Here is a 117,100-nt window from a genome sequence, read left to right on the forward strand (position 1 = left end):
ATAGTCATCGGTGCTCTCTCTCTCTTTGTTAGGACAAATAAATCATTCATCATTTATAGCGAATGGATTTATGAAGTGGGAAATAGTAATTATATTCGTTTTGTTCCAACTCTTTAACTTTTAAAAAAAGTTATCTATTTTATAAATTGATTTCAACATTTATTCAGCATATTCTTAATTTCTAAATTTTTAAATATAATTATTTTACAAATTTATTAATTTATGTACTAATATTTAAATAAATAAACAATTAAAAGAGCAATTAAAGTGGTAAAACTTTTAATTTCCTTATTTTTCTGATTAATGTTCTTTCAATTCTTTCGTTTATTCATTATATTTTCTACTAAAATCACAATCGTAGTACTATCAGTATTCACATTGATTATTTATTCTTTTCTTTTATTAGTTGCAGAAATTTCCAAAAAAAAAAAAAAATCACATATTCAAAAGAAACAAATGAAAGGACATTCAAAAATTTGAAAATAATTTTGATAAATTTGTTTTTCTTATGAGAAGTGAAGACTTAAAAAAAGAAAAAAAACTACTAAACCGGACTACATAATCATATTTAATTCGAAAATACCCTTTAAATGAAATAAATTTACCCTTAAAAAAAAAAGTTATTTTTCTTAATGCCCAAAAAATGAACATTAAATCGTTATTTTGTCATTTCTTTTTATCATTCTCTTCATATTATCATTTTATTTTATTCATCTAAACTAATATTGATTGTCTATTCTTTCACTATCTTTATTTTTCTCTTGAAATTTCCTTCTCTGAAATGCATTAATTTGAAAATTAAAAATTTATCAATAATAAATTACACAATATTTCCTTCAACTTTCTATGCTTTTTTGTAATTTCTAAAATTTTTTATTATCTAATGCTTAGATGCGAAGAGAAGATTAAGAAAATGATAAATAAAAATAGTGAAAGAATTATAGTTTGGCCATAAATGCTAATGCGCTTTTCTAATAAGCTAATACTACTATACCGCCTGGCTTAAGCGTAAAAAAAATAGAGTTTTCAACGATTTGCCTTTTAATTCTTTTGGTAGAATTATTTCTCCTCGAAATATTGTGCAGCGATTATTTTAATGAATATGAAAACTTCGTATTTTCTAATTTTATTTATTTATGCAGCATTTTCCTAACAATTGGAAAGTTTGTGAAATAATACTAAAAGTTAAATTCCTAAAAATATCATTTTCGTAATTTCAATTTATAAAACATATTCCCTGCCAAAATCTTTAATAAAATCTTGAAGAAATAATTTAGCTTAGAATGATATAACGGATCAAAGTGATAAATTCAGGTGAAGGATACTATTAATTGCTTTAGAATCGGTTTAGTTGATAACATTGATTTTTTTGCTAAAAGTAAGATTTATCGTTTTCCAATAAAACATAATTTTTTATCATATTTTCTGATAAATGAATAATAATTAATTACAATTAATACGGGAATGCATTAGCAAAGACGTCATATTATTTTTTTTTAAAGTAATAAATAGGTAATTTGGTATGAAGGAATTGTATTATCTCCACTGTAATTAAGTTAAAAAGAGCTTTTATTTACAATAAAATTTAAATAACCTTTCTTATTTACAGAAATTTCATCTATTCCAATTACTTAATTTAAAGTATTCTCAATTGTATATTAATTACCTCTCACTTTGCACTATTCTTATCTTATATTTTAAGTTATTATCTATACAATTCTGTTGTTCATAGATGGCTTATAATTAGCACAAAAATTAATGATGGAGAAAAGTTAGAGAAATATTGAAGAAAACTTTTTAGTTTCTTCCCTTCAAAGTTATCCTTTACGTCACTTCTCTTTTCTCTCTCCCCTTTCTTCATCTTCTCTCTCTCTCTCTCTCTCTCTATTTTAATCTCTCAAAGCTTTTCATCCATTTTTGCTCACAAATTGTATTTTATCTTTTCAAAAATGCATTTTATTCTCAAAAAAGAAATGCTTTAAAGGATTTTAGCAAATTTATTACTTTGAAATTAAAAGAAATTAAACAAAAAAAAGGAAAAAAAGGAAAAGGAAGGAAGAAAGAAAGTGAGAAACGAAGGAACGAATAAGAAATTGATGCATTGTCACCAAAAGATCCAAATTTCTACTATGTTCGATCCTTCTGAGAGAAATATGATAATTTCCCTTCTCTCCTTCTTTTCCACCTCTCTTATCCCACTTCTTTCTTTCTCTCCCTCCCTCTCTCTCTCTCTCTCTCTCGTGCTCTTCTAATCCCACAAAAGTTTTCGTCTATATTTGCTTGTAATTCTACAAGAATTTAGTGAATCATAAAGTAATTTAGATAATTTCAAAATATTCCACTAAATAATCTTTTAACTTTATTATTTCGTCTTTGCTTCTTCAAACAACTAAATCATTTATCATTTTTATTGATATGCATAATTTACATTGCATTCTTACTTATATTTTTATTAAATAACTTATATGCTTACTTGATATTGCACAAATTATAATGCCAAGCTATGTTCACTCTCGAATTCTCGTGATGTCAATCTTTGCTCGATAAAATCTCGACAAAATATGATTGTGTTGCTTTTCTTGAAAATCAATGAGTTTCACATTGTCTTACAGCCTTGAACGATGGCATAATGAAGAAATTTTGAGCTTTTTTTCGAATTTTTTTTTTGGAATTAAATCATTCATTCTACTGTGATATGCTAATGTAAAGAAATTGATAACAATTATCATCTCTTTTCAATTTTCACCTAACAATCAAATAAGTAGAAGTAATTAACTGAGGAGATGTTGAATGAACTCTTTTCTCAACAAAGGTTGCTGAGATCAAAGAAAGTGGGATAGAACGAAATGAAAATAATCAGTAAGTGGAATATATTGTTGAATTATCGTAGTATTATCAATGCTTCCCTTTCAGTTACCAACTTTTCATCTCAGTAATAAACTATCCATGAATAATCGTTTTTAGAATTTTGAAAAAATCTTCTCTTTCTTATAATTTTCCATCAGTGCAAGTTGCTTGAGGAAATGTAAAATAAAAATATAATATTTAACTACCAATCAATCAGTCAAAATTAAGAATCAATCAAAATTAAATTAATTATTTATATTAGTAAAATCATTTTGTTTCAATTTTAAAATTACAAATTTCCATTTCAGTTTATGACTGAATCATCTATTTTTATTAATTTTTCAGTTTGATATGCTATATTTTTATTAATTTATCCCTTCAGCTCCAAGCTTATCTTATAAATAAAATTTCAGATGTGACACTTAAGGTATGTATTTCATATGAAATGTTATGAATATACTTCTCAAAAGTATCGGATTCCGAAGTGAACGATTTTCTCGAGATATTTCTTGATTATTATGTTGTTATGTAAATAGCTTTTTTCACCAAAAATCTCTCTAGAACACTCCGAATAATATTTTAATCATAAAGAGACAGAAAAGTCTAAAACAATATTGCTACGACTTAAATCATAGATCTGATCTCGATAGACGATAACTATCCATATCAAATACCTTCAGTTAGACGATTCAAAAGTAATAATTAGTAATAATCGAAAAACTAAGTAATATATTTGAATGTCATTCCAATAGTTTCATGATGAGAATTTATTTCAGTAATATTTTTTCAAATATTATTCGAAATATTAAATTATTCAATAACATCCATTTGCTACCATTTGGAATATTATCACTTAGATATTCCTCGAAGATATCAAATGTTCAAATCATTCAAAATCAAATTTACTTTATAATTCATTTCTGGTAATCTAATAAAGGATAAAAAAGAAAAATGCGTCTTCATTCTGAGTGAGCCTTTAATTTTTATAAAACGTTTTGGCTATTTTTTCTTAAATTTTTGCTAATATCAAAAGATCGATTATTCTTGTTTCTTTTGTAACATATTAGATTGCACAGTTACTGATACTTTGCATTTGCATAAAGTATAAATCTCTCTGCTTCAGTACTTTTGCAACTGATAATTCAAGTTTTTAATATTAGTGATATCAAATGAATCAGTGACATCAAATGTTACTTAAACGAAATAAATTTCTGTTAAATTCGCATCTAATCTCTTTTAATTTTGACTAATACTTCACTTCTAGCATTAGTCAAAAAAAAATTATGCAAATGCAATAAATTTCATCGAATAAAATATGAGACTCATCCTATGACATTATTTTTCTGCAAATCCGTGCTAGCAGACGGCTGTATATTATTTCAAAGAAATGCCACGAAAAGTTCCATCACAACTAGAATCAAAAGTAATTGATACCAGCGATAATGGTGATGATTTAATGACGGGAATTTCAATTTCACAAGAGAAACTGACCAATCATCAACCCTCAAATGATAATATGGAAAATATTACTATGTACAAATCATCGTCATCATCATCATCATCATCAAATGATCATCACTCACAGTCATTCTTTTTCAACGATGATATTATCGGTCAGAAATACGTGGAAACAGCAAAACTTCCAGGAATGAAACATATTCATGGTACAAAAATTATATGGAAAAAAACGCAAAATGTACTCGAATTGCCAATTCTTGGACATTTTCAAACGTACGAGAAACGTGTCGAGCGATCATGTCCAAATCCATGGCGTCGACATGGTGCATTATTAAAAATTTATGAAATTGGTGGATGGATTTCAAAAATGGAGAAACAACAGATAAGTCGTCGTGATCGAAAGTATTTTTACGTCAAAGCTGGAAGTAAACCATGTAATCCACCATTACGGCCACCGATTAGCATTCGAGAAAGTAAATTTCTACCGCCTTCATCAGTTTGTATTCCATCAGCAATAAACCGAAGTGTAGATGAGTTAGCATTTATAGCAGCTATACAAATTCAGAAAGCAATTCAAAATTCAACATCAATCTTTCTGGATTCACAGCAAAATGGAGGAGCAGGAAGAGATAAAATTGATATTAGAAATGATTACTCAATTAGAAGAATGAATTTAGGAGGAAGAAGTTCCTCTGTACAGCACTTATCTACTCGGTCTACATTACCGTTCAGCAAAAATTCTCGATCTCGATCAATGAGTTTATCGAGTAGAAAATCATGATAATGCTTGTCTGATTACAGTTACAACATTATTATTTATTTATTGAGAATGCTTAGCATAAGTCTTTCGATTTTATCAATCCAGAATCTATTGTAACTGTGATTTTCTAACAATCTTAATTTTTCTTAGAAATTTTTGATACATTTATTTGAGCACAAAGAAAGAATTAATGGAAAAAAAAATTGCACTAATATAAAGTAACTAAAATTTGAATAGCAAAAGTTTGCTTGTGTAAATAAAATTAATAAGCATAATTTTGAAATAAGAAAAGATGGTAATTTTTTAAGATGAGAAGGAAATGAAGATGTGATGGAGAATAATGCGAGAAAAGTTGAAATATTTTGCAGATTATATTCTCCAAGGTATTTCCTGGTCTTTGAAGATAACCTGTGAATAGCTAAAGATCACTGATCCGTGATGGAATCAGATCAGTTTTTCTTAAGAATAGCTAATATGTAGAACTGAAATATACAAACTGAAATTACCCATCCATCTAAAGTATAAAAGTTATTATTTTACGTATTTGTAACAGAAAAGACACAAAGGTTTCTGTTTTTTTTTTTTTTTTTTTTTAATTGCGATGTGCTATTAGTTTATTTTGAACTACATTTCAAATTTACATAGGCATTACTCTTGAATCAGTGACTAATTCTTCTTTTGAAAGTGAAGATAAGGAATATGATAAGGTAAACAGTGAAGATTGACTCATCACAAATCCTTTTTTTAAAACTTAATTTCAAGTTATTAGTTGGTTAAGCAAATATGCAAAAGCAAAAAGTTTTATGGAGCGTTAAAATTCCTAAAATTATCCATCATTTGTCATTGTCGCAACTTGCATACTCCATAACTTATCATAATAAAATACCAAGAATGATTAATCATGATAGCAATGCTGAAATTTTATGTCTGATATTAAAATTTGATTAGAGCTATTCGATGTGAGTTTCGAAAAGTTCAATATAACTAATATTGCCAGTTTCCTTCCACATAATGGCTGGCAAATTTGTCTTGCACAAATTATTTGCAGAATTAAAAAAAAAGATCTCATTTTATATTCACGAAGAGAAATGAAGAGATTAATCTGATCTACCTTGCTTTAATTAAATAAAATGCTAAATTATTTATTATCAAACAAATAACAATAAATTTTAATCAGAAATCATTTAACTATGACTTATTTTCAACTGCAATGAATTAATGATAAAATTTGATGTCTTTATTAAAATCTGGAGCTATCCGTTTATAAATTGCAGCTGTGCTCTGAGCTTTGCAAGCTGTTAAAATTCATTTATAATTTATAGCTGATTTAAGAATCAAAAAAATTTAGTATAAAATACTATAAATGAATTAATTACAACATAGAATTTATTAACAAACCAATAAAAGTTTATTCAAAAATATTACATTTTGCAAATAGAAATATTAATTATAAAAGTAGAAACATTTTTTTACGTTAATTAAGGAAGTGTCATTAAAATATGAACGTTTAATTTACTTGATATTTGATAAACTCTGAAATTTTTTAATTTTAAAATTACTGGAATTTAGAACCAATGAGTCTTTCCGAATTGGTTAAAATAATTTTAGTACGAAATCAGAATTGTTTATTAAAGAATCGCTAGAAGTGTAGCAACAAATACTGTTCAATGATAATTCCTGATAATAAAAATCTGTTTAAAAGTGAAATAATCCTTTAATTTTGGATGACAGCGTGAAATAGCTACTACTGGGTCGAGCAGCAGATAGTTTCACATTCAATTCCTGAAATGTTGGACGATTTTTCGGATCATATGTCAAACAGCTAAACATTATTTGCTGCATCATCGGTGGCATACCAGGTGGGCTGCATATCTTTACCTGAAATTTATAAAAGTTTAATAATATGGATTAAATTAGTCTTTAGTTTTTTAACTCCTTGTACTTTTTTTTTTAATTTTTAACTTATTTCAAATTTGACCTCAAATTATTGGATTTGAAATCTAATTATTCCATTTAACCAGTTCAAATTCTGAATTCAATTTCTCAAATAATTTAGTAAGCATTCGTTCCTTTCATTTCCAGAAAAAATAATAAATTCACCCGTTGTTCAATAATGCCTCGTCGCAATTCCTTATTATCCTGAATTTCTGCATATGGTTCCTGACCGCCTGAATATATTTCCCAAATGGTTATACCGAAACTCCAGACATCGGTCTTTGATGAAAAACGTCCATGTTTTAGTGTTTCCGGTGATAACCAACTTAAATTGGATGAATTAATTGATATTGAATTTATTTTAATTTAATTTAAGATATAAAAAGTCAATTTTTAAATGCAAATTCGACTGTGTTTCCGGCCTTATCGTTTTCCATATACGGAAGCTTCAATAGGGCTCTCACCGAATAGGCACATTTTTCATGCTTCTTTCGCGATATTTAATTCCAAGCAATGACAGTCCAAAATCGCTCAGTTTAACCTCATCATCTGCACTCAGCAAACAATTTCGTGCGGCAATGTCTCGATGAATAATCTGCATTGTTTCGAGATATGCCAGACCAGAAGCCGCCCCAGCACAATATCGTATCTTATCCGCATCAGTAGGCTATGAGAATTGGAAAAAAATAAAAACAAAAAATAAAATAAATAAACAATCAATCGATAAAGCAAAAAGCTTTTTTATTTCAAGTTTTAAAAGTAAATTTTGATATATTCTACCGGTCGTTTGGTATTCTGTACTCGTGCAAGGAGTGATCCACCACTAGCAAACTCCATAACGATCATAATAGGATCCTTTAAGGTTGCTACGCCATAAAATTTGATGATATTGGGATGGCTTAGTTTAAGCATTAAATTTGCTTCTCGAAGAAATTTAATTCTTTCATCTGCACTAATATTTCCTGAATGAAGTGTTTTGATTGCCACCGGTATGTAACCGCGAAACACTCCAAGGTTAAGCGTTCCTTCCCAAACCTCACCAAATGCTCCCTCACCCAATTTTTTGTTTCGTTCAATCTGTAAATTAAAAAACTCATTGCAAAAAAACAAAGCAAAACAAAATGTAAATTTATGGAAAAAAATGAAACAAAAGAAATAAAAATTTTGAAAAAAAATTAATGTAAGACTGTTCGGTATTCTTCTTGCTTACTTATAGAAAAGTAAATCTACCATTAAGTACAAAAGCAAATTAATATTTACCTGTTCATGGGCAAGTTGCCAATCACTTCGTGCAATCCCTTTCAGAATGCATACGTTTTCATTATTTAATGGCTTTTTCATACGACTATGATATGCAATTAGATCAGAAATTGTTTTGAATGCGTATATGTACACGTAATATAGGTGTTTCTGAAAATGATTTAACGTACGAACGTAAAAACGCATATTACAGCACGTGAAGGAATGACAGTGAGAGTTATGTTGAACTAATTTGAATTTCATTGAATTACTCACAGGACGAGTCTTCTTGATGATAAAATTTGTAATTTCATTTGAATTTTCGGGAAGAACAGTGATGACATATTGCATTTCACCATCAATTTCTGCCCGTCGTACCAGAAAATCACCCGCATTTGTAAGCAGTGGTTTGCATTCATTATTTGACATAAAACCATGATAAAATGGCTCATCTTCTACTTGCCAAGCTGTTCCACCAGCCTCTTCAGGCATTATCTAGAAAAGATTTAATATGACTTTGAGACTTTTTATATTTTTTATCCATTTTTTCATTTATAGAGAATATTTGCTGACCTGAATAAGCTTTTTACTGCGTAACGATTGAGATGGCACCGGTTCAGGCATTGATTCAGGATAATACTTAAAATTTTTCCAATTATAGGTAAACATGTAGTAAGTAAAGAAATATACGTAAAACAATTGTCGTCCAAAATTTCAAATTTTCCTGTGTTTATTTTAATCCCAGCATCTTGGCGTATCATTTTTTTAAGAGCTGAATTTTTTTTTTACTCTTAGTAGTTCATTTCGTAAATCTTGACTAACTGTTGAACACGAGAGTACCTCAGAAATTGCAGATCGTGAAGATACAGAGGACTTCACTGGTGCTATTGCTGTTTGCCCCAAAAAATAATCAGAATAATCAATAGTATTGTAACAAATTTTTAAACTTAACTTTTTCATTTAACATTTTTTTGAAAATTCTTAAAACGGAAATAAATCAATTAGTGAATGAATGTTAGATGAAATTTACCACTGCTACTTCGTGATGACCTTCTACGAATGATAAGTTTCTTCGCTGAAAGAAACTTTTAATTTAGATGATCAGCAACAAATGTAATCAACCAACTATTTTATTCTTTATCACTCATTTTTTTTTTTTTTTTTTGAGAAAATTCAAACAACAACTTACATTCATTATCTTTTTATCAACAAAAATGCATTATAAAAGTGTCAAAGGATTTTACAATGGCTATGTGATAATGCTGATCCTGATCCTGATCCTAATCCTGTTCCTGTTCCAATTCCTGTCCCCGTTCCTGTCCCTGATCCAGTCTGAGATGATCGTGAAGATCCATTAACAGGTGTGTGAGCACCATTTGAAGTATGAATTGGAGTTGTAGCTGATTGATACACCATTACAAAATGCAATGTTTCACAATTGCTTTCACCAAATTTCGCTAAATTCTTTAACAATTAATGTAAAAATGCTACAAAATGATTGCTATATATTGCTTTTCATCATTTTATTCATATGATCGATCAAATTTGCATTTTATGCAAATTTGACCGAAAATAGGAAAGCGATGAAACAAGAAATATAAGGGGTTGTGAACTAATAATTTCTGATTCAACTGAATTTATAATTGAAAATATTGTTTCATAGATTATTCATCTGCTGATTATTATCAAAATGTTTCCTAGAAATAATTGATATCAAAATGATAATCTTTTGCACTCATTGTTTTCCTTTCAGTATTACACTGTCGAACTATGAACTAATTATACTATTGGTGGAAAATTCTGCAAATAATTTTCGAGAAATTTTCAACGAATCAATGTAATTTTCTTATAATTCACAGCAACGCAAAAAAAAAAGACATTAAATATTCGTGCTATTCGTCTAATCAATTATTTTTGATATGTAATCACTAATCAGTGCACCGTTTTATCACCTTATTTCCATTCTAATCATATTTCCTTCATTTTTAAATGTTTCAGTGAAAATTTTGACAAGATTTGTTCAATTTTCCTATTCATAAATTTTAATCCTTGTTTTAGCTTATTTAAAATGCGATGAAACAAAGAAATAAAATTGTGCAAAATGTGTCATTGTCTATTGTTTTAAATCATTCTTTTTGATGATTTTTAACCAAAGAAAAAAATCGATCGATATTTTTCAATTTAAAATTTCTATTTCTTATTCATTCATAATTCTTTTTCATTTCACAAAAAAGCCGAGGAAATAAAAATGAAAAAAGGCTCTCTATTTCATATGAGAAATGAATGATTGTACAGCAGTGTTGTACTTCAGTGTGTGACAGTACAATCGGATATACTCTTTCTTATCAATGTTATCATCACTGATATCGCCCAATATAGATTTGTCTATAATTGTTATCACTAAATAAAAACTATTTCTTTTCCTTTGCAATTTTTGCAATTAAAAATAGGAGGAAGTACATTTCTATATTTGCTCTGATATTTCCCTTCTTGAAATTATTTCCGAAATCAAATTTCTACTCATTAAATATGATAATATGAATGATATGAGAGATACCTGGCACTAACTAATACTTTGATAATTTAATCATAGCTGTCTGTTTGAAGTGAGAGAAGAAGGAATTAGCTGAGTTACTGAGAGTTCACTTTTAATTTAACATTGTGAAAAGTAGTATTATCGGTTATTTGCCTTCTTAAATTTGCCAGTGATTTTATTTGAAATGAAGAAAACTGAAATGAATTCATTGCAGGTGAACCTCTCTCTCTCTCTCTCTTTCTCTTCCTCCCTTCCTTCCTCCCTCTCTTCTTCCTCTTCCCTTCTCTCTCTGACTCAAGTTCTATCACTTCCTAACATTAAAATTATATTTTTATCATTTCCTTTCTTTGGAAGATTGATAAAGGAAGAAAAGAGTATTGCTTACCGAGACAGCAGTAGAGAAAAATAGAACTTTTAGAAGAGTGTGTTTAGAAGAGAGAAAGATACTTGATACGTGGTAGTTTGCTTTGCATGTGAATAATAATATAAAATTGTGTTGTCAACGTTTGCGACGTGTGGTCGAACGTGAAGAGGACGTACGTTATATTGAATAACTTGATACGGACAATAAGAATAAGCGGGATTACGTGGTGTGAGTAAGTAAGAAATAGCTCATTCATTGATTAAAGAGGCTTCATTGAACAGTTCCTATGATGGGATGGGAATATTTGGAGAAATTTCAGTACTGTTAAATAATTAATAATCTACAATTATTAATAAATATGTGTGATTAATAGTCTCTAATTAATCTGCAATTAGATGGTTAATAATCTATAATTAAGAAAATAAATTAATATGGAAAAGAATGAAGATTATATCATAATGACAACTTCTTATTATTTTGTTATCATGCTTTATACTTTTTTTTTTCACATCTTTTGTTAATTGAAATTAAATTAATAACCGCCTCATTGTGTAAAAAGGAACATTCCAGGCGGAATTTTCTGTTAGTGTTTGAAAAGTAGAAATAATAGCACTTTTACTTTCTTTCAATTATTCACATTCTTTTATTGCCATATGAATTAGCAATGAAAGTAAACAAAGAGATTATTCAGGTACGGCGGGCTATGTTTTGCCCGCCGACATGAAGTTATTGCAGCAAGATATCGAAAGTCGTCCTACTAGTTGTGATAAATTGTGGAGCAGGTTTGTTTATTTACATTATTTTTCTTTTATTCTCGCACTTTTAATTGGAGTCAATATGTAAATAGAATTTTTTATTGACCGATACAATATATCCTCTCACGTGATGTCATCGCTTACTTGAATCTTATTAAACTAGATTTATTTGATCAGAAAGAATTTATCTTAAAACTATCACTTTTGATGATTCTTTGCAGAATGATTTGACAGAACAAAAACGATATTTTAAGATAGTATCATTATTGATTGGTGATAAATTAGCATTCATATTTCAGACAGGAATGTCGTTTATGGACAGCCAATTTGTTTCTTGGTACATGTATGTTATATGCTGCACGTGTAGCTTTACCAGTATGTGCTACAGTGATTGCTCATGAATATTCGTGGAACAAAAATGATGCAGTATGTTTTATCTTTCGAATTTTCTCTCTTTTTATGTTACTAAAGCAGCAGGAAGGTTTATTTATGTTACTAAATCAATTGTAATGTCTATTGTATTTATTATTTTCACTAATTATCTTGCCGGACAATTATATGATTTAATATGTTGTTAATCGCAATAGTTCAAGATGAACTGTTATAGTTATTCGTGTTACAGTGATAGGAACGATTTTCCTTAGAATATCAATGCATAGAAAAATATAAATTAACGCAAATTTATGTTTAAGGGGACTGTATTGTCATCGTTTTTCTGGGGATATGCTTGTACTCAAATAATTGCTGGTCATGTAGCTGATCGTGTGGGCGCTGAGAAGGTGTTGAGAATCTGTACATTAACATGGGCGTTGCTCACTTTCTTTACTCCTCTACTATTCGACCTCTCATACTCTACAAATCATCCAATGCTTTTTATAATTATCATCCGTTCAGCGACAGGTGTTGGACAAGGTACGTTCTAACTGATTCTAGAATTTCGATCATTTCAGAGCCTAAAAAATGAATCACTTCCTCGATTGATTTTGAATCTACCAAGGCGTACATGTTAAAGCTTTTCAAGCAATATATTTTTGCTTGCAGCTTTCCATCTTCCATCGATGGCTTCAATGACTTCTCGACATCTGACGTCTTTTGATAAGGGGCGCATATTAGGCATATGTCTGGCAGGATCTCATCTCGGGTGAGGCACTAATTTTTTAACCGGTTTTCCGTAAAATTTATTGGAAAAGGTTTGGTTATAATTGGTAGCATTTTTGAACACTTTATGCTTTTGGTTTCTAGGACGGCGTTAGCAGGTGCAGTTGGTTCAATATTACTGGAAACTTTCGGTTGGCGCGCCCTATTTCAGTGTGTGGGTATGTTTCCAGTTAGTATTATCTCTGCTCGGTAGCATTTCACTGTTTCGTTTTGACTGGATTAATATTGCTATTGCTCATTTGGAAAGCTTGTTTTTATTTTTTACTTGTAAAAAATAAAACTTGTAAAGTTTCAGGGTTGATGTCATTTTTGTGGTGGGCATTGCTTCGCTTCATGTTGACATCACGTAACCAATCCAGTGACTTTGACGACGGCAAAAGCGACGAGTTGAAAGCTCCCTTAGTTAGTGGCTTGCGGAAATCATTTAGCAATAGCTCCTCCGAAAATGTGGTTCCTTGGAATACACTCCTGAAACATCGATCGTTTTGGTACGTTGGAAAATTCTGTCCTCTTTTTCTATTTTAAACTGTTCAAAATAACATGAATCTCATGTGGTTTCTTCATTTCAAAGTTTTGAAATTAAAACTGGCGAATATTTCGAACTTTTTTTGGAATTTCTTTCATTATTTCTATTATTATTTCTGCCATTAATTACTATTATCTTTGTAAACTTTTTTGTTACTAATTATTACTAATTATAATAGTTCCATTGTGTTTAACAAATGCTACGTACAAGTTTTTTAAGGGCAGCAGCAGTCGCGCAATACTGTGGTGCTAACGCTTATTATACGTTGTTCAGTTGGCTTCCATATTATTTCGCAGATACATATCCTGATGCCAAAGGAGTTATATATAATGTAGTACCTTCACTTGCAATTGTTATAACTGCCTTTTTTGCCCCGTTTATCGCAACATCATTATTTGTCTATGTGCATTCTCTTACTCTTACCAGGAAGTTGATGGAGGTTAATTTTTTGTCGTACGTTTATATTGTTTCGTTCATAACTGTAAATTTTCTACCAAATAAACTAATTTCTCATATTTGCAGGGTATTTCATTGAGTGCAATTGCGGTATGCTTATTAATTTCAACGCAGTCTATGAGTTTCAGTGCAGCTTTATTCACTTTTACATTAGCTATGGCAGCACGTGGCTTTCATCATGGTGGTGTTTCAGTGAATCCATGTGACCTTGCTCCTAACCATACTGGCTCAGTTTTTGGTAATTTCGCGCTTCTAAAAAAAATTTTTTTTTCACTAGGTTTCAAAGGAAGCAGTTAGGAAACTTACCACACATTCATAGAGTATTTCGAATTGTTTTAAAACCAAAGTTTTTGAATAAAATTTATATTAAGGTTTTTTGAAAGTGTTAGCCAAAAAGTAGAGGGAACTAATTATTTAATCCCTTATGCTAAGGTATGTAAAGATGTGATGTAGATAGATATTCATTTGCTATTATAGATTGCACCCATTTTTTGGTACAAATAAGCAATCAACATGAACTTGATATTTTCTTTATCTATATGAAATTTCCTTCTCAAATTTCTTTCATTTCCAGGTGTTTTTAATGCATTCTCTGCAATAACCGGTTTTGTTGGTGTGTATCTTGCTGGATATATATTACACGAAACGGGCAGCACTTGGGCTTACGTGTTTATTTTTACATCTTTGCAGTGTTTTATTGGAGCAATTGTTTTTTCTTTATTTGGTACCGCAAATAGAATTATCTGACTTCCTTTTTCATTTTTTGGAAATTTAAAAGATTTTGTTTATCACTTCGTTATTTATTATAATCTGTTGATTTCCGTTTAATAGTCTACGTTATTTTTAGGCTGGAACTTCACATACAGCTTGAATAAGACATATGTTTTTAAATGGTATTAGACATTAAATAGTATACCTAATACACCACTATTTCTTCACTTCTATCATTTCGCCTTTTATTACTCATCCTTGCAAATTGTATTACTTATGTCTAATTGTATTATTTGTAAGCGAAATTAGTTGTGAAGTCATTTTCATCTTAGCCATTGACAAATTCAGTCACTGAAGTCATTTTTTCATTAATCCACTTGATTGTATAAAGTTTTGTGCAATTAATTTATTCATGTTGTCCTCTTCTCCAATTTTGTGATCTCTTATTATCGTATCGCCCTATTAAGAAAAAATTGCTGCTACAATGAAGCTAAAGTTTTTTTGCTGTTTTAAATGTACCTCACGAGTGATGCCACAGATTTCCTATCGATACGAATCATGAGATCATAACGTTTGAGATTCACGAACAAATTAAATATATAAATATTACACACTTAACGTTCTGTATTTAGGAAGTATTGAAATCAATTTCTTGCTTTCATTAATGTTTTACTTTTAAGTTTTTGAGAGAATGAAATGAGACTGTAGCAGAGGAAGTTAAGTTTTCTATACTAAGTGATTGTCAGTCATATCGATTTAGAGCTCAGTTTATTTTGTTCTTACTTCTTCATTTCTACATTCTTCATTGTCCTATACTGTCCTCCCTGTTCTTTATCCCTTCAACATATTTTAGAGCGATATTCAGGTTTTTCATGCAGTTCCTAAGTATGTGATCGGACGATAGGTAAATTTTCTAGGATGAAGTAAATATGTGCAAATGATGATAAGGTTGTTCATGAAGTCGGTGTGGATGATAATGTTATTGAGATACTGGAGATCCATAATGTTTTCCTTTTTATCTACTCGTACAATTTGAAAGTTTTTACTAAGGATTCATTGGAACTCCGGATAAAATCAACTGGGACATCGAAATTTTTGAATCGTTTATTTTTTCCACACGTTGAATTAATTGGGGTTGTCAGCGACTTTAATAACTTCAGTATATTCACATGAGCATATACAGACGAAAATCATTATCTCCTAATATCTTTATACTTTACAAAATATGTTTATCATTCTCCAGTGTTATTTAATTAAAACTTCGGGCTAAAGATGTAATAAAGTAATATTTGATAGTCATATCTAGATGAATGAAAGCAAAAGCCAGATATTCCTGAAAAGAAAAAAGAAATAAGATAGATACGTCTTATTAAAAGATCTTTGAATATCTTTATATTGACAGATCTCTTAATGATTGATCCATTCGTAATTTCACTCGTTACATTCAGCCATAAACAGAAGAAATCTTTTTCATAAGGATGCAATAGAACAAATTTCAGGCTACTTCCCAAAGATACAATAAAGTAGATTTCATGCTACATATGTTTGAACTTTAATTTATTCATGCAATATAAATGAAGATGAAAGAGAGGCCAGGATAGGTGCATGTCATCAGACTGTACTACAAGGAGTGATATGGATAGGGACGATATCTTGAAAACCTTTTGTATTTGAGTTATTTTAATGTGCTATCCAGTTAACAAATTTATGAAACATTCTATTTTGTTTAATTCTACTTTTTGTTTAATTCACTTTTTAATTTGACTTTTCTGTTTTGTTTAATTCGTACTTGATTACTGCATAAAATAATCGAAGAAATTTTACGAAAGCAAAGCTTAGCGTAGCTATGAATTAAATTCTTTCCAAGAATGAAGTTAGAAAGAATTAGAGATAAATAAATTTCATATGTTATATTTAAAAAGTAACAATGAAATTTATCTAAACCTCAAATGTATTTTTGAAAACGATTCATCTTCTCAAGCGTTTTCGTTCAATTTCTTTTCTGCTGCCGCTAATTGCCTTGAACATGCCAGAATGAAAGAGAGAATTTCCAAATTTCTGACCTAATTTAAAACAAATTATTGCAACTATTAAAAATCTTTAAATATTCTAACAAAGCTATAAAATAAGGTATAATAAATCTGATTCAAATTTTAGCGAAGCATAATTTTCCTTTCAAGTTTTCGACTTTATGAAAATTGAAGGGAATTTTTTTAAATTAATTGATTAATTTTGCTACTTATCAATCCCGAAATTGAAATGGATGATGAATAAATGATATGAATGATAGGAAGTAGTAAGAGAATTAAATTTTAAGGTAAGCTAAATGTTTGCATTTAAGCCAAATACTGAATATGTTGGAAGGAATAAAATGATAGTAATATATATTACTTTTGTCTTACTTTTATCGTACAGTTAATCAACGATGCCACTTTTTCACTTATGTCATCTGTTAAATTAAGAAAAAACAAAAAATTCTCTTCAAAACAGTGAAAAATAAATAGTAAATAACAATGAATCATTCATTCTTTTACTTTTAAGTATGCAAATTTTCCTTTTTTTTTTTTTTTTTTTGAGTTTCTTTTTTTCCAGGGAGAAAATGATATCACTTCGTCTTTTCTTCACTCGTAGTTGTGATGATACGATATCAAATTCACGGAATGTATTAGAAGTTATTAAATTTTCAGCAAATCATATAACCTTTCAAATAATTAATAAAAATAAATAATTTATAACCATCTTACTCGTACGTCACCCTGTCGTACGTCATCCTGTTAATCACGTTAATATTTTTTTGTGGTAATTGGATGATATTCGAACTCTTTAAGGGTATTATTAATGGAATGGAATGAAAAGGAGAAGGAAAATATATCGGATAGTTCTATCAGTCTTATCAGATAGTTTTATCAGTAAAATTTTATTCCATTCATTAATCGCATACTTTCCAATTGTAAAATTGTTAGCTGAATTATTTATTAGATTCAAATTCCCGCCGTACGTATTATTCCTGGCAGTGTCATTTGTCAAGCAGTGACGGATTTAATGGATTTCCATTTCTTCTGCTCATTAGTTAGGTGTTTGTGCTTTTCCTGATTGGTCGCCGTGTTTATTACTTCCGGTCGTTTCCGAATACTTTTATAAATTACTCAGAGTTATTCCTATTCCTATTTTGTCCATAATTAATTGGCGATTAGCAGTGAAAGAAATATTACTCAGTGGTTACCTGTAGAAGGAATAATTTCAACAGAATTTAATCGATAGTTACCTGTAAAGGGAACAGTTTGCAGCACAGCTATCAAACTATTGCTACTAATCATTTGTAGATTTAATATTTTAAAAATTTTTGATTATTTTGCTTCCTAATTTATGCGTGAATAATTTCTGAATCATTCAATATAAATTATATTACGTCTCAACTTCATACCTGAATTGCATCACTTTTCTAAGTGTGTGGAAATCTTTTTAAGTTGTATGAAATTTATATTAAGAAAATTGTGAAATTTGTTGTGAATAGATGTTGCACCAATTTAATACTTTTAGCTATAAGTTATTATAGAATTTAAAAAAGCTTTGGTAATTCTTATTTGAAATGACGTATGTTTAGTAATTTTGTTTTTGCTTACAGTTTCAGGGATAGTTTTTCGTTCTTCATTACATAAGGCATTTGGCAATGGCAAATGATGACGAGGAGCAGATGGCTGTGCAAGATGAAAATGAACAAGGAGTGGCAGGTTTAGCGCAACGAGCTGCCCAAATGTTACACAATTTACCTTTTTTGAATTTCCCAGCAGTTGAACAGAATGAAAATCCAAATGATTTGGATCATCTCGACAGGGATTTTCATGCATTGGTACATAATGCAAATGCTCTGTTAGCTGAACAACTTGCGGTGTTGGGAGAGTCGGTTTTTTTCTTTTTGTTTAAACTCAGTTTTTTATTTAATTCAGTTTATGAATGTTTTCTTTGATGCATATAGCTTATGATTTATGGAATTTAACTACATAGAGTCTTTTTTTTTTGATGTATTCCTTACGTAATTGTGTGAGATTTCTTTTTCCTAAATCACTTTCCTCATTTTCAATAGGTAATTTCAGCAAATCCTCTCTAGATCCATTGACATTCTGTGGATTCATCCACATATATGGTTAGGTTTATTCGTGGATTTACGATCTGATGGAAGATTTTTTATTGGGAATCAAAATATCGTTGGGTGATTATTTCCGAGGAATTCAGTATTCATAGAGAAGTGAATCGAGCAAATGATCGACCAATAATGGGTGCTGGAATGGAGCGTGTTGCTGTGGGACTCATTGATGAGCTGCGTAATATGATTGAACATTTGATAAGACAACGCGATGAAATGCGACAGTTGGTTATGCAGCGAGGCTTATTTGATCCAATTTTCGGTCAATGGGATGAATTGCTGGAAATCTGGGGAATGAGGAGTTTTAATCGAGAAAGCGGGAAAGTAAACAATCCAGGTTTGTTTGCTGAACTATATTTGAAATATTTAAATTTATTGCAAATTTTTTAAAAAATTCACTTCAAATCTTTGTAACTAAGTTATAAAATGTATTTCGAATTAGTCTTTCAATGGGCAGATATTTTCCCAGTGAAGAAAGCAAGTAAGAAAATACATAGTGGCTCCAAAAGTACAATTGCTGGAAGATTTAAAAAAATTCCTTCTATAAGATTTCACGAAGAAAAAAAATTTTTTTTTAAAAAAATAAATTTATTATTTCATATGGATTCGTCTCTGTTTTATCCACTGTCAGTTTTATTTGCAGATGTTGATTTTATGATGAAATATTTAAACATTGCAGGATCGCTAGAAAACGCGGTCGTGAATTACATCTCGAGTAAAATAAACGGAATGCCAGCAGAAGCATATTCTCTGCCATTACCATTGCTGTTTGAGATCCACGTAGGTTTATATAAGAAAAACAAATTTCTTATATTGAGCAAAGAATGGAGTAGCATCGACACATTTCAAAGAATTCTAAATTGGAAAATGAGGAGGTTTGCTATTATCATGAGAATTATTCGGTATTTATGGGTTACAATCTACCATTTATTTCATGTTTTGTTATTTTATGTGTTTGATAATTAAGTTGTTGGTTAAAATTAAACGACTGATATATGCAATAAGATTTCACTTTTTAGAATGACAGTTCATGAGCTTTTCAATGGATTAATGAATAAAGGTTATTTAATTGAACGAATTTTATTCGAAGACTTGAAGCGACGAATTTTGGATCGTACAAGAACGAAAGATATAGAATTGTACGAATGTACACTCATATTAGGTAACTGTCATAAATAGAGGAAAGAAATTATCAGCTTAGCTCTCATGTCAGCAAAAAGTTGTTATAATAAATTGATATATTGAGATAAAGGCTGTTTAGCAAATAATAATGATGACAGTTTTTAGGCACTTTTCTTTTGGATCACGGATCGCTTAGTCTTCCCGGTGAGATCTTTATATATTGTCAAAAAATTCTGAATTGGTTATCAGTCGACCACCATTTGCGTCAACGTAAATTATTTGAACTAAATTACTGGTATGTTTTTTTTTTTTTTTATGGAATTATGTTGGTTATATTAATTTGTAGCATTCCACTGAAATATGTCGTGTTTGAAATGTTAAATGATGCTGAATGAAGCATGGCATCTCAGACTGTTTCTTGATAGCTCTTTTGCTGATTTTAATCAAATCTTTTAAAGGCTACTGAAATATTACATGAATAACTGTTCATTCGTCGAAGCAGTACATATTAGTTCATTTACTGATACATTAATTGATAAGCTAGAAAGCAATGGTGATATTGGAACACTCAATTTCGTTCAAATTCAAACGCAATGCGCTTTGTTATGGCTAGTTTTTTTAATCCTTAGTTAGCCTTACTTTTCGTAATATAATGAATGGATTTGATTATTTTTGAAAATAAACTCTATAACGTTTGTATTTTCAGGTACGTACTTGGCCATTACAAGAAGTCCATGGAGTTTTGCTTAAAAGCACTAAAAGCTGCGCATGACAAAGGAACGCATATTTCCGTAAGTTGCATTACTGACAGTGAATGGATTTTAGATGAAACTAATTTCTCAAGTATTATATGATTTTCTTTATCTCCTCTGTGAATAAATTTAAAATGTAAGGAACATAAAAAAAGAAAATGAAAAAGCGAATGGATCCATATTCTTTATGATCTTCGATCATGTTATGTGTGATTGAGTCGACTGAAATAGAGGTTTCATGATATATGTTGTGTAGGACTTGTTTGCTGAGGTATTTATCAGGATTATATTGCGTAAAAATTAAGGTTTAAATCTGAATTCTTGCAGGGACAAGTGGAGCTTTTATGTGTTACTGCAAAGATTCTCATTTTCAAAGGATGTTTTAAGTTAGCACTGAGAGCTGTTCGGTTCGCACTAGTAATTGTTTTGAGTCATCCAGAGCTTGAGCGATTGTTGTGTTCTGTGTTATGTGACTATGGAGATTGTTTGCTCAATTCGGATCATGTTGAGATAGCTGTACAGGTTTATACTGTAAGTTGTGTCTTTATTCGTTGGATATTGCTTGTAGGAATAGTTAACATTTTTTATTCGTTGTAAGTCGTTATAAATTTATAAGCTACTGAGGTCCTTAGATGAATTTTTCCGAATTTGACATCATAAATTTTATTCAAACCTAATGTTCTGTCGAAGATTTTCAATATTTTTCCTTTTTTGGAAAACAAAGAAAATTTAAAATTGATTTGATATAGGTGATGGCAAAAATGGTTCAAAAACATTTTGGGACAGATTCTCTCCGTGATGGACAAGCAATGTATGAATATGCTCGTGCTGCATACCGGCTTCTCTATGATAATTATTCTGGATATCGTAGCAATAGGCATGTTTTTTATTTTTCTTGCAGGTTTTTCTGTTGATTTATCATAAGGTATAGATTAATTTATAGATGGGAGAGTAATGTTCCTGAGATCTCTAAAACTTAAAATTTTTAGCGACAAATACATTCAACTACGTTTTCGTTGTGAAAAGTATGCCAGTAAAGCACTGGAAATTTATCGGGCAAAGCTGGATAAAGAACATTATCAGCTATTAAATGCTGAAGAGCTGCAAGGTTGTTCACTATAGTTTAAAGATTTGAATTACAAAACGTTGCAAGTTCTTTTATTTGTCTTCTGGTTTTAATTCAAAATCTCGGTCATTTTTCTTTACATTAAGGAAAACTTACCTTAAGAATTATTGTCACTAAAGTCATACCGATAGATGTGATGTTCTGCTGAAATTTTTATTAAACCAAAGCATATTGTCGCGTACTACTCAAGTTAAAAAAAAAATATATATATAGCGCTAGTTTCGATAAAGAGTACGTTACGAAATGATACCACTCAAGAACAATTGCTAAATGAAGCGATGGAAACACATATGCGAGCCCTGAACAAGTATCTCAATTTTAAAGGCGAGAATGCGAATTGTGCGAGGATTTATGATTATCTTGGCTCTATATTTCGTCAATTGCAAAAAACTGATGTTAGCATTTGTATATTTAATATTAAATTTAAGCTTGTTCTGACTTGCTGACTTACTCAACTTATCTTGCGTTATATTGAAAAGATATTCCAAACAATGTAAGGAAGCTTTGCTGCACAATGGCAATTAAACAATTTCGACCACTGAAAAAAAAATGGTTCATAAAGATTGGTATTTTTGCCTAAATTTTTATCATAAATATTAAATGAAAATGAATTTTCCCATATAGGTTTCTGAAGAAATGTTTGAAAAAGCTTTGGCTATAAAAAAAGTTGTCTACGGCGCGTATGATCATGAAACAGCTCTCACTATGACTTCCTTGGCTTATCTTTATCTGAAGGATGCGAATCGACCTCGGGAAGCTTTGGTTCTTTTCAAAAAATGCCTTGAAATTGGTAAATTCCTTCTTAAATTTTTTTTAGAGAAATTGTACAGTTATATTTGGTTAGTCATAATTTCTTGAATATTTTAGCTATTCATGATTGGATTATCACTGCTATTTCGTTAGCTCATAGTCATTTTTATAAATAAATAATTTCATTTTAGCTCCTTAACGTTCATTTCACAATGCTTTATCATTACATATGTAATAAGTAAATTTATTCATTTTTCTTTTACTATTACTTATGCTATAAAGATACAAATCTTCGGAATATTTACAACATTTACTCTTCCATATTATTATCGTTACCCATAGCTCACATCTTATATTCCACCCTCAGAATTGGATGTGAGACTTAGCAATAAGGTCAGAACTTAAACTCGAAAAAATAATCTTTACATTATTATTATTGTTATTATTAATTATTATTGCAATTTTTAATTATTATTATTACTATTACTATTATTAGTTATTATTAATTATTGTTGCTAAATTAGAAAAATTCTTTCGAGTTGAGATCCTGACCTTATTGCCAAGTTCCACATCCAAATTATTCTTCACCTTTTACATCCATATTATACAGATTTTTTGCTTGAAAGTAAACTTCAATAGATTTCTGACTTTCTCGCATCTTTCATGCATACATTTATATAAATTTAAACACGAATAGAAAGTACTTTCTATCTAGAGGAAAAGGACAATATCGATTCGTTCATCCCAACATCTATATGTTATAATTTTTGCAGAGCTGAATATATTTGGTGAGGAATATTCTGGACTTGGCATTATTTATGATGGAATGATGTTAGCCTATGAAGAAATTGATGATTTGGCAGAAGCACGAATTTATCGTGAACGGCTGTACATATGGAAAACTAAGATGAGCATCCTTGATGAAACACCATCTGATAATCCCTTTGGGGGATCGTTATGCATCAACGAAACATTTCAGGATTTTACCCTTGAATGCTTTGAAAATCTCACTTCCAGTGAAACGAAACATTCATCAGATGTAGAGGTGAAAAAAGAATGTTAATGTTTCTAACTTAATTTTAAAAATAAAATGTAAATATTTTGTATTCATTAAATGCCTTCTTTTTCGTTGTTCATCGTTATTGTGATATGACTTCATATTTTTTGCTTCCGAGTTACATAGTTGTAAATGAATAATAGTTTCCACTTCAGTTAGAAGCTATAATCCCCATTTTCCACTCGTTTTTTCCTTTTCTCTTACCTCTCCATTTTCCGTAATGTTTTGCCTTTCTGTTGCAAAGACAATTACTTTATTGTAAGTGATTTTATGCCTGGTATGAAACTTCTCATTAAATTTTTAATTTAACAGAATTATGCAGTTGCGTTTACTCCCATTATAAATCCCATTTTAAATAATAATAAATATTATTATTATTATTATTATTGATTTATTATAATAATAACTATTATTATTTTTTATACTATTATTAATTAATTAGTTATTATTGTTATTATAACTATTATTATCAGTTATTATTATTATTACAATTATTACTAATTACTTTTATTATTATTCTGTAACTTTTAATTTTATTAGATTTAATTTTATTAGATTTAATACTGTTGACTTCCACGGACTTCCGACATGACAAATAGGTAAATTCTTTGAAAGTTCAGCCATCAATCGATTGTTAAAACGGCGAAGAAAAAATGACGCAAGCGCGACAGGTTGGAGAACATGCTCCATTCATGTTTCCCCAAATAAATTTTAAGTTTTATTATCATTACTAATTACTTTTATTATTATACTGTTATTAATTAATTAAGTTTAATTGTAACATTTCGACTTTTTTTTCTATTTACTTGTTCCTCTAGTTAGCTAGCTTTAATATTACGGCTTGTTAATAAATTTTTTTTACTCTTTTCTCATTTCTTCTACGTGCTAGCAAGGAAATATTTGTAGAAGATTGAGTTAGTTGTTAATTAATAATTAATAGAATCTCTGGAAGATCTTAAGGGGTTGGTACGGTTGAATTCATTTCTTCACATAACACTTCTTTATGTATTTACACATTACTCACAGCAATTTAAAATAAAGTAAGAAAAATGTAACTTCAATTTTAGCTAAAAGAAGGCCCATTAAAGTAATTATGGGAATTCGAAAAGTTATGCATAAGTATTCGTTTCAATCAAATTGTAAAATAACAATACTTACTGCTGTTATTAAGTAAAGTTCTCTAATTAACCTTAATGAAGGTGGGACCGAGGAAGTAATAACCTTGTTTTTATAACCGATTCTGTAAAGATTACAAAAATGCTAATTTGATGTGGAGAGAGTTACAAAAGGAGTGATAAATTGCATATTTTATAAATTAATTACCAAATTTGACCCTTATTAATTCTGCAGAGTCAAGAAGCATATGATTTCAATATTTTAATTTTATCTTTTATTATTAGTAAGCAATATCAAAAAATAATTTTTCGTATTATTTAGGTTTTTAGTTACAAGTTAAAAACAAAAAAAAACGTCAACATTCTTTATAATGTTGAATTCGACGTTCTTTTTCTAATTTTTTGTAAACCGTTAGTGCATAAGATACAACAACTTATTACTTAACCTTTAACCCGATTCTTACTTTTATTTTTATCTTATGCATAGTACTATTACAAGGAATTATTCATTTTAAAAAAAAAAAAATGTTGCATGCCTTCGATTAGACTTGAAATAATTTCGATTAAACATGAAATAAAGATAATTTTTTCATCATATTCGATTGGATTTCAGGAAGACTAATACTACACTGTCTGTTGTCATCTTTTAGCAATTTTACAGTTAGTAATTGAAGGAAATTAAAATGTTTCTTTAACGTTATCCAATGAATTAAAATATTATTTATCATTCATTACTGCTTTATGTTTATGTTTGGTAGTATTTTATTACAATGCTTAAAATAATAATTCGAATATATTTTATGCTTATATTTTCACATTTTAATTTTTTTTTTTGTTTTAGAAAAAAGAAGCATTTGATAGTTCACATCAATGAGTTGAAATTTTTTAAATGTTTAACAACTTTAGTATAGCATTAAAACTGTAAATTTTATTATTCCATGTTTTTGCTATTTAATTTTTTTAACGAAGCATTAGTCTATTTGTGGTTTTTGTTTTTTATTTCAGTATTTAAGGTCATCCATTTTACCATTTAAATTATCAATTCTTATAATCTGATTACTGTTTCATGTCTAAATTTCCAACAAATAGTATAGTATCAAATAAACCTAAAAAGAAAATATGTGACAAGTGGCACAGGTGAAATATATTTATTACTTCTAAAAAATAAGCACTAAACTTTTTGAGAAGTTTTTAGCATATTCAAGAAAAATGATGGAGGGATTTAAATATATGCACATATATTTAAATAAAAACTATGTTAGAAATTGAAATTAATGGGGAGACATTTCCTAATATGAAAATTGATTTTAATATTTTCGTCATTTTTTATTTTCATAGAATTCTCATTCTCCATCACTGTAATTAATTTTACCAACTTTTATTTTTGACTGCCTTTTCAATTATTACTCTTTGTTTAATTTCACTGTTACTAAATTAATTAGCCTATTAGCACAAAAATTGCATGTCATCTATGTCAAATATTTCATTTAAAAAAATAAAATAAAACAATAGCTAAAAAGTGATAGGAAGAAAAACGAGAAAAATTTTCATGTAAACCTCAAAGAAATTTAATTCAAATTGATGAATTTCATTTTGATTATTTTACATAAATATACTGTCGAAAAGACCAAATTATAATATAGAGAAATAAATTTTTATTAAATTCATAAGACTAAAAATTGTTTTGTTCTCATATAAAATTATTTCATCTTTATTTCTAAGAAATCATTTATCTAACATTCACTCATTTTCCAATTTCAGCTGAACTTATCTACCTTATCTAGAATGTTACACACTGTTAACAAAGAATGTTTGCATTGCTTAATATGTTGAGAATTGCTTTGAGTCATTTTATTCTTGCGACCTTAAATTTTAGAAGTCAAACTGAGATTCGATTGCTAAAAGGTTTTTGGTCAGCTCTTTGTCTAACGTCGAGTACAGAGATCTGTCGGTGTAACTGTCATCTTACAAGCAATTAACACAATGTTAAAAACAACTCTTACTATCTTACCTGTATAAAAAGTAAATTCGTTCGATAGTGACAGCTCTTTACTTACTGCGAGTATGAGCCAATGCCCACCTAAGCTTCAGTTTGACTAGTCTCGCGCACTCATTCATTCAAACTCTTCCGCATCTTTCCATGCTCGTAGATAACGCTTCTAGAAGTTATCAGTACATTATCAATATGCATTAACGTAGTTCGTAGGAATAAAATTCGTTACAACAGATCCCATTACACAACACATCTGTCTATACAAACCTCAAACTATAATCAAGAAAACTTCGCTGACAAATCCTTATAAGTTCTCCATACGTATATGGAGAAAGAGAGAGAGAGAGAGAGAGAGAGAGAGAGAGAGAGAGAGAGAGAGGGAGAACGAATGAAAAATTATTAGATAATCTAAAGCTAATAATCTTTGCTATGGCTCAACACTTTTTTTTTAACTCAATGTATTTTTATTAAGTTTTTTTTTTTTTTTCACATTTTTAAAACTTTAAATTTTGCACAGTTGAATATCGTATTGCAACTTTTTTTAATCATATTACAATTTTAATAAAGTAATTATATGAGAGTGTCTTACATAAAAGGTCAGAAAACATCAAATAGATATAGCCAACAGATAACGTAGGTTCACGTCTAAATGCTTGCGTTTTTACTGAGAGTTGTTGCGGACTACTTAATATTACCGTTATTACTCCAAACTACTTGACTTTGGACTCTACATTAATCTTCATCTTTAACATGCAAAAGCAATGTCATATTTCACTGATTGTCTAATCTCACCTAAATTTAATTTTTCATAAATCTCTGCATACACTCACATTCATTATTCCAACGGGAAATGCAACTAATCATTCTATCATACTCTTTGCTAAAAGTTTCTTTGTTCGTATCTTCACTAATGCTAAGTGATATCTGAGAATTCGTAAATTAATTACTGAGTTTTAATGAGGTTTGAATGAGACTTTAATGACTTTTAATGAGGTAATTTTATAAACTTTTTTCAGCTTTGTCATATTTTAGTATGTTTTTTATTTAGTTTAGCCTGAATATGTGATACATATACAATTGTAAACATACTAAAAAAAATTTCTCCTCCAAAATTGCAATCCATTATTTACTTCATTTTCTATTTGGTGACTTCCAAATATTTAATTCTATTGAAAAAAACACTGTGATGTAAACACTTCATTTTCTTCTACTTAAAAGTATTTGGAAAAAAAAGAAAGCCGTACCATAATTAATCATTCATCTGCAACTCAAAATATATCATTAATTGTAATTTAGAAAAAAAAAAAAGGAAAACCCTATATAGGTCTTTCTGAAAACAACATCATCTTATTAGTTTACTAATATTTATTAATTTTTAGATAGAAGTTTGACAAATCTTACATGATGACATTCGTTTGATAATTAAACAAATCAAATTTATTCTGGTAGATTCTGGACGTTTTCATTTTTTAAAACATCTTATTTGCTTACAGTTTTTCACAAATTTAAAAAATCTTTTCTGCAACAATTTTTCTATTTTCATTTTTTCATTGGTAATCATTGAATCTGTCTCCATGGAAACCACAAGACCTAATATTTTTTAAAAGTTTGATTTTCAAAGTACAAAGAAGTAAATTTTAAGAAATAAATGGATGGCCAACTATTGTAAAGTGGTATCAAGTAAAAAAATCTTGGTAAGATGTCGAGAAAATTGCAATATATGTATTAGTTGGAATGTTAACTTTGTAAGCAAATTATTTTTTAGCATAGAGTAAGGAGAAATAAGAATAGGTTAGAAAAAAATGTTTTGGCATGTTTTGCGTGCTGATAGCAGCGATATCAGAGTGCTGATAACATTCCAATGATAGCACCAAATCTGAATGACAATTTGATTGGGCGACAAATTGAAATGTTTTATCATGTTATCACCACTTTTAATATCTTCGGATGATTTAGGTCCATTCGGGTGATTGCCGTGACATTTCGGACTCTTTTGACACTTTGTTAATTTCGAAAAAAGTTTATTCCCGTTCACTATGGTCAATAACAGTACTTGCAGCATTCCATGATGGACAATTAGTGGACAACATAACGGCTAGCACAAATAAAAGAATGGCAACTCGATAGTGATAAGTACTGATTGCTTAACTTTAACTTTAACTCTTCCAGTAATTACGATTAAATTATTCATCTATCTCAACTGTGAATGATTATTTGGTTGCTTATCACATGCAAGTAAGCTATCTATATGTGTATGCAAAGCGCAAGTGGAATATTTTTTGTTTGCATATGTGCAAGAGTAACTGCTATCTCTCTTCAGCACTCTACAATATTCATTAATATTAATTAATTGATTTATTAATGAACTGTTTGTAACTCAAACCTTATATTAATTCAACTTTTACTTCTCTTAATAGAAATATTATAAATCATCATCACGGCATAACTATTATAGATCAGTGAACCGATCGATCGATTGATCGATCGACTAATATGATGATTATTGGTCGAATGACAATGCCATTCAGCTTACATTTCTATTTCTTATCAAATATATCTTCCTTTTTTTACTTCCTCTCTTTCTCCTTCTTAACTCCTACATTAATGGCATTATCTTGTTATCAGCAAGCTAATCATCATATCAAATGACTATCTGTAAAACATTAGTTTATTATTCTATCATCTTTTGAACAAATACGTCAACATCCCATCGGCTTTTTATTTCTGACTCTTTGAAATAAATAAATATTCCATTTTGCCTTCCCTTCAATCTACTGCAGCTGCCAGTTCTGCCTATTCTAAGAAATTGTTTTTGTTCTTTTGAAGAGAGTGCGCAAAAGCACAGACAATTTAATCGAAATGAAATAAACAAGGAAGGATATATATTTATCGATCCAATAATTATTCTTCAATTTTTTCCCTTCTTTTCTACTATTTCATTTCTGCGATGGAATAAAATTAGAACTGTGAATTGATTAAAGCTTTTAGTTAGCATACTCTTAACTATAATCACATCAAAGAATTCACACACAAAAAAAAAAATCTCTTCTTTACAAATGTATTATCTCTTCGATACTCTTTTAATATTTACAAGCTTGTTTTGAATTGATCATTAATGATAACGAAGTGTGAAATTAAAAGATCTCAAATTGTCAACTGATAATCAATGATACAAACAGGTTCTGAAAAATTACCTGTGCCTAAATGATTTATTCCTTATTTCGCATTTTCATTTTCTTTTAAAAGTTTCATTTACAGAAGATTATTTCATCGGGAATGTTACACTTGCACACTAATCATCTTTATAGCTTTTTCAGTTTTATGATTGTAATCTTCAATTTATAATTGTAATAAAACCAGAATTATTTCAATTTTGTGAACTAAACGAGTAGAAGCTAATTAAAGCGACCGTTAACGATATTTTGGGCCCATAATGACTTTTACAGGACGTAAAGTTTTGGCAATTATTACTGGTAAGTGAATTAGTTATGCAAATATTTTTATCAATCAAATTATAAAACAGCCAAATAGAATGAATGAATTACAGGTATATAAATCATTGAATATTAAAATTAAAATTTCTCATAATCATATAAAGCTAATTAGGCTAATATATTGCTACTGGTGTAAAGATAAGCAATTAATATTTCAAATTTGAGGTGCAAGTCGTGGTATTGGTCGAGAAACAGTGTTACAGCTATCAAAAATTGTTGCCAAAGGTTCCGCATTTTTAATCACCGCAAGGACAGCTGCAAAACTTGAAGAGCTAAGAGATGAAATCAAATCCAGGTTTATCAAATTTTTCATTTCACTTTTTTGATTCTCTTAATTTTCTATCAATTGTCGTCATTTCAATCAATTTTTTATCACTTCAAATCTTATACAGTGTCGAAGGAATTGATATTCATGTCTTGGTATGCGATGCTGAAAAATTGAATTCGGGCAAAATTCTGGAATTACAAGGAGCAATTTCGTCTCTAATAGGTTTTAATCTTCATCTAGCATCATTCATTTATTTTTTCGAATAATTTTGAAATTTTACTACTTATTATTGAGATTTTTTTCATTGAATATGTTGGATAACAGCAATGCATTGTGAACGGATTTTTTTTTTTTAACAGCAAATTCAAGAACATACGATGTGTTACTGTTGGTGCATAATGCTGGGACAGTTGGTGATATTACCAAACGAGGCGTAGAAATTATTAATTCGGATGATTGGCACAGCTATTTGCAAATTAACTTTGTTTCAGTGGTACTCATAAACAATTCAGTGTTAAGTACCATTCCTGAACGGGTACAACACTTTTTGCTTTCCTTTGATTTTATACAATTTAATAGTTGAACTTTTAATCAATCAATTCAGTGATATAAATTAAAATATACTTTACATACTATGATTTCAATGCTTAATCAATTATAACATTTCATGCCATAAATAAAAAAAGTTACAACAAGAAACGATTATTTTTAATAAATTTAAAATAAAACAACAAACTTTGCAAAAATTTAAAATTTTAATGTGTGTTACTTAAATACTATTTTAATTGTATAAAATTTGCATAAAACTACTAGAAAACTTAGTAGGTTAAAAAGAAAAGGTAAAAAATGGTGCAGTAATAGGAAATTTAAGAATTGAAAGTAATCGATATTGAAACTAACAAGATTTCAGGTAGCTCCGGCTCGCTATATTTTAAATGTAACATCACTACTAGCTGTAAAAGCATTCCCATCCATGGTTCAGGTTATTTGTTTAATTTCAAATTTTACTTCTCCTTTACATATTCACGTTGTATTTCTTTCTTTCACATACGTTCTTTAGCTAATTTCAAAATTAGTTCAAAAAGGGAATAAACCTGAAAAGGAATACAATCTTCAGTATTCTGTTGGAAAAGCTGCTCGTGAGGCATTCTTTCGAGCGTTAGCAGTTGAGGAAAGTAATTTACGAATTCTGAATTATTCACCTGGTCCAGTGCAAACCGATATGCATAATGAAATTGCTAAAAGGTGTGACAATGAACATTTAAAGCAAAACGTTCTTCAAATCAGTATATTCATATGCTGCAATGTGGATAATTGATTTCACACTGCAATATTTTCCGGAAAAAGGAGAAAGTTTAAAAGAAAAATTAAATAGTTATTTCTCATGAACCAAATGAATAGCAGGCAGTCACTTGGATTTTTATTAAAGTTATTTGAAATTATATAATTAAAAAATTATAGGTCATATGATGAAGGAATAAGGGAATCATTCAAAGCGCAAGCTGATAGCACTGAGGTTTTTATTCTTTCTTTGTATATTTACTTATTTATTTCCATTTCTAAAATTTTACACCAATAAATTTTATGCAAAAGAATTCTTACAAATCTTAATTATATATTTCAAACATAAATTCGAAGTAAAGCCTAATTAAATTCTTGGCAGAGCAGAAATAAACGTTATAAATAATTCCGAATTTAAAATATGAGTTATTTAAAAAAGTATACTTTAGGTGAACAGGCGAACACTTTCACCAAAAGAAACGGTGGAAAAAATGCTGTCAATACTGGAAGAGGACAAATTTGAAAGTGGCTCGCGATATGATTTCTTTGATTTCTGATTTATATTTGCAAAATTGTCACTTTCTCACTTCAATCTTTTCAATAAACACAAATTTTTGTTGTCAGCAAAAATCATACGATGATAGCAATAGAAGAATTCATTCTCACTATCAATAGCATCACGATTAGCAATATAACAATCCAAAAGTCAGGTGACAGGTGACTCCTCGTTGTCGGGGGAAGTGTGCCATCACGCATCCAATACATCAAAGCGCATGCCTAACCACAGTTCCCATTGCACCGTCGAGAATATTCCCTACACTTTATAACATATACGCCACGTGCGTCACATACACCACATACAACATGCACACATACACATTGTGTAATGCATTCTTCAGCAGCACTTTCGCTCATCTCTACCGTCTCCAGTTGGCATACGTTCTCTATTCGGCTTTAGTATGGCTTAAATCATATGACATAGGACTTCTGAGCTTGTTCTACTAAATAACTGTGTCCTCATTTTAGAGTCTGAGGACTGCAGGACAAGGACTTCGAACAGTATTGTCAAATTATGACTTCCTTCTACACATTGTATCAGCCCAACAATCGCTACAATATGAAATAATCATAGCATCCCAATAATCGCTATCACGGTTCATGACTGAAAATTCGAGTGATGTTGTTAACTCTCTTCTTCCCTTCTCTTAATCAAATGTCTTATGAGTACACGGATGTCCTTATCATTTATCACTTTCAGGTGATAAATGCAAAAAAAAAAAAACAGCGAATAGTATCTACAGCAAACAAATCGTTCCATCCTTAGTGACCTATTGAATGATGGTGGAAATGTTGATGAGGGAAGTGTCCATGATGGTGATGGTGATGATACTGATGCCATGGTTCATCCCAGTCATCGTCCCACCAGTCAGATGTTGTCACCGATACTGTCAACAGAGCTAACAATAATATTGTGGCAAATCTTAGTGATACCATTTCCCCCTGAAAGAATCTTGAAATTGTTATTCGGCAGCTTTAATCAACAGTACTGTGTGAGGAACAGAAATAAAAATTTAAAAAAATATTTAGAAAATATTGCCCTGTTCTAACTTAATGAGGAAGAGAAGAATTAATGAGAATGTCGCGGTGGAAATGAATTGAGAACAACTTAAATACCCGAAATTAGGCCAAAAGCTAATATTACTTGTAAGACTGGAAGTGGGAAAATTGCAGTCCAACAAGAAGCTATAAAAAAATTCTTTTCCCATTAACCTAATTCTAAGCCTGTTTCAGTATTTGATATATAAGCATCTCTTTTCTGAACTTCCTTATAGCAACCTGAACAGAATACCTCTTCTAACAAGTACTCAGTAAGTTTCTCCATTAGTCATTCCTTTTTACTAAAGTTTATTTAATCGATAATTACCTAACTTATCTCCTTGGTCATTTTTTGTGGCGTAATTCGATGTCTTAAATGCTAATTATCTGTATTGCAGTGATGGTATCACTGCGATTTGCCACAATATTATTGCTAGCTCTGTTGACAGTATCGGTGACAGCATCTGGCTGGTGGGACGATGACTGGGATGAACCCTGGCATCAGTATCATCACCATCACCATCGTGGACACTTCCCGTGGCATCAGCAACATTTCCACCATCACCCACATCACGACGGTCATCATTCGTTTGGTCACGGAGGATGGAAATGGGATTGATATATTCTTTGGCAATGTTCAACTGTTTTGCCTCGTATTTGACAATTTCTTCTATCTTAAATTATAAAGCTTTTCTTTGTATTTATTGGTAAATAGCTCAACTAGAGATATAAACGTTTATGAAATAGTATGCTTTCACTACCGTAACTGATCAGTTGCAGATTGCAAGTAATATCATTGCTACTAGAATGGTAAAGTATTAAATAAGAAGCAAATTTTCGTCTTTTTTTTTTTTCCTGCCTTTATTCCCTGATCAATGAACTTCTTGACATAATTTGGTCCAATTATAGTAGTTTTTTAGTAAGGTATTTTCAAATGTTAGTGCTTCGTCCTATTCTGAAATATCAAAAAAAAGCAGAATACAGCGAGTTCTGAGATTTAGTTAAAGTTTTAAATGAATGATGACAGCAGAGTTGATATGTAACACAGATACTAAAAGCTGAATATAAAAAATGAATGGACAGCCTGAAACTAATGGACTCAAGCATATACTTTCTATTTGCATAAAGTTCCAAAATTTTATAAAAAGTTTATGAAACTTATCATTTAATGGAGCAAAAATTTTAGAAATTATGTCAAATGGAGTCACTTGAAGAGATAAACAATGGAATTATGAAGAATACTTAGTGAATTCCTAAGTTTTATTCAAAAATGAAAATGCTAGAGTAGTAATTATAGTGGTGACTTCATTAAATATATAAATTAATTCTTTTAACTTTTTTCCGATAATGATCTTGTGAAAGATCTTGTTGTCGCTGATACGGAAGATGGCCTTTTCACGTGCATATTCGTCCCTCTTCTGCTGCGTGACGTTATAAACTTGTCATTTGTAATAGTTGATTTCTTTGGAATGCTAGTTTTCGAATTCATATTACTTGATTGTATTGTTGATGAAGATTCTATATCAGTGTTGACATTTCTTTGATATTTCCTTATCCCTTCTGTGTCATCTTTTCGTGTAGTGCATGAGCTTGATTGCTGTGTAGGAGATGTACACAATAACGATACTAAAACTGTTTCAATTTAAATTCATTTGCAGCTGCAGGATGCAATCATCCATGCATGCAGCATGTAAAACGCTAACAATATGCTCTATAACAGAATAGCGGGAAATTGATCCACGCAACGTAATGTGCTTACGCAATTCTCTAGATGATGGGCAATTTCGAGCAGAAAAAATGGCTCTGATTTCTTCTCTGCTGCGATTAGCATTGCAATTAAATTGTTTTTGGCATTGGAACTGTTCTTCGGATATACTATTCTGCAATCATTCTATCATCGTTCATTATCATTTTTCAATTTGAATCTGTGACCGTAACAGTTACCCACTCTTTGATCCTATGAGATTAGATAATACTTCTTATATTTAAATGAGGCAAAATATATTACTTTTACTGATAAGATCAATAGTGAAGTTAAATGATTTTATATAGATATAATGGTGACAATCACTTAGATCTCGAAATATCTGTGTAATCTTTTTTTCATGCGACTGTGAAATTAAAAATAAGAAAGCTTTGCATTAAAACTATACTAATAATTCAAAGATTCTTTAAGCATAATATAGTCGTGATGCTTGATTTAAATGATGCTATTTCTTGATTTTTGAATATGCTTGCTATTTCAATTATCCTTGAAAGTATGAATTGAAATGACGAAGGTAAGAAACAACTAACCACTGGAATGATAAATTTTTTTGGTCTAAATTCAAGTAAAAATTGAAACATCTTTTGTTGCTTTCGTTCCAAAAATTCAAAGATAATCGCTGGTACAAGGAAGATAAGTGGCAGCAAAGTCATTAAAATAATCATTGCTACCGTTTCATATAATTTCATTATTCCGAACTTTAAATTGCAGACAGGTAGTATCAGTGATATAATTTTTAAGTTATTGTTCAAAATTTGGATAGAATTAACAAATATTGGAAATACTGAGATATTTTCTTTATGTGAATCTCATTTTTTTTAAAAAAAAAAAAAAAGGTAAGCGAAATCAATTGCACATTTCTTCATTGACATAGTAATTAATTATAAAGAAGTAATACTAATTAAGAAGTAATGTAGATCATTTAATTGACTTGGAAATTTTGATTTTAATTGTTTTACAGGGCAGGAAATGTCCAAATAGTTAATGGGACATTTTTCCAGAGACATTCTGTGTGATTGCATAGTGAAGTGATTCCAAAATAGATTCATGAACTTGAATCTCAAATCATATTTTGATGTATTGTGCTGACAAAAAATGTGTATTCTTGGCTGGTCTAATAATTTCATCAATGTAATTAGCATCTTATGATTTTGATCAGTTCTGGCTGAAGGAATTATTGTTATCAGACAGGAAAAAAAATATAAGAAGAATTATGCTGACGAGTCATAAAAGTTAATTCAAAGGTATACTGATGGTTTCTAAACGATATTACTTGCAAGCCTCTAACAAGTATTTTCTCACTTTTTGAACTTAACTCTAAAATTGGCTATGTGCATGAAATAAATGAATGTACATAAATATTCATATAAATAAACTTAGCAATTAATGTATCAAACATAGGAGAAAATATTTGATTTTGTCCGATTATATTACAAAATACGAGATCTTAAATCATGCGATCAATGTTGTTCGAAAGAATTTTTAAGATACATGAACAATTATACCATTTTAATTGTGCAACCGGTTCACTGAGAATTCTTTTTAATCAAACAACGCTCTGTTTTAAATTATTCCTCATTATATATCATTATGAAATGAAAGTGATAGCAAGTAATTTTAATAAAATATTAACAACAACATTTTCTATATGAATTACTCTTAGATGGAATGAAAGAGATAATTTGATCATTCAAATTATAACTGCTGAAAAAAGAACTAAGATTTTAGTGATAATCCATGAATGGACTATTGCGCATTTGTTCAACTTTAGAGCTGATTTATATCTTGTTCTTTAAGACTTCATAAAATTCTTGTTAGATTTTCAAGTCTTCATCAGTGGTAAGTACTGCGTGTTATGATTCTGAAATATTAGAAGAATGAACAAAATAAGTGAGAAATTGTTAGCTTTACTTTGAATTCTGCTTTGCAAGTAAAAATTTTTTCTATAGCCTTTATGATTTTTTCTTTTTTTATGGTGTTTTGTTGCTTCACATAGGTTAGTACAAATCATTTTTGATCGAGCGCATAAGTACTGGAAAAGGACTGGAAATCGAACACTAAAGATCGAATATCCGGTATATAGTTCTCTCTTGTCATTGTAAATTTCATTTGTTTTAGAGAACTATTTCTCTCTCTTCCATGCTTAAAATCAACTAAATTTTCCGGATCAGTAGTTCTTGTGTGTTTACTTAAATTAGTGAAAGATGCAAAATTTATTGAACACTTTCTTAATTTAATTAATACAGAAATTTAATTGTTTTGACTTAAATTCTGCAAAAATAAACGTATCCCTTGAAGATTTGCAACACTGAAATGACTGGTTTCTTTTGACCGCAGATATGACCGGAATGAAGAGAAATTGGATAACACTGAAAGAAAAGTAACAATGATAAAAAGGAAATGTTGACGGAAAGGAATTGAGAAGGGCGGTGATATATGAGAATTTGAAGGATGTGGGGAAGAAGTGAAAGGTCAGTGGGAAATGATTTTGACAATTTACGAGTCGCTTTAACCATTTACCGACTGGTTTCAAATTTTTCTCTAAACTTTATAAACTTTATTGATATTAAAAGAAAAAAAATTTTTTTTTTGTTCAATAATTCTGTTAATAATGAAATGTAACTATTGGTAGGCTATTAATGAGTGAAATATTACCGAATGATCAGTCAAGGCGCAATTGTGATTTATGCATCTCGAAGCATTGTGAGCCAATTTATATTTAATTTGATGCATTTGAATAATGATGAAATGTATTAAAATAGTACAATCGAGCAAGAAAATGTATGTTTTATAATTTTTTCAGCTTAAGACTTCTATTCAATTATTATTTACTTTGAATAATTGCCATAAGCAAAAAAAAGTTCAATAATAACAAGTTTGAGAAGTTTTTTATTTTTTAATAATTCAGCAATGAAATAAAATAATTTTTGCTTTTTCTTCATTGAATTTTTAATGGAATTTATAAGATTACTAACAAATAACTTATAATACTAACAAAGCATTAGACCATAAAATAATTACAAACGTATAACACAACTTTAAAAGTTTTGAAAAAAAGATGAAAGTGTTAAAGTTAACGATAAAATACAGATTAGAAGAAAGGAATTGAACGTCTTCAATCTGCGATAGTTTAATGTTTGAAACAAATGAAAGAGTTAATAAAACTTAATCAACACAAGCTTTATTAGCTGAGTAGTGGTGGGAAAAAATTGTCGTCTTGAGATGTCCTGTAAAGAATGGAAATTATTTCTCGATCGAATTGTAAAATGACTTTTAAATGCCGTCTCAATGGTCAGATGGAAAATCTCAAAATAGGAAATAGAAAAAAAAATAGTCATAATCATTGATTGGTGATTATCGTTCGCAATGATTTTTCCAAATATAAATGTAACTATTTTACCTCAGAAAACCAATGTACATCGAAAATGAATTTTGTTCAGTCAACAAAATGTCACAATTCTTAACTACGAGAACACACTATAATAGTTATTACTTAATTAAAGGATATGGTCGATTTATTCATAACAATTTGAAATTATAACTTGAAACTATAGTCACTTTTGTATTCTGCACTTCTTTGAAGAAGCTATCAATGCATCCTTTTAAAAGCACAAAATTAAAATTTTTAAACTCTGTTTCGCTTCCATTTCTCTGAGTACAAGTTTAAGCTAAAAATAGTCAATAACTGACTGATAAGTGCACTTATAATTAATATTAAATCAAATTGTAATTTCAATGAGTAATTCAAATAATATACGAAAGATAAACGATAAATCTGAAAATCTTAAATCAGTAATGAGTACTTTTTTGTTTATCGTTAAAATTGAGAGTTATAGAATGTTGAGGAAAACAATCACATATCTGAAAGATAGAAAATTTGGAATATGCAGAAAGAACTTCTAATTTTTTGATAAATTCCAAAAAAAGAATTATTATTTTTTTTTTTTTTTTTTTGTTGGATTTTTCTAATATTTGGAAGCCATCTAAAATTAGCATCATTTTCAAATTATATGGACCATGTAAATTTGTAATCATTTAATGAAATTTAGAGATTTAAATAAGAATTTTGCTGATTTCTCAAGTTTCTCAGAATTAGGGATATTGAGAAGGAAATATTAGAAAACTTTCTAGAAAACATTTTATTTAGTTTCATTGTGCATTATTTGTTCAGATCAAAGACATTGTTTGCATGAATCCCGAGATATATCGAGAATTCTGCTATCAAACTATGAAACTGACAAGACAAATGTTTCTTTTACATTATTTTATTATTGCTTCTTCCACTTCTATCTTCATTAAAAATTTTTTTTATCTTTTAATAACTAATTTCCTGATAGCTAGTAATTATTACTTACTAACTTTAGTAAATAGCGGATATTTGCGTAACGTAATTAATTAATGAAATAGCAATTATTGCATTTAATCATGGTTATAACTTATTTTATTTTCATTTCTTAATAATTTATTTCCTTTTAAAGTGCTACGATCATTATGAAAAGCACTGGAAATCTTTTCACTCCCAACAATAAGAATTTTACCTAGTGAAATGAATACATTCAATAAAATTTGAAACAGAAGCAGAATGATCATTGATATTTCGATCACTGCGACAATAATAGTGATTGCTTATCAGACGATAGACGATGCTGATTATTTCATCTTTACTCTTCTATATTATCATTTTTTTTATCATTTCATTTAGTCTAATAATTATCCTTTTTAATCAATCTTAAGCCCTATTTTGTTGTTTTGCGTGCGAAAATCTTCTGATATCAGTGATAATTATTATTATCACGAAATCTCACATGATTAAAAAAAAAGGTTTGCTAGTCGCCGAAGTGTCCATTGTATGTTTAGTTTGCATGATGCACATATTAATGATAATTCTCGAAAACATTTCGTGTTAACTTTCTTTGTGAAATCCTGTAATTGAATTATTTTTTGATCAATTATATCCATCCCTATATAAAGTACAGAAAAAGATAAAAAAAATTTAATAATCATCAACAATGGTCATTTGTTACTTTGTAGAAATTTTTCATTGTGAATTTCTTATCAAAAATTTCTTTATCAATTTGCTTTATAAAGCTGTTATAATTTATTCAGCTATTTCCTGAGTTTTTTTTTTCTCTCCAAATTGTTAAACTTAATAATTTCAAATTTTAGTGATAGCAATTCAACTATTCAATTTCATTTCTATTTTAAATTTATTTTGTTTCGTATCAAAGGTACGTGTTTATATTACATACGTAAATAGTCATTTGAGCAAATTTTGCAGTTTGTAAAGTGCTCTCTTATTTTGAAATGCGGCAAATTATACGAAGATTTGCAATACATTTCGTAATAATTATAAATGTGAGTTTCTTTTAAAATTTTTTAAATTTTCAATCTAAATGTAATGAGAAACTTTCCAAATGCGAAATTTTTTTAGACTTAAATCTCCTTAATTAGTCAATTATTAATAACTTTCATCGTTTTCCATTTCTTTATTTTAGAGAATTTAGAGAGAAAGAAACTGAATGAGAAGTGAGTGATGTGGGCTAATAAATAAACGTCTGACGTTTCAAATGAAAATAATAATAATATTGAAATTTAAATAACTTTGAAAAATCTGAATTCTTCCAATCTTAAAATTATCACTAATAATTCATTATTATTTGGGTGAGAAAGTGAAATGGAATCTTGCAAGAGGTCACAATTTATTTATGAATGATTTCATTGGCAAAATCATTTCATCTTTGTTTCTTAGAAATCTTTGCATTTCTTAAAAATGTGTACGTATTGGGCGGAGAAAAGGTCTTTGTTGAATTCGCACTTCTGTGGCTTTTGCTCTTTGGCGGTGATTTTTGATTGATCCATTAATGAAAATTAACACTAATTTAATTTTGCTTCAAATATTTCCATAGGGAATGTCTATAAATTGACATCATAATTAATATTATGAACCATTAGTGATCTAAATTAATTTAATTCAAAGAAAATTAATATAATCTAAAGCAATTTAATTCAATGCAATTGGTTGAAGTTTGTGAACATGAATTTTATGGAATGAAATTCAGTTTCTAAAAATTCTGAAATCTCAGATTTATCTTTCTTGATGTTCCAAATTACTTTCAGGTAGTACTGATCTATAGAAATACTACAGCAACTCCTGATCATAACCCATCATTTGACTATCACTCTCAACACCACACCGATAATCAGAGAACATCAAGATTTAACGAAAATGAACAAAGTCAACAAAAAATCGCTGATGTTTTGGATGATAAATCAATCAATAATGTACACATTCAAATATTTCTGGTTACTCCAAATAAAACTCCCACAAACTCCAACATACGAACAAATGAACTTCGTAATAAAGAAATAGGTAAACAATTTCTCATCAGTTCTACTGTTACATTTGCGCTTTTATTTTCACGTTTATATTTTTAACTCTTCCATTTTTGTATAGTTATTAGTTTTTTTTTATCATGAAGTAAATATGATTGCATTGTTAGGCAGTCAAGAAAATCCCATATCACTTGAAATTGATCTTGAAAAAGGTACCGTAGACGAAGTAAGCAATAGCCGCCATGTGTCGCCAAGGATCAATGATGAAGTGAGTAATGAATTTCTTAATTTTTCAAGATTTCGTTAAAAAATCCACAATGGATTGAAGAGTTATAGAAGTATCATTAATAATAAATTAAATATAAAAGCGGAAATGACGAAAAATTCTCTTAAAACTTTAATTCACTTTTACGTAATGATTTTTGTTGTGTTGGTAATAGAAAATTCAAAAAATTATACTGCTAATTTACATGTATACAACTAAGTTATAAAAGGAATTCCATTACATTTACAAGAAAAATCGCTTGAGCAGTGGTTTAATGGTTTAAAAAAGTAAGTTTCTAGTGAAAAGAAAAATGCTTTATGGACTTTTTATCTATCAATTTTGTTTTAAATTAAAAAAATTTCAAATGTACCCACATTTCTTTTTAAAATGAGATTTAAAAAATCTTTAATTAATATTTTTCAGGGAAACATTGCAACATTTATTCAACCGATTGATCAAACTAATAGAAATAGCAAAAATGGAATGCAATCCAAGAAATTTGAAGGATTATCAATTGAAGAAATCGAACCATCGAAGAGATTTAAATCAAATTCTGATAATGTAGCAGCAATAGACAGAAATTGGCTGAGAGCTAATTTTGATAAAATGAGTCCAGCTACTTTGAATGTATCGGAAAACGGATTTTCAACATCGAATCATATCAATAACATTAATTCGAATTCATCTACCTATAGATTTGGAAACTTAGAATCAAGCCATATCGTAGATTATTCGTCATTTTTCACAAAAACTCCATCTATGCAAACAACTACACTAGTTTCAGATTTCGAAGTTGTTTTCATTTCTCCTGAACAAATTCCCACTACTACAACAATTTCTATTACTGATAATGAAATGCTATTAAAGCAAACATCAGATCAACAAAGTTCTGATGCAACAATTAATTTTAATCCCAAAATATTTTATGAAGATAAACATTCCGGAACGTCAAGCACACAAACCGTGCACTTTCTTCCTAACACCTACAGGATTTCAGAGAATGAAACAGATTTCAAAAAAACGATTTTTTCAAGCACTGGTCATAATGCCGTTTCTAAGAATATTTTACCTTTTGAACCACTTTTAACTTCCACAGTTTCTTTGCCAAATGCAACACCGGAACTATTAATTTTTACTAACAAAAAAAAATTTGATCCAGCTCACGTTGGAATTAAACTACTACCGGTATTCGATGAAACCAGTAGATCGTCAGGTATAACTTTGATTGAAAACATTACTGAATCGAAAATTAATTCTGAAAATCAGTCATTATATTTTGGTCCAGCACATCCGGTTGCTTTCATTGCGGTAGGTGATCGAGAGATTCTGGATGAGCAAAAGTCACACAGAGAAGCTTCATCAGTTCTCACAATTCCGCATATTGCAGTTGGCGAACAGATCAGTGAGATGCAAGAAACTTATCCTTCAGATTCCGCTGAAGATGAAACTATGATTATGGGAAGACAATCAATGATTGATTTATTACAAAAACAGGATAGTATTAATACAAAACGTATTTCATCTCAGGAACATACGATGGAATCAGCTGAAATAGCAGAGCAAACACAATTCAAAAAGCCTTTTCGTTCCGGATTTAATTCAAGAGATGGAATAATTTTACCTGATCTTACTACTCAAGGGCAAAACATTTCCTCGCCGGAAATATTTTTAATTCCAGAACAAGATTTTATGGCTTCTCAACCGGATTACATAGAACCGATTGATTCAGTAAGAACTTTAATTTCGAGTGAGCATGCACCACCGTCTGCTGAATTTGGAACAAAGCGAGGGAAAAGTGAAATTCTGAAATCTGAATTAATAACATCGGTTAGCATTCATTTGCTAGAACTATTAAGACATAATTTATTCAACCACAATTATCATTAAATCTAACCAGACTTCAAGCAATTAGTGATAAAGTAAATATTTCAGAACGTGATTTCAGAATTTCATAAATAAAACTATTGAGAATGAAGTATAGTTGAGATATTGAGATACTTCTCAGTAGGGCAATAGATCTGTTTACAGTTTTAGGATTTCTATTCAAAGATAATTTAAATGATAGCAAAGATAAAATGATTTCACTTCTAATGATTCTATTACTTTCTGTTCAAAATTTGTCAAGAGTCGGAATGTAAATATAACTAGTTATTGATAATCAATGATAAATGATTAAAATTTTGTAGCAATCAAATACAAACAAAATAAAGGTCAGTGAACCGATCTATTGTGATAACATTGCTACCAATGAAGGTAACTTATTTTTATTGAGGAAATTATTTTTTTTTTTAATTCTTGAAGCATGAAAGAAGCGATGTCACATATGATTAGGAAGACATATTTTAGTATGAATTTCTTACTAATGGGAACATGATGTGATATTTCAAATGTAAAATTTTGTGCTAATTTTTGGAGTATGGAAAGAATTCGGTAGAAATTTAAAAGTAAAATTAAAATTAATACGGTAGTCATACGATGTCATACGAAAAGATTTTAGAAATATTAACTTCGAAGTGCTAAATAATTTTTATTGTAGGTGAATGTCCGATAGTAAATGATAAATCTGATCAAATACGATCCGATATATTATTCTTATTAGATACTTCTCATAATATTACTAAAATATACTTTCAACAAGCGGTGAAATTTATCATGGACACCGTAGAACAATTTAAAAATATTGGTCCTGATGGAGTGCAGGTTAAATTAGATTTATTAAAATTCATTAAATTTCCATAATTTAAAAATAATGATTAAAATAAAAATATTAGTAACGAAGTTTTACTTCATTTTAAAAATGTCATTTTTAATAAAATTTTAAAGTTTAAATTCATTTTTATTGAGCAGATTTCATTGGTACAGTTTACACGTGAACCAGTGCTGGAATTTTCATTCCGTAAGCATAATTGTAAACCTTGTCTTCTTGCTGATATTGGTGATACTGAATACATCAGTGATTTGAATAGTGTTGATAATGTCATTCATAAAGTTGTCAAATATGGTTTTAGCAAACGAAGAGTAAGTTTAATAAAGATTTTCAGTTTCTTTTTTTTTAAAAAAACAATCAAATTAATTTATAAAATTTAAACTATCAAAGTATTAGAATAAAATTTGCAAATCTTTTCACTTGATATAAAAATTCTTTTATATCACTGCAATATCTTCTTTACTTTAGGGTGATAGGGATGAAGTGCCGAATGTACTTGTAATGGTCAGTAGCGGTATGTCCAGTGGTCAGTTCCATGAAGCGTTACAGGTAAGCTTATTTTATAATTAACTCAAAATCTAAACGATTTCTTCATCGTTAGCTTATCTCATGCAAAAAGGCCAGTTAAATTGTTCGTCTTATACTGTCATCAAAGCAAATTATGAATGGCTTAACATAAAATGGACAATGGCCAACAAAGATGTCCAAATGCAATTTAATTTAAAAATAGTAATTAATTTTAGTTACTTGATCCAAACAATATAACTGTAATAATAGTATCCATCAAAGATACAAATCCTCAATTGATTAAACAACTTATCAGAGACGAGCATCATAATCTTATCTTCAATGTAACTGCAGTGAACAATGGTCAACTAGCTGATCATTTAGCAAAGCATATTCGAACCACTACAAAAGGTTAATTAAATTTTGCCATGCGAAATTTTTAAAATAAAAAAAAGTTGAAATTCACGAATGTAATAAAATTATTGCAGTAAAAAATTTTAATAATTTGATCGCACCAAATGGATTCTTTTTGAAAATTTCATTAGAGGTAAGGTAGATAGGTAATTCGGTTAAAAATGGATTGAGACTGTTTACGGTAGCAAATAGTGGTATTGTTTTTCTAAATTATGTCTAATTTAAACCATATAATATGTTTGAAAATTTTAAGAAAAATTAGCATTTTTCGAGAATAGAATAGCAATGGAAATGGATCAATCAGTTCAGGAATTTACTGTTCAATGTTTAAATGATGGATTCAATGTAACATTTAAATTACTCAAATCATTTGGTGGAACTATCGTTGTTCGGGGTATGAGAGAAAAAGCTTATTGTTGATTAATATTCTTCAAATAGTTTTGGTTTTATTTTACTAATTTAACCCATTTGTTCAATATAAAAGCTTTGATTTGTTATCTTAAGTGGATAGCAATGAAAGTTTTTTTTTTTTCTTTTTTATTTTCAATTATCAAAAATTTTTTTGCTGGCTGATTAATTTTATTTTTACACTAATTACTGAAATAAATTTGGTTTATTTAAGGTAAAAATATGACGAAAAATTGTTCAAAAATTATTCAAGCTGAACAATTCGGTGAACGTATTGACACTCGTGAAGTTCATTTCTTCATTAGTTTTAAGCAATGTGATATTGAAGAAATAATATCGGTAAGAATTTTTATTTATTAAATTAATAGAACGATGGTGAAAACTCAGATTTGTCATTTGCTAATTTATATTTCATGCTATCAGTGAGAGAGGGAATAAGAGAGAAGAGGGAGAGAGAGAGAGAGAGAGATTAGTCTAATCAAGTAGTTATCACAGTTGACACGATTCAGTTGTCATAGCTATAAGAAAGCAGCGATAGTTATTGTAACTTATTGCTGATGTCATTTTCACTGTCCATTCTTGACAATAATTAATAATAATGATAAAGTGATAACATAAATTTAATGATAAAGTGATAACACCTTTTTGCTCGCTGTTTTATTGAACTTTATAGAATTAATAGTATTCCATAGAAGAATTTGAATCAATTTAAATTCGCAGGTAAATCCAGCAGGACTGAATTATTCCGCACTGATCAATATAATTCACGACAAATGGTTAGTAAGTGATGCAGATAAGGGATTTGTTCTTCAGTGTTATCAACCTCAGCAGTTACACGAATTAACAAATTTGCGCATTAATCAGCGCCCACAAGGGTTAGAATAATTTACCTTTAATATATTAGTTCAATTTATAAAAATTTAGTTAAAATATTTCAGTTAGAAACTTAAGTATATTTGTTTTTTGAAGGATTAAATTTCTCCAAAAAATTTATAGGGAATTTGTTTTTTTTTTTTTTTTTTAAATCCTAATTTTGAAATTGTAGTTCTTTTGCTGTGACTGATATTGAAATTTTATTCATAAAATTTTTGTAGTAAGAGAGAAGCAAAGTGAAAAAAAAGACGACTATAAAATATGGTGCTATTATAATAATAAAGTTTGCCAAAACTTTTTTTCCAATTTTTCGAAATAATTTTGTAATTTTAAAGTTTGAAAATAACCTATCTTTTGAGTGCCAATTTTTTTTCTTTGTTAATTTTAGTGATATTAAAATAGCAAAAATATTACCACTGAATTCAATACCACCATTATGTAATTATACAATTCGAGCGGATACACCAAATGGACCGATAATCCAATATGCTAAACTTGGCGATACTATCTATCATAAATGGGAATGTGAAAATAATCACCGTATGATTCTTTTTTTTTTTGTTTAATTCTTTAATTAAAAAAATATTTCAGCATTAATTGTAAAATATGGTTTCCTCTACTGTGTGAATTATATACTGAAATTATTTTTGTCGCAAACTTTTAAATATTTTAATGACATATTTAACTTTTACAAGTGCGTTTGCTTTACATTTGGTGTGAACTTTTTCAATTCAATTTTTTTAACAAAATTTTGAATGGGAATAATTAAAATTTCCTGATTCTTTAAAATTTAGTTTAATCCCATTCTTTTTAGAGTAACTGAAAAAATGTAATCGCTTTAAAATCGAAACATTGCAGAAGCATTAGATTTATACGGATTACACATTCATGATTGTTATGCTAAATCAGAAAGCAAACAACAACAACAACATATTATAATCGATAGTAAAGGGTAGAAACTTTTTTTCCTCAAAATTATCATTTGATTGGAAAAAAAAAAACTTCATTTTGAAAGGTTTTTAGCAATCAAACTTGAAAAGATTTTAAAAATCGAACAACATAGCACTGATCATTAATGAGGCTTAAATAAACTCTCTTCTATATTCAATAAATAATTTGTAGTTACCATGCAGAAGTGCTCGCCTTTTTCTTTTCCTCTTTTTTTCAAAATATTTCGAAAATGAATTAAAATAAAAAAATATTTGCAGCTGTATTGCGGATGCGAATATTGTTAACGATGTGATTTACTCCGATGATAAACTTATGGCTTTTGCATATGTCAAAGTTTTTAAACTTACCAATTCGGAACATTTATCATTTCATTGCAAGATTAGTTTGTGCATTAAAAGAGCGGATGGTTGTGAAGGAATTACAGTAATAAATTTTGTCACTTTGTTTTTTTTTTTTTTTTCCTAAAAATTTTTCGGCATTTGTAATTAGAAATAATTTAGCAAGCTCATTATTGTATTGCTATAGTATTGATGTAAATTTAGCACTTATAAATTCTCTGAAATTTTCTTCATTATTTGATTGCAAAACTTTAAACTTTTTTTCAAAGAAAAACTAGAAAATTTCATTGGAAATTATTTAAGAAAAGGTTAACATAATCAGAGAATTCTCGAATGTAAACTACAAAAAATATTTTATAAAAACTCATATAGCATACTAATATTCATCGCCAAATGTTTAACACTTTGATACGTTTTTGAATTTTAAGTATAATTGAAAACACTTATAAGTGAAAAAATTTTTAAATCTTATTTTCTAGGTTTTCATTTGTTTTTCTTTCTACCAAAAAAATTCCCAAAATAAACATATTTATAGCCACCTCGATGTCCAGGAACCGATTACAAAGATTTATTGATTTATCACCGGAATCGTCATAATACGGAATCTTTCTTGGCTGCGCTAACCACTGAGGAAGAAGTTAGATTTACCGTTGTTCCATCAATGAATGTTACCGATTCAGCCTTTTCGCATCAAACCGTTAAGGAACTCTCAAATACAAATTTACTTTGGTTGATGGTTATCCTTATTGCCTTATCTGCTATTATCCTTTTGATCCTTATCAGGTTCAAATTTTAATTCTTAATCCTATCTTTTTTTTTTTTTTTTGGTTTGAAACTAGTTAACACCACTATTGTTATTGTTATATGTATTTGATCATTTTGACAGATAATTATTATTTTGAAAACTATAATTTTTATCCTATTCAAGTATGATACTTGGATTATAAAAAATATATCTGCTTAAAAATGTATCCAAAATTTAACTGAAATTGAAGATTAATATTGTATTCCAGTTCTGACCAATTTTCAGATACATTACTAGAATGAATAGCAAGGATGAATTTATAGCTTCGGAAAGTTTAAAAAGGCATAAAACTATCGATAACATTGATTACATCACATCTGCAACAACATTTGCAAAATTTTTGTCAAACGAAAAAAGGGTAAAGAAGGAGCAAAACGATGCGTGTCGTAGCGAATCGCTAAAAGGAAAAAATAATGATGGAGAAATAAAAACTGAAATCGTTTCTGTTAGTCTAAATTCTACTAACGATGGAATTAGACCATCCGTTAAGTATGATTCTTCGGATGGCACTGTATCAGCCACGGAATCTCGTCATGTTCAATTTGATCAACATGATGGATCTTCTTGGTCATTTTAATACTAAAATGTTTATACTTCTTTTTGATTTATCTCAATTTTAATATTCATCTCACAATTAAAATTTGCCGCAAATACGATATTATCAAATCGTTTTTTATATAATACTGCAATTCTTTTTCATTTGTCTTTTATATTAATCCCTTATTTACATGAATAAGATGAAATAGAGATATTACGCAAATATTGTTCTAAACCATAGTTTTCCTTTAAGAAGTGATAAATACTATAAAAAATTACTGTATGTTAGTATGAAAATTTTTGAAATTAACTCGATCAATAGTAATTAGTTTTCTAGAACTATAAAATTTTATCGACCAGCTGCTAACTTCTAGGAATCTCAAAATTACTCCATATATTTTTGAAACTATTTCATGCACCTAATATTATTACAGTATAAAATAAAAATTTCTTTTATTTCAAATTACAGAGAAATTACAGTAAATTATTTTTTTAATCAAAAGTCGTTTTGGAAAACAGCAATACAGTTGCATTTTACATCATATCAATCCCATTTCCATCCTCCGTGACCAAACGAATGATGACCGTCGTGATGTGGGTGATGGTGGAAATGTTGCTGATGCCACGGGAAGTGTCCATGATGGTGATGGTGATGATACTGATGCCAGGGTTCATCCCAGTCATCGTCCCACCAGCCAGATGCTGTCACCGATACTGTCAACAGAGCTAGCAATAATATTGTGGCAAATCGCAGTGATACCATCACTGCAATACAGATAATTAGCATTTAAGACATCGAATTACGCCACAAAAAATGACCAAGGAGATAAGTTAGGTAATTATCGATTAAATAAACTTTAGTAAAAAGGAATGACTAATGGAGAAACTTACTGAGTACTTGTTAGAAGAGGTATTCTGTTCAGGTTGCTATAAGGAAGTTCAGAAAAGAGATGCTTATATATCAAATACTGAAACAGGCTTAGAATTAGGTTAATGGGAAAAGAATTTTTTTATAGCTTCTTGTTGGACTGCAATTTTCCCACTTCCAGTCTTACAAGTAATATTAGCTTTTGGCCTAATTTCGGGTATTTAAGTTGTTCTCAATTCATTTCCACCGCGACATTCTCATTAATTCTTCTCTTCCTCATTAAGTTAGAACAGGGCAATATTTTCTAAATATTTTTTTAAATTTTTATTTCTGTTCCTCACACAGTACTGTTGATTAAAGCTGCCGAATAACAATTTCAAGATTCTTTCAGGGGGAAATGGTATCACTAAGATTTGCCACAATATTATTGTTAGCTCTGTTGACAGTATCGGTGACAACATCTGACTGGTGGGACGATGACTGGGATGAACCATGGCATCAGTATCATCACCATCACCATCATGGACACTTCCCTCATCAACATTTCCACCATCATTCAATAGGTCACTAAGGATGGAACGATTTGTTTGCTGTAGATACTATTCGCTGTTTTTTTTTTTTTTGCATTTATCACCTGAAAGTGATAAATGATAAGGACATCCGTGTACTCATAAGACATTTGATTAAGAGAAGGGAAGAAGAGAGTTAACAACATCACTCGAATTTTCAGTCATGAACCGTGATAGCGATTATTGGGATGCTATGATTATTTCATATTGTAGCGATTGTTGGGCTGATACAATGTGTAGCGAAACTGGAAATAAAATATATCAAATAAAATAAAATTGTATTACATCCATAAAACTAAAAGTTGTCTTATTTCATGTAGACCATTTATTTTGTTTTCATCTTCCAAATAGATTGTTTACACGGTATTAGCTTCTTATTTAGTTGACCTCATAGCTATTATTTCGTCATTAATTGTAAATTATGTTTGAATTTACACCATTAACCACTTTGGCTTAACTGACTTCCTTTATGGTTTATCAACTGGTGATTAGATTTACTTATAAACCAGGTCAAGATTAATTTCCCTTTCGGCAAGTCAATTTTTTGTAAATCGTGTACTTCGTTCATGCATACTGCTTGCTATACAAGGAGGTCACTCATGTTCAATTAGAATATATTATATACATATATTATATATATCAAACCACCATTAACATTCCAGAAATTGATCGATTATGACACTGGAATTCATAGGAACACATTCAAGAATAACTTAATCTACAGGATGACGAACAAGTTTTAGAAAGGTTCAAAGGAAATATCACAAAAAACAATGGTAGATAGCAAGTTGCTTGGCCATGGAAAGAATCCAGAATCAAATTAAACGATAATTTCGGATTGTGTCTTGGTCGCCTAAGATCCTTAACTAAACAACTTCAGAACGATGAACTCAAATATGACGAAACGATTCGCGATCAGTTACTATTTGGCATTATCGAAAAGGTATTTGCAGAGATGGACCAGTTGGAGTTACTACCAATAAAAAGAAACCGCAACGATTCCTTTGGTTAAAGGATATAAACGGACAAGTAATAGATGATAATATTGAATATTATCGATTTAAACGAGTCCCATTTGGAATAATATCATCACTACTTTTATTATCCGCTACACTTAACTATCATTTGGAAAATTACGACAATGAACTCGTTAACGAGATTAGAAAAAATCTCTATGTCGACAACACTACAGTATCAACCAAGTGTATCTACGCAAATATCAAGAAATGAAAAACATCTTTAACGATGCCTCAATGAGTGTTAGAGAATTCTTATCAAACAACAAAGAATTCAATTCTAAGATTCCCGAACAAGATCAAGCAGAGACAAACGAGTTTAAAAGGATTCTTGGTATCAATTGGAACCCAGGTGAAGACATTAATTCAAATAACCCTAAAACCTTGGAAGAATCAAGTACCAATAAAAAGAACAGTATTACAGTTCCTAGCTTCTCAATATGATCCCTTAGGATCCCTAGTTCCATGTACAATGCCGATAAAATTATTTCGTAAAAATCTTTGGAAAAAGAAAGTAAGCTGGGGCCAGTTAATAAGTATGGAGGATCAGAAGAATTGGGAAGATCTTACATGTGCATGGTCAATATATGTGAAAGATATACCACGTAATAGACACATCACTACCCGCACAAATTCATGTTTTCGCAGATGCATGTGCAGCTTCAGTATACTTCAATAAGGGGAGGATAATAAGAAGTGCTCTAATCAAGTTACCATGAGGAAGATAAATATGTTTATATCCATTGAAAATTCAACAGGAAGATACGATCAAAAATATCGAAAGTTACAATAAATGAAATTGATGAACGAGAGGAAACCATAGCTCAACGAACTAGAAGTGCTACAAAACAAACCCATAGCTCAACGAACTAGAAGTGCTACAAAACAAACCCATAGTTCAACGAACTAGAAGTGCTACAAAACAAACCCATAGCTCAACGAACTAGAAGTGCTACAAAACAAACCCATAGCTCAACGAACTAGAAGTGCTACAAAACAAACCCATAGCTCAACGAACTAGAAGTGCTACAAAACAAAGTTCAACAAAAAACAAAGAATGACTTATAACAAATCACCAAATTAAATTCTGCGTCGGAAGTGTCGCGAAACTCTAAAACATGAGAGTTGTGAATATGAGTAAGAAATATGTTCTATAAAATCTTTACAAATAATGTTCATATTTTGGACTCTTTGTTTCCAGTCTTATGTTTAACCTGAAAATCTTTTGTATATTGTTTACACGGTATTAGCTTCTCATTTAGTTCACTTCATTACTGTGTCGCTACTAATTGTAAATTATAACAACTTTTGCTTAGCTGATATCCTTTGCGGTTTGTCAATTAGAAATAGATTTTCTCTTTGTTAGACCGATCATATTATAAATCATATACTTTGTTTACGCATACAGCTTGCTATATAAGGAGGTCACTATTCTTGAAAGGACATCGTGTGTTTTTTTACTAGGAATCAGGAGATTTCAATTTCAATTGTTCTCTATAAAGTTATTGTACTTTTGCTTCTGTTCATAAAGGAATTATTATATTCCACTGTTACCACACATATTTACATCTACATCAAAGAATCTCTCTGCGATTAACAACCTCTCTCAAAATAATAAATTAAATTGTCAAATCTTCCACGACCACATTAGTTTCAGATAATGAATGAGAAATATAAATTCTAATGCAATTTAAAAAAAGAAAGAACTTATCGTCCATACTTACCTTCGATTTTCCCCAATATGGATAATTTACAAGACTGGCATAATTACAAGATTGATATTTCATATCTAAATTAAAAGGTAAGGCTAAATGTAAGGGAAAATTACTCAGTGTAATTAAAAATAAGTTTGAATAGCAGAAATTAGAAGTTATCCAACTACCTAATATCCAAAAAAGGAATCATCCTTAAACATGACATAACACTAGCAAACGCAACCTAATAAAATAAGTACCTATTAGAAGTTAAAAAAATATATTATTAAATATATTATAGATTGATACCTGACATGTAGAAATGTATAGCAAAAAAATTTAACATTTTCTTTACAGGTTTACAGATTTAAAGGAGCAATAAAAACAACTTTAACAAAAAAAGATAAAAATAATAAAGTAACGTAAACTTTAAATAACAAACAATAGTTATAGCAATTTTGAAAAACAAAGGAGTAAAAGCCATTAGTAATAACTAGGTAAATTAACAAAAATGTCAAAGCGAACTCTTAAATAAAGCGAAACAAAACCTGGAAAACCGAAGTCGGTAATTCAATTCCAAGCAAGCTATGTTCGAATTTATGAAAAAAATCTCTTCCCACAAACTTCCTGATCTGGCACTGTAAGCAAATGTCATACAAAAACATAGAATGACTATAAAATTCCCAAATTGCTCTACTTCTTTCTCCTACACCTTGAATTCAATTGTTTCTACACAACAAAATATTCCAAACAACAGGAAAATTTTTTCAGTTTAAAAAATTTTTTTTTGATTTTTCTCCTTTCAATTTTTAATTTTTTTTAGCTTTTTATTTTTTGTATTTTTTCTTTTCATATTTTCGTTCTCTTCTCCTCCCTCACTTCTAATTTTTTTTCTATTTTCACTTCTTTCTTTTGAATATGACTAACCTGCTTTGACGCATTTCCCTTTTTTGTTGCTGCAAAGAGAATGAAAAAAGATATTCTTCTTCATTAATAAAAGTATTTATCGTTGCTGGGATAGTTTATCCTTTCAATAATTGGTGAAATTAACTTGCTTAAGAGATGTGATCAGTTTAGCATAGTGAAAATCAATTTTTATCAGAATGTTGAATGGCATGCATAAAAGACTGCAATTTTAAATTGTTAAGACTGGTCAATCGGATTCGAATGACCGATTTCCAAAAAATAATAAAGCCGCTGACTGCCACTCAAACCGGGTAGGTATTAGCAACAGAAACGATCAACCTTACATGCTAGTTAATCGGACAATCAATCGTTGGGGACAAAACAAACACAAACATATAATAGTTGCATGCCTCTCCGTTTCCATCAAAATAATTCTTTTCACTTTTAGCTGAATAGCGATAAGCGATAAGTGTGGACAAATTATTAATCAGTGATAATCAGAAAGATAAAGGGAAAATATATTATGAACATACAATTTGAATGTAATGCATGCATGTCAACGACAAATCCAAAATGTTTTTTTTTTGAAAGATTTGAAAGATTTGTTTTGGGAGAAAGATTTGAAAAATTTGTTTTGGGAGAGGTTTGCTGATCTCGAGGAGATTTGTTAGATGTAGATATTAATTATATGGGGTAGCACAGGAGTATAATAATTCCTTTATCAACAGTAGCAGTAGTACAATAAGTTTTACAGAATTGTGAGGAAAGTAATGATAGGAAGTAACAATTTGATAATCGAAGTCCCTACCCTACAGCCAGGAAGTAACAATTTGATAATCGAAGTCCCTACCCTACAGCCAGGAAGTAACAATTTGATAATCGAAGTCCCTACCCTACAGCCAGGAAGTAACAATTTGATAATCGAAGTCCCTACCTCCGTTGTCATATGATTAAGCCAATAAAACAAAAAAAAAAAAAAAACTCAGTAAAACGAATAAAGAGTGTATTCCAGGTGGAGGCAGAAGGGATGAGCGAGAGTGACGAAAATAGTATTGATGGCTGTGGAAACAAAAGACTGCGAAATAATTCTTTACATATATGTGTCTGTATGTGTGTGTGTATGTGTCTGCATGTATGTGTGTATGTGTTTGTGTGTGATTTCTGCTTGGATGATTTTGTCAATTTGCGCTTCCGTTGTGAAATGCAAAAGACGAAAGTTCTATGAGAGGTGCGCTAATTGATGTCATTCAGCATATGGTTAATAGATGGTGTATTGGTATCAGAAGATGCATTTGATGTGTTCACTGATTAAATTCCCTACAACTATTCATATGACATCGATTTATTGAAGGTAAGCATTACTTAGTGATGGAAATATAAACGAATATGACATTAGACGTAGATGGATTGTTTCGGAGTGATTTATAGTTGTTAATGTCAAACTTCTTCGAAATTATAGTGGACAGTTTGTGATAGATAAGAAGTAAGACTTGATAAAAATGCGAAAACACAAAACTATCAACTGATTGTCGACTGCTGCACACTTTTAGTATTTTTTTTTTCTAGTAATTTAAGTAAAATTCAACTTCTTTTTTTATTGGTCACATCTAGTTATAATCTGACATGTGGAAATTTCTCGATTTTAATTGTGATGATTTGGCACTATTTTCGTTAGAATCTGTTGACTAGTCTATGCGAGTTGGCCTTATGGATCGAGTTTTGTTGAAAAGTACAACAGAAATTATAGTTATGTATTGGCGAATTCATTGGAGACAGTGAATTGCTGTGGTGTATATTACTGATTTAACATTTATTTCTATATTATATACCTATTTCACTTACTGACCTAATTCCATGTTCAATGTAGAAATCTTAATTCGTCAAAAACTGATTGATTGGTTTTCATTGGATTGAGGGTGTGTATCTAACTTAACAGTTTTTACAAATTGTTTTTTAATAGTTTTTATAAATTTTTTAAATGATTTTTACAGATTTTTTATAAAAATTTATAAATTTCAAGGTCTTAATGATTTCCATTATCAGTAGAGATAAATAACCCGTTCTATATTTATTATTTATTTCAGTTGCTTGTTGCTAAAACGTAATCTTTCTGGCAGTTATAATTACTGTATTTGAGTATTTTATATTATGCTATTTCTGATGGTACAGCTTTATTACAGATTACGTGATTGAGGGGGTTGATCATTTGATTAGATATTTGCTGCGAGCTTAACCAAGTATTGTTGTCAATTTCTGTAGAATTTCATTTCTGAATAACATTTAAATAAATTCTATGAAGTATAGTACATAGTATGATGATGGAGCATACTATTAATATACTTAAATCACTTCTTCATATTTATCTTTTAAAGTGTTACATTATAAAGAAAATTCGATTTCCGCGTATTAAGTTCCGGATTATCGTTTGTATTGTGGTGGGTTCTCGTATAATACAAATAAATGTTTTTAAATTAGATTTTCAGGGAAAATGAATATTTTAAGTCCAGAAATCACCCATATAATATTTGACTTGGATGGACTATTGCTTGATTCAGAAACAATTTATACCCAAGTCAATACAGAACTAATGAAAAGTTATGGTAGGGAGTACACGATGGAATTAAAGACAAAGACAACTGGTATGAAGATGGATGATGCAATTCAAACGATGCTTGAGCATGTATGTCTTTACTTTCTGTTCTTATTGTTATTCTAAACTCTCACGATCCAGAATCAGATCTAAGCAATTTGAAATTCATAATGCATTCTTTGTTCAAACTACATTATCTTTTGCGGTCTTCTTGTCATTTGGAAAATTTTTCAAAAGTAATAAGAAAAATTCACCCAATTTTATTGCTTGAGTTTCAAAGTCAGTTTTCAGGAACACTTGATTGGCACAGTAAATTTGAAAGAGTACAGAGAGAAATATTTGGACTTACTAGGTAAGCATCTCCCTGAAAGTCGATTATTACCCGGCGCTATGCAACTGGCGAAACATTTTGCTAAACATAAAATTCCAACAGCAATATGCAGTGGATCTAATACTTTTGAATTCGATGCGAAAATGAAAAATCAAAAGGAATTGTCTGATCTCATTCCACTTCATGTAATTGTGTTAAAAATTTTTCTTCATCTCAAAATCATCTGCAAATACTAAAAATTTTAATTTATGTTACCCAGGAAATATACAGTGTACCATGCAGTATATTGAAACCTCACGTATTTGTACAGGTTCTAACTGGCGATGATCCGCATGTTAAAAAAGGAAAGCCGGAGCCAGATGGATTTTTGGAGACAATGCGGCGATTTTCAGTAAAACCGGAAAGCGCCGCTCATGTTTTAGTGTTTGAAGATTCGATAAATGGTGTTTATGCTGCGTTAGCAGCTGGGATGCATGTTGTGATGGTACCAGATTTGCGTTATTCAAGTCCTGAAAAATGTAGAGATAAAATAACTTTGGTATTGAATAGTTTGGAGGAATTTAAACCAGAAATGTTTGGCTTACCACCATTTGATTAAATTTAAGCGTTTTTGCGGTATTTTATGATGCTTCAGCTGTACTGATAAAGGATATCATAATTCGAGGTGTTATTATCCATACCTCAGTGCACAGTGCTGTAGATTGTAGGAGAGTCTTTTCTTGCTCGTAACGATGAGTGCAGAGCATCGCTAAAGAAACAACTCCGTGTAAGTTAATTGTTTAATCATTATTTGCTCTAAAGCTTGAGAATGTATTTTTACTTACATATATTTGTTAGGTATTAAATTACTACAAACCATTAAAATTCGTCGATTGTTTAAATTATGAAAACTTTAGAAATAAAATTTTTATTTCTCAATAAGCATAACACTTCCTCAATTTTATCTCACTATATGTGGACATCTGTAATTAAAAGAAAATTTGTGCATTCACTGGTGTAACCATTCTAAGCACAAGTGGAATATTGGGAACAGTCATAGGTTGACTAATAGTCGCTATAATTTGTTTCTTATATGAATGTGAAGTTTGTAATCCTGCGGAGTCCTAAGATACGTAATCTTATCAGTATAGCTATGTAGCTGTATATCATATAACGTCCTCATTGTCAAAGCTTATGGAGCTAAAGGTTCTTGCGATATTTTTTCGCATTAACAATTTAGTTTGAATGGAAATATTCTCCGACGTTAGTAGTGAGAAATGAAGTTAGGAAAAAGACAAAAAGAGTTTTTGCTGTTCGACTGTAGTACGGTAACATTTTTGACTTCGAAAAGTAATTGATTTCAAAGCAAAGTAACTTCATTTCAGTTTGTTTCTTATATAAATATGGAGTTTGTAATCCTGTAGTTGTGTTGGGAAATTGCGTTAGTAAGCAATGAGATAGAAAAAGCAAAAAAGCATTAGTAAGCACTAAGATAGAAGAACGAGGAATGAGAGAATGGATAGAGGGTGTAATAGCCTGTTAGTATTTCTCTCACTACATATGTTTTAAGCCTAGCATAAAAGTGTAAGCCAGTATTATCTCAGAAGAGAGCTGCAGCATTCTTCATCAGTTGACACTTTCTGGTGCAGCTATAGCTAGTGCTGACATTTCCGGCGCAGTGTGTCTGATTTCCTATCAGTGCAAGCATTACTGGTCTTTATTTTTCGATCTCTCATAAAGATGAACACCGAATCATGTGACGTAAGTTTTAAATGATCCATCTTTTACATTATAGAATGTTTTTAGCCTCACTGAAAGCAGATTTTGAGAAATGAATTACTTAGATAAATGTAATAAAAAACGCAATTGCAAGCAAATGTCACATATTGATTTACGCCACTGACATAGTAATACTTTTGACGATAATTCTGAATCCATAAATTACTTATCTGTCAGTTGTGTATACAGCATATGATGTTCAGGTTTGATAAGTACCAGTTCGTAGTGATTTGTTCTACACTTCAGACAGGGATTAGAAGTCTTAAGAATTTGAATATCTGAATAGAAATGTAGAAATGAATAAATAAAAGCACAGAAATGTCTCATTTTATGCAGTGTTTCAAAATTGAGCGTGGTAGATTGCTGGTACGTACATGTGGAAATATGAAAGATATATTATTTTCGATAAAGATTGAAATTATGATGAAATATAAAGTGGCGCTCCACAATGACTTTCATTTTCACCACTTTTTGTTTCAGATGGCTGTCATGAAGTCAATGTTGAAGATAACACATGTGATTTTTGATTTGGATGGCTTATTGATCGATACTGAAGTAGTATTCTCGAAGGTAAACCAGTGTTTATTGTCGAAATATAATAAGGAATTCACTTCGCATTTGAGAGGTTTGGTGACGGGAATGCCTAAGAAAGCCGCTGTAACATACATACTTGAACACGTTTGTTTATTTTTTATTCTCTGTTCAAAACATTTTGTATAGCAAGCGACAATTCCATAATATTGAAAATATGTTGCTTCATCCCGTTTCATCCTCATTATGATTCCATTTTAATTCTATGTTATGAACTTCATTTAGCCTGTTGCAAAAATTAAAATCACTTAAATTGCCAAAGAGATCTAAATATAAGACAACATTGTTGAAATTACTAGAGTAGTTTTGATGCTTTATCTGCGTTACCTTAATTGTCCTTCAAAAAAATCTTCAGAAATTTGCGAATTCCTGCATATCACAATGGGAAAAAAGCTTCGAAAGATCAATTTTTAATTAGCTCTACTAATTGATTTTTTGATAAGATACGAAGTAGTTAATAAAAAGTTTGCTTAAAGGTTTTTTTTAGTAAATCTTGTAATTAAACATCGTTTCTAGGAAAAACTGTCCGGGAAAGTCGACGTTGACGAGTACTGTAGAAAGTATGATGAAATGGCGGAAGAAATGTTACCAAAATGTTCATTAATGCCTGGCGTGTTGAAGCTTATACGGCATTTAAAGGCTCACAGTATACCTATGGCTATATGTACTGGTTCAACCAAAAAAGAATTTGAGCTCAAAACTCAGTATCATAAGGAGCTTTTGGATTTGATATCTTTGAGGGCAAGTTTTTTTTTTTTTTGAGATTCAAATATATTATAAATTTTTTGTATGCTACATTATGTTAAAAAAGTTTCCCTTCTTTGCTCTCGTTTTGAAAGTATGTGTTCAGAAAACAGGCATTGAAGTTCGAAGTTTAACTGCTGAAGTTCTCAGACAATTAAAAAGAGGAAAACAAATAATTTCATTCATTCAGGTTTTATCGGGTGATGATCCTGCCGTCAAACGAGGGAAACCGGCTCCAGATCCCTTCCTGGTAACAATGGCTAGGTTCGAAGAGAAACCTGAGAAAGCTAAAAATGTTCTCGTTTTCGAAGATGCAACTAATGGAGTATATGCAGCAGTAGCAGCTGGCATGCATGTTGTTATGGTACCAGATTTAACTTACATGAAGATTCCTGATGAACTGCAAAATAAAATTAATTTGATACTTAGAAGTTTAGAAGATTTCAAACCAGAAAGCGTAGGATTGCCGGCGTACGATAGAGACAATAGCAAATAAGTTGTTGCTACCTTGCAGATTTTTTCTTGCAATTTCACAAAATGCAGGTATTCAAACTATTGTGGTTATCGGCGGATTTTTCTAGAATTCTGTAAGATATAAAAATTTTCATGTATTGTTAAAGTAGAGTGATATAAAATTATCTTTATTTATTCATACCATTTCCATAGATTTTTTTGATATGATTTCATTCATCTTTCCAATCTGTAGTAGTTGTGTTTAGACCTTATCTGTGATGCTTATGTTGTGTTATTCAACTATTAATAAAGCTGTGTTTTCATTTCTCCATAACCAGTTCATCACCGTTAATACGATCATCTATACTGATTATTCCATCAGAAGAGGAAGCAATTATTTTAGATGTTCCCGTGAATGCTATTAGATATTCATATTGTATTCGATATTGCGATGCTGAATACATTCTACGTTCTCTGATGTTACAGGTTCACATATCCAATGCAACTTCACTATATTTCTCTTCCCTACCAATTAAGACGTAGTAATTAAAGTTTTCAGAAGATGTTCTGGGAAGTTCTGCTGTGTACAGAAATCTATTCAATTAAAATTTAACTAAAGTTTTTTTATCCAATCAGTCCGTGCACTTTTTTCAATAAAATGACTTGGATTGGATTTCTGTTATAGGTTTATGGATTACTTTGTTCCTTTTACAACTTGGATTGTCCATCTGTGTTTTTTCAGCAGAAGTTAGAAGTCGTGAAGTAATTGCGGCCAGGTCAGTGTTTGACCGAAGTCACTTGGTCCTTAGATGGTTTATTTCTAGCGAAGTGCTGTGGATGTTGTACTGATGTCATTGGAAGAGAAATTAAACAAGGAAGAAGTTCATTTTTTGAATCGAGCCTTTGAAATAGCTGTAGATGCAGTTGCTAATAATGAAGTTCCTGTTGGTTGTGTTTTTGTTTTCGAAGGTCAAGAAGTAGCTTTTGGGCGAAATGATGTAAATCGTTCGAAGAATCCCACGTATCATGCAGAAATGGTTGCTCTTGAAATGATGAAACAGTGGTGCACGGATAACGGACGTGAGTTGGAGGACGTAATGCGCTGCACGACTCTATACGTTACCCTTGAACCATGCATCATGTGTGCTTCAGCATTATATCATCTGCATTTGAAAAAAATCTTATATGGTGCAGCAAATGAACGATTTGGTGGTTTACTTAGTGTTGGAACAAGGGAAAAGTATGGAGCTAAACATTTCATTGAAATTATGCCAAATCTTAATGTTAGTCGGGCTGTGAAGTTGTTGAAAGAATTTTATGAGAAGCAAAATCCATTTTGTCCAGAAGAAAAACGAAAAATAAAGAAACCAAAGAAGTCACGAAGCATTGATGACACTTCCGATGACGTTACTGTTGTAGATATCTGATTCTTTTCAACTTAGATCTTTTCGATCAAATGTTCATTTAAGTTATTGTTTGTGATTTATATTTTTGTTTCATTCGGAGTCAAACAAATTGGTTGTTGAAAATATTGTTTCGATTTCTGTACCTTAAAATAATATCGTGCCTTCATTTAGATTTTTCAATTTCTTAAATCCTAAAATTAGCACATTTGAGTTTTTCATATTTTTTTCCTAATTTTTTAAAGAAGTTTATTTTCCACTGCTGATATTTGTATTGCTTGATGATCAGTTAAATAATGAAGCTAGAATTTTCTTTTCATTTCATGTAGTTACGCAATTAATAGGTTCTTCATTGCTAGTTTAATTGAAACGCTATACTGGAAAATTCATTTTATTATTGCTTGCAAAGGAATTTGTTGTATATTTAGGTATTCATTTTGTGCAAGTGCAAATAGGTCTTTATTGACAAAAACTGAAAATTATATTTTTGAAGTTGTTCGGAAATTAATGGATTATATAAAGTCGTAAATTAAAAAAAATTATATATGATGGAGTGTTTTAAGACCATTTGATCACAGTGCTTATAAGCAGAATGGATGATACTTTTGCTGATTATAGCTTCTTTTTTTTTTTTGTTTAGCTTAGACATAGCCAGAATTTTTATTGGATTAATTTTATATATCATTCGCGATGCATAAGAAGTAAAATTCAAATATCTGATTTTTTAAGCTCCTTATTTATGTTCTACTGAGCGTTTTATTCATCTTAAGAATTCTAAAATTTTATCAAAATCAGGTTTTTGAATTATTTGTTTACCTCGGAAATACACTTTGCATGTAATAAGAATACTTACAATCCTTACTGATAATTGCAACTATTTCAAATTGCCCACTTGGTATATTTAGGTTAGTTTTTTACTTAATTAAGTGCATGTAGGTTAGTTTTTACTTAATTAAATGGTTGAAGTATAGATAAATTGTCTTCAAACAGGCTTTCATGGTTTTATTGGTACCATTGTTAATTGCAGTATATTATTAAACATCGGTTGGTCATTGTTGATTTTTGATTTCCGAGTAAACCGGTATTGTTATTTGTGGTTCTCACCTTTTTCATTGTTAATTTTTCCAGTTCATTGAATAATTGAAATTCCATTTGCTACGTGTTGTCGTGTTTTGAGTTTAAACTATTGGTTGTTTCTCCTCTCGAATTATTTTAGTTTCATCGTATCTTTTCTATAGTGATATCAGCATTATTGTTTAGATCTTAAAATTTAGCGAATTCAAGATGGATGGGACTGAAGTAGCGAATAATGGAACTCAAGAACTGCTGAAGTCTTCTTCATCTGATAAACGATTGAGAGTGCAAATTACGGAAGGAGATCTGGTATAATCTTTATAGTTTTTAATTGGATGTTTACTTTCTTTGCTTTCTTAATCCTAATTACAAAACTACACTTTAGTCATTGGAAATCTGAATTGAATAACTAAGAATATTGTAGTGATTGAACGGTAACTAATATGTAAGCATGGATTTTTCATGGATTTTTTTCTTAACCTTCAGATAAGCCAGGTCAGTTTTATCATGTTTTTGCAGCTAGAAATTAGGTAGTCGTTGAAGATGAGGAAAGCTTTATCTTGTTCTCAGAGTTAGACTAGATTTTGCCAGGACAAGAAAAATATGGCAATTAGTTTTTGCAGCTTTGTGTTAATCAGTGTGGTTTCTACGGTACACCACAATGGAAAGGGAGATGCTCGAAGTGTTGGCGAGCTTATCAAATGGAGGAGAAGAAAGCACAGTGCTATACTAAAAATAGGTTCTCAATAATTTTTTTCAAAAAATTCTGGGTTTTTATTTTGCTTACTGAGTTCCCTGCAAGTCAGTCTGTGTTTTTTATTTGTAGAGAACTTCTAAGTTTCGAGAAATTTGAAGGACGTCGGAAGCTATCAACAGAAAGTCGTTCACTTACGTTAAAATCGATTCTTCGAAAATCACCATCACTAACTGCTAATTCAAACTCCTCTCAAGGTTTGTCATTATTTGCATGTTATATTCAGCACTTCTGATAAGCTTGCGAAAAACAAATTTCATTTTTTTTTTCTCTTTTTTAAATATTTCGTTTGAGAAATGGTATTTACAACATCTGCATCACATTCTACACTACCATCTCCTGTTACACCAATAAGGTATTTCATTTTCTTTTTTCTTTGATAGCACTTATTTGTATCTTTTTCTTTTAGTAGTTTCGTTTATTTCCGGTAATTTTTCTTCCATTTTACTTCTTAGCATGAACTTATAATTTAAAACATCTCCAATCTTTCTTCACTGCATATATATTAAAAAAAGAAAAAAGCAAGAGACGTAATAAGGGTGGATGAAAATTACATTAGTTTAAAAGAGAATAAAATCCAAAAGTTTAGTCGTTTCTTTACGCATATTACTGGAAAAATAATTGACTTTCATTGTTCTAATTTATGAAGAACATTTATTAATAACCAACTTCCAGACATCGTCTTAGTGAAGAAAGCAGCTCTGCTTATGATCGTTTTCACGAGTTTCTTCAAAATAATCTTCCGCAATCAGCTGCTCATGAAATAGCTCAGCAAACGCATCACGCTGTTGATAAAATTCTAGAAGTTAGCTTGATTTTCCTATCCAAATTTAATCATAGATAAGCAAAACACTGAGCAGGAATGCTTCAGTTCTCGAAATAAATTTTTTTTGAAATGATAAAATTTGAAGAGTTTTCTTGCTTACGACTACTTTTTGTAATTCTCTAGAATTGGGTTCGTTAAACTGGTACTTGAAATTGTGTAGCTTATTTGATTTCTAGCAGCAGAACGTTAATATGGATGACCTCTCAAGTATGGTGCAACATTTTTATCAGGTTTTAGCAGACAAAATGCGTCACAACCCCATTATAAGTGGTAACTGTTTCGTTGTTAAAAATAAGTTTTTGAAATATTAATGTAGAACATAGAGAGCTTCATGAGTCTTAACATATTTTACGAAATAGTTCAGCAATTCATATATCTGATATGCCATGTTTCGTGAAATTTCAGGTTCATTGATTGATGTGAGTGTTGAAGAAGTAATGGGAGAAGTAGAGCAATATATATGTGTACGGGCTTATAGCACATTGTTCTGCGCTAGGCATGTCATTTTGTTTTTTTCTGAACATGTATTTATTTAATTTTGTCCGGTTCATAAAATCTTTTATGACTATTAAGATTACTTTTGTTATGGAGTAGAGTATCAGTAGAATTCTTGACTTTTTCTCATTTTGTTTAAAATTTTAAATATCTAAATTAGAATGTTTTTCTAGAGCTGACGAAGAAACTGCAGATCTATCTTTGCAAGATAGAATACGATCTTTGAATTGGGTTACAGCTGGTTTTCTGGAAACCACTCTTGATTTTAGTCAGGAATCGGTAAATTGCATCACTTCATCTGACGTATTCATTATTAAAAGACTTACATTTGAAAGTTTTTAATTGACAGGTTCGTGATAAATTGGATGAAGCAATAACTGAGATTATTGATATGAACAGTCATCGTGGAGCAGCAGAAAAATTGCAATGTTTGGTTCGTTGCTCAAAAATGATCTTCGAGGCACTAAAGGAAAGTCGCTCAGGTTGGTGATATTGATCAGTACCAATGCTCTGGAACTTATTTTAATGTATCCTCGTAACATTGTAGTCGTTTTGATTAATATTAATAGTTATGCTGAGATGTATTTTTAAATTGTTAAAACAGCTGTTAACGAGTCATCACAGAATGTAAAATACTTTTTACTAGTAGAATAAGTCTGTAATAAGTCAGAATAATTTCTGTTTTTTTTTTTCTTTTTTTTTAACAAATCTAAAAAAAATACATCTTAGTATAACTACTTTTTTTTTGTGGTAGTAAGATTTTCTTTTTTTTTTTTATAGGCCCACAAAACCAATTTTTAAATACATCTTTTTTATTAATTCTTTGGAATTGTTATTCCTTTCCATAACTGCGATATACGTACGGTTTATCCTAAGATGTTTTTTTATTTGTAGGCGCTCCGGCTGGTGCCGATGAATATTTGCCGGTTTTGATTTTTGTAATTCTAAAGGGAAATCCACCACTTATTCAATCGAACGTCAAGTTTGTCAGTCGATTTGCTCTACCTGCCAGGGTTTTAAGTGGCGAGTCAGGTTGTTCGACTCTTAACTTTTTTGTAAAAGAATAAAAAAATAAAGTTGGAAATTGCTTTTTTTCGGGGGTTTTTTTTTTTAATTTTTTGAATTAATTGCCATTAGGCAAGTATATTAAATTGTTACCGATAAGACGAAAAAATATTTTTGTAAAATTGGTGAGATCACAACTGATGCAAATAAAATTACTCCAATAATTTTCCGTCATCATGTGTTTCTGCTTTTCAGGTTATTACTTTACGAATGTGAGTTGTGCGCTACAATTTGTGCAGAATATGAATGCCGAAAGCTTAAAAATGCCAGAAGAAGAATTTGAAGCGTATACTTCAGGTCATCAAGTACCTCCACTAAACGCAATGAATATGGGATGTAACCAGGTGTCACCCATTTTTATATTCGGCAGAAATTTCTTTCTTTATTTATTTTTTGGATTAATTTGCCAAAGACGAGCATTTTGAACTGTTACCAAATAGAAAAATTTCCTTTGATGTCTTTTTTTTAAATTGAAAAATTGGTTGATAAAACTTGACTGATGCATTTTTTTACTGATCAAAAATTTGAATTTTTTTGGCGTTATTATCAATAATAGTCTATTCGATTTATTTTCATAATTATATACACAGATAATTTTGTTCAGTCGATCCGGACTATGGAAAATTCCTTGGTACAGGTACGCCAACTACTTGAGAGACAGAAAAATTTGAAGGGACTCATGAACGACCTTGAAATACGTGTGAAAAGGTAGTACTACTTCAGAGTTATATGCAAAAATTTTTCTGTTTCATTTGCAATTGCATGTGTTTGAAATTGGGTAATTTCCTCTCTTTCATTTAAGGTGAGATTTTAATGAAATATTTTGCATTGCAGGGAAACAGATGAATTATCAGCAGAAGTAGATAAAATTCTCAATACATATCCATCAAAAGAACTAAAGCATTTAACCGAGCAAGTTATGATTGAAGAAGCGAAATTACTTGAATCTCTTTCAACGCCATCGTCCATTTTACTCAGCACTTCGCAGTCTTCTCGAGAACTTGACATTGTTGATAAAGACAGTGGAGATATCGAAGATCATAGCGATTATGAAAAGGATGCTACTGCATCTCAACCATCATCTGTTCAGAATTTATCATAGTATTTTTATCTGTTCTGTTTCGATTATAAGATTAAAAGGACACAAGAACAATGTCAACTGTGCATCTTATTTTGCATTTCAACATGTTGGTATGTTTTTACGGGTGAATCGCAGTTGTAAAATCTTAATATTTGTGGTTAAATAATAGATGAAAATTAAGACATTTCCCAACGTGAAATTGAAGTATTAATAAATAACTTTGTTTTCACATTATTATGTTCAGTTTTTGCTCTCTTCAGAAATCGCCATTTTTTTTTTTTTTTTTTTTTTTATTAATTTCCATCAGACAAGAATAAAACCACTTCATTAAGAGCAAAAGGAACAACAAAACGGAATTTTACAGATTTATACTTTAGGTTTGTCGAATTCTGTAATCAGTATGACTGCATATGTTGTTCTTTGGCAAAATGCTTCTATAAGTATGATTTAATGTGGAATATTTGAACTAGATGTTGAATAATATGACCTTATCACCGTCATTCACTTTGAGACTTTCAGGTTGATCTTATAAGAATTTATATTTTATGCTACGAAGCTGTGTAGACTATTCAGTCTAAAAGTTCTACATGGAAAGTACTAGGTTTAATTCGCTATGGTTGGTAATGAAGTGGGTTTTTTCTCTGATTGCTATATTAAAGTCAGTACACTCGTCCGTTGTACTAATTAATGTTTAATTTTAAAGCTGCTCGATACAACCTTCAGTAATTCGTCATGAAAAATTGTTCATTTTAAAATGTTTCAAATCTTAGAAAATATTGCAAATAACGTTTTTGGAGTGGTCACTGATAAGCTTTTTTTATTACCGAGTTATCAATTATCTAGGATAAAGTTAAATCATAAAGCGAGCATTTGGTCTTCAATCTGATGATAATCTGGGGATGCATTTGAATATCATTGGATGAGAATTTAAGCTTTAGTTTTTTTAATTTAAATATTCAAGTTTTTTTTCTCTCTCTCATAGGCTTAAGTTTCTTTTTTTTTTTTTGTTTATTGCCTCATTTGTAGAAGAAATTAATTTTCAAGTACTTGTTAAGACAAGCATTGATTCCTGCTCATTTCCTGATATTTCCAGGAGCTCTGTTATTAGTTTTCTGATGGAATTGAAAAAGTGCAGAATTAAATGAAACATAAAATACAAAATCTAAATAGGAATAATGAGTCGACCTATAATTCCTGATTCCTAATTTCGATTTTGATTTAAATTTACGACAGTACAAAGATTCTTTTTTTGTTTATCGATTTTTTTAAAATTATGTTGGTGGGTTTGGTTTGGTCATATAAACGTTACCAAAAAAATTACCATAGGGAAGGATGAGATTGAAATTCTAGTTTAGGGACGAAATCTGGGACGAAAATTTTTACCCGTTTCAGTCATGAAAGGAAGAAGATAGATAATGGTTGCAAATGTATTTTTTGGTACTCTTATAACCAATGAAAAATAGTTCCGATAAAGTGAATAAATATGGATGAATTGAAATCCGAGACTTTCAGAAAAAAGTTTTATAATTTTGATGTACTTTTTAGGCTTATCAATAGTGATAGAATTTCCGAAGATCAATTACTTCTTGTCCTTGTCATCACCGGTATCATCACCATTAGAAATAGGGAATTTACCGCGGTGACAACTTTTACACTCCACTTATCAGTTATTTCCCACAATAATCATCAATTTCATTTTAAAAGAGAAAAAACGAATTTATAACGAAGAATTTACATTATAATGCTTTTTTTAAGGATGATAATCTTATTTGTAGTTTTTAAAGTACTAATAAATGCATTGTCATTATTATTAATTATTATTGGTATTATTAATTATTACTAAAAATTATATAAAATAAAAAAAAAAAATCACTATTATTGTGTGTTCTGTATCGATAATGATAAAATAGTCGGCATAGGCTTAATAATGTTTAAATGATGATTATTTCATATTATATTGCACCAATATTATTATTAATTATTAAAAAAATATTCGTTATTTAAATTAAACTAACACTGTATTACTTTGACAATAAATAACAAAAACTTCTAAGATTTTTTCATTTCTAATTTGCGAATAACATGGAAAGGAATCATAAAGAAGAATTACTTTATACATCTTTAACCTTCTACCTGCAGAAATAAGGAAATAACAAGGAAATACTTTTTTACCCGCTACCTTAAATAAAAATATGATCACGTGTGTGAATTGTCAAATTTAAATGACACATACTTCTTCTAATTGCCAGGTAACGACTGCACTTGTACTGTCACTTTGTTTGAGTTGTCTCTCATTAGTTTCTTGATTACTCTGGTCTAAATTAGTTTTCAGCTTTATGATTGAGATGTAAAAGTTTTTAAAATTTTTAGTTGTATAAAAATTATGTATAAATAAATAAAATATTAAAATTGTTGAAAATATTTTACAAATAAAGAAAATTTTTAAATAGATATTGATAAAATTTGTTAATATATAAATCCTATAGTTTTTTGTATTTTCTCCAGAAACAATCATTTTTTGTTTGATATGATCGCTACATTAACAATAGATTAATCTTCCCGATGTCTATTTTTATCTTAATCAATTTCTATTCTGATCATCATCATTATTACTATTATCATTATAATCACTATCCACTCTATTTAATAACGATTAAAAATTAAGTTTAAAAAAAAAAAAGAAAACTGAACCTCAATGAAATATACAGCAGCTATAAGGACAAGAAATGTATTGAAAAGGAAACATTGAGTGTTCAATAAATCTAATTGCAAAAAAAAAAAAAAAAGAAAAAGAAGAAAAACGAACTTTTAAGAGTAATTCGATGGAGATAGCAATGGAAATAAGCAGAATACCAGTAGAAATAGGAATGAAACAGAGAAATGCAAATGCTTCTTTCACAAGTAGAAGCATTCTGCGCAGAAGCGCTAATGAATCGTTGCCAATTTCTACTACTTGATATTCGGCAAATAGTGGTACTATCGCATTTCGCATCCTTGACAAATCCGCACTAAAATAACGCCTCAGATAAACTGTTACTAATTATTTGTTATTGTCATATAAAGCAAAATAAATCTCAGTGATATTCAAGGGCAAGCGCAAACTTGAAATCCTTAAGGAGTACTTTAACTACACCTTTCGGTGATTATTTCACCGTCAAAAAGGCATAACTTATCATGGTTATTTATATAAATTTCAATGTTTTTAAATTTCAACTGCTGTAAATTCTGCAGTAAAGTTTATGAGCATAGATCATGAATGAGCAAAAAAAGTTCCTGCCGGAATTGTGCGCTACCTTCTTGAAATCAAAAACTGAATAACAACGGCTCGAGCTCAGGAATTTAATACTTCGACCAACATATCTATCCTTACATACATGAGATGTACACGTCTGCGAAAAAAATTAATTTCGAATGTGAGGAAATTTTATTACGCAGCGAACTGGTAAATGATTCCTCGACCTTTCCACATGCCAATGTTAATCTGTGATCGAATATAAGTTCGAAGAAGAGTTCCAGTCTGCTGAAATTTTTAAAAAATCAATGTTACAATTAAAAATCATTGGTGAAACTAAATTATCAACAGTATAGTTATCATAGTAATGTTAAGAAAGTGATCAGATAGTTAATACTAACCGGTTCAACTTCAATAGCGATACCATCATGTTCTATTGAGCTTTCACTAAGACCAATAACTGATTCTTTTACTCTTTTATCAGCATATAGAAAATTAGGAAAAGAGAAAAGAATGGGCGGTGTACCTGAAAATGAAATTTCAATTTTATTTTATTATCTGCAAAAAAAAACAAAACAGGAATTTTTGCTTTTCAAGAAATTTAAGGGTTTTCAAGGAATCTTAAGAAAGTTATAATTTATTCGCCATTAACTCATATTTTAATCCTATAACCATTCATTCATTCAATTTTTCATTTAATTAGATCGAAATAATTTCAATTTTTTCTCCTAAATTCATATATTGTGTTGATATATACCATTGTAGCAATGGCTGAGATCCAGAAGTCCTTTTGGAGAACACTTCTCGTCTTCTGAAAAGAATGTCTTCCCGTTATTATGACAAAATCCTTCATTACCAGGTATCGTCGGATCCAGCAAATCTTCCTTTACCGTGAAACGATATGCTAGTATATTTTTGTATTCGATTTCCTTCTCAAATGTTAGGTGTATTGATCTAAAATGAATGACAACCAAAAGTTGGAAAAAATGTTTTTAAAATCTAAATTGCACCAATTAGCTTACAAACACTATCGAATTCAAATAAAAAAAAAAAAAAAAAGAATCAAGAAGTCACAATAAATATTTTAAAGTTTCTATAAATTTAAGATTGTTTCATTCTTTTCTGTGCAAATTCACACTTTAACTAGTTCAATTGCTCTGCCATATTTATGTGCATAACAAAACAAATATAACAAAAGGTAAGAGATAATATTATTTAAAGTAACAGCAATAAATTACAAACAGGTAGCAAATGTACCTGCAAAGATCCGGAGCAAACACATAAATTATATCAGTTTTTTTGATAAGTGGCTTGTAAAATTCACCATCTGTGCCATTAATTATCCTAAAAATTTAATCATCACATCGCATAAGATTTTTAAGGATAGCTGTAATATACTTTTCTTAATAGATACTAACACCACATTTTAATTTGTGAATTAATAAAACATTTAATGTTGTATTCATTGTAATTTTAATTTGTAGGAAATGTATAATTACCTAGCTTCTTTATTATTCCACCAATCCGCAGGTAATGATTTTAAGCCATCCCAACTTAATATTTCTCCAGCAGTTCCACTACCATCATTGCTACCAGTGGTAACTTCAACAATTTTCTGAGCTCCATTCCTCTAAAATTGCCTGTTTTTTCAGTAATTAATCTATTAATCACAAACAACCTGATTTTACTTTAGCAAAAGCTGATTACGAAGTATGATTTGAAATCAATTTATCAATCCAACATCAGATTATCACTAATTCAGTCAAGTCTAAACTGTTAAAATATATCATAATCTGTGACTAAAGGTATAGCTGCCAATGAAGCTTGATAAGTCTAAGTTAATACAAACTCAAACTTATCGTTTTGATACAAGTAATTCTACTAGTTACAAATTTATTCACTTCAATGTAATATTTCATTTCTCTAGTGACTTGTCGATTGTATTGTACGTCAAATTTCTGCTTATTCATTTGCAGGATGTTAATAAAAACGAAAGTCTAAGTAATAGATAATTATTAAAATCATTACTGAAATCAGGAATTATTTAATACTTACCTGCATCAGAAAACCAATTCTCTTCGGTACTTTCAATACCGATTTGCAAATTATATCCACAAGTGGTATTGCACATACCTTAACAAAATGTTCACATATATGTGTATAAATCGAGTATGCAAAGTATGCAAACTCAAAAATATCAAAACAATTAAATAAAAATAAAATTTATTATTTATATTTCACTGCGATAATACCATTCACTTAGCGATAAACCAAAGTACATATATATATATATATATATTTAAGAATTCTAGGAACTAACATTTGTAAGATATGGATCTTCGTACCCTTTAAATAAAATATCATCTACGGAAACTTTCAAAAATGGTTGTTGTGAAGGAAGAGCAAGTTGTGCCATGGTTGTAACCGGATTTGAAGCAATTTCGACAAATTTCTGAAAAAATTAACAAATATAAAACTTCATACGTTTGAGAATTTCAAATGATTATTCCATTTAATGAAAAAAATGGATCAAAACCTGAAAAACAATATTTGGAATCCAAATTTCCCGAGTTGGTGAACATTCTGCACAGGAAGCATTCTTGTCAAAAGTGAAATTATGGACATTTTGGTATTTAACAGAACCATTACCAAATCCAAGAATTTTTTTTTTCAAACTCATTTCGTATGCATATGGGCCTATTTTAATCATTTCTGGCTTATTTCCATCTAAAACCTATAAAAGAGACTTGTTTTTTATTTTATTTATTTATTTATTACCTTGTTTTTGATTAAGTTACTTGACTTCAAATCTATTTAACAAATATGCTTAAATTAATTTTCAAATATTCAAACATATTTGTCTACCCGACTTTTTACCTTTTACTATTTAATACAATGAAAGATAGTAATAGGATGAAAAGTAGAAGATTATTTAACAAATAATAATTGAAAAGAACTTACTGAATATTTTGAAAGATAATTGAAAGCAATATTTTGCAAAATAATATTATTTGTAATAAAAATGAAAAAACCTGTTGTGGATTTTTCACTGAGTAAACAAAAATCTCGGAACTGAATTTATAGTCGGGATTTTCCCATAAATGATATAATTCATTGTTTCGCGCAATATTCTTTTGCTACAAAATGACATATTTAAAGGTCAAATTTAAATATGAGACCTAACTCATAAATTTGAATATTCATTGTTATAAAATAATAATAATTCTCAATCTCGATTGATTAGCGGTTTCAATGCTGAAAGACTTATCACTACTGTTACCTGATAAATTTTGGCATTGATGAGATGTGGTGCCAGGAATGCCATCGATATACCAAAAAGGGTTAATATGACTCCAATAATAAAAAGTAATATTCGAGCAGTGCGACAATACAATGTTTTTAGTTTGCATTTCTGTCTTTCAACTGTCATTTTCACTCTTACAGAGCAATGATCTGAATATTATAACATATAAATATCGATTAGTTTGTCACAATCATATGTGACATCGATAAATCAATGATTGAAGCATGAAATGACAAATAGAATACAATCATTTTAGTATTTTTTATTTAATTGAGTAGGATTAATTTTCTTAAAATATTAGTTAAATATTTCTTTTGCTATCAGTGCTATATCTCAATGGTAGCAAGGAAGCACTGCAAAAAAATTTGGCCCAAAAGAACATTGAATTTCAGATACAAACTACATTTAAAAGCATTCATCAGTCATTTTTTAAGTGAAAATCTCATGAAATTTCATTGCTTTTAAGATTGATAACTCAGTTTCCATATTGTGAGAGATATTAGCATGAGCATAAGTTATATTTAATGTCAAAGATGATATATTTAAATTTAAAAAGTAAAATTTGAAATCACTATGACTTGTATTTCTGTCAAAAATGATAGTAATATAACTCTTCGAAGAAAATATCTTTTAAATTAATGTAGAAATACTTTTAAGTTAATATTCGAGCTTCTCATCAATCGTAAATTACTAATTACTTATAAATAATATAGCAGAAAATTAGTGTATATCTTATTAAGAATTAAAATTCGACTGAAAAATATAAAATTATGGGCTTATTTTGCACTTTTCATTTATAATTTCCTGAATTATAAAATTGGAAATTGATTATTCGTTCATCACTATAGCAAATAAAAATTTTAAACATATTTCTTGATGATAAATAGTTTGTATGCTATTTGGAAAATGTAAACAGAAAGATTATAATGCAAGATAATTATCCAAAATTTTATGTGACTATTTTTTTTCAATTTCAAAAACTGCTCATCTTTGATTATAAGCTAAAAATTTGCACATCAAAAAATATGAAATTTTGAAATTTAGAAATTATTAATAAAAGAAAAATTTTGAATTAATTCACGAATCAACATCTAGCAGTTAGAAGTCATCAAACTAATTCTTGCTGTAAATTTGGTTAACCTGCTAATACCATTTGTGCAATATCAAAATTTTTATGGTATTGGAACTTTTCATAAAATTCACTTATTAGCTTGATAGCCACTGATTTGAACTGACTGCTTAGTATTCTTGGCCTGCAGAAGATAGTATCTTTTCGGTATGTCTGAAGTTTTCAAACATTTTTGACCTTCAAAATGAGCTGTGCTAGAATTCGTCTGTTAAATAAGTTACAATAATACTTACAAAGCTTGAATTTTAGAGAATTCGAATTTTACTATGATATCAATACTTTTCTCAAAAGATTTTGTACAGAATTTGAAAATTTGACAGAATCACGCATAGTTTTTAAAAAACTTTTAGATCTAATTAAAGTAAATAGTAATGAGTGATTTGTCAAAACGTAAACAAAGTTATTGATCACTACTAATCACTACCAATTGTTTTCACACAAAAACGACACAGAGTTGACAGCTATCAAATATTGTAAGGAAATAAACATTAATTGAAATCGTAATTTTCAGCAGTAGATATATAATATAATTATGCATTGCTTTACACAATAGAATTTAGTCCAATTATTGATTTAAACTTGAATTGATAAATAAATTGTGAGTGACTGAAAGAAATTTCAACTTCCTACCAGTAATTAATTGCAACGTTTGAATGATTTGATTCCTGAAATAAACATTCGGAATTAGAAATAACAATGGACAAGTTTTGAAAAATCTACTTAAAATGATAATAAATTCAGTACGTATACAAGGATATAAGGCGCAACTGTTTGACTGACAAAAGTATAAACACTGTTGGAGATACATTCTATAAAGTGTGGAAATCAGCAGGAACAAACATTTTCGATGTTTCGTCGATGACGATTAAAGGGGACAAGAGGAGAGAGCAAAGGAGCAGATCTTGCATACTAGTTTCTGGATATGAAATGCATCAGGGTGCTCACAGTACTTCAATGATAATAACATTTTCGTTTCAACCGGTTCTCCGAACTAATACTGTTACAATTGTTGAACAAAACATTATATTTTCAATTTCAATCTTCTCGCTGATAACAGTTATCTAAATATTTCAGTTTAACAAAGATTGCATTAATTTTAATTAATATTTCGAAATTTCGGTTATACTGAGCAAAAAAGTTGACATTCATAAGAAATTGAGGTTTAGTAAAATATTAAAGCTGGCAGATTTATGATAACTTTCACAATTCTACCCTAATCTAAAAGATCAGAAAATAGAAAAAGTTGTTAAAAATTTCAGAATTGAAATTTTATAAATTTTAACGAGAATTAAATGAGCTACCCTGCAATGAATAAAATGATGATGATTAGAGATGATGATGCCCTTATTGTCATAATGACTTCTAGACTCACCGAGAGTGTTGCTCAACTGAAAATAAGTGCCCAAAAAACCGGATTAGTGATGGTTACATCAAAATATTCAAGCATAGTATGTAGGGCAGGTTTGAGTCATTTTTTTTTCCACCACCATTTATTATCATAATATTATCAATTATAAACACCGATTGTTTTATTTTGCACTTGATGGCAAATTGTATATTGTATGATATTAACTGCTAGAAGTGACATTTCAGAATACACTTGAATTTATTCAGAAATTCATCCTGTTTTCTTGTTTCTTTTTTCTTGATCAGTTTTCTATTTCATTGTGCGGTCAACTTTTAACTTTTAACATAATACTTCAAAATATTTGCAGAATTTAAAATTTGAATTAGAATTACTGTTGATCTGCATTTACATGCAAATTTCAATTGATCACCTGATCATTGCAATGATGAGTAATGCAGCATTTTTATTCGACAAAAATGAATTGATAAAATGATTAAACATGCATGTTTCTTTCTTAATTTCTAAACAAATTTTGTGATAAGAGAAGCACTTTTGTGCCATAATTGCAAATCCAGCATTTTTAAATTAATTAAACAATTATTGAAATCGTTGCTGAACACAAAAATGTGACTTTTGCATCCATGCAAACTTTCATTAAGAGAAAAATACCAAAAATACAAAAATTAAAAATCTTTCAAAGATTAAAGCCAGTAGTGAAGTCAGAATTTTATGATTTTGTGATATTGATTTTTTTTAAAACATTTAATACACTTTTTTAAATTTACTTAAATAGCTATTCGCTGAAGATATTTTTATTGACAAAAAGTTTCGTGACATTTTGTAAAATGTTTCATCTGTTCCTCAAAAAAAAAAACTAATGTTTTATATGTCAAGTTACAATTATTGTAAGATAAAAAGTCAAATCTAGTCGTTAGATTTCATCAAATTTTTACTTAATGTTTTCTATTGAAAAAAGTTTTTCGTTTTCTCTTAAAATTAAATGAAATTCTAATTAATTTTAAAAAAGCGAAATGAAATTACGGGTAGTTGTTATCATTAACTAGTATATTATCATAACTCTTTACTGTGAATTGAAAATCAGATTCATGTGAAAAAGTTAAATTAAGCTGTAATTGGTGGTACATTTCAAAAGTGCTTCCCGTAATACTCTAATCAGTAATGATTTTATTTACTTATCTAAGTTATCGAATCAAATCGATTCATATCAAACCGCTTTCTCCTTCAGTTTATTGAATCGATTTAAACTAATTTAGCTGTCAGCCTTTAATTTAACTTAGAATAACTTGCTAATAACAAATATCTAATACAATATAGTAAAAGTTTAGATAAAATATTTACTTTATCATCATAATGAAAGCATATTATTGCAACGGAGCATAGATGAAGAGCGACTTTTTTGATTAACACTTTTGTTAAAAAATAGGTATTATCAACAATTATATTAAGATGGAAAATTTTCTGCAATGCATCCGCTAAATTCAAAATCTGATTTGATGAGATTAATTAAAATTCAAAATATGTTTATCTTTTGATCGAGTATCACTAATAAGTACGATTGATAAACACTAAACATATCAGCATAATCCCTTAGCAAATTACATATATGCTGTATATAGAAATATGCCTTAAATATAATTTTTGTCCATGAATTTGATGAAAATTATTATTTTCCAACTTTTGGAACTGTTCACATTCAGAAAACAATCTCTAGTAGTAGTAACAACTATACCAATTTCAATAACGCTCAACCAATCAAATATCTGATAAGAAGATGAAAACTTTTTTCAATATTTAATGCAATCAAACTATGATGAACAACGTTAGATTCTTTCAACTCTCATCATTTCTCATTTCTTTAAAATTTAACTGACAATTTTATTAGATATTTTTCAGAACAACTTGCTTTTTTCTTGCATTTTTCCTCCTTGACCATTTTTTGCACGCAATATGAATTCCGATAATTCATGTTTAGTTAATTAAACTACATCATTATTACTTGTTTTAGTAGCTTCAATGTTCAGATCTTTCATTCTCCAAACTCACAGATAATCCTAAAAACATCAAATTTTAATATTTAAAATGAATATTTGAAAGGTTAATTTTTTTAACCTAAATTTAGAGTTATATTTGGAATAAGATAATTTATAATACAAAGAATTTTCATGATTAATACAAGCATCACAATTCTTGCAAAAGAATTGTGAAACTTCATTTTTCGTCTTCGTTCATCAGCGGTAGATAAAAATTGTATTTGTTAAATGCAATTATAAAAGGTAAAGAAAGTTGTTCTACATATAGTCACTTTGTTTTTGCACTTTCTAATGATTCGGTTGTTGCAATCTGTTATTAATAATTAAATCCATTTATAATTGTTAGAAATTGAGAAAATTTTCTCGAAAAGATTTCATTTCTTTTAAAAATTCATGACAACTTTTTTTTTTAAGAAAAAAAAATTCATGACAACTTTTTTTTTTTTTTTTTTTTTAAGAATTTTAAGAAACTATCACTGTTCTTGATATTCAATATCCATTTTGATTTTAAGTTTCTAGGCTTTATGTTTCAATCCACCGTTATGTAGTATTCATTTTTTTTTTGATATTAAATGAGATAATGAATAAATAATAGATGTACCGCCCTTGGATCAAATATGGAGTTTATTAATGGGAGTATATTTAGTGGTTGAACATAGATTTCAGTTTTGGCTTCCCAAGTTTTTCTTATATTTTTTGCAACTATGTCTTTTTTCTTTTTTCTTTCTTTCATAACTTATTTAATTAAGGATATAGAAATTTCATTTAAACATGCCGTGTTCGAGATGACATTTTATGATCAAACGAATCAACACAAATGACAAATAAGATGACAAGTGAGAAAAATTTGAAGTTGGAAATCGAAAAAAAAAGCACATTTTAAATTATATTATTGCGACAGATAATGTTATTTATATGTAATCCAAATTAGGCCGTTAAGGTTTTGAATGATAATTCATCAATTCATTATCAATTATTAATTAGTTAGACAAATTTTCAAACATTTTGAAATTACAGGCATTGGTAATGCATACTGAAAGGAAAGTTATATTCTTATAAGATAATTATAAAGAAAAGTTCTATCATCACTTTTATGTCTTCCATTATTGTTATTAATTTTATTTTAGTGAAATCAAATAAATAAATTTCGTCTATCACTTATTTCTCGAAGTCAACATTTGGAATTGTACATTAAAATTAAGAAAAAAAAACTTACTTCAAAGATTTTTTTGTGAGTAGAGAGAAAAAATCTACGTGTAAATCAGTTTCTCTTAAATTTTTACATTGAGATTTATTTAACTTTTGCAATTCAATATAGAATCAGTAAACACATTTCAGTAAATACGAGAACTTCGTGAGGCAAATTTGAGAGCAACTTACGAAAAAGCAGTTAGAGTAGTGCAATATCAATTCAAACTAAAGTATCAGCTCTAAAAAAAAAAAAAAAAAAAAAGAACATAAATCTTTTTTTCATTTTACAAAATTATTATAACTTTCAGTCATCCCAAAGGGTCCAAAAAAAATTTGATAAAAATAAAAATGTTAGCCGGTGGAATTGATAATATAAATAGCTGTAAAGAATGCCATCACTAATCATGATAAATAAATTATCTTCATCCATGCATCTGTGGCTAGAACAAATAATATTTAGATATGATGATAAAAGATATTACAATTATCATCTTTTCCGTTTCTTTTCCTCCTTTCTTATCAAATATTCATTTTTAATTTTATTTTTAAATTTAGCAACCATAAATATTTATGTGACACAAATATAACGATAAATAAATTTTATTAAATATATCAATAAGAAAAAGTAGGCAACATTTCAATTTAAGTATTTCAATTTAATGCAATTCATGTATATCTCATTTGGTCATAAAAAATAAATATGATTTAATCTTGGTAATATAGAAGAAAAGGAAGAAAGAAGTAAGCAATAATATTCACAATAATATTATAATAGAATAAACTATCACAATAAAATCATAATAAAACCAATGAAGCATTTCTGGTAATAATGTAAAGGTGTAATAATAAGAATAATGTAATCATAATAACGGATTAGCTTATTCCGCTAATTGTAATACATGAAGCAAGCAATGTTGTTGATGTTTTGACATAAATAAGCCATTGTGCTCTAACAATTAATCATTATTGCAATTTAATAATCACAATGCTTAATTAGCAGTCACAATGAGCCAATTTTTCTGTCACTTCATTCTTCCTTTAACTTATTCGAGCCGCTTCAAAACTATTTGTAAAAAAAAAATATTTTAGGCTACTGGCAATCAGCGTACTAGAAAAGGTGGTCGAACTAATTCAATCAATAATAGAAATGGAAACACTTCATTCATTATTTCAGTATAATTGTTTTCGACTTTCGATCATTTCTTTTGATTGAGTGCAATTTATTATAAAGCTTTTTTTTTATAACAAAGGGTCTACCATATTTTTTAAAAAAACTTTATAATTTTCGGTACAATACTATAGCTTCTTACGACCAACAGAGCCTTTTCTTTGAGACAAACATCAAATAATTCAATTTTTGGATGTTTGAGATTTTTTGATGAATGCCATTTTAAAGCTGCTCTAAAATCTCCTTAATTTTGAATTACCATTGAACGTAGCTATAAACGGGCTAATTCTTCTTTTATTCTGTTCTAATGTTAAATTACCAGGAGTCCTTTTAGTTCATGTTTGTAATGACAGACATTTCTCAGATGAAAACAAATGAAGTAAAGTCCAAATGTATCAGACTTAAAACAGCAAAAAATTTTGCAAATTAACTGATTCATATTTAAATCGCTTCATCTCAACACATGACATCTCTTATTAAGCGATTATTAAATAAAAGAAAAAAAAAAAAAAAAGAACCGACCTAACACATCCAAATTGCTAACATCTAATTCATTTCTATCCCACACAGTTTGCTTTTATTCTGTCAAATAAAATTATGTCTGGAAGAAAATTTGAAATTAAATTTATCTTTTATGAGAAAAGCAATTGTCTTTTAGCAATTATTTCTAATTTTTCTTAAAAAAACCAGACTCCTTTCAAAATTTTCAAAGATTTTAATTTTGCACTACTTTTGAGTGCAAATATTCCTTGATTTTATACGCTTTTCAAAATTTTAATTTTGTACTATTTTCCTTTGCATATATCTTGATTTTATAAGCAAAGTTCAAATTTCCCTAATATGCGTGCTGATATCCTTTGCAAATGCACAAAAATATTTCAATTAATTTCGCATGAAATATATTACGAATTTATCGTAACATGCAGTCATTTTGCATTATTTTACAATCATTGAGTAGTCGCCAAGAATATTTTTCTCTAATATGAGGTAATTATTGAAGGATGCCACTCTATTTACATATATATATACTTAAAAGAGTTTTATAATTATTTACTAACTGCTCCAGACTTCTAAATTTCAGTTACTGGAACTTATTTGTGTTAACTACACGTGAATGGATTGTCGTGCTTTATGCTGTTACCATAGTATTTATAGTCATTTTTATGATTACTTTAATAATTTGCATCGTACGCAATTGTTGCTACATTGTTTGCACTAATGATGAAGAGGTTAAGTGATAAATCAATCATTAATTCAAATTTACATGAAATAAGTTTTAGATTAGAAACCACAAAAAATACGGAAACTTTTTCTCCAATTAATTGATTTCCTATTTGAAGAAATACAGTCGGAAAAGTGATTTCTCGATTTAGTTTCTCTTTATTCTCCTATTACCTGTTACTATTACTATCTTCTATTACCTTCATGAATTCCTGTGAGTCTAAGAAAACTCTGCAACTAAAGAACCATCTAGCAAAGAATTACGCTGTTGATCTGCAAGCTTTTTACTATTGCTTTGTTTCATTCTAATTTGAAAATTTTTTTACAGACCACCCGTACTGATCAATGATAGCACTAACGAATTAAATCGGTTCCATAAAATTTAAATTCATATAAAATACAGAAGTACAGCTGCTTAATTACAACTGTATATTTCAGGATGTTGAAAGAGATGTCATCATGACTGTACCGCAACAAGCACCTGTCGTCGGCCAATCATCTCATTCCGAAAATTCACAGTGCCCCGTACATGGCCAGAAAAAATGTATACACTCAACTTTCTTGCCTAGCTTTTAAAATCAAAGCAAAATATGAAATTCTCTGGAAATGAAAAAAATCGGAAAAGTGAAATTCATCAATGATCAGAAATATGATTTATTTAATTGTCCGATTACAATTCGCTAGCATTTAAAATAATGATTGCTGAATTTCCCATGAATAAATATTTATGAGATTGCTGTAAAGAAAAGCATGCTAATTGATTTCACTCTCCTTGGCTTAGACTATATTTTGGCGAATGCTAAAGTGATAAAATGTATTATCATTTTTAAAAAGATAGCTTAATCACCAAGACTGTCTACCGCTTTTATTGTTATCAGCAGCATTACATTAATTATAGCTATTTACTTTTTCATTTCAGATCATAATAATGCCAGAGTTCATAAGCATAATTTATTGGTAGATGACGGTCATATGACGATAATGCATCAATAACAGAAAATCAAGTAATTAAGGATAAAAACCCGAAAGTGAATGATAGAAACATGCGAAACAACTGAAATATTTATTGAATAAATCTTCTCCTTTTTTTTTTTTTTTTTTTTTGAATTTTAATAATTTAGTGTAACGGGTCACTGAATATTCCTCTGAAATAACACAGGAAACCGTTCATATTTGACCAGTAATTATTTTTTCACTGAAATTTTTTCACTTGAAAAATTTCAAGGTCCCTAAGATGTCATCATTTTATCTTAAAAAAAAGAAAGAAAAAAAGCTAAGAGAGGATTTTAAAGACCAAAATGTGCTCAAAACTAATTTACTAAATGATTTTGAACTTTATTTATTCTGTGTAACATCATCAAATTAATTACTAAAGTAATTGCTGTTATTGGTAAATTCCAATTCCATGACTATCTAACTTAATGGACTCAGTCATTTTAGAAGTGTAACAAATTGATATAAATATGCAGTTTTTTCGAACTATAAAACATTATCATGATGCTTTACTGGATCCTTTTTTTATTGTATGCTTTTTCTTAGCTTTGCTTTTCCAAACAGTAGTTTCTTTGTTATTGTATGGCTTTTCTGCACATTTACTAGCTGAATGCTTTTTTTTAGTTTCAGTTATTCATTTGAAACTTATTGCTTGTAAAGTAGCAAATGCGTAACGAGAAAATCAGCTATGTTTCAGTAGTCGTGCGACTATCTGTTAATTCGTAGTTTAAATCAGGTAATTATTTACAAATTAGCCACGATTCACGTGCTTATTTTATAAATAATTGAAAATAAGTGGGTGACTAAGAAGAAAACTGTTTGCTTTTTATTCCTCATTTCATCGTTTTTGACCAAATTTCAACGATATTTACCATATTTTTGTTGCAAAATTAATAAACAGTTAATCGGAATCATAATCTAAAACTTTACCAAGTCACTTGATGATGAGAAGAGACGAAGTAATTTTATGTTTAAAAATTTCGAAGCTCTTCGCATGAATTTATGAATTTTGTACATCCGATTTGGAGTGTAACGAGAAAAATACACCTACTTACAACAGTTCTACAAGCTACCAAAAAACTGACAGTTTCGGGAAAGCCACGAAATTTGAATAGTTGCTAGAAACGTCTATTGGTGTCAGCCGGAAAATGTCTAAGCGCACGACCGGTAAAAGAAAAATTAGAAGCTCTTCTCAAAGAAGCCCAGGAAATGGATCTAACGCCTTCGGAGCAAATGTTGACCAGAGAAGAAACCTGTCAACAGCACGAAGTTCGAGAAAGAATTATTGAAGAAAAAATATGTCTCAAACAGCATATTGGCACACTTGAGACAATTAAACTAATTGGATCCAATATATACAACAGGTTCCAATAACGGAGAACAAGAAGACAAATACGCCCAAATGGTCGAAGATAAAAAATGAAATGAAGTCATCATAACCATAAGTTTATAGAATGACTTAGAGTTAGCAATCCAACGCCTTAAAGAAGGCGAAATAAAGGAGCAACCAACCCAAACATCCAACAGTTAACTTATCCCAACTACTACTGTCTACCTTCAATGGTAATCTTAAATTGTGGAAAGGATTCTGAGTAGTATTGAAGCTGCAGCCTATTTGCAAAACATACCAGACATCCAAAAATTAAATTATTTAATTGCCTTGTTGGGTTATAACCCCAGAAAATTATGATGTAATACGGAAAATCCTTATTGGAAAAAAATGCAATCCCACATCATTAAAAAAATGCTGCATATTTCATTAAAATAATCGAGAGTGGAAGATAACAGTTGAAGCTACTGAAAGAATAATTCGATAACTTGATGCAATGGGTAAGAATCCCTAACAATCCAATTTCAAATTGTCATTGAAAATAAACTATTCGCCTGGATTCTGGACATAGTATATCAAAAAAAGGAGAAACAGAAATATGGTCAGTAACTAAGCTAAGACAACTCTTAACAAAATTATCTAAAGAAACGAAGTTACAAAAAGCCAATTCTTTGACATCATAAAAGAGCAAAAGGTAACTAAAAGTAAAATTGGTCCACGGAATAATCATAATCAAGGATTAGCCCGTTTTACGAAGAAACTTCGGCTTTAACTATAAGAACACTGAAAACATATGCAAAAGCTAATACGAAGATTAGCAAAACCCAAAGACCATGTGCATTTTGCAATAAGAACTAGGGATAATGAATGCCAAACTTATCTTAGTCTATAACGAAGAGTGCAACGACTGAGAGAAAACAACGTCTGTATAAACTCTTCAACCAGGACATACGACAGTCAATTGCAAGACAAGAAAACGTGTATGTTTGTACTGCAAAGGTCATCATAATACCGCGTTATGCTACACTAAGTATAACGATCAGGCACAATCACTGGGACCAATCGAAGAAGATACAAGACGGCAAAGCCAATCTAGTTATAAAGCATTCGATACGAAATGACAAAGAAGTTTTGCTCTTTAGCAAAAAAGTTGAAGTAATTAATTTAGATATGCCAAAAGTTTCAAATAAAATTGTAGTTTTATTCGAGCAACGTGTATATCAAAGAAACTAACAAGAAGATTACACCTAGAAGATATTGATTATGAGCAAGTGGCATTCGCGGGATTCGACAATAGAAACCATCAAACATTACTTTTTGCTAAAGTGCGAATTGGAATAAAAACGATAGAAGCAGATATTATACATATTGTAGCCACAGTAGTCGACTATTTAACAAACAAAATAAGGGTAATATCTGTAGATCAAGACAATGCATCAGAATGTTTCAACTCTGTTTCCATTAACAGAGGAAATTAGCAGTTGGAAACCGCCTAACCTAATTATCGGAGTTGACTATTTCTTCAAGTTTATCTCTTTAGAGAAAGCCCAAATTATAAATTCAGGGTTTTCTTTAATCAACACAATAGTCGGCCCTATGAATGCTGGAAGTGGATATATAAACAAGCATAATAATCATAAACGTGGTAATCACCTCAACAAGATGGTAACTCAAAGCACATGCTGTTCCTTTCAGAATGAGGATCAAACCACCATTACACCTATTAACATTCCAGTGATTGATCGATTCTGGGAACTGGAATTCATAGGAATACATTCAAGAATAACTTAATCTACAGGATGACGAACAAGTTTTAGAAAGGTTCAAAGGAAATATCACAAAAAACAATGGTAGATACCAAGTTGCTTGGCCATGGAAAGAATCCAGAATCAAATTAAACGACAATTTCGGATTGTGTCTTGGTCGCCTAAGATCCTTAACTAAACAACTTCAGAACGATGAACTCAAATATGACGAAACGATTCGCGATCAGTTACTATTTGGCATTATCGAAAAGGTATTTGCAGAGATGGACCAGTTGGAGTTACTACCAATAAAAAGAAACCGCAACGATTCCTTTGGTTAAAGGATATAAACGGACAAGTAATAGATGATAATATTGAATATTATCGATTTAAACGAGTCCCATTTGGAATAATATCATCACTACTTTTATTATCCGCTTCATATTTTCGTTCTCTTCTCCTCCCTCACTTCTAATTTTTTTTCTATTTTCACTTCTTTCTTTTGAATATGACTAACCTGCTTTGACGCATTTCCCTTTTTTGTTGCTGCAAAGAGAATGAAAAAAGATATTCTTCTTCATTAATAAAAGTATTTATCGTTGCTGGGATAGTTTATCCTTTCAATAATTGATGAAATTAACTTGCTTAAGAGATGTGATCAGTTTAGCATAGTGAAAATCAATTTTTATCAGAATGTTGAATGGCATGCATAAAAGACTGCAATTTTAAATTGTTAAGACTGGTCAATCGGATTCGAATGACCGATTTCCAAAAAATAATAAAGCCGCTGACTGCCACTCAAACCGGGTAGGTATTAGCAACAGAAACGATCAACCTTACATGCTAGTTAATCGGACAATCAATCGTTGGGGACAAAACAAACACAAACATATAATAGTTGCATGCCTCTCCGTTTCCATCAAAATAATTCTTTTCACTTTTAGCTGAATAGCGATAAGCGATAAGTGTGGACAAATTATTAATCAGTGATAATCAGAAAGATAAAGGGAAAATATATTATGAACATACAATTTGAATGTAATGCATGCATGTCAACGACAAATCCAAAATGTTTTTTTTTTTGAAAGATTTGTTTTGGAAGAAAGATTTGAAAAATTTGTTTTGGGAGAGGTTTGCTGATCTCGAGGAGATTTGTTAGATGTAGATATTAATATATGGGGTAGCACAGGAGTATAATAATTCCTTTATCAACAGTAGCAGTAGTACAATAAACTTGAGAAAAAATGAAGTACAAGCAGCGAAAATCCCTTTTTATAGTTGAACTCTCCCTCAGTAAAAACACACATCCTAATTGAACATGAGTGACCTCTTTGTATAGCAAGCAGTATGCATAAACAAAGTAAGCGATTTACAATAAAAACTTGCCGATTTGCCGAAAGAGAAATCAGCCTAATAAAGAGCTGTTGATCTGATTTACAAAAAATTGTTAACCTCACAGATTCAAACATAATGAGATCAACTAACTGAGGAGCTGATACCGTGTAAACAATGTATGAAAGACAATCTGAACATAAGATTGGAAACAAAGAATTTAAGGTACAAACATTGCATTGCAAAAAGTTTATAGAATATATTTCTTATATTTTCTACTCTCATATGATATTTTAGAGTTTCGCGATATTACAATTTGGGACAATGAATTTTAACTGATGCTGCACAATGTCTCATCCTGCATTTATTCATGCCATTTCAGTTTGCTCACTGAATTAAGGATCTAAACATCATCTAAACTTTTTTCTTATGAATCATCTAGTAGTAACGCAACTTGACACTTTTCTATCATCAAATCAATTATACTTACAATCGATTCACCGACTGGATTTTGCCCTTGTGTATTTTTTGTTATGCATGCAATGCGATAAAGTCAGTGTGGGTTTCTCTAAAAATTACCTTTGTTTGCTTTTTCATCATGCTAAAATTAATATAAATAAGGCATCTGGTGGTTTTTTCTATTTTGTGGTATGTTCAAAAAAGATTCTTTCATTATTAAGTGGCTTAATTTTAAAAAAGCTAGAATTTTACATATATGAAAGATGTTGGTTATTTTCAAATTAGAAAAAACTTTATTTCAAATTTATTAATAAAGTGCTAAAAGCATCGGTAAGAAAAAATAAGTCACTTAATAAAGTAATCATAGAAAATCCCTTACTATTGCTTTTTAAGTTCTCTAATTTTTTAAAGTTCTCTGTTAAAGTTGTTAAAGTTCTCTAATTCCGAAGCTAAAATATTTCAGAAAACTGAGCTTTATGTATCTGATAATAATCTAATATCTATATATTAAACATTTTGGCCAGTGTTAATACCAGATATGTTGTATACTTCTTAATAATTATATGATTCTGTTTTTCTTTTTTTTTAAAGGAATCAAACCAGTGTTTAAATCCAATCATAATATTTATGCAAAGTGACAATGTATAAGGATATATTATTCCTTAAAAATGAGACCAAAAAAAAAAAACAGAAAACAAATACCGCTTGCTTGGCTCTATTTTTAACTATCATTAATTTATCCGATGATAATCGAAACAATTATTCATTTAAATGGACTAAAATTATCAGCTGGTGTAGTTTGTGACCTCAAATACTTCGAGTTCAAATTTTTTATACACCAAGGATTTCAAGATTGGATAAATTATTAATAGTAGCAGTCGAAAAAAAACAAAAACAGTTCACAGTGACATGTCATTCACAGTGAACTTTTTTTACAGATTAATCAATTGGCGCAATAATGAAATCTTTGCAAATTATAATTGTAATTCCGCGTTTCATTTTAAATATTTTAGCGGGAAAAAGTTATTTATAATAAGTATTTTGAGATGATTAATAGAGTTATACAGTGATGAATCAGAGTGTCAAATTTGTCGAGAATCACTAAATTTATGAAATAAGGTTGTTTGATATTTAGATTTATCATTGCTGACATATATATACTGCATCCGTAGACATACGACATTCCAAAAAATAACATAACAGATAACTGTCACATAATGAGCAACTACTACCAGGAATCTGCCAAACCCACACAATAAACACATTTTTAGTTTAGAAAGATGTCTTTTCCAAGAAAGAAGAAGAAAACTTTGAATCGAAGTTGTGATTTGATTCATTATTATGCCATCATTTTCTAAGCAAATATGATAGAAAAGTTAGGAATACAACATAAATTTGGACATAGAGTTACAACATTTCGAAAAAAAGACATTTTCCAAACTTAATAAAATATAGGTAATATCAATGATGGGCAGATCTATGGAAAGTAAAGATCGATATAAGAAGAAAATGATATACGAAATACTTTATATAGTATACTAATTATAATTATTTTTTTCATCCAGTTACACAAATACTTTTGGAATTTCGAGTTTTAACTAGATTAATTTAATGTGATGTCATCCTATAACAATGTGGAACAACCTTCTTTTGCCAAAATAAATCATCTTTCGCTGCCTTTCTTGAGTATTTCTAATTTTTTACGATCGTATCCCAGAAATTTCTCATTTTTCCTGACGTCTTCTTTGAAGTATTTCAAAATAAGGATATTAAGAACCATTAAAAGATGTATATTAAGAATCACATACGTTAGTTTATAATGTTATGCTTACAATATAATATAGTGCTAATTATCTTTTATTTTAATTTATTTTGCTTTTGCCCGTTAATTTTGATTCATTTTTCGAATAATGTTGTAGCGAATCGGAAACATTGCAACTTTTCCTATTATATTTTTGCATTATTTCCTTTGTAATTTGTTTATTCCTTTTTTAAACAATGAATTCTTCCTGCAAATTAAAGAGGAGAATCGATTATTGGAATGATTGCAAATCACAATGAGATTTCCTTGTTTTCATTCTGATGAAATGTTTTGAAAGGAAAAGATTGAAATTAGAGAGAAAAACAAATATCTGGCTGGATTATAAAACGATTAATCAAATTAGACTTATCATTGTCGATGCATACTATCGCTGCTAGAAGAGCGACCCAAAAGAAAAAACAAATGTCATCGTGGAAATTAGACTATGGAGGAAGTCTGCAACTGATTAGTGATATATAAATTAAATATTAAATTAGTCGATTTGAATGACTCCAGTCATTAGATCATACGATTGAGCGTAAATTATATCTCAATTTTGCATCTATTATAAATATTCCTCGAAATTTGCATATGTACTATATGAATGAGCACTACTTTGCACTCACTAGCTCAACAAATATCGTTCCTGAGGATTACTGGCCATTTTACAATGACATTTACCAAAAAATGAACGAGTGGGCAGCACCCCCAAGTAAATGAAGTGTATGAATATGCGTTTATTTGACTTTTATGTAAATTTTTAAGTGTCGGCGCTTTAAATGATAGATGGCTTGATAATCGAAAAATATACAGACACGAAGGAAATGTGCTTCCTTTGTCTTTTCTTCTTTTACACTAATAATCTTAAGAAAAATAAAAATTCTTAATTAACCAACCATTCATGAGAATAGTGAAGAATGAACATAAAGGAAATGAATGCAAAAATTCAAATTACCAAATGGTCCGATACTTTTACGCTTTTTAAAATTTTTTTCTGCAAAGCAGAAGCTTTCTCTGCTTTGCAACAGCCTTCAACTTCTTGAAACTTTGTTACGCTGTTCTGATTGTTTATTACTGAGTGTCTTTGTCACACCAAATAAAAACTAATTTAAAATTGAAAATCGAATTAAAATTGATACATTAATTAACATTTACATAAACGAACAATTTATAAAACTGACAGCCATCACTGGCAATATGTTATCATTGATAATGTTGTTGTTAAAACTTGAAAATTTCTAAGTGAAAATTTCAGAAAATCTGCACCAATTTGAACTCAATTGCCCATTTTTCAATTTCAATGGCGTGGTCAATGACGGATTGAAATTTTAATGTTCTAAATACTTTATTATTCACATTAATTATTTTCATTTCCTTTGTTTTAAAACTTTTTTATGTTGTTCGTTTTCATCTTGCTTAATTCTATTTATTTATTGCTGAAGTTTCTTTTACAGATCGGGTATCAACTTGTGTTTTAATTGAGTTTGTAATATTTCAAGTTTAAATGTATTTGAATATTTAATATTTTTGTTATTTCGGTTGCAATTCAATTAACTGTGCTTATGTCATATGGAGTCTTCCTTTTGGCTTTTTTATACATTATTTATGCAATCTTCTTTTTGGTTAAATTCGAAAATTTTTGAAAAGTTTCTGTCACGGTGACATCATTGTTCATTGTATGCTCTTTTTACATGTGTCATGAGTTAGTATCCAATTTGGTAGCTGGGTAGTCATCTATTGTAAAATAAACTGATATTTTCCCTTAATGTTTATTTTCGTGCACTAAAATAAATGAAGTTGAGCATTCTTTAAGCTTAAATTCTTTAATCTGAGCTAAAATTTTTCCAATTTAGAATTTTTAAACTTTTGAATTTTAGACACTTAACTTTTTAGTTTTTTGGATTTCTTTTCTCTCTTAAATTTCCTGCTTTCATTTGTCAAATTCCGGAGTTTCTGAATAAGTTTTAAGTTTCTCAAACTTTAGATTAACTTCCGGACATTTCAAAAAAAAATGAATTTTCTATTTCAATTTCTAATTTTGAATCATGACATTTGTGGAATTTTTAGATTTCTTCTTGAATTTTATCAATTTTCTGCTGTTTTTATTATCCTTTTGAGTTGTTATTTAAACAATTTACCTTCCTATTTTTTTTTAAATGTTTCATACCGTTTTTGGATTTTTTGCGAATTCAGTTTCTCTATTTCCATTTTTCATATTCCAAATTATCACTATCATTTTAATCATTAACATCTTCAACAATTTTTTCTGCATTTTCGAGCCTTTTACCCCATTTTTAAAGTTCTTTACACCTTTAATTTTCTAGATTTTATTTGTTACACATTTTCCAGTTTTGTATTTCATTAATTGCTTGTTTCCACTTGTTAAAAATTTTGGAATTCTTCTATTTTTAAGTCAACTTGTAACTCTAAATAGTTTCTTTCTTGCGTGCTTTCCGAGTATTTTATTTCCATTTCTCATGTATTTAATTAATTTCATAGCTGCATGCAATGACGATGTGCATTTTTCGATATTTTTACCACGAAAATTTTCCGAGGTCTTTTCTCTTCAGTTTTCAAATTATCGTATCGATTTCTCATTTTATTCAAAATTGAAATAAACAATGAAAAACATGAAGAAAAAGCTGTTCCATTCCACCTCTTTTTACGTTCTATTGGTACTTTTCATAGTTTCAAATCAATTTCTACCAATTTTTATGCAGATTTTCTCTATCAATTAATCGATTTAAATCCATCGCTATGAAAATTTGTAATTTTTTCTTTTTTTGAAAGTCTTTCATTAAATTTACATCATTAACATGAAACTAATTTTGCTTATTAATGTATGCGCTGAAATTATTTAATTTCTTTCAGTTAACATTGCTTTTGAACTATTAATTTTTCTTGAATTTTTTGTAGCATTTCAAAGTTTTTCAGTTCAAAGCAATTTAAATTATTAAATTCAAAAGTGCAAGATTCTGAACTATCATCAGATTTCAGAATTCAAGCAATGTAATTTATCACAATTAGTATTTTATCAATCACATCTGCTAACTATATCACAGGAAGGTGCACCTATTAATCATTCAACCAACACTAATTGATCCAATTTCCATTCAAAATTAAATATTTCAATATCTCTCTGGCAAAGTTAGATGTTCACGCTAAAAAATGATTATCATGTGATCGGTGTTTACATATCATATATTTCATTTTATCTTATCATGCAACATTTGCATTCTTCCATAACTGCGCGTAGATAGATGTTCAGAGAAATAGAAATATAGAAGAGTATTTAAAACAGACAGAACCAAAAATTTTCATAACGGTGCCACATGATTACTGGATTAGATACAAAGGCGGAAATTTGAGATGGCACTGTTTTTGCTGGTTGGTGAAGTGTTGTCCGGAAGTGATTGAATGAGTGGATGGTGACGAGTGGGCCGAAAAGTTGAATGAGTGAATGGTGACGAGTGGGCCGAAAAGTTGAATGAGTGGATGGTGACGAGTGGGCCGAAAAGTTGAATGAGTGGATGGTGACGAGTGGGCTGAAAAGTCTTTTTAAATTTTGACTTTTATTTTGATTGTTGCTGTTAATGGAGTGAGTTCCATATTGTTTTGAAGTGTTATGTTGAACGGTCAAATGTTGTCTTAGTAAGTTCTTAAGATGTATCGCTTCTTTGTCATCAATGATCTTATATCATACACACATGCAGAAATGTTATTTCTGTTTTTTATATTTATCTGAATTGTTCGAATAATAATCTTTCCATCTCATTTCAGATGTTGTAAACACTCTGCAATTGCCTACATATTTTTGACTTCTTTCAGTTGTCTTTCTCAAAGAAGTTTCACAAATTTTAGCCTTCAGTAATTCGATATGCAATTTGCTAAAGCGCTAATAGAAGTAAAGAAATTAGCAACGGGTTATTATATCGGTGGCATTATACTGTCATTTACTTTTTTCGTTTTAAAAATTACAGTTGGCGTGTGTGCTCTCGTTTTTGATGAATGTGGCCTTGATCGAGTAAGTTTGTTTCCAAGTTTTTCATTTTTCCAACTTTTTTAAATAAGCATTCTGCAAATCGCACTAGTTCATCCGTTCTCATCGCATTTTATGCAAGATCTGTGGTGGATTTAGTGTTTTTATCCAAGATCCCTATGTATTTCGGTCTAGTGTTATGTTTTTTATCGTGTATATCAGCTATTTTGAGTTCATAAACTTCGTCGGCTGCCGTAAATACGCATTTTTCGAATCTCATTCACTGAATTGAATTTGTTGGCAGCTCATGAAATAAATAAATAAATAAATAAATATATATATATATATATGTTTAGTTAGATGTAATAAATATAACGTCAAATATACCTAATAATTCAGTTCAATCTTTCACTCAAATATTAAATCATTTCTGTTACTCATCCGTTATAGAGAGAACATGAAATTATGATATTCCTTGCTATTATGGTATTTTATAAGAATCGGAAAGCAGCAAACTGGATGCACTGTCTCGCGAATATGTTTCTCTTTTGTAAATTAGCCAATATTTTCTTATTTTTACGAGCTGATCTTATTGCTGGTGTTGTCTACATCTGTGTTTGTCTCAGTAAGTTTATTTCTTGGGTTTTAAAATTTCCATATAAGCAGATGCTTAATATCAGTATATATGAGATCAGTTACAAAAGAATGTTCATTTTTGTCTAAATAAACTACAGAACTTGAAGTTGTTTGCTTACTCGTTGATGCATGATCTTCAACTGATCAAGGAAAAGGTGGAGGAAAGTATGAGCAAATAATTACTGGAAGAGAGTAATTGCCAAATTTTTTATTCCAATTAGTGTTTATCATTTTTCAGAATTCATTTACTTGAATTAATCCTATAAAATTATGAAGAACCCATAGCTTTTTTTATTGCTATTTTTGCAGTACATTCCGTTTTCTATCCAGAACCAGTTTGTGCAGAATCAGAAAGAACACTTATTTATAACAACACAGAGTTATATGTAAGTTTAGACATTTTTTTTTTAATATATTAAACAAGTTTTTTGATGAAATATGACTTTTTCAGGAGGAAATTCAACGGAACCCGAAAATAATTTGGCTAGTTTATTTTTATACTTCCTGGTCACCAGATTGTAAACACGTTTCTCACGTTTTTGCCGAGTTGAGCGACAGGTAAATAATTTCCTTTTTGAATTAATCCTATAAAAATTACAAAAATTCGAATTCATCCGAATTTTTGTAGTTTTTAGAATTAAAATGTTAATATGACTTTTTGATCACAAAATTTTTATGATATTTTTTAAGGTTCCATTTGCCAAATCTAAAATTTGCGAAATTAGATGTGGGAAAATGGTCACAGGAAGCGAACAGGTTCCGTATCAATATACATCCAACCAGTAGACAGTTACCGACGGTATATTGCTTTGGACTTGATTTCAAATCCTTAAAAAGTGGAAATGTTGGAATCGAAGGTGTACTTGTTTTTATTTCGAAAAATATCGTTTTACTCATTTTTGCAGATTTCGTTATTCAAACAAGGTAAAGAAGCACAACGACGACCTACAGTATATAACCGGCGTGCAGTGCCTTTCGTTTTTACTAAAGTAGGATAAATTTTTAGCAGTTCAAGCAAAGTTCATTCAATCAATTCGAAAATTTCCATGTTTTGATAAAATTGCTTCTATTGTCTGTAATTTGCAAATTTATTCTTCCAGGAGAACTGCATTCTTGCATTTGATCTCATTAATTTATATGAAGAATGCAAATCAAACATGACAAAAGGCGAAAAAGAACAGTTCATGAATGAACAGTCGAAGAAAGAAAAGTAAATTCAAGTATTTTGTATTATTTGCAAAGAACTTCAAATGATAAGATTTGTCCATCAGTCATATTTTTAAAAAAATGTTCTATCTGTAAGCGTTGAGATTCGTCTGGTCCCAGTTATATTCAGTCATTTGTAGGATGTGCCATAATTTAGTACTTTATTATTCCATTGTTAATTGTATGTGCATAAGTAAATCTTGCTACAGTTTGAAAATTTGTTTTAATCATTCGTCAATTTGCTTTCGAATCTACTGCACGATACAATGAAAACAACGAGAAAATTGAGGAGAACTGAAGATGAACGTTAAAAGGTATTGAGCCTGAAGAATTGTGTGGGAATCCTTTTTGCAAAAAATTTGAGTTTGAGAAATTTTAGAAAGTGTAAGTGAAGCTAAGTAAGAATTTGAATGGATGAGATCATAATTTATTTATGTGTCTTATCAAAAGATGCTGGAAGTTAACCCTCTTTTTTTTTCCCTTCTTAACGATTATAAATCATTAGATTCAACGATAAAATGGGAAGAAGGAATATTTCAATATAAAATGAGAACGAATTGCACTAATCTACTCAATTAAGATCTGTTAATAGATTGTGTCAACTGCTATTTAGTTGTAACACAATTTAATCCTTCCCGGATTAAGTATTACATAATGGGCATATTGTGTGCATGCATATACTGATTGCTTGCATTGATTTACCGTTTTGCATTTCTTGAATTCTTATCATGTCTTCATATTTTTCAGGCATAATGACTGTAAACTAAAGATTTTCATGATTATTTTTTTTTTTTTACTGATTGCTGATGCACTTCAAGGGTTTAGTTAAGGGAAACAAGAAAATTATAGAAAAGATTCCATGTTCTTCCTTTGTTTTGATTTCAATATAACAAATTTTGTCCATGAAAATTTGACTCACTTTTTTTCGTAATAGAGGAGAATGTTCTACCACTTATTACCGATGTAACCTAATTGGTTAATTGCTGCTTACAGTTTGAGTAAGAAGGACCCTTGAAATACATTGGTATTAGCTGATGAGGGATGGTCGTTCGTTTAAATGAATGGATCCACTTCAATTGACGCAATTCCTTCCAGAGAGTTCATATGATGTATTTTGGATAAGTGCAATTGCTGGTTCAATCCTTCATGTCAACATTTTAATTAGAATTCTTTGTCATATTATTGCTCGAATTCATTGCATTACCTATTTTATGTGCGGACAAAATTATTTTTACTAACTTGTGTTTTCTACATTTAAGAGATTTCTTTCTAACTTATTGAAAATTTCCGTTATGTCAAAATCTCGCAATCAAATACTGAATTTTTTACATCACACTAATTTGACTAATTATTTTTGTATGGTTGCAATTTTGCTGAAAAATAAAAGGGTTTTTTTTTAATCTTTTATGTGTCATAAATTCAAATGAATGAGTTGGAAGTGACAACCTGAATATCAAAGCCTTGCAACGATACTCTGAGGCAATATATTGCTTTTAATAAGTTCAAAACATTAGTCAATATTGTGTCCGAAGCAAAAGAAAAATTTTTGCTTCTAATTCTCATGTTGTTTCATTTTTATTTCTCTGTATGAATAAATGTCATTTCTGCAATTCAAGATCTTTAGATTATTACTGATAAAACAATATACTTATATTGTTAATTGATAAAATAATTATTGATGAAATAATAAAGTTTGAAGCATTAAACTACTTAAGGCTGAATTAGATTATTTTATGTTTAAATATTCATAAATCTTAAAATACGACCAGTTAGTAATCATACTTGAAAATTTTCCGCGAATATGCCATTCGTTTTCAAAAATAGTAGTAGGAATCAAATCATCAAACAAACAGCTATAATATTTGTAAAGAATCAATGTAAAGAATTTGTAAACAATTAATGACCCGTTACTATCTTAACATATAATTGTCATTTTTTTTTTCCAGCAAATCCCAATTAATCAAAATCGAAATTAATGGACAGAGAAAGTGTGAAGTGCTAGTCATTTACACTCTAATGTAACTCATTTTGCATGAATATTCTAATCCATTTCTCCTTGCTCCTCTTGCAACTTGCCCTCCTTCCAATGTAAACATAAGAAATGTAATAGAAAATAGTAATAGGAATCAAATCACCAAACAAACAGCTATAATATTCATTAAGTCAGTTAATTGCTTAATTGATAAAGTAGCTCATTTTCTCTTTTGTAAATATCTCTACTATTAAAAAAGTATTAACTAAGCAAAAGGTATACAATCAGTAAGTAAATAAATCAATTGAGAAATAACAGAGTAATTAGTTAAATGACTAAGCAAACTGTTATTCTTAGTATTAGTATTTCATTTCATAAATTTATGCTTTCAAATTAGGCAGACAAGAACAGTGCTATCAACGATGTATACTTACACATTCATGGTAACCTTATCTATATACCATCTGGTCATATTAATCTTTTAGCATAAGTAATCGCTTAAGCAAGTAACCTTAACCCCAAATTATTTGGTTATTAGTCCACAATTTATACTTCCTTTTGTATATGTCTGTACATATATACGTTTGAGAAGTTTCATTCTGAAAATCCATATATTTCGAAAGTAATCGTTATATTCGCTGTTTTTATTCATTTTTGTGAAATTCATCACCTATTTATAACTTTCTACTTTTTTTCATATGAATTTTTTCTATTTTACAAAAAGATATTTTGAAAGTAATTGTTATATTCGCTGTTTTATTCACGGAGAAACACCTGCACAATTTAAATTACTGCAAGGTCGCTTATTAACTTTTCCATCAAGTTTGCGACGATTTCATTTTCACAATTTTAACTGATATATTCCCCGAAGTAATATTTTACCCTTGTGTAACTCGTTCTCAGAATATTTTGTATATACAAAACTTACATTATTTTTGATCAAAAAATAAGACAATTATTAAAGTACTTTATAATCATTCCATCTAATCACTGCAACTGAAACTACCGACTTTTTCAAACAAATACAGTTTTGAAAAAATTTTAGTCGATTTTTATTGTCTAAACATTTATGTGTTATTTTGAATATTATCTTAATTTTTTCAAGTTGTACTTTAGAAAAAAGAAATTGGATGAGTTTAATTTTCTCATTCAAAGAACAAAGACCGAAAGTTATTTATTTTCGATTTATTTTTAATTCGCTTCAGTAAAGTGACTCATTAAGTATTCCCTTCAATAAAGAAATCGCTGTTGTGAGCTTTCAATTTTTCTCCATGTCGCAACAATATTGCGCAAAAAGTGGGAAACAGAAACGACCAAGGAAACGAAGAGAACAAAATGTTTTGTTTTATGAATTGAAACGTAAGGCAGCAAATGAACGTGAACGAAAGCGAATGTACAGGTGAGAAGATAGAATAATTAAATTTCTTTGATGATAGATATATTCTGAATTTTTTATTTGCTAGATACTAAAATTCCAGTCTGTCAAATTTAATAAATGAAAACTGTCTTTTTAAATATAAAAAATTTTAATCAGATTAAATTTTAGTATTAATGAAGCTTTTGACAAATTACGCCACCTTTTGCCATGGCTGTCACATGACAGAAAAATGAGTAAAGCCTCTACGTTACGTGAAGCCATTCGATACATCAAACAGTTGAGCCAATTACTGAATGGTGAACCATCTAATCCAGAGAATACGTCGTACAAAGTTACAGTTAAATCAGAAATTGAACAATCATCGCTGATTATACCAAATTCAGATGGTATATCAATCCTAAATATTTTTAAATCAACTAGCTTTTATGATTACTGGCTTTCTAGCTTAATTCATGAAATGGTGAGATAAGATTAATTTCCTAGAACTTTAATTAAAATTCTAAGCTCCCTTTGATTTAAAACTTAATCAAACATCCAATTATTTTTATAATTTGAATGCTTTCATAGGGTCAATTATATCAGATATCAATGAATTTTTTTTCGAGTTTTTATTCAATTTAAATTTTGAAAAAATGATGTTTTAATAAAAAAAAATTCAATAAAATAAAAATTTATTATGTAATATTATTAAATGTACAAAAATTGAAACTTCTTTCATACATAAAAGAAATGTAATTATTACTAGCATACTTCTATAAGCGATTTTTGTTTTTTATTTGATTTCAGATCGCCTACCAATAAAATTCGTTGAACTTTCTTGTACGAAAATACCAGATGATTATGGTAGCATAATTAGAACGAAAAATGGTGCAGTACAGGGTAAATGTAGTAAAGTATGGATACCCAGTACCTGTTATGAGGACATGATGAGTCTCGACAGACATGATGAGTTTCATCATCCATATCTATTACCATTTAATGAAGAATGATATTATTTAAACTATCAAATTTCATTCTAATGCAATTAACTCAAAAATAAAAACACATTTTCTCGTATTCTGAATAATAAGCAAGTCAATGAATATGTTTAATAACGAGACAATTATATTAGTTGTTATTGCTGGTGCAAATAATGCTGCTACTGCTTATTAGTTATTTTAATTAATTATTAATTTTATTTCTATGTTTATCAATTAATTGCGGGTGGAATATGTTTTAAATTGAAACATAAAGATAGCATATATTTATTACACTTTGAATAAACATATAAGTTTTGATCAAATATATCAGATATTAATACGAAAGAAATCATTAAAAAGAAATCTTTCGTTTCCTGGCTTCTCCTTTAAATAAATCATCCATAAAATCTGACATCTTCAATCACATATTGATATTATCATAACAAATGGAAAGGTATTCAGTGATTTGATAAATACAGATAAGAAATTATGCAGTCATTTTCATAAATTCTCATCGGTATTTCTCAAAGACTTCAGGGATTAATTACTTTAATAATTATAAAATTCTAATGCGGCTACTCTTACACTGAATAAACAAAAAAAGATGGATCAAAAAAAACCAATTCAATTTCTCTTGAGAAATGTAAATGTTTTACTAAAAGTATTCTTGGATTATAAGCTTAGGTTATAAGTTATTAGAGGATGAAAAGGAAATTCCGAAAAGTAATAAAAGAAATTATTAGAAAGTATTCAGCAATGGAAAAAAAGAGTTACAAAGAAAAAAAGACAAGTTTGCAAAAATTCCTTTTTTTCAAATATTTACGAAATATAAGTGAATGCACTGAAAACAAGACTATTAATCTCTGAAGAACAGGGACTGACTATTTTTCAAGCAAAATTGTTTTTCAGTATCAAAATGTAGGAATTAAGTGTTTAACCAAAGTTATTAGATAAACAAGAAATCGTCACTACACAAATAATTCAAATGAAAAACAAAAAAACAAAATCAGATAATCTGTTGATCCAACTAAAAATCTTTTATTTTTACGACATGTTTTCTCTATTCAAATTGTTTGTTTCAAAAACATCTTATTACTATATCAATAAGCGACAGCTAATTGAGAAGTTTAAATAAATGACCAAATATTTTGGATGTCCACTGAACTAAATAATTCACATGCAAGAATTCAATTTCTTGATTCTCTAGATAAGTTCAAAAATTTGTTTTTTAAATTTGAATTTTGAGTAAATGTTGAACAAATATTAGATAACATATGATTTCAAGATACATTATCATTATTTATAAAAGCAATTTATAAAAAATTTTCGTAGCAATTAAACGAAACATTAAGAATGAATCATTCATACATTGTCATACATTGTTTACTTTTTTTGCCTAATCCTAAATTGTGGATTTATTCCATTACCATAAATTCAAATAAACCAACACTTGCACTAATGACTTCTACTGTTGATTGAAGCATTTGGGATTTCAATCAATCGCTCTCTTAACAATCATTTAAATTTTATAAAAATTCCTTGTATTAACATGTATTAAATTTGTTTTGCTAAAATATTATCAAAATTAAATCTATCGTACATATTAGAATATTTTTGTAGCATTAACACAAAGCTATTTTAGCACTTATTAAAATATAGCACATCTAGAAAGATGGAATTATTTATCATATGCATTACTTACGGATGATGCGGAATTGTTGTTTACAAAGTGAGTAATGACGGATCGTTTTTGCAAATATAAGCAAATGAAGTATGAAGCGGGAAGAGCGCTGGAGAAGCGAGAAAGGGGAGAGGAAGAAGGATGATTAGAAAAATCTTCTTAACAAATATATTATGCATATATTGCGATGATCAGTTTGTTCAAAAAAGAGTGGAAGAAGAAGGAAAAGGATTATTCGTTTATTTTAGAAAATTTTCAAATTCTCCTCAAATGCTTGAATAATAAGATGCCATTCTTGTTGAATTCATTGTTTACAATTATATTTGTCTCACTTACTGCAGGTACATTTTAATTTTCTTTTAAATAATTGTAACGATCAGCGATAATAGTAATAATAAATAGTAGTAAATAATATTTCCTCATTAAAGTTTATGAGATTTTAAGCATTTCTACAATCGTTCCTTAAATTTTTTTCAGTTATTTAATGAACGAAAATTTCAAATGTCCGAAATTTCATTGGTTTTGATAGGTTAAATAACTTTGCTGTCATTCTTTCTTTTTCTTAATTATAAACAATCTTTTTCAGATTGCAAAGAATTACTTTGTTATTCGTGTAATTCACAGTTTGGTTCATGTGATGGAAATGGCTGCAGCACCACTTCTAATAGTTTTTGCGTTTATCGTTTGTTTTCTTTTTCTTTTCAATCATTAAAGTAAAATTAATTTTACAGTAGATTGTGAAATTTTGAAGGCAATTCTCAAACATCTGCAGAAAAAAGATTTGCTAGAAGAAAAGAAAGGAATAATTGCAGGTTGAATTTTAATTTTAGTCGAAGTGAAACTTCAATTGTGATTATATTTTAAGAGCAAATAATCAGTGCTAATGGTAATATCGTAAGGACAATACGATCTTGTTTGGATATGAATGTTGTCACAGTTGGTCAAATTCATACAGGACAAATTGGGCAGTGTATTGAAACGTAACAACTTTACTATAAATTCACAGTTTAGAAGATAAAGACAATACTTCATCGTTTGTTTATGTTGAGCAGATGAGAGAAGCAAAACGAACTGAATTTGAATAAAAATGGAAAAATCTTTAAATCACTTGTTTCTTTGATAATTGATGATACCAAACGATTAATCAACCATTTCTTGAAATTGTAAAAAGAAATTAAGACTGATGGTATTCTTTATTTTTTTTTTCTTTTTTTTTAAAAAAAAACCAATCAGAAAATTTTTTAGGTATATTGAGCAAGCAATAAGAGCAAATTTATGTTTCATTTTGAAATGTTTCAGAATTGATCCAAACACTAATATGAAGTATAGAACTTATTTATGCAACAGCCGTAATTACTGCAACGTGGATTGCGATTCACAACGGTCCACGTTTACAGTCAATCCAGTTACACGTTAGAATTTCCTTCTTTAAATAATGTCATCGTTTGTTTAATCATTAACTGAAGATAACGTGAAGCGCTGAAAGTTTTCAGATTGAGTACACTTTGTTTGTTATGAGTAAATTTATTTGAGTAAAAAAAATAAACAAAAATTGATGCAAATAAAATATGAAGAATTAAATGATATTTAATCATTACAAGTTGGAAATTTCAGCAACCCGTAGAGATGTGTTAGAATGCTTCAAATGTAATAATTTTGGAACGGATTGCTATAGTAATACCTGTATGACTAATCATGGCGGATACTGCTTTTTCCGCAAGTTTTTTAAATGAAATTTTGATTCCATTGCTAATTCTCCAGTAATTTTGACTATAATTTGATAACAATTCCATTATTTACATGCTAATTGTTTACTTTGAAAATGTGTATAATTAGATGAGAATAAACTGAAGCAATAAAATTTAAGAAATAACAAATGAAAATTAAAAATGAATTGGAAAGTGATTTATGTATTGCTACAATATTGAAATCAAATTACAGAAATGTTGAATGTTTCAATGAATAGTGTACGTACTCTGCATTACAATAAGCAATGCATTGATATTCCTCTTGCTAAAACACCGGATGGTAACAGTGTCACTGAAATTAACAAGTGTGTCATCAGGTATGCTTTTTAAAATTTAATAGTTCGAAAAAAAAATTAACAAAGTAGTTATTATAATAGAATCAATGATTTGATAAAAAAAAAAAAAAAACTATGAAAAAATATTTGAGAATGTTTGAACAATTTGTTCAAATGATAAATACTGAAAGATAATGAATGTAACAATAAATGAATGAGTTTAAATTTATAACTTTACCTGATAATGTCATTAATTTCTAGCACCGATATGCTTGGAAATCATTTCTATACATTAATCTGTAATGAAGCCAATCTATGCAACGCTAATTGCAATTGGATTCCAGCTGTTTCACCAGCACCTGTTGTACCTGTAGTATCGAGTTCGTCTTCAGCATATTCTAATGAAACAATTTTTTTCTATTACTTTTTGGTAATTTTTATAAATTTCACAAATAATTATCTAAGATGATAATAATTGCAACCGATTGTTTAAATTGCAAATCATTTCGTTGAGTGCAAACTGATAAACACAGTTGATATTGAATAAAATATAACTTAATAAACCAAAACTCATTAAGATAAATAAAAATCATTTATTTCAATGCAAGCTGTGAAAACTGGATCTGAATGCTAAATTTCATTAATTTAACTCCAATTCAGCTAACATTAGCGCAATTAGTGTTATTTTGACAAATTTTGTAAAATACCAAAAAGATTCGTAATAAAGTAGCAGTTAATTATAATTATTCATATTAATAAGAATGATACAACCATTTGAACAGAAAGTTTAAAAAAATTTTTTTTTCGCATTTATCTGTCACTAATATTAATTAAAGACAATTTATGATATTAAATTAAAGGAATTAAGTGTGAATTAAATTAAAAGTAGTATGGAACTTGCAAATGATTTTCAAAGTAAAGTATGTGAGAACTCCGAAATATCAAAGAATTACTTGAAAAAATTTTTTAAGAAAAGTAACAACTGAAATCATAATAAGTATTTATAGCATTATTTTACTTCGTATTATTTTACTATTTGTAGTAAATATGTCCTGATTTGAAATTATGAGGATTGCGAGATTTGTACTTCAAACTTTATAGTTAAATACTCAATTATCTATAAATAGCACTATCTTTGTTTTATCAACCCGATAACTGCTATTTGCAGTATGCTGCTGAAAATTTAATCCTATTTGCAATTCTACTTTTCTTTTTCTTATCAGTTAATCAAATGACTGGTGAGTATGCAGAAGTTTTTATCATTTATCATTCATCGTATAAAGTGACAAGTACAGAAAAAGAACAGCGTTGACAACAAACACATCAGTCCCATGGCTCAATGAATCCTTCATGCTTCATCCTTCATGGCTCAATGAATGATGACCATCGTGTTGATGATGGGAGTACTGGTGGTGTCCATGATGGTGATGGTGATGATACTGATGCCATGGTTCATCCCAGTCATCGTCCCACCAGTCAGATGTTGTCACCGATACTGTCAACAGAGCTAGCAATAATATTGTGGCAAATCTTAGTGATACCATTTGCTCTTAAAAAGTTTTAAAGATTTAGAAGTTTTAGAAATGTTTGCAACATTAATGGACGTTGCCGATAAGAAACATAAAAATTGAAGGAATATTCAAAGATACCACCTTGCTTCAATTCAATGAGAAAGAAAAGAATTAGTGAGGATATCATGGTATAAATCAACTGCGAGCTGTCTTATATATCTGAAATGAGGTCACAAGCTAATAATGATACCTGCAGAACAGGAAATGGAAAAATTAAGATCTGAACTATAAACAAATTCCCTTCCCATTAACCTAATTCTAAGCCTGTTTCAGTATTTGATATATAAGCATCTCTTTTCTGAACTTCCTTATAGCAACCTGAACAGAAGACCTCTTCTAACAAGTACTCAGTAAGTTTCTCAATTACTCTTCTTTCCTTACTAAAATTTAATTATCTGAATTAGTATTTACCTAAACCATCTTTTCAATCATTTGTTTGACACAATTTGATGACTGAAATACTAATTATCTGTACTGAAGTGATGGTAGCACTACGACTTGCTGCGGTATTACTGTTAGCTCTGTTGACAGTATCGGTGACAGCATCTGGCTGGTGGGATTTTGACTGGCATAACCCATGGCACCAATATCATCACCATCATCATCATGGACACTTCCCGTGGCATCAGCATTTCCATCATCATTCACATCACAGTGGTCATCACTCATTAGGTCATGAAGAATGGAAATGGGATTGAAATTTTTCCACAGATTCATATTAAATATCGTTTCGTTGGTATCTTTTGGACTTTGTGATTTCTGATAAACAAATCTAAATGAATGATCTTCTTGTTATTGTCGTTGCAATTCTTAGTACATTCATTGAACTTAACGCCAACAAAATGTAAAAAATTTTTGAAATAAAAGGCAAATTAAGCACCAAAACAAGTGTACAAAGAAGCAAAAAGATTTCTGATTTTATTTAATAAAAATGCGATAAAAATTAAAATTTTGGTAGAATCAATTGATTGTTTCGACAAAGCTTTCCGTATGTGAATGGTGTGCAGTTCCATAGTAATAAATGGTGCACAGTACTTATCAAATTAACAAATTTAGACAAAAAAAATTTTCATTTGAATTACTTTTCAGTTCAGAAATAATTATCTCTTACAAAATCAATCATTCAGTGCATTAACTAATTATTTTGAAATTTTCACTAATGCCTATCAAGAGTTTTGGAAAATTTGAAAATTTAATTATTTTGGGAGAGGCTGCTGGTCTCGGGAAGATTTGATGGATGTAGATGTAAATATGTGGGGCTACAGAAGAATATAATAATTATAATAATTGCTTTGAATTGCAGAAGCAATAGTACAATAGCTTTATTGAGAACTGAAGTTGAACCCTCCTGATTCTTGGTAAAAACACGCAATATCCTCTTGAACAAGGATGACCTCCTTATGTAGCAAGCAATATACGTAAACAAAGTATGTGATTTATAATATTAGGTTGACCTTCTGAAAGAGTAATCGGTCTAACAAAAAGCTGCTAATCTGATTTGAAGGAAGTCAGTTAAGCCAAAGTGGTTAATGGTGTAAATTCAAACATAATTTACAATTAATGACGAAATAATAGCTATGAGATCAACTAAATAAGAAGCTAATACCGTGTAAACAATCTATTTGGAAGATGAAAACAAAATAAATGGTCTACATGAAATAAGACAACTTTTAGTTTTATGGATATAATACAATTTTATTTGATATACTTTGTTATTTGGAGGTTTGCAATACTTATTTCGAGTTTCACGACACTCCTTATTGAATGAGCTGAATGCTTTCAGGAAGTTGGATACCTGTGTTTGAACACAGGTAAGCAACAGGTTCATGTTTATCGATCTCTGAATTGATTTGTCGAGCACTGTTCGTTGAGAGTCTGAATTTCCTTCATCGTCGATTTTCAATGGACACAGCATCTTTCCTGGTTCATTGAGAATTTTTTTTTGTGGTAATTTTATTACGACACTAATTATTTCTTCATCCCTTCCTCTTTTAATTTCCTTCATTTCATATTAATTTTTGTGAAAATCTTACAATTTGTAAGAGCTTTTGTATATTAAACTTGGAAATAAATTTTAGTATTATCAAATTTCATTTTAATTAAGTGTTAAACTATTAAAAAATAGCAACTCATTAAAAAAATAGATTACTAGAACTTAGTTCATTATTTTATATGCATAGTGCGGGAACTGGTCACATACATTGTGGTCATTTGACAGCATAAATAAAAAGATAAACTTTAATAATTAGGTTTTGAACAATATTTCACTAGCGAAATTAATAAAAATTTTTAATTTGTCGTAGTTTTAATTCATTTTTTACAATTGAAATTAATTCATATTTCAATCTGATCTTCCATATATAAGCCTAGTAGTTAATTGCATATAATCGCCTAACTTTTAATTGTAAGGGATTTGGAAATTTTATTTTCATACTATAAAAAAAATAATGTATATATGTTAGTTGACAATTATTGCATGAATAAAACATTATTTACTTAAAACAAAGGTGAAATTACTCAATCATTACTCAGTAATTATTCAATCGGTGTTTCGTTTAATCATCATTACCTAATTTGGAAGCTTTTAACCGGGATAAGTTTATAATTCATTACAGTTAAGCTTAATGATTGAAATAAATTCATTTTTATTTTAGCATACTATCTAATCTTGCTACCTCTATTAGCAGCGTGAAAATGCTAATAGAATGTCTATTTGATGTCCATGTTGACCAGTCAATATCATTTGCGCCAGTTTCAATTTCATTTTTATCACCAACAAATGCAAAACTTTCTTTTAATTGTTGCCGTCAAATCTACAACAATTAGTAATAACTTAAATAGGAATTCAATAATTTCTATAAAAAGATTCTAACTTCGCCGTAAAATAAAAGGTATAAGAAAAGAGATATAACTGTCATTTAAATTCATCCACAAAAAACAAAAAAATTGAATTATGAGAATATATCGAATAGTTGAAAAAAGAGAATAATTATAGATTGTTTCATTTAATTTTCGACTTAAATTAAAATTGCTGTGTACGCACTGGTCGAATGAATAAAATACTGAAAGTAATTTCTCTAAAATTAAATGGAACAATCTATAATTTTTGGGTCAAATGGTAAGCCAGGTAACCAAATAGAAACAATGTAAATATGCCAAATGAGCCAAATATTGAGCCTTGAAGAAAAAAAAGTTATATTGAAAAAAATTTGAAATTTCCTAATTAAATTGAAAATTAACTTGATTTTCATTTTCATTTTTTTCTTACTCTGTGACTAGTAATTCGATATTGGTACATTTTAGACAGTTGGTATTTATTGGCCAGCAAAAAAAAAGAAAAAAATTGAGCAGAGCAATTTAACTATAAACGGTGTACTATACGTACCAATAACTCTCAAAAATTCCGTAAACTAAGTTAAAATAAAATTCCTTGAAATTTCCCACATTTATCATCATAATAAAACCGGATTAAAGTACTTTCTAAAACGATATAATCAGGCCAATCAATCCGGATTTTCTTGCCGAAAAATGAGTCTCGACAAGAGAATACAGTTATGCACCAATAATACCAAAAACAGTATCAATACTTCTCAAAATACCTAACCATGACGCTGGTAAGCCTTGCGATTTTGCGCAGCCAAAGGCTATCTTAAAAAATGACAAAAAAATGCTATTTTTACTTCATAATTTTAATCATTCTATATTTATAAATTATTTTATTATTTCATTTTATTTTATTCAATAATTTTAAAAACTTCCAAAGCATATCAACAAATTAAAGTAGAAATTGATTTTATTAATTGTATTTAGCAAAATTTCTCGAAAAAAAAAGGGTACGCTATCAAATCCAAGCACAGTCATATACAATTGTTGATAATAAATGTAAAATAATGTAAGCCATTTGACAACTGTACGTTGTATGAAAACTTGGATATTTCTTGCAAGATTCAATTTTTCTTTGTTTATCTGAAAGGTTTCAAAATTTCGAATTAGTTCAAATAATAATTAACCTTTAAACAAATGTTATTTGTTTCATTTAGAAAAAATGCCGTTTAATTAATTAAGTGATTCTTTCTATTACTCAAATAGGATTATGAAAAAAAAAAAATAGAAAATTTTAAAAACTGGAGATTTAGAAATTAATTTACAATTGAATTAAAAGTAAAAATTGAATAAAAAAATTAATTAATAGAATTTTTAATTATTCATAGTTTTAATCCATTCTTAAAATTAATTTTATTTCCAAATTTAAATATTGATTGTTATGAAAATCCTACAATTTGTAAGAGTTTTTGTATAGTAAACTAGAAAATAAATCCTAGTTTTATCAAATTTCATTTTAATTAAATGTTTACACTATTAAAAAATATCAACTCATTAAAAAAAAAATAGATAAATAGAACTTAGTTGATTATTTTATATGCATAGTGCCGGAAATGGTCATATGCGTTGTGGTCATTTTGACAATTGAAATCATAGAACAAACTTTAATAATTAAGTTTTGAACAGTATTTCAGTGGCGAAATGAAATTTTTAATTTGTCATAGTTTTAATTCATTTTGACAATTAAAATTTCTATTTCAAATTTAATATTGTTTTTTTGGCTAATCTGGCCAGTTTCCAAATGCCACGGGAAATTTCTAGTTCATTGACCAACACAATTTCATCCTCACGGAGATCTCTCGCTACTACATCTCTCGGAGATTCTTTCTCGAAGACTAATCAGATACCCATTTCTCTATGCGTCCCAAAATGTGTCTAAACCTTGAGAGTGTTTGACCAACATTTAATAATTTTCTCTTTAGTATTTGGTTTGTGCGAGAAAATTCTTCCAGTTCATTGTCGTTAATTGCGGGAAATGTTGGGTGAAACGAAATTAACTGGGCATATGATTAAACAATCTTCAAAATTAGCGAACGAGTATTTAATATGTTTTCTATTTTATTGTTATTAATTCCCTTTCTCATTACAATTTTCTGCCATGGCTTTTCTCACAGTCCTTTTGGTTATTCCAGTCTTTATTTCATAAACTTCTTTATCCCATGGAACTCTCAGTATGGTTTTTTCCCATATCATTCCATAATGATTTGGAAAACTAATTGAAATTGGTTGTCATTATCACTCAAGATTAATTTATGGTAACCTCTTCGGACAAACGAATCTTCTTAATAAGTGCAAAAAGATTTCGCTCGATAGATTTTCTACCAGTTCTAAATGTACTGCTCTTGTTTGAAACATGTGAAAAGCGCCATCCATCGATCTCAATTTTAATAGAAAAAGGACTCATATAATCTAATCCAACTTATTCAAATATTCGAGAACGTGTGATTCGAGTTTGTGGAAGATTCGGCATGGCCGGGAATTTAAATGGTATCTCTCGCAAAACCATACATTTGTTCAATATTTGCTTAATTTCGGTTCTACCTTTGGGTATGTAGAATTCTGTTCTCAATTTCAACTGCGTATGTGCAGTTGCAGCATGGGTAATTCCCCGTGTTGTTGTTATATAACTAACTCAGATATTGGGTTGTATCGTGGAAAGTAAATCGAGTGTAAAATATCTTCATTCAAGAAAATTTTAATTCGAAAATTTTCAGCATAATCATAATTTTTTTCTTGCCTTCATCGAATAGATCTTTCGGATAACATTTACTGGGTAATCGAAGGGATGATATATCGTAATCGGTTATAGTTGCATTAACTTATGGAGATGTCAATAATGAGTTAGATAATTAATGTTTATATACTATGGGTTTTTAACAATAGTTCTATGTTGTGGTTCAATAGTGACTAATAAAGGAAAAAGTGAGTGATAACTTATCATTGACTGATTAAATGTATTTATTTTTGCGGCAGAGAAGTCACTTTTATATGAATAACTCATGAAATGCGCCAACATAATTTATTTCTTTTCAATAATTAAAAAACAAAGATAAAAAAATTAACGATTTAATAAATTTCAGTTTTCAATCCCATTTCCATTCTTCATGACCTAATGAGTGATGACCACTGTGATGTGAATGATGATGGAAATGCTGATGCCACGGGAAGTGTCCATGATGATGATGGTGATGATATTGGTGCCATGGGTTATGCCAGTCAAAATCCCACCAGGCAGATGCTGTCACCGATACTGTCAACAGAGCTAACAGTAATACTGCAGCAAGTCGTAGTGCTACCATCACTTCAGTACAGATAATTAGTATTTCAGTTATCAAATTGTGTCAAACAAATGATTGAAAAGATGGCTTAGGTAAATACTAATTCAGATAATTAAATTTTAGTAAGGAAAGAACAGTAATTGAGAAACTTACTGAGTACTTGTTAGAAGAGGTCTTCTGTTCAGGTTGCTATGAGGAAGTTCAGGAAAGAGATGCTTATATATCAAATACTGAAACAGGCTTAGAATTAGGTTAATGAGAAGGGAATTTGTTTATAGCTTTTTGTCAGATCTTAATTTTTCCATTTCCTGTTCAGCAGGTATCATTATTAGCTTGTGACCTCATTTTGGAATACTAAAAAATGCTGATGAAGAGTAGAATTACTCTCATAACGAACTTTTCTTATATTATCATATTTAATCTTCTACAAAACTTATGCATAATGTGTTTTTCAAAACGAAAAAATTACATCCCATGAAAACTTTTTTTTTTTCAGAAACCAAAGTTTTTAATTCACATCTTCCGTCTCCAATCATCACCAGCAATTCCTTCATGAACCAGGAAATCATTAATTTTATAGGTAAATATGTAAGACAAATTAGGAATTTGGAATCTTTGCTTGTATTTTCTGGATATAAAAAATAAAATTCAAAAGAAAACAAATTTAATTAGATAGTATTTGAAGTTCAGAAATTTTAATTGCTGAAAATTTCTTCAAATTATCAAATGCACTTATTTAGAGTGCAAGTGGTAAATTACAGTGTAATTTTATTTTTTAAATGACGTTTTCACTTATTGCTGTGTGTAGTGAAATTAAAATGTGTTATACGATTTTTTCAATTACATTTGAAAGAAACAAGTAAATATTTAACAACGAAATTGATTTGATCAGCTTGTCTAAAGAACTTTCTCATTTGTCAATTTATACAATCATCATCGTAGTTTTGAATTCGATAAATGCTAATATAAGTAGAAGTGTCATATATTATGAAAATTTACAAATTTCAATGAAAACAATTAATACAATTTCACTATCAATTCTATGCACATAATAATAATCATAGCATTTTTAAAAATATTTCATTGAAAGCTTGAAGTGAAGAGAAAATAAAATAATTGTAGTTACAAATGGTCGAAAGCTGGTAAGCCTACTGATTCAGGCCTGAAATCTTCTAAGCTTTTTAGCACTTCCACAATTTGCTCCTTCCCTTCATCAGGTACTTTTACGTACCTCAAATCGGGCACCATGACAACATTCATTCCAGCACGAATAGCAGCCAAAACACCATTTGGAGCATCCTCGAAAACCAAAACATTACTGGGTCCAACTGGTGGATTCCGGAATCTTTGCATTGTTACAAGATATGCTTCTGGTGATGGTTTACCTTCTTTTATTTCTGGATCGCTACTGCATTTCACCTAGAATTTGAATGACTGATTGATACTTATTAGCATGGAACATGGAATACAAACTTGAGTTTAATGTTTTTGGAAAATTTTTCTGAAAATTCATTACAGCACGGGAGATAATTCTTTGTTCCCTCCCGTGTATACCGATATTATATCTAAATTAAATTATTTTGCAAGTGCGAAAATAAAAATTTTTCAAAACATGAAAGAAGTATCAGTTATCGATATTACTTCCTTCAAGTAAAAACGAAAAAAAAAGGTTATTTCGTAATAGGACAAAAACTAATGAAGTCAGACTAGCGATTTTTATTCGGAAAGTCACTGAAAGAAAATTATTTTTGTAATACATTGCATTTGAAATTAGTGAGAAATTAAACAGGTGTAAAAAATTTTTCCAAAATTTGCTAAAGTACATTCGAGAAATTAATAGTACACCTGCAGAGGTATTAAATCGATAAGATCTTTATGATTCATTGTTTTAAATTTGAATGAATAACTACTGGATCCAGAACATATTGCCATCGGTATATTATGTTTATGAAAATGTCGAACCAATCGTAACGCTCCAGGCATCTTTTGACAATATGGTAACTTTTTGAGAAGTATTGGATTGTACAAATTATCGTATTCCTTAACACTCACTTTGTCTGTTAAGCCAACCTTCAAAATTCAAAATAAGAAAAAGGTTGAATAGTTACACAGTAATAAAAATTATTGTTTTTATGTATGACAACGCTGAAGGATAAAATTTCTAAAGTAAAAAATTTTCAAAAATCCTAAATTTGTTTAAAAATAAAATGCAATTATAATTTATTGAAATGAAAGGGTAAAGAACGAACCTTATCGAGTAACATTTTGATGGAAGGTTCATGTTTCATACCCATTGTAAATGACTTCAAATCCAGTGTAAATTTTTTTCCGTAATGCTTCATAGCAAATGTATGAGTTTCTGTATAAGTTGGCTCCGTATCAATCAATAAACCATCCAAATCAAATATTACATGAGTAATTTCTAAGGCTTTATTTCCTGGCATATTTTTAGTTCTTAAATTTTTGCATATGCGTATTCACTATGATATATTCATACCACATATACAATATATAAAAATGCCTGAAAATTTAAAAAATTTTAGAACAATCCTTTCCCAACTAATTTGTTTCATTAAAGAAATATTCAAACAAGAATACAATAACACATTTTGAAACTATGAAAATAATAAAAACAAACTATCAATGTGATCAAATAATTCATCCATTTTAATTTCAAAGAATGAAATAAATCATTCAAATATTTCATTAGTCGAAGGTTGTCTTGCCAATTTTCTCATTAGGAAATATTCTTAAGAATGGAATGAATGAATGAATAAAAATAAAAGGAACATCTGTCACATAGTGTCACATAAGGTAATAAAGGAGCTTTTCTGTCATATGTTTGAAGTCAGAACTACCATGTATTAAATGATCTAACAATATTATTTCATTGACTCCTTATCAGTCATTATCTTTCTTGAAATGAGCAACTTCTTACTACTTATACTTCTCAGTAACAATTTCTATAAAAATATCCTATTTCTCCACAATCTGACTTAAGAAACTCATGAATATATTTTTTTGTATGATTGACATTGTTACTGAGATGTGTAAAACTTAATCTCTAATAAATAATAAATACTAATAAGTGATATTGATGATAATGCTCCAACATTTTACTCTTAGAACAATAACAACAAAAAATGTAGCAGCAATTAACCTGCAGCATTTTAAGTGCTAAGATAAAATACTTTCGACTATAAGATTTTCTACATAGCTTTTCTAACTTATTCGAAATGAAGACTGATAATCGCGTAAACAATTATCAACAATCAAAACTTCTATTATAAATGTATTCTTTCAGTTTGTTCTTTAGTTTATTATTGTTTATCTATTCCACCATAAAAAATTCACTAAAAACTCACTAATATCAATAACTGGTTGATTAGAATTACCACGAATTTAATAATGTTTAATCATTAGCGTCAAATTTAAGAAGACATCTATATTTTAGTTTCATTTTAAGAACATAAAGAAATGGAAAAGAATGGTAAAAAATACTATCTGAGATGAAATTTCTGATGAGTTTAAATAAATAAATAAATAATTTAAGGTATTCCTGTATACAGCAACTTGTTTAGAGTGAAAAAGGTTGTAAAACCAATCAAGACCAGTGACATTTTTGCGCGGAAACTTTTTAGGTGATCATAGATTAGATAATTACGTCAATTTGTAGTGTATCAACTTGATGGTGTAGTAGCAGGAAGAGATGAAATCCAGAAAGAATAAAAGTTTTGTCTGAAGACAACCGACTGATGCACAAAAAATTCTTAACCTCATGCGAAAGGGCAAAAACCTGATGTTTTCAAATGATGAGATTTAAGATCAAAATTTTAGAATTTAGAGATATGACTAAGAAGCTAAAACTTGACAGAGAGACAGCTGTAACATCAGGCACTTGATTAACAATTGTGTGTAAGAGTTGATCTTTCTTTTAGTGGAGAGAACTTCCGGCAATTGATCTATAATCGATATGTTGTTGAAGTGAAGTCAAAGATCGGTGCTAGCTGTTGATCAGAATGATGTCAAAGTTGGAATTTGATCCGTGAAAAAAATTCTTTACTGATGTGTATTTTTTGAACGAAATGATAGATACATGTGAAAATAAGTGCATGTAAAAACAGCTGAATGTTCCTGGCGAAGAATAAATGAAAATTCAAATACACAAAAAATATCCCAGAACTATTTTAACTCAAATGAAAGAAATAATGATGATATTAACAATTTTCAAAAAGATATTCTCTGACAGAATATCCAATTTTGTAATAGTATATGAAAAGGGTACGTAAAAGATGTATGAGCTGACCTTTATAATTATGATTAAATGGAAAGAAAGAATAACAGCATATTCCATTGCACTCAAATTGATTACTATTTCTGTTTAGCTAGCTCTTTTAATTAGAAAGATCCATCAGCGACATCTTTAATACGTCAATTAATTATTACATGTTTAAAATGAACCAATACCAACTAAATTACTACTTATCATATCCAGGGGAAGACATAACTAATCCTCAAAAATCATCAAAACAACAAAAACATCTGCTCGCCTGATTACATCCAAAGTGCCGCCTCTTTTAACGAATATAATTGAAAAAGCAAAAAGCAGTTAGTTTATTTTTCTATTATTCTTTTCTCCCTCTCTCCATATTTTTCACTATGCCCTTTCAAATCAATACTTACACTTTCATTTCTTTTACCTTGAATTGATGTTCATTTTTCCTATACCATACATCATTTACTCATCTAAATAATCCACCTTTTTCATCTATTTGTTAGTTTTACATTAGCAGTGAGATAATTCAGTTAAAACTTTTATATATACTTATGTACATCTTTTATTTACTTATGTGCATCATTTATTTACTTATGTGCATCCAAGTTATATATACTAATCAATTGATTGACTGACATAATTATCTCAAACGGTAACTTTTTGAGCTCTGCTTCGAAAGATTTATGATGTCTAGTGGTTTCAAATGAATAATGGAAAGTACAACAGAAAGCTCTCATATTTTATGGATCAGTATTTGTTATTAGTTAAAACTTACCAAATGTTATTTTTTTGTACTTTCTTCACAATAGCCTTCTCAGTCAACACTTACATTTCCGTTTTTTTCTTTTTTTGTCTCCAGCTGATGATCTTTTCTATGGTATACATCATTATCTGCATGTTCCATCATGTTCATCTATTTGCAACTATCTCCTCTCTGTAACAAAACACAATATATCAATTATTTCAGCAAGCTAAAATTCTTAAAATCAAAAATTAGAAAAAAATAATAAAAAGGCCACAAAATCAAGATGAAATCATAATTATTAAAAACAAGAAAACCATTAAAATCATTTACATTGAAGTCTATGGCCTTGTTACATCCCTTGCTGTTGCTGCCATCTTGATCAAATAAATACGGCTAATAATCGGTTAAATTAACCTTAATAATTTCCAACTTATATCATTATAGCTTTATTTACACCCAATTTCATGATTAGAATTCATGGAAATTTATAACAAAATATTTTTTAAAACAAGACAAATATTGTTCCTAAAGTTTCTAATCTTGTTAGTTATACTGACTTTGTTATTTATACAGACTTCAAACAATTTAAGAATAAGACACTATTAACAGTTATCATCCTTTTCAGCATCACAAAAAATTTCTATT

The 117,100-nt window shown here is 29.3% G+C and overlaps 22 protein-coding genes and 1 further gene across 30 annotated transcripts; 15 read left to right on the top strand and 8 right to left on the bottom strand.

Moving 5' to 3' along the window:
* Positions 1-2,036: 2,036 nt before the first annotated feature.
* Bm16803 lies at positions 2,037-2,220 on the bottom strand. The gene has a single exon (XR_006228104.1). The product of XR_006228104.1 is annotated as a pre-microRNA Bm16803 (primary transcript).
* A 2,014-nt stretch (positions 2,221-4,234) lies between these two features.
* On the top strand, positions 4,235-5,396 carry Bm5361 (Uncharacterized protein; the record flags this gene model as incomplete). The annotated part of the gene is made up of 2 exons (XM_001897404.2): positions 4,235-4,778; positions 5,374-5,396. The coding sequence occupies 2 exons, from the start codon at positions 4,235-4,237 to the stop codon at positions 5,394-5,396; spliced, it is 567 nt and encodes a 188-aa protein (XP_001897439.2).
* Positions 5,397-6,760: 1,364 nt separating this feature from the next.
* On the bottom strand, positions 6,761-9,655 carry Bm4322 (Protein kinase domain containing protein; the record flags this gene model as incomplete). The annotated part of the gene is made up of 10 exons (XM_001897403.2): positions 6,761-6,943; positions 7,166-7,325; positions 7,465-7,667; positions 7,781-8,077; positions 8,261-8,410; positions 8,516-8,734; positions 8,813-8,878; positions 9,080-9,129; positions 9,270-9,314; positions 9,484-9,655. The coding sequence occupies 10 exons, from the start codon at positions 9,653-9,655 to the stop codon at positions 6,761-6,763; spliced, it is 1,545 nt and encodes a 514-aa protein (XP_001897438.2).
* A 2,204-nt stretch (positions 9,656-11,859) lies between these two features.
* Positions 11,860-14,781, top strand: Bma-vnut-1 (Major Facilitator Superfamily protein; the record flags this gene model as incomplete). The annotated part of the gene is made up of 9 exons (XM_001897401.1): positions 11,860-11,921; positions 12,194-12,320; positions 12,587-12,806; positions 12,936-13,035; positions 13,137-13,210; positions 13,348-13,540; positions 13,798-14,017; positions 14,101-14,272; positions 14,609-14,781. 9 exons carry the CDS (start codon positions 11,860-11,862, stop codon positions 14,779-14,781), a joined length of 1,341 nt encoding a protein of 446 aa, XP_001897436.1.
* A 3,634-nt stretch (positions 14,782-18,415) lies between these two features.
* Positions 18,416-23,702, top strand: Bm9711 (Uncharacterized protein; the record flags this gene model as incomplete). Of its 2 annotated transcripts, none has more annotated exons than XM_043077429.1 (13): positions 18,416-18,645; positions 18,979-19,226; positions 19,569-19,764; positions 19,909-20,051; positions 20,177-20,306; positions 20,470-20,619; positions 20,718-20,802; positions 21,091-21,294; positions 21,513-21,640; positions 21,753-21,871; positions 22,103-22,284; positions 22,514-22,679; positions 23,413-23,702. In XM_043077429.1, 13 exons carry the CDS (start codon positions 18,416-18,418, stop codon positions 23,700-23,702), a joined length of 2,271 nt encoding a protein of 756 aa, XP_042933363.1. The 2 variants fall into 2 exon arrangements, with proteins under 2 accessions (XP_042933363.1, XP_042933362.1); XM_043077428.1 differs by having other exon boundaries at positions 18,988-19,226.
* Positions 23,703-27,070: 3,368 nt separating this feature from the next.
* Positions 27,071-27,226, bottom strand: Bm13448 (Uncharacterized protein; the record flags this gene model as incomplete). Its single annotated transcript, XM_043077430.1, has 1 exon — positions 27,071-27,226. A coding segment is annotated over one exon (156 nt), but the record flags the coding sequence as incomplete, so codon positions are not given.
* Positions 27,227-30,237: 3,011 nt separating this feature from the next.
* Positions 30,238-32,404, top strand: Bm9712 (oxidoreductase, short chain dehydrogenase/reductase family protein; the record flags this gene model as incomplete). The annotated part of the gene is made up of 8 exons (XM_001897399.2): positions 30,238-30,277; positions 30,464-30,593; positions 30,691-30,788; positions 30,926-31,101; positions 31,477-31,548; positions 31,684-31,811; positions 32,028-32,082; positions 32,297-32,404. The coding sequence occupies 8 exons, from the start codon at positions 30,238-30,240 to the stop codon at positions 32,402-32,404; spliced, it is 807 nt and encodes a 268-aa protein (XP_001897434.2).
* A 513-nt stretch (positions 32,405-32,917) lies between these two features.
* On the bottom strand, positions 32,918-35,274 carry Bm9713 (HISTIDINE-RICH TRANSPORTER TRANSMEMBRANE PROTEIN, putative; the record flags this gene model as incomplete). 2 transcript variants are annotated; one of them, XM_043077431.1, is made up of 4 exons in its annotated part: positions 32,918-33,009; positions 33,176-33,347; positions 33,938-34,117; positions 35,203-35,274. In XM_043077431.1, 4 exons carry the CDS (start codon positions 35,272-35,274, stop codon positions 32,918-32,920), a joined length of 516 nt encoding a protein of 171 aa, XP_042933365.1. The 2 variants fall into 2 exon arrangements, with proteins under 2 accessions (XP_042933365.1, XP_042933366.1); XM_043077432.1 differs by lacking the exon at positions 35,203-35,274 and adding an exon at positions 34,496-34,567.
* Positions 33,844-34,062, top strand: Bm13449 (Uncharacterized protein; the record flags this gene model as incomplete). Its single annotated transcript, XM_043077433.1, has 1 exon — positions 33,844-34,062. One exon carries the CDS (start codon positions 33,844-33,846, stop codon positions 34,060-34,062), a length of 219 nt encoding a protein of 72 aa, XP_042933367.1.
* Positions 35,275-40,512: 5,238 nt separating the features above from the next.
* Positions 40,513-49,386, top strand: Bma-dpy-1 (von Willebrand factor type A domain containing protein; the record flags this gene model as incomplete). Its single annotated transcript, XM_043077434.1, has 17 exons — positions 40,513-40,563; positions 41,326-41,578; positions 41,709-41,809; positions 42,230-43,633; positions 43,993-44,059; positions 44,343-44,506; positions 44,654-44,824; positions 44,982-45,062; positions 45,257-45,431; positions 45,688-45,828; positions 46,057-46,181; positions 46,563-46,717; positions 47,104-47,255; positions 47,574-47,667; positions 47,924-48,089; positions 48,540-48,787; positions 49,035-49,386. 17 exons carry the CDS (start codon positions 40,513-40,515, stop codon positions 49,384-49,386), a joined length of 3,900 nt encoding a protein of 1,299 aa, XP_042933368.1.
* A 3,485-nt stretch (positions 49,387-52,871) lies between these two features.
* On the bottom strand, positions 52,872-54,133 carry Bm13258 (Uncharacterized protein; the record flags this gene model as incomplete). 2 transcript variants are annotated; one of them, XM_043077435.1, is made up of 2 exons in its annotated part: positions 52,872-52,910; positions 53,524-53,586. In XM_043077435.1, 2 exons carry the CDS (start codon positions 53,584-53,586, stop codon positions 52,872-52,874), a joined length of 102 nt encoding a protein of 33 aa, XP_042933369.1. The 2 variants fall into 2 exon arrangements, with proteins under 2 accessions (XP_042933369.1, XP_042933370.1); XM_043077436.1 differs by lacking the exon at positions 52,872-52,910 and adding an exon at positions 54,042-54,133 and having other exon boundaries at positions 53,567-53,588.
* A 2,754-nt stretch (positions 54,134-56,887) lies between these two features.
* Positions 56,888-57,963, top strand: Bm9714 (haloacid dehalogenase-like hydrolase family protein; the record flags this gene model as incomplete). Of its 2 annotated transcripts, XM_043077437.1 has the most annotated exons (4): positions 56,888-57,079; positions 57,281-57,505; positions 57,631-57,804; positions 57,955-57,963. In XM_043077437.1, 4 exons carry the CDS (start codon positions 56,888-56,890, stop codon positions 57,961-57,963), a joined length of 600 nt encoding a protein of 199 aa, XP_042933371.1. The 2 variants fall into 2 exon arrangements, with proteins under 2 accessions (XP_042933371.1, XP_001897429.1); XM_001897394.1 differs by lacking the exon at positions 57,955-57,963 and having other exon boundaries at positions 57,631-57,918.
* Positions 57,964-59,039: 1,076 nt separating this feature from the next.
* Bm9715 lies at positions 59,040-60,909 on the top strand (the record flags this gene model as incomplete). Of its 2 annotated transcripts, XM_043077438.1 has the most annotated exons (4): positions 59,040-59,060; positions 59,559-59,756; positions 60,186-60,410; positions 60,604-60,909. In XM_043077438.1, 4 exons carry the CDS (start codon positions 59,040-59,042, stop codon positions 60,907-60,909), a joined length of 750 nt encoding a protein of 249 aa, XP_042933372.1. The 2 variants fall into 2 exon arrangements, with proteins under 2 accessions (XP_042933372.1, XP_042933373.1); XM_043077439.1 differs by lacking the exon at positions 59,040-59,060.
* Positions 60,910-61,714: 805 nt separating this feature from the next.
* Positions 61,715-62,293, top strand: Bm4705 (tRNA-specific adenosine deaminase 2, putative; the record flags this gene model as incomplete). The annotated part of the gene is made up of 1 exon (XM_001897392.1): positions 61,715-62,293. One exon carries the CDS (start codon positions 61,715-61,717, stop codon positions 62,291-62,293), a length of 579 nt encoding a protein of 192 aa, XP_001897427.1.
* Positions 62,294-63,553: 1,260 nt separating this feature from the next.
* Positions 63,554-67,585, top strand: Bma-rabx-5 (Rab5 GDP/GTP exchange factor, putative; the record flags this gene model as incomplete). Its single annotated transcript, XM_043077440.1, has 13 exons — positions 63,554-63,652; positions 63,967-64,082; positions 64,170-64,294; positions 64,392-64,452; positions 64,773-64,902; positions 65,100-65,193; positions 65,329-65,419; positions 65,592-65,697; positions 65,768-65,900; positions 66,313-66,450; positions 66,679-66,827; positions 67,088-67,191; positions 67,318-67,585. 13 exons carry the CDS (start codon positions 63,554-63,556, stop codon positions 67,583-67,585), a joined length of 1,614 nt encoding a protein of 537 aa, XP_042933374.1.
* Positions 67,586-69,802: 2,217 nt separating this feature from the next.
* Positions 69,803-74,226, bottom strand: Bma-scav-2 (CD36 family protein; the record flags this gene model as incomplete). The annotated part of the gene is made up of 12 exons (XM_001897390.2): positions 69,803-69,880; positions 70,371-70,572; positions 70,996-71,084; positions 71,198-71,322; positions 71,554-71,750; positions 72,054-72,140; positions 72,296-72,426; positions 72,852-72,929; positions 73,117-73,248; positions 73,333-73,530; positions 73,829-73,933; positions 74,077-74,226. The coding sequence occupies 12 exons, from the start codon at positions 74,224-74,226 to the stop codon at positions 69,803-69,805; spliced, it is 1,572 nt and encodes a 523-aa protein (XP_001897425.2).
* Positions 74,227-81,969: 7,743 nt separating this feature from the next.
* On the top strand, positions 81,970-83,201 carry Bm1293 (Uncharacterized protein; the record flags this gene model as incomplete). Its single annotated transcript, XM_043077441.1, has 4 exons — positions 81,970-81,974; positions 82,069-82,216; positions 82,647-82,752; positions 83,128-83,201. 4 exons carry the CDS (start codon positions 81,970-81,972, stop codon positions 83,199-83,201), a joined length of 333 nt encoding a protein of 110 aa, XP_042933375.1.
* Positions 83,202-93,745: 10,544 nt separating this feature from the next.
* Bm14116 (MGC79568 protein, putative) lies at positions 93,746-95,697 on the top strand (the record flags this gene model as incomplete). 2 transcript variants are annotated; one of them, XM_001897389.2, is made up of 7 exons in its annotated part: positions 93,746-93,892; positions 94,298-94,472; positions 94,793-94,869; positions 94,935-95,041; positions 95,174-95,282; positions 95,389-95,472; positions 95,584-95,697. In XM_001897389.2, 7 exons carry the CDS (start codon positions 93,746-93,748, stop codon positions 95,695-95,697), a joined length of 813 nt encoding a protein of 270 aa, XP_001897424.2. The 2 variants fall into 2 exon arrangements, with proteins under 2 accessions (XP_001897424.2, XP_042933376.1); XM_043077442.1 differs by lacking the exons at positions 94,935-95,041; positions 95,174-95,282; positions 95,389-95,472; positions 95,584-95,697 and having other exon boundaries at positions 94,793-94,902.
* A 3,235-nt stretch (positions 95,698-98,932) lies between these two features.
* On the top strand, positions 98,933-100,028 carry Bm2289 (Helix-loop-helix DNA-binding domain containing protein; the record flags this gene model as incomplete). Of its 2 annotated transcripts, XM_001897388.1 has the most annotated exons (3): positions 98,933-99,060; positions 99,208-99,425; positions 99,826-100,028. In XM_001897388.1, the coding sequence occupies 3 exons, from the start codon at positions 98,933-98,935 to the stop codon at positions 100,026-100,028; spliced, it is 549 nt and encodes a 182-aa protein (XP_001897423.1). The 2 variants fall into 2 exon arrangements, with proteins under 2 accessions (XP_001897423.1, XP_042933377.1); XM_043077443.1 differs by lacking the exon at positions 99,826-100,028 and having other exon boundaries at positions 99,208-99,508.
* Positions 100,029-101,965: 1,937 nt separating this feature from the next.
* Positions 101,966-104,171, top strand: Bm7749 (Uncharacterized protein; the record flags this gene model as incomplete). The annotated part of the gene is made up of 7 exons (XM_043077444.1): positions 101,966-102,020; positions 102,266-102,361; positions 102,545-102,659; positions 102,979-103,091; positions 103,294-103,395; positions 103,621-103,744; positions 103,964-104,171. 7 exons carry the CDS (start codon positions 101,966-101,968, stop codon positions 104,169-104,171), a joined length of 813 nt encoding a protein of 270 aa, XP_042933378.1.
* A 1,567-nt stretch (positions 104,172-105,738) lies between these two features.
* On the bottom strand, positions 105,739-105,990 carry Bm7748 (Uncharacterized protein; the record flags this gene model as incomplete). The annotated part of the gene is made up of 1 exon (XM_001897386.2): positions 105,739-105,990. The coding sequence occupies one exon, from the start codon at positions 105,988-105,990 to the stop codon at positions 105,739-105,741; it is 252 nt and encodes an 83-aa protein (XP_001897421.2).
* Positions 105,991-111,268: 5,278 nt separating this feature from the next.
* On the top strand, positions 111,269-111,472 carry Bm12023 (Uncharacterized protein; the record flags this gene model as incomplete). The annotated part of the gene is made up of 1 exon (XM_001897385.2): positions 111,269-111,472. One exon carries the CDS (start codon positions 111,269-111,271, stop codon positions 111,470-111,472), a length of 204 nt encoding a protein of 67 aa, XP_001897420.2.
* Positions 111,473-112,556: 1,084 nt separating this feature from the next.
* On the bottom strand, positions 112,557-113,878 carry Bm5436 (haloacid dehalogenase-like hydrolase family protein; the record flags this gene model as incomplete). Its single annotated transcript, XM_001897384.2, has 3 exons — positions 112,557-112,853; positions 113,280-113,504; positions 113,684-113,878. The coding sequence occupies 3 exons, from the start codon at positions 113,876-113,878 to the stop codon at positions 112,557-112,559; spliced, it is 717 nt and encodes a 238-aa protein (XP_001897419.2).
* Positions 113,879-117,100: the final 3,222 nt, after the last annotated feature.

This window comes from Brugia malayi, assembly GCF_000002995.4.
Source record: "Brugia malayi strain FR3 genome assembly, contig: Bm_v4_Chr1_scaffold_001, whole genome shotgun sequence".
Taxonomy (NCBI): domain Eukaryota; kingdom Metazoa; phylum Nematoda; class Chromadorea; order Rhabditida; family Onchocercidae; genus Brugia; species Brugia malayi.